Source organism: Sturnus vulgaris, unplaced genomic scaffold, assembly GCF_052056855.1.
Source record: "Sturnus vulgaris isolate bStuVul1 unplaced genomic scaffold, bStuVul1.hap1 Scaffold_194, whole genome shotgun sequence".
Classification (NCBI taxonomy): domain Eukaryota; kingdom Metazoa; phylum Chordata; class Aves; order Passeriformes; family Sturnidae; genus Sturnus; species Sturnus vulgaris.
This window is the reverse complement of record NW_028276164.1, coordinates 4,356,699-4,499,282: the sequence shown is the minus strand read 5'-3', so window position 1 is coordinate 4,499,282 and position 142,584 is coordinate 4,356,699.

Here is a 142,584-nt window from a genome sequence, read left to right as displayed (position 1 = left end):
AATAAAAAGGTGCTCAGTTTTGTGCCCTCCTGCCCTTGTGTGGTGAGTGGCAGGAGGCAGAGGTCCAGCTTGGTTTCTCTTTGACCTTTCCTTTGAGACAACACTGTCTGCTCCCACCACAAAGGCACAGAGGGTGCTCTTTGCCCCCACCAGTGGGAAGTGGCTCTGCTGACCCCACTAAGAGTGCTGGAAGATGAGTCTGTGAACTAAACAGTTGAATATTGCCTAGAGGGGGGTAGCAGGCAGTAGATGTGCCACCATTCTCTTTCCAGGACCCCACTGGGAGTACTAGAACAGAGGTCTGTGAGGCTGAGAGGTTGAATATTGCCTGGGAGGGTGGCAGGCACTGGATGTGACTCGACTCATGTGGGCACTGGCCTGGCCTTTCCTGTTTGTGCAGAACAAGCTCACTGTTCACCGCGGGTGTTCTCTTTCCAGCACAGATTCTCTGTGTGTTGTTTGCACTGGGAGGGAGATTTCTAGGTTGTCTTTTGTTTCCTCATTAAAGGCGAATGATGGTGGGCAGAGCTCTGCAGAGAGTGAGATGAAGAAAGGAACAGGGTTGGTTGCCCCTAAGAACATGAGAGGAGAGGAACAGTCCCATTGTCCCCCCCTGAGCCTCGCCAGAGGGAAATAACCAAGAAATTGTCCCCAATCACAGGGTTTTGTGCAGCCTTGTGCTGCCTGCAGGAATGCATGCAGGACCTGTCTTCGAGTATGTGTGTGGGGGAGGGTTGGGGAAGTAAGCAGAAGTTCTAGGGACATATTTTAACTAATTGTAAGCATCAACGGTGCCACAATGTGCCACCCATACTCCACTCTCCTGTCCCCATCCCCACCGTGTCATGATCCCACAGAGAGACCCACAGGGGGGTCGGGGCCAGGAGGGCTCTAGAAAAGTGCAGTGCACACGTGTGCCAGTGTGCAGAGCTCTGTGTGCACACACAGACACCGAAGTGCACACGTGTGTCAGTGTGCACAGCTGCACACACGGATATTTTCTAGCGTGTCCAGATGTAAGAGTGCCCGTCCTGCTTTGCACAGTGTCCATGTGTGCGGGTGTGCACAGCACTGTTCACATCTGTGCACTGCTGTGTACACGTGTGTGGAGTCTGTGCACAGCTCTGTGCTTGTAGGTGTGCACAGCTCCGCAAGGGTGAGCACGGCTCTGTGTGGGACATCCGTGTGTCAATGACACTGCACGTATTCGTGTGCACGAGCTCTCTAAGGACAACAGGTCTTGTGCCTGTGGGCAGGTGAGCATTAGTGGAGACTGTGCCTAGGTGGGTGTGTGTGTAGCACGGATGTGCTGGGGTGTGTGTGTGTGTGTGTGTGTCTGTGTGTCTGTGTCTGTCTGTCTGTGTCTGTGTGTCTGTGTGTGTCTATGTGTGTCTGTGTGTCTGTGTGTCACTGCTGGGCTCTGCTGGCTGGAGTGTCCCCTGGCTCTCTGTGTACACTCTGTTCTTGTAGGGAGAGGAATTCACCTCTACATATAAATTTGCCAATAATGTTTATAAGGTTGTGTACAGTGATTTCCATCAAATTTAGTAGTGTTTAAGGTTCCATTGAATCCCTGTAAGATGTGCCTGCTTTGCACGGGTGTCTTTGGGAGGGGTGCGTGTTCTCTAAATAGATTTCATAGTCATATCCAGAGCTTTGATTTATACTGACCTTTTAAATTTAACATGTCAAACAAGAGTTTTTCAAATACATCAAGGAACAAGTGGCATCATTATGTGCATCCACTGCTGCTCTCGCCCAGGTCCCCTAGAAACTGCTGCCATCAAGATGAGAGGCCATGCCAGGCACATAACCTCTCTACAATTTAATGCTCCTCAAGCCAGTTCCCTTGTGTCAGCAGTGGTGAGCAACTGCCTTAGGGTGAAGCAGGTGGGGAAGTACTGGGGTGGAAATAGCCATGAAGAATAGAACTGCCTGCTAATATGTATTTGTTCAACAATGATTCCTGAGTCTGTGCTCTCCAGCCCTGGCTGAGTCTCAGACACATTAAGCATTTCAGTTCCTTGTCCAACACTCAACAGAAGCTGCTCTGTAGAAAAATGCTACCTTATGTACATTGTCTTTAGTGTCTGTCTTTTAGAGAAAGACCAGCTTTTAACCCCTCAGTGGGGAGGTCCCTTTCAGGTTCTGTTCACCACTGAATCGGCTGTGCCAACTGCAGAGTGGGAGTGGACTCATGGCAATGGAATTAAAGGCCCAGTAAAAGAACCCAAAGAATAAACTATAACATCCAGACAAGGAGAGATAGAATTGACTCTCAAGCTGAGACTGAGAGATAACCAAAGAAGTATGAAGACGTCCAAAATGTGGGGTCAAGCTTCCACTGGCCAGTTCGAAGATTATTTTATCAAACACTTTGGGGGGAGTTGAACCATATCAGCTATTAATGTAATTGTCCTGTTTTAATGGATGGAAATTACAAGCATCTGTAAAAAAAGTACACAGGGAACCATAGGGGGTGCTGGGGTGGTTTCCTTGGGAACCAACAAGTGGAGTCACACAAGAAATTCAGGGCAAGACCGGGTTGGCCCCTGTGTTCCCCACCGAGAAGATTGTATAGCCCTGCTGTGTGCAGCAACCCTGTAGGCATGGTAAGGTGGGGGCAAAAAGGCCATACCAGACCTCCATCATTCCTCAATTGGTGTTTAACAGGTGAGATACGCCTGCTATGGGCAGTAATGCCATCAGCATGGTAGGGGGCCATGCCAGACCCCTGTGATTCCCAATTGTTCATTGCGAATAAGTGGGCCTAAGGAAAACCTGAGATTTTCCTGTTTCCACTGTCCTCACACACCTCAACAGATGCTAGTATGAAAAAACTCAGTTTTGAAAAGTAAGAGCGAATCATCAGAATCGAAAATAAGAGTCCATTGTTTAAGTCAAATAACTTATGAAAAAGAAAAAGGAGATTTGTTATAGATGAGAAACGTGATGGTTGGCTGTCACAATTGAAGGATAAATATTGTGCCTAAGTAAAGATAAGTTTTATGGATGTATAATGACGTTATTGTAATATATCCTCCCATAGTGCTCTTTCCCCTCCCCCTTGTATTGTTGTCATGACACGGCTTAGGTAGTCGGGGCATTTGGGGAGGGCCATTGTCCTGGATTGGAAAGACAGGTGTGCTAGGGAAAGCAGGGCCTTCCCTTGAAATGAAGAAAATAAATCCTTCCCTCTGAATTAGTATAATTTTGAAATTAAGGGGCTCTCAGGCAAAGATATGGGGATAGGAAATAACAGTTCTTTACTAGTGTATATAACAAGGCAAACAAAACAACAACTATGGAATTAACAACAAACAGAACAGGCACCCAGTAACAGTTCTTTTGGATGTGGACACCTTTTCCCTGTGGTGCAGATGCCGTCCCAGTTGGCAGTCAGTGCCAGCCGGCTCCCGGTGGGCAGGGGCAGACGCGGTGATCCCACGTGGCTGCAGGAGTGCTGGGGGCGATGGCAGCTGTGTCCCAGATGGGAAGGGATGGAGGAGAGACTCTGCTGACGAATCCTTGGAGCAGTGTCAGTCCCGGTGCTCCAACAGGATGCTGGAGATCCAGACTGAAGCAGGGGAGCGTCTGAGCAGGGGTGAGGGATCCAACACCAGAAGAGGCATTGGGATGGTGGGGCGAGGTTTTCCAGGGGCCTTCCTGCTCCCAGAGCCATAAGCGAGTGAATTCCAGGAATGGCTCCCCCCATCTTTACCTGCCTCCAATCTCGTGGTTTTCCCCCCCCTTTCCCCTACCTCACTCCCGCTCCACCGACGCCCTCCTCCAAAAGAAAGGGCCAAAAATCCAGGGAAGCTGTCCCTCCCCCATCTCAAGGTCTCAAGGATCTAGCCATCAGTGCTCCTTAGCATGTCAATGGGAAAAAATTCCACAGGCAGAGAGGAAAGGAAAAAACCAACCCCCAACACCCGGCTTGTTCCTACACCTGACCTCCAGTGCAGATGTAAGAAAGGAGTCTCCAGCAATGGACGGCAGAGAAGGAGTTCAGCGACAAGACTTTGGGAGGGCCCAGGGCCATAAAAGGCAGAACATCCATTCTGTAGGTGAGCACGTGGGGGTTTAGTCCAGTGGTCCCAGCGCTGATTTTTCACTTTTCTCAGTCTGTTGTTGTATTTTTATGCTAAGACTTAATAAACCTCAAAAAGTTTAAAAAAGTGAGTGTCATTTGTCCCACCCTGCACTGCCGGGGTAGCAGGTGTAGCTGGAAGGAAGGAGCAGTGAGGGAAAGCTGGTCTGAAGGGTCTTCATTTACTTCTCATTGTCCTGCTTTGAGTTTCTGGAGTTTCTGCCAGAAATCTCTCCCCTCCCCCACTCATCCCCTGGGGTTTGGGGCAGTTTTCCCTTTTTGGGGGAAATCAAAGCCATGCACTGATGCTCCTAATTAGGGGATAGGAGAAGTGAGGCTCCAGGGCTTCCCGCTGAGCCAGAAAACACGCAGGGCTGGGAAAGGCGTGCCGGGAGCTGCGGAGAACTTTGTTTGTGTTTCCAGGCCAATGGCGGCTCGGGCCCGGGCCCGTTCCAGGGCTGTTCCTCATCTCCGCCTTTGCCCTCCCACAGTCCGGGGGACCCTGAGAGCGCGGGCCGAGGCTGGGCCGTGTGCAGAGCCCGGCCCTCGCTGCCATTGGCTGATTGTGCCAATGTCACTCCTGGTTGTCGCGCGCTGATTGGGCAGAGCAGCAAAGGCGCCATTGTGGCAGCGTCAGTGCGGGCCCGGCAGCGGCGGCAGCGGCCGGAGCCCGGGGAGGCGGCGGCGGAGCTCGGAGGCGGCCCCAGCGCAGGTGGGAGCCGCGCTCGGTTGTGCGGGGGCTCGGGGCTCGCTGCGGGCCGAGGGGGCGGCAGGGGGCTCTGGCGGGTTGGTTGTGCCGGTGCCGGCCCGTGTTGGCGCTGGGCTGAGGGCGCTGCGGGAGCGGCTGCCCGCGGTCTCCTTCCCGCTGGGGCCTCGGCAGGAGCCGGTGCCGGAGCAGCGCTGGCTCGTCCCGGTTGCTGTGGGTGGCACAGAGGTGTCTGCCCTGTGCCCGGGGCTGTGCGGGAAAATTCCCGTGGCCAGAGGTTTGTGTATCCAAAGGAGACAGAGGAGTCCTGTAAAAGTGACTTTATTGATGAACAAAGAGAGAGGCCATGCGGCATTTGCCATGCGGTCTCTAAAGCGCCGCCTCCTTTTTATCCTCATTTTCCCGTCTGCATCTCCCTCTCCCATTCCCCTCTGGCTGACGTTTTTGGAAGGTTCAGAATTCCCGATCCACCTACTGCATGTCCCTCTTAATATGCACTCCTACTACGATATTAATCTTACTGCTTTCAATCCCTCCTTTTCTCATTTTGTCAAGAATAGCGCTTACAAACTTTTAATTTCCATTGACTCAATCTCTTTTCCTGCTTCCTGTTTGGCACAAAGTGTCTTGCATGGTAAAAAGCTGAGAATTGGTGCAGCACGTCTGAGGAGGAGCAGCATTCGTTTAAGCCATGGTCTGCCAGGGAACCACGAAAACGTGTCCCATACCCATCCTTTCCCTGTTTGGGCTGGTACATGAGCTACTTTCTTATTTCCTTTGTTATCTGTTACACCACTTTTCAGTTATCATCTGTTTGCAAACAGCAATTTGAATGATTTAATTTTCCACAAACTGCTCCTCTTTCTGTTAATAGATAATCTGATCCCCTCCCATGGTGAAATGTCTCGTTCCTCATTTCAGTGGATTGTTTGTCAGGAAGTTCAGGAGCTGGAGCTGTCTGCTTGGTTATTATTTCAAGGACACTTTTTAACCTAATAATGACACTCAAATTATGGATGGATTTTCTGTGTCCTGATATGAATTCGTTAGGGATCCCAGGAGTTGGTCCATGGTGTTGTAGCATTTGTTCTGGTGTCTGTTCATCTTTTTTGCGTTTTTGGGTGCTCCCTCCATCCAGGGCTGCATCAATTGACTACTTTTTCTTATTAAATCATCAAATACTTGGATTCCAATGTGATTTCTCTGGACTAGCAAAAACACCCCAGTGCTTTGGGGAGAGGGATGATTCCCCCCCTACACTGTTTTCTATTAACCTTCCACAACATTCTCCGTTTGCTGTTTCCCTTTGCAGCTTAACCAGTTTCTGTTGCAGTCAGATATCCTCACTATGGGCTCTGCCTTTAGTTGTGCAAATTCCATCTGTGCAAGCAGGCAGAGAGCTTGGAGTGAGGGGCAGAGGGAATCAGCCCAATTCCTCCCCAAGGTAAAAAGGCACTTGGGCATTGTCTGCTCTTTTCCTGAGCAATGTTAATTTGCATTTCTAAAGCTCCTCTGCTGGCTTCCTAGAAGGAATGCTTTTTTTGCAGAGCAGCCTTTAGGTGATTCACACCTGAACCCCAAAATCTGCTTTATTTTTCTTTTTTTTTAACGATTTCGTATTAACTATTTATGTGTTAAAGCCTTACTAGTAATACTCTTCTACGTTTGCAAAATGCAACTTAAAGATGAGCATCGAAAAACCCATTCCGAAATTCTGCCATCATTAAGAGTCAGCCACAAATATAGAGAAAAATATTCCAGTGCAAGCAAGTCTTTTCTACATCTTCTCCTAGGAGTAAAAATTGCTTGTCACACCCCTGGTCCAAATCTAAATGATAAAATAAAAGTTGGATTAATATGAAAAAAATTTCTAATGGTGTAATCTTGTCACTGAAACTGCAGGAAAAACAAAAACTCTTCAATAATGTCTTTAGTGTTAGAGTCAAGGCATTACTTGATTCTGGTCAGGATGAGCAACAGAAATAATTTCATCCACGCATAGCCCGGGTGTGCAGAGAAAATCATTCCATGAGATGTGAATTTTACTAGATTTTTCCTAAACTTTTTACTGTCCGAACCCTATGAAATAGTGTTTATTGCTTCCAGGTTGTGTAGTTCTTAGTATTTGGTTAATTAGATCCACATTCCTGGATTTCCCTCTCAGTCTTTTCCAGACCAGGTGACTCCGTCTCGGCCAGGGGCAGTGTCTGGGGTGGGTGTTCCTTGATGTTTGCTGATGTTTCATTGATGTTTTGTTGAATGTTGTTATCTTTGTGGGAATCTTTTGGGCTATTCCCAGTCTGTTGAGATGTTAAACTCATCTCTGTTGAGTGGTGCAACATCCATTAAAAAAAAACCTTTAAAAATTTCTTTCCTGAGAGAAAGGCAAACCGAGCCTGACTAGTAAAACGAAAGGTAAAAAAAACCTTTTAAAATTTGGTATACTTCCCAACAGTGGAATCGCAGGCAGCCCAGTGTGTGAGTGTAATTGAGAGGCAGAGTCCTGGGTGGATGCTGTGAACAGCAAAGTGCCAAGGCAGGCTCTGTGCCAGCCCAGCTTCCTGTGGCAGAGATTTCACAAGAGACAGGATTCTGGCCACAGACTGCTTGAAATATACATCCCTTATCTCCAGCCCGCACTAGGTGGAGAATTCCCAGGGTAAGGAATTGCAAAGATCAATTCCAAGGGAGAGAATTGAATATCTGCCCTGGCTCTGGCCAAAGGTTATAATGGCCGGATGCTTGGCCTTCAGCCAAGGGCACACACTGACTCAGAAAACACTTCCTAAATGCAGCAACATGTTGCATATTCATAGACCTTCATGCATTATTCAGAATCACTCTCCCCCGACCTGTAAATCATTATTTTTTCCCTCCCTGGGGTTCTGCTGTCCCAGAGTCCAAGAATGTGAAGAATTTCCTGATTATCTTTTTTACCATTCTCTGAGTTAGTAACATGAAGAAAACCTTTTTACATCAAAATTTTGTAGTCCAAAAAAATATATTTATCACTATTATTTATAAGTTCTGTTAATAGCAAAGCTAAAAGAAACTGTGTTCATGCAGCAAAGTTTTCCAACATAGAGCATTCATTTTAATATTTTCAAACAGCCAATAATATAATATGTACTTATAATGCACTTTGGATTCAGATTTCTGAGTATGGAAGAGCCATAGCTGGTGCACCAATCATTTTATTCTTTTTAATTTTCTCAGGCTTTTTTTCCTTTTCTTCTGTCCATACCACAGCCTTGAGGTTTTTGGGGTTTAGTAAGTAATAAAATGTTATGGGTAGAACAGAGAATCCTCAATCCAGGTCCTCAAATTTCCTATTAATGCTCAGAATTCTTGCACTCCCTTTTCAGTCCTGTTTGATTTCTGAGCTTCTCCAGACCCTCTCTGGGTCAATACACCACAAATCTTCAGTCAAAATATGTCTCAAATATTTTACCTTTTTCTCCAGCATTTGTGCTTTTTTTTTTTTTCCAAATACTCAAAAATGCTTTTTAGCCTGAACATTCAGCCATTTCACAGAGGCTTCTTCTGCCACTTCTTGTCCTCCTGATTGCAGCAAGTCATCCACATCCTGCATTAACCCAATCCCTGGGGTGGGGTAAATTCTTGTGATATTTTCTGCAAGGCTTGCCCCAATAAGGCTGGTGCTTCCATGCATCCCTGCAGAAGGACCGTCCATGTCTTTTCCATTTTCCCTTCTACCTCTTGTTCCCACTCAAGGGCAAAATCCAGTTTACCATCCTGTGTGAGTGGGCATCCCCAGAAAGCATCTTTGCCATCAAGGACTGAATGGTGTCAGTGTGAGGAGGGCACCTGGTTGAAGATGGTGTAAGGATGTGAGAGCCCCTGGGTGCTGGGGCCCCCTTGGGCCCTGGGGTTCATCCCTCAGGGGCTGTAGAGACTCTGCCATGGCCTTTGCCTTCCCCTTGGCCTTTTCCTCCTCCCTTCTTGCATTCCCCTGCTGTGCCTTTGTGACCAAGTGCTCCAGGGGCTTCTTCTGCCCCTCCTGCAACCCCCTCAGTGCCTGGGGGTGCTCATCCTCTGACAGCTGCTGAGCTTTCTGCAAAATCATTCCTTTCTGCAGTGACCCAAGGAAAATGCTTAAAAGCTGATTTCGATCCTTGCACGTCCAATGCCCATTTCCCAGCTGTTCCTTTGTGCTGCTGCTCCTTGTGCTGTGGCTGCCGTGGCCAGCCCGTATCCCAGAGCCGGTGCCTGTCCTGCCGCAGTGTCCAAACGCGGCCCCCCCGGCGGGCAGGGCCGGCAGCTCCACGGGGCCGGGCAGCGGCCGGGGCGTCCCGCAGCCTCCTGGGGGCCGGGGGCCACTGCCGGGCCTGCAATTGCCGGGGGGTGCTGGGCTCAGGCAGCGCCCGGCGCTGAGCCCCGGCTGCCCCACAGCCCCGGCCCGGCCCCGCAGCTCCCCACAGGCCCCCAGCCCGTGCTCCCGGTGCCGCCCCTCTGCGCCCGCTCCTGCCGCTGCCCAGCACAGAGAAACCCCCTGCAATCCTGACCTCCTTGTGTGCCTGTCCTGGCAACCGGGGATACAAAGGATCTGCATCAGCTGGCAAGTCTTGAGGATAAGAGCCTGCTGAAAAACATCCCCATCCTCAGTATTTTTCTCTTCCTCCTCTTTTCCATCATTCTTTTTCTTCCCACATAGATTGCTCCTGCTGCATCTTGCCTGAACCATATTCCCTGCACTTCTCATCACACCAACAGCATCCATCCCTTGTTGTCTAAATCCCTTCTGGACTTCCCTTATTGCCTCCCTGAGTGTCCATGTCCTTGATTACCTCTGGGAGAATGTGCAAACTCCATCAACGTGTTCCCAAGGGACCCTTCAGAGATATTTTGGGATCATCATCCCTTTAGCCAGGAGCCCTTCCTGGCTTTCCCTTTCTACCCTCCACGGGTGCCCTGCCATGTTCAGTCCCCGAAGATGCCACTGTAGTCACTGCTGAGATTTTCAGTGCTCTCTGGCTGCCGACTCTTCCCAGCCCCCCTGATCTGTCACTCGTCTGTCTCCTGGCCCCAGCGCCCCCCGGCAGGGGAATTTGGGGAGGTGGGAGGGGGGGAGCGCCAAGGCCGGGCCCCCCCGCGCTGTGGTGGCGGCAGCGGCTGCAGTGGGGAGCGAGTGCGGGCGGGAGCGGCCGAGAGCCCAGCGCTGCCCCAGCCCGAGCTGCCCCAGCTCCATCGCTGCCCCTGCGCTGGGATGCTGTGGGTTTGGGGGGAAGAGGGAGCCGGCAGTGGGTGCTGGGCCTGGGGGCAGCAGGAGAAGGGAAGGAGAAGCAGGGTTGAAGAACAAAATGGTCAAACGATGCATATGGGAGGAGAAGGTGGGATTGTGCAGGAAGTAGAGGAATAATAGAAGGAAAAGGAATGTGAGGGAGAGCAGGAACACAGGAGGAGGAGTAGAAACGGGAAGTAGCACAAGATTCCAAACCTCCCTATATCTACAGAGTCCCTCCAGTCCCAGGGTGTTGGTTTCCCCCCCGCCCAACATTCAGCAGGTGACTGGAGAGGAGGATCCACGATTTTCAGAGGGGTGAATCTTGGTGTTTCTGAGCTTTTTTGGGCTAAAATTTGGTTCTTTGTTTTTTTGCTGGGCCTGAATCCTTACATTTTTCAGGGGGTTTTGGCTGAATCTTGATGTTTGGAGGATTTTGTGCTGAATCTTGATGTTTTGGACGTTCTTACAGACACAAGATGCACAGTGACTTTGTGAGTTGCACTTGGGCAAGGAGGAACTCCCAGTCCAAGGTGCTATCTTGTCTTGTTCTTTCCCCAAACTAGGATTTTTCATTCCCATTGCGTGGGTAGATGGAGGAGGAAAAGCCCCGGAGATCCCTCACAAGGAGGGGCTGCAAACCCAGCCCAGGGAGCTGCGAGGAGGAAAGACCCTCCCTGAGCCAGGAAGGCGGCCGGAGATCCAGGCAGAGCTCAGAGCTGGTGGAGAAGCCTCCTGGAGGGGAGAAGCCCCACAAGTGCTTGGAATGTGGGAAGGGTTTCAGGCGGAGCTCCAACCTGATCCAGCACCAGAGGACCCATACTGGGGAGAAGCCCTACGAGTGTGGGAAATGTGGGAAAAGCTTCAGGGACAGCAATTACCTGATGCGGCACCAAGTGATCCACACAGAGGAACGGCCCTACACCTGCTTGGAATGTCGGGAGAGCTTTGGGTGGAGCACTGCCCTGAGATACCACCAGCGCACCCACACTGCGGAGAGTCCCTACGAGTGTCCCAAGTGTGGGAAGAGGTTTCACAGCAGCTCCAATCTCCTCCTACATGAGCGGATTCACACAGAGGAGAGGCCCTTCCGCTGCCCCGACTGCGGGAAGGGATTCAAACAAAACTCCCATCTCATCAGGCACAGGCGCATCCACACTGGGGAGAGGCCCTACGAGTGTCCTGAGTGTGGGAAGAGCTTCTCCAGGAGCTCTCACTTGACCCGACACCAACGGAGTCACCACTGAGGGAAGCCCTGTGAGTGCCCCGAGTGTGGGAAGAGCTTCGTGCTCTGCTCCAGCTCCATCCCCCATGGGAGGATCGGTGTTGGATGATCCCCAGTAACCCCCGTTGGGCAGAGCCCTGGTGATCCGTGGTCCTGGTGATCCGTGTTGGGAAGACACCTGGCTGGGAGGACTCTACATCTTCCTGGCTCCCTGTGGGCACTTGGATGAATGCAGAGGCAGGAACGTCCATGAGGATCCAAACTGACATTTGGAATTCCTTGGGGAGAGCACATCTGTTGACTTTCAACCCCAGAAAATCTTCTTTATTCAATCCTATCTTCTGGTGGCATGCAGGAATACTGAATGGTCTTGGAGGTCCTTTCCAACATCAGTGATCTCAGAATTTTGATTTCCTATTACCCAGGGGTGTCTTCTGCAGCTAAATGGTGATTGACGGGGGCAAAGACCAAGATTTTGGAGACATTGAGGTGCAAACTCCTCCAGAAAAGGTTCTTCCCTCCCACCCAAGCACGTGGATCCTCAGCCAGCATGGACACAGAAATCATTTTCTTTTGGCCTTGATTTGCTTTTCATTTCTCTTCATCCCTTTAAGACATCCAGCCTTAGGGTAAAAATAAAGACACTGAACTGAGACATGGGTGGGGACATGGGGGGACAGTGACCTGGGGGGACACAGACATGGAGAGTGATATGGGGACGGGGACACATGGATGGTGACGCGGCCATTCGTGGGGACATGGGGGGACACGGGCGTGGATGGAGATGTGGGGGACAGTGACAGGGATGGAAACATGGTGGGGACACAGCCATGGGTGAGGACATGGTGGGACATGGCCAGTGACATGTGGGGACACGGCCACGGCCGGTGCCATGGGGGGAACTTGCAGGGGCTGTGGGGGATGCTGGCTTGGAGGGAGTTGAGGGTTCCTGGCAGGGACTTGGGGCTCGCTGAGGCCTTTGGGGACCCCAGGCCGAGCGGCTCCGGCTGCGCTGGGAGACCCTGGCGGAGGTTCTGGGGCAGCTGCTCAAGGACCCCCTGCCCTGGAGCCCCAGCCGGGCATTGGGCTCCTGGAAGGGAATGAACGTCCTTGTCCCCAGCAGGGAAATCCCAGCACCCCCACGTGTTTGTGGCAGCTGAGAGGCCACAACAGGGAGAGGAAAGCCAGACAGAGCTATCCTTCTCCAAAACTGCACACTATAAATTGCAATACTTTGGGATTCCACCAGAAAGAAGATTTCAAGAGGTGCCTGAATTGAAGGAAAGGGGAATGGGACTCCCAGAGATAGCAGGAGGGGCCTGGAAGCCTCAAAGAGAAGCATGAGATCAGGGGTGGTTGACTGGGGGGCAGTGTAAAAGGGCTGGAAGAGCATGGGAAAAGAGGGGGCTGGTACCCCTAAAGAATTGGTCAGGGCCCTGGGACCACCAAATTGCACTGAGAGATGTCCCACTCCTCCTCCTTTCTAGTCCTGCCTCCTCTCCAGTCCTGCTCCTGCTCCTTCCGCAGCCCTCCTCCATCCCTTTTCTTGCTCCCCCTGGGCCCAGCACCCACCCTTCACCCCCCTGTTTTCCCAACACCATCACATTCCTGTGGTAGGAGCTGGGATGGAGCCAGGGCAGGTCGGGCTGGGGCAGCGCTGGGTTCTTGGGCCAGCCTGGGCACCCCCCCCCCACCCATGCACCCCCACCCCAAATTCCCCTGTTTGTTTATTGGGGTCCTGGCACCTTTGGGTTTGGCACGGTGTCGTGTTGGGGTTCAGGGTCCACCCAAGGTCCCCCAGAGTAGGGTGAGAATGGGGGGACACCACCATTCCTGGGGGTCCCCATTCCTGATCCATGCTGGGGCCAGTTCTGCGACCCCCCCCAATCATGGCTCCCCCTGCGGGGTCCCTCCAAGTCCTTCCCCACTGGCCCCCAATAAAAAGGACCAGGCAAACTGGGAAGCTTTATTGGGAATACTGGGAGCAGCCGTTCAGGGGCAGAGTGACACCGGGCTGGGGGTCCCCGGGGGGAGCACACACGTTCACCCGAGTCCCGCTGGCCCCAGACAGGTGAGCTCCCAGCAGCACCAGTAGCACCAGTAGGGCCCCAGCTCCCCCGACACGCCCCATGCCCAGCGCCGGGCGGTGCCGCCAGCCCCAAAGCAGCCGCGCTGTGCCCTGGGGGGGTCCCCGCGGCCCCGCCCCACGCGGCACTGGGAGCACCAGTCCGGACCAGTTGGAAGCGTGGGCGGGCGGCACCAGAACCCACGGAAGTGAGTCCACCACAAGGCGTTTAGAACCCCCCAAATTGGCGGAAAGCATCAGGATTCTCCCAAAAAAGGGGTCATATCTGCCCCTAAACTAACCGGGAAATCCCCCAAAGCGTTTATAACCCCCTAAAACTGGTGGAAAGCAGCAGGATCGACTTCTGTGCTAGTTTCACCTGGGGAGAAGAAACTCAAGAGAGAAATTATATCAGAACTCCCTCTGGGAGTTGATGGGACCAATTGGAGGCTGGTTTGGTTATTGACAGCCTGAACAATCAATTGCAGAAAGTTAGTTCGCTCGGTGAGCACACATTTTGAAGGCGGTAACCCGGGAAAAAACTCATTTATTTCCGGTGGCTGAGCAGGTAACAACGGCCCAGCCCGGGCTCCCTCCCATGTGGGGGGAGCTCGGGAGGCCGCTGGGCCCCGTTTGCAAACCAGGGAACCCGATGGCCGGGGGGAGGAAAGGCTCATTGATGAGACCTTAGCCCGGCTTCCTCCCCTACGAGCCCGCGGCTCTGGGGGGGCCCGGCTCCTGCTGCTGGCCCGGAGCAGCTTTGGAGGGGCCGAGCCCGCCCAGCCCCCGCACGGCCTGGGGGAGGCAGCCGGGCCCTGTCTGGAAGCAGGGGTGGCCATGGGCAGTGCGGGGCTGCAGCAAGCTCCAGAAAAGCTGATTAACATCTCAGCCGCCCCCACACCCAGCGCCGTGACTTCTGGGTGAAACTTTAGTGCTCAGGTAAGATTTTGCAGACCTCCGGCTTTCCTTTGAATATGAGAGGGGGAAAGGAGATGCTCCAAAGTCAGTGAAGCAAGAGCTAAGTTTCTTTAGATGGAAGGAGAATGAGGAGATGCTGTGAAGATGGCTGAAAATCCTTTTGTAAGATTGTAGGGATGAACTGATGTACTGAATATTCCTATAAACCATGGAGAAAGACACGGGGAGGTTGGAGATGTTCCATTTGATAGATTGTTAATCAAAGGCATCTCTGTTGAGAATCCTTCACCCCGAGGAGAAAAGGGGATCTCTTTTTCTGGAGATGGAGCATGAACAGAGAGAAAGAGAGATGAAGAAAATGTTTGGTTTGGAACAGTTAATTCTTAAAAGTAAATACCCCATGAGTATAGCCCATAAGCACAGCTTTGGGAAAGCTGTGAAGATGGGAGGAACTTCACGACTTTGCAAGTTTTTTCCCGGGCAGATGCAAATCGTGAAAGTGAAGCCACGAGAGGACTGTTTTTTTCCCTTCTTGTGGTGAAGTCCCTATGGCCTGACAAGAGGAAACTTCTCTCTCCAAAGTGAACTGAAAAGGGCTATTTAACTTGGGAACTGGCTGAAGTAGTTTTTTGTATGTTTGTTTTGTTGTTATGAAGGTTGGGAGAGGGAAGGAAGGAGTGGTCTGAAGATATTATTCTGAATTTGCTTTTCTTTCTCTTTCTTTGTGTAGTTTAATAAAGTCTTTTATACCTTTTTTAAGTTTTAGGCCTGCCTTGCTCTTTTGCTCCTGGTTCTGTCTCACAACAGAAAAATGAGTATATTTAAATTGGCAAGTCAAAACTATAACAATGGAGGAGAGTGTCAGCAGCTGCAGCTAAGGGCTCGTGTCCCATCACAGTCTCTAACGATGGCACCAACGCTGCTGCCTTGCAACAGCCGACTCTGGAAGGCGAGTGTGCCCTCGAGCAGAGCCGCTGAGGTCAGTCAGGGGGACAGGCTGCAGCTGAAGCTGCCAAGCGTTGCTGTGATTCTGGCAAGTCAAGAGAAAAACATGGTGACCACTTTCCCTGACACCCTTTGCCAAGCCACGAAAAATTGTGCAGATAGCATCCCCTCTTTTGGCATCCTGTCTGGTGTGGATGTCTTCCTGAGGAGGTACAAGCCTTCTGGGTGCTGCTGTTCCTGTGCACACTCTGGTGGTTTTTCTCTGGTGTCCAGAGCCACGTTGACAGCAGCAGCTCCACAGGCCAGCTCCAGGAGACATCGTTCTTGCCATGGTGGCAGCAGCTCTGTGGGTCCCGAGCTCAGTGTCAGGGGAGTCTTGGCCACACAGCACAGTGGCCTGGACAGCTCTGGGGACCCGGGCTGATCGCCAGCGCTGCCACTTCCCACTGCTCCTCGCCTGCAGCAGCCAGTGGCCGTGCTCCAGCAGGGCCTCCTTGTCCCTCCCTGCCCCTCCTTGTCCCTGGCCAAAGCAGCCTGGGCACCTCGGGGCTGTCCCCACCGTCCTGCTGAGGCCAGGCCTCGAGGGCTTCTGCCACAGGCACCAGAGACGCGTCGGAGAAGCGCCAGAGCAGCCGGCTGGCAGGAAGAAGGTGGCTGTCTGGGGGCTGCTTATGGCCTCTGCCACCCAGTTCCTCAGAGCTTCCCACCAACCCATCCACACAAGTCCTCCTGGCCCATCACAGCCTCCCGCCACCCAGCGCCACACGCATCCCCCTCACGCCTTCCCACTGCCTTCTCCGGGCAGGCCTTGGCAGCACCGCAGCCCTTCATGGCCTCCCACTGTCCCGTGCCCTCCACGCCTCCCCCAGGCCTGCCTGGCTGCTGAAGGAGCTGCAGAGGAGCCGCATCAAGAGGCACCTCAGAGCCCTCAGCAATCCAGCCAGCAACACACGGGCAGGACACAGATGGCGCTTCCAGGCTGGCAGAGGGGTGCTGGCCATCTCCAGGGACCGGTCTCTCAGGGATCCCCGCCGCAGCTCCGGCCTCTGCCCGCCCGCTCTGTCAGAAGCCTTAAGGCTTCCACAGAACCACCAAAGGCCAAGGGCCTTTTGGCCACTTTCCCTTCCACACCGCACGCTTGGCCAACTTGCCGAGCACAAGCACCCTTTTTGCCCTCTTCCCCATTGGCCTGAAGACTCTGGGCACCAAAAGAAAGCTCCTGGACCTCTGTGTATGACAACAGCAATTTACTAATCCTACAATGGGGTGAAAGAACGTCCTTGAAGTGCAGAGGTGTTCCCTGCAGGCTCAGGTGGCCCCAGCAGACGCAGCCTCCCGGATCAGTTCTCCACGGTGCTCACGCAGGACAACCAGCCCCTGCGACACAGGGAAGGCCGTGACTTCCAGAGCCGGCGGAATCCATCTCGCATCTGCTGGAGTCCGGAGGAGGGAATGCTCTGTACAACTCTGTTGATGTACAGAGTCTGAAGAGCCAGGCATGAGATGGCAGGGCTGGTGTCATCTGTCATGTCCTGAAGGGCTGGAAGAGAGAGGAACAGAGCCACAGTCAGAGCCTGCATCTGCAGGGACCTGGGGAGACCCTCCTGCCCCATCCCTCCCACACGGCAGCTCCTGCCATAGCCTGGAGGAAGCAGGAGACAGCGAGGATCAGCTGGAAGGCGCTGGCCACGAATGTCCCTCCCGCAGGCCCCTGGAAGGTCTCTGTGCTCTGCCCACGCCGCCCCTCGTGCGCGCAGGGAGCAGAGCCCTCCCAGCCGGGGCAGGGAACGCAGCTGCCAGCGCCAGCCCCCGCTGACAGCCCGCTGGCCTCACTCACCCCTGCACATGAGCTGCAACTCTCGCTGCTGCTCTCTCAGGAACCGCCCGGCCATCCCTGCCAACACAGAGCCTGTCACGGCCCCAGCCGCACAGCTGCCCCGCAGCGGCGCTGCCAGCCCTGCGGCCACAGCAGCGCCTTCCCCTGCAGGGCTCAGGCCCGGCCCTCGCCGCATCCTGACGCCCAAGGACACGGCTGCGAGAGGGCGGCAGCGGCGCCGAGGGCAGGCGGGGCTCCAGAGCCCCGGCCCGGATGGCGCTGCCGGGGCAGCAGGCGGGGCTGGGGCCGAGCTGCGGCGGGGCGGGGAGGGAGCCGGGCTTGTGGCTCACCAAGAAACCTGACGGCCGCCTCTCGCAGGGGCTCCTGTGGGCTCCGCAGGTACGGCAGCGCCTGGCGCAGCAGCTCGGCCGCTCGGCTCCTGTCCTGTGCCAGCTGGAGAGAGCGGCAGGGCACGGAGGGAAGGGTTGGCGCGGGCTCTGTCCCTTGGCCCCGGCCTGCCCTGCCCGCACAGCCCTGAGCGGGGCAGAGGGCCCGGCAAGGCGCGGGCTTGATGGAGCTCGGGGCTCCATCAGCTCCGGCCCTGGGGCCAGAGGAGCCTGGAGAAGAGCCCGCGTGGGCAGCCCAGGGAAGGGAGCAGCGTTCTTACCAAGCACTCGCCAAACCTCCACATCTGATCCGCCATCAGCAGGTGCTCAAGATCTCTCCTCTTCAGGAAGCTTAGTGCTGAAAGCAGCGTTTCACAAGAGGCCTGCAGAGCAGCAGAGACCCAGAGATGGCACCGCAGCCCAGGGCACAGGAGCTGCCTCCCTGTGCCAAGGCCAGGAGGAGGCTGGAGCCCATGAGGTGCCCGGGTGCAGGGAGACAGCTGAGCCCCCTGCCAGGAGGACAGCAGCGCCCAGGAGTCCTCACCTCTGCCACACGCATGTTCTCATCGTGGCAGTTGAAGAAGAGTGGCAGCAGGCTCTTGCTCACAAGCATCTTGAGGGGCTTTTTACCCTTGGCCGCTACCAACCTCATCACCTCTTGGAAGAGGCGAATGGAGAGCAGCTGCACATGGCCGTTGTCCTGTTGGAAAGGAAGCAAAAGCCCTCCTCGTCAGCTGCTCCAGGCCCCTCTGTGCACAGGCCCAAAAATCCACGGGGCACCACACTTGGGGGCAGCACCCAGTGGCCGTGGCTGGGGGCACAGAGCCTTACGTTGTCCAGCAGTGGCCAGAGCGCGCCAGCCAGCCGCAGGGCGATGGGGCTGGGTATTGCAAGGTGTCTGTGCGAGAGCAGAAAGCTGAGCACCGCGACGGTCATCTCAACGATGTCTTCATCTGCATCCCGCAACAGGTCCACAAGGCTTTCTGTCAGGCTGTACATTCTAATGTTCTGCATGGAAGACAAGGCAGGGCAAGCCCACGCTGCTGCTGCTGCTGCCGTGGAGCCCAGGGGCCGAAGGGCTGTCCTGAAGCACTCGGGCAGCTGAACAGCAACGCAGGAGAGCTGGGAGCAGCTGCCACAGCTCCCAAAGCCCAGCCAAGCCCAAGGGGCTGCTTTCCCCAGCCCCACGCTGCCAGCACAGCTTCAGCCGCTGCTGTCTTCTCACCATCGAGGGGTCCTTGCTGAGCTGCACGAGGCCTCTGAGCACCAGGCGACGCATCTCCCTGGACGTGCTCTGCAGGCGCCTTGCCATGATCTCCAGGACGCTGTCACCCCATTCTTTGATGTCCAGGAAGTCCAGGACCTGAAAGGCACAAAGCAGTGACCTGGGTGCCCAGCTGGCAGGAGCTCAGAACTGCACAGGCAGGGCTGAGCCAAGGCAGCAGCATAGGGCACGGGCACCGTCCCAGGCAGCTGCGGCTGTGAGAGGGCAGAGAGGTGGGAGGCAGCTCAGCTGTGCTGCCCATGGGGCTCACCTCCACAAGGAACGCCATGGCAGGCAGCTGCCAGTCTGAAATGTCTTGGCTGAGGAGCTCCAAGAGGCAGGAGATGAAGCTGCAACACCAGATCATGGAGACACAGCGCATCTCCCTGGTGGGGGGAAAAGGCATCATTGCCCCTGAGCCGGGAGGGCAAAGCTCTCCCAGGAGTGACCCACGGAGCTCTGGTCTTTTCCCAAGCACCCCGTGGGCGCTTTGGGAGGCGGCTGTTCCCGGGCACCCTCCTCTGCCAGCCTTTTCCAGTCTGCTCGTCCGTCTCTTTGTGACAAAGCCCTCTCACCCATGCCCATAGGAACTGTGTGGGGCACCCTGGGCACAAATGCCGGGGGCAGCAGGGAGAAGGGGGTCTCACCTGGCCAGGAGTCCCACTGCATAGTGGTGGGTGTCAGTACAGAGCAGCGTGTCCCAGCCAGCCTTGCCTTCCATGGCTACCACAACACGCTCACAGTGCACTCGGCAGAGCAGGACCTTCAGGGTCTGCACCGCAAACCTGTGTGCAGAGCAAAGCCCAGGTCATGCTGGCAGCCCTGGCTCCTGCCTTGGAAGGGATGGGGACACTGGGAGGACTGGGATGGAGCACCTTTGGGGGTTGGTGGCAAGGCCCAGTTGCTCCTGGCACCCCTTCCAGAAGGTATCAACCTCCTCTGGCGTATCCAGTGCGCTGATGTAAACTTGGAAGAGCAGACACAGAAAGAGACGGGGAAAATACTCCAACACTATAGGTGGGCACCAGGTCAGGTTGAAGACCCTCCACAGTGTCACGGTTGCCTGCAAAAAATGAACCACCCAGAGACAACACTCAGTGCCAACACTCAAGACATCCGTGTGGCAGGGCCCGAGCATGCCAGGGAGAGGCCGGGGGAGACACCGTGGGGTCACCCAGCCTGGTGCCCCTGAACTTTGCCCCTAAGGCAGGTTTCAGCGCAGTGCCTGAGGCAGAGAGATGCAGCTGGGGGGAGGACAGAGAGCTAGCTGCTGGAGAGGTGGCCTAGGGGCAAGCCAAGGTCAGTTGCAGGAACTCACAGCCAGGGCAAAGACTCCTGTGCTGTCGCCATCGGAGGTGTACACACTGTCCACTGGCCAGGCGTTCAGCACATTGAGGAGTATCTGCAGCGCCGGCTCCGCAGTCCCAGTGGAGGACATGATCACTCCCCACATGGCCGTAGCAGCTCTGTGGGGTCAGAGCTCTGTGTCAGGGGGGTCTGGACCACAGCACTGTGGCCTGGGCTGCTGCAGGGGCCCGCGCTGGCCGTCAGCCCTGCCTCTGCCCACTGGCCCTCGCTGGCAGCACCCAGCCAGCCCACGGGGGTGCAGGCATCTTGAGGGGCAGGGAGGGAGCGTGGCAGCACGCTCAGGGGCTGACATGGCAGCACTGGCAAACGGAGGAGCCTGAGGCTCCTGGAACTGTCCCCGTGTCTGGCAGTCACCAGGGACAGGCTCTACAGGGTAACGGGCCGGGGAACCCTAAACCCTCAAGGCAGGTGGGGCTGCCGTACCTGTCACCCGATGGGGCCCAGCGCAAGAGAGTCATCAGCACATCGCAGGGGTATTCCCTGGTCAGCTCCAGAAGGGCCTTGTCCAGCCTGTGCCCAGCAGACTCATTGGCCGTGATCCACTTGTGGATGTACCTCACCATGGCTGGCACCTGCAGAAGGCCCGGGGAGACTTGGACACCTGCCCGAGCAGCAGGTTCCCCAGCTTCCCCTGAGAAGTGCTGCCCTTCCCACCCTATTGGGCTGGGCCTCAAAGACTGAAGGAACCCAGCAGAGCTGGCTTGAGGCGCCACACAATTCCTGGGGTGATCAAACCCTGGCCACAGGCTGCTTACTTGCTTTGGATTGGAGACACCCTTCTCCACAAGCAAATCCAGCATGGCAGCCCCGGTCTCAGCAGTGAAGAGGTGAAAGTTTGCCAAGAGCCCAGTGCCCACACCGGTGGTCTCTTCCCGCCAAATGCACATGATGAATTCATAGATCATCTGCAGGAGAAGGGCAGGAAGAGAGGGAGAATCCATGGAGTGCTCCAAGCACGGTGCTGGGCTGAGCAGTGACAGCAGGCCCAGCCCAGGTGGGGATGGCTGCAGTACCTGCGCTGTTCTGTGGAAGTGGCCACGGGCAGGGTCCTGCTCTTGTGTCGGGTCCATGGCGGCACCTGGCAAAGAGCGAGCGCAGCCAGGGCTGAGGGGCTGTGGGAGAGGCCGGAGAACACAGGCCAGCCCTGCATTCCCAGGCAGGGACAGCCCTGGGATGCTCCAGGGATGGGGTGTGGCTGCCTGGGGGTTCAGCCCCAGCCCCTCTTCTGTCCTATCCATGGGTATGTTGGGATGGGATGGGATGGGATGGGATGGGATGGGATGGGATGGGATGGGATGGGATGGGATGGGATGGGATGGGGCTAAGCTGGCTGCAGGCACCAGCTCTGTGGCCCAGATCTGCTACTCACCCTCCTGCAGCAGCTGGATCTGCTCCAGCTCTTCAGGCTGCTGTGCTGAGGGAGCTGCAGCCTCCTCCTCCTCCTTCACCCAGGCCAGCTTGGGCACTCTGGGTGGTGTCTGCTCCATGTCACTGTTTGGAGTTGGGACTGCTTGCAGGAGAGATGTCTTGGAAAAGCTCCAGATGAGCAAGTGCTGCAGTTGTGCCTTGTAGGCAGCTGCAACAGAGAAGCCTTGGGAAGGCTACAGGACACCGTGTCCTGCAGTCTGTCCTCGAGGCCACCTGCAGAGGAAACGCTTTGGAAAAGCTCCGGGTCAGTAGGGAACAAGCTGGCTGTGTGGGGGCTCCTCACAGCACCGCTCTCTCCGTCCTGTCCTAACGAGTGCACCGAGCACTGTGGTGTGGCCGTGTCACCGCCAGCACCTATGTCACGACGTGTCACAAAGGGTCACCCTTGTACGCTCTGTCCCTTTCCTATTGCACGGTGACCACGGTGCACTGTGTCACAAAGAGCCCTAGGACACACCTCCACGTGCCCTGGGGACACCCCCACCCTCCCCCCAAAGTGGCCCAGCTTGCAAGGAAGACGTTCCGCCAAGGTTCGAGAACAGCCCAACAGGAATTTTAGGAATGGCTCAAACAACAAGCAGATGCTCCTCTGCTCTGCCTGCTCAGGGCAGCAGAAGGAGCCCCCACGGTTGCCGATGCAGCTGCAGCAGGAAGGGCATCGGGGCCTTCCACAGCAGCTGCCAGGGCCTCTCTGGGACAAGACCCGGTGCTGGGTGGCCGTCACACACACAGGAGTGTGACACAGACACGGGACGTATGGCCCAGGGCACGAATGCTGCTCTGAGCCCTGGGAGCAGTGAAATCAGGAGGTGTGGCAGAGTCCCTGCCAAAGGAGACCTGCCGCCCCCAAGGCCTGCCAATGCTGGTGCCTGCTCCTGCCACAGAGACCTGTGTCCCCTGGGGACTTCTCTGCCAGAGGACAGCCAAAGCCCACGTGCATTGGTGTGTGTGCTCCTTTCTGCAGGCGGCTGTTGGCAGGAGCACCTGGTGGCAACACTTGGTCTCTGTCAGAAGCTGTTACTCCTTCCTGGAATGATTTTTGCTTGGAAGTGATTATGTGCAGTGTCCACGCATCTCCCCAGCCCATCACTGCCTCACACACGAGGTGACCACCAAGCCACTCTCCGGCCATCTGACCCGCAGCTGAGCCCTTCCCAGAGTGCCCGCACCCGCAGGGAGCGCAGGGCTGGATTTGGCCGCCAGAGAGTTGGTGACCCTCGTGAGATCCTCGGTGCATTTAGTTCCTACAGGAGTGTGGGCACCGCTGGGAAATGATCTGCATGCCTTGTTAATTGGATGTTCTTCCACCGCTAGCCTGGGGCAGGATCTCTCCCGGTCCTCCTCTCAACTCCCGGGCCTCTCCTCAGCCAATCAGAGAAGGCACCAAAATAATTGAGCCAATCAGAGCGCGCGGCGCTGATGACTCCTCAGGCAGTCCCAGAGCGCCCAGAGCTCCTCACCTGGACTCCACCCGCGCCCCGCCCCCAGCGCCCCCCGCCAGGAGAATTTGGGGAGGGGGGTATCACGTTTTATCTTCTTTTTTGTTCTTCCAGAGTCCGCATTAAATGCTCGAGAGACGGAATTTCGTGTTCGGACTCAGATATTTATTAATTCTTATCTATATTACAGTGAGTTCTGCAGCACTTCTAGCTAACAGGCTAAAAATGGAGACGTATCTCTTTCTACAAGGCCTTTTAAGGGCCAATCTGTCCAAATAAGAACAGACAGCTAAATTCTTTTTACTTTTAACCCAACAACCAATCACCTGTGACCTGCAATGTGGATTTTTTTATCCAATTACAATTATCACCTAGACCCGTGAAGAAGGTGAAAAAGAAAGAAAACTCCACCCTAAATCATCCATCTTGTTTTATAAGTATTGATATATTCTAAAACCACAAATATTAAATTTTCCACCATGGGACATTACACACTTCTATTCAAACTACACACCAGTGATTTCAGTTCTATCACACAATTCTGGAAAGCTTCTTCACGGCCTCTAGTAAAAAGCAGTGTTTTCCTGGAAGTCAGTGCCTGTCAGCACAGAAAGCCCAAACCCCTCAGTTTCCAGGGTTCCAACAGGGGGGAGGTGTCAGACCCTGCCCGGCGCTGGCCATGGGGCGTGTGGGGCAGCTGGGGCCCTACTGGTGCCACTGGGAGCCCCCGGGGCTGGGGGCGCGGAGCTCTCGGGTGAGCGGGAGGGGCGGGAAGGGAAGTGGTGGGAACGGTGGGGAGAGAAAGGGAAATGGGGAGGTGGGACCCCCAAACAGATGTTGGGGAGGGCTGGTGATTGGAGAATGTTGGGAAATGGGGAGGAAAATACAGAGAAGTCTGGAAAAGAGGAACTGGAACTGCCGGAAGAAGGGTCCCATGACGGCTGTGGGGCACTGGGGGTGCAAGGTCGGGGTTGCCCCGGAGCTCTTGGCTACTGTGGGCTACTGGGGGGCTGCTGGGGGGACACCCCCGGACCTGTGTCCTGCACACACAGCGCTGTTCCAGGAGATGGTTTAGTCCGAGTGTCACTTCATTCACGGCACCGACCGGCTGAGGTTCGTGGAGAGGAACATCTCCAAGCGGGAGCAGTTCCTGCACTTGGGCAGCGATGTGGGGCTGCACGTGGGGACACCTCCTTTGGAGACAAGGCTGCCAGGCACTGGAACAGCGACCCGCAATGGATGGAGTACAGACGGGCTGCGGTGGACAGGCACTGCCGGCACAACTACGAGTTGTCCAGCCCGTTCCTCGTGGAGCGCAGAGGTGAGTGTGGGGCAGAGCGTGTCCCCTCGGGCCCTGCCCTGGGAATGACCCTGGAGCCCCTCAGAACCTCCCTGGGAATCACCTGAGACACGTCAGCCCTTCTTGTGCCCATCCCCGGGGCCTCCTGCCCCCTCACCCCAAGTGACTCCGGTTGCTCTCCCAGTCCATCCCAGTCTGTCCCTGTGTCCTCACGGTCATTCCCAGTGCCACCAGAGTCCCTCCGAATTCCTCTCATTCCACAGCAATTCCATTCCCAGTCCACTCCCAGTATTTCTAATTCCAATGCCAGACCTCCACCCTCTCTCCCAGTGCCCTTCCAGTCTGTTCCAAGAATTTGTACTCCAATTCCAGACTGCTACGCTCTCTCCCATTACCCCAATCCACTCCACTCTTTCCCAGTGTTCCCCGACTCTCTCCAATTTAATTCCCAGTCCCTCTCAGTGCAACACCAGCCCTCTCCCATCTCCCAGTTCCCCCTAGTTGATTCCAGTGTATCCCCACTCTCTCCCAATGCCCCCCTGTGTCCATCTCACTGCTTCCCTCGAGCTCCCAGCCCGGCCCCGGCTGCCTGCTCTACTCCCTGATGGATTTCTACCCTGCCGACATCCAGCTGAGCTGGTTCCAGGGCCAGCAGGACCTCTCGGGCCACGTGGTGGCCACTGACCTGGTCCCCAGTGGGGACTGGATTTCTACCAGCTCCTGGTGCTGCTGGAAACCCCCCCCCGGCACGGGGTCAGCTCCAGCTCCAGGTGGAGCACGTCAGCCTGGAGCACCCCCTGAGCCGGCACTGGGGCACGGCCCGGACCCCACAGCGCCGGGAGGGGCTGGCAGGACACGGAGGGGACTGGGGGTCCTGGGCTTAACGTGGACACCCTCCCTGGGAACCCTCTTCCCGCTGTCCCATCTCCCTTTATACCCCCTCTCCCACCCCTTTCCCACCGCTCCCGTTCCCGCCCCGCGCACCCGAGAGAGCTCCTCGCCGGCAGCCGAGGGATGGAGGAGAAGGAGCAGGAGAAGGAGGAGGAGGAGCAGGAGGAAGAGGAGGGGTAGAGGAGGAGCAAGAAGAGGAGGAGGAGCAGCGAGAGGCGGCAGCCCGTGCGTCCATCGCTCTCTGGATGTGCAGCCCCTTCGCGCCCGCAGTATCGGCCCCCCCGTATTGTGTAGGTGACCGGGGAGGGGACCTCGCCCCGAATATCTTGGGCGGTCCTGGCAGGGTTTTTTTGAGAGGGGGAGGGATATTTGGAGCTCACCCGAAGTATCTTTGGGTCTCCCTGTTTGTGTATTTCGGGAGGCGGCAGGCGGAGCGATGTTTGCATCTTGCAGGGCTCCAAAGCTGTCCCGAAATCCCCTTTTGGGGGATCCTGTGGGGTCCCCGGGTGGTTTTTTGGGGATGTCTGGGTGGCGGCTGCAGACAGAGCCCCGGTGGTGGGTGGGGGATGGAGGTCCCCGGAGCCCCGTGGCGATCGCTCGGGACTGGCAGGGCGAGGGGAGCAGCCTTGAGGGGGGGAAAGCGAAAAGGGGAGAGCCCCGGGAGTGCCGGAGCCTGGAATGGGGGCCTGGAGAGGGGGGACCCCGAGAGCCGGGAGTGAGGGGAGCCTGGAGAAGGGATGAGCCTGGAGACGGGGAACCCCTGGGACACCAACGTGGGGACCGCAAAGCCTCCCAGGGCTCTGGCCACGCCAGGGGCTACAAGGCCACGAGGCCGGGGCTGCTCCGGGCCGCTTCCAGGCTGTCCCTCTGCTCTTGGCTGCCGGGGGTGGCCCTTTGTGACACGGCCGTGTGTCAGGGCCCTCGGTGATGCGGGACATTGTGGTGCTGTCATGAATGAGAGCGTTTGAGATCGCTTAAAAATCGGTGACAAGGGCATGAGCAAAAGTCAGATTTAATATTAAGCACCAAAGTACAATAAGTTTGTTGGCAAGATTCACTCTACTGCCTACAGGACAGGTGAGGCACAACAAGGCAAGAACAACACCAAATAAAATCCATGCAATCAGAACAGAAATTAACTGGGAACTCTCTAGGGGAGTGTGGGTGGGTGTGTGCTGTGTTTAGGTGCATGCAGGGATTAAAAGGAACACGGCCTAAAATCTCAACAACTCTAAACAACTCTTTAACTTCTACCTTAATTTGTAACTTAACTTATACCTTAGGCAGAGCAAATCAACAGAGGAACAATACTGAACGTGTACCTAACTTAACTTAGAACTTAACATTAACAATTCCACAGAGCAGTAACACTTAACAGCATTTAACCTAAAATACAGCTATAACTTCCGAGTTGTACTTGGCAATTAATACAAAAACAACAGTTATGACTTCCATTTAAGAACTTAGCAAAACACTTAGCATTTAACAGCATTTAAGTATGTTCATAACTATAACTGAACCTTGCTTACAGGCATAACTTAGATATCCAAGGTACTTCCACATCTAGGAAAGCTGTATTTCTCACAGATTTGCTATAGCATATGTGCAGGGGCACACACACAGACAGGAACATAGAGTGCAAACAATTCCCCCAGAGCTCAGTGAAATCCTCCCTTCAGATGTTTTTGCATCTCCCACTGGCCGAAGGATGGGGCCTTGAGCAGTGAGGGTATGGGCCCAGGACACGTCGTGTTTCAGTGATCCTCCAGGCACAGCAAAGCCGAGGGTTTGCTGGCTCTGAGAGGCCACTCAGAGGGAGACTGCTGGTCACAGCCCACGGTGGCCCAGGAGAGCTCAAAGGTCTCCTTTTGGATTTCTGTTGAGAGGGTCACAAGAGAGTGGGCTCCAGTCATAACCATGTTTCATCCTAGCCTCAGTTTGGGTCAGCACTTTCTCTAGGAGTGGGGGAATGCATCCCCACACTGGGATTTCAGGGGTGCCCATGGCCTGGGTGACACTGGCCCGATGCCAGGCACCCACCAAAGCCACTCTGACTCTGCCCCTCCAGCTTCAAGAGAAGAGAAAGTTAAACCAGGAGCTCCAGGATCAGATTAAGACAGGACGAGCAAACACACCAAACAGCAAAACGGGTGTAACAGACCCAGCCTGGGCACAGCGAGGGAATTTATTCCCAATCAAATCATAGCAACAGAAGGAAAAGGGAGAGAAATCTTTCCAACCACTTCCCCCCACCCAGTGGAGTCACCAGGAACACAGATCACCAGGGCTCTGCCCAACGGGGGTCACTGCGGATCATCCAACACCGATCCTCCCATGGGGGATGGAGCTGGAGCAGAGCACGAAGCTCTTCCCACACTCGGGACACTCACAGGGCTTCCCTTAGTGGTGATTCCGTAGGTGTTGGGTCAAGGCTGAGCTCTGTGAGAAGCTCTTCCCACACTCAGGACACTCGTAGGGCCTCTCCCCAGTGTGGATGCGCCGGTGGACAGTGAGGGTGCCATTTTCCTTGAATCCCTTCCCGCAGTCGGGGCAGCGGAAGGGCCTCTCCTCTGTGTGAATCCGCTCATGTTTGAGGAGATGGGAGCTGGTCTGAAACCTCTTCCCACACTTGGGACACTCGTAGGGCCTCTCCCCAGTGTGGATGCGCTGGTGTCTTCTCAGGGCAGAGCTCCATCCAAAGCTCTTTCCACATTCCAAGCAGGTGTAGGGCCGTTCCCCTGTGTGGAACACCTGGTGCTTCATCAGATCAGAAATACTCCTGAAGCTCTTCCCACATTTCCCACACTCATAGGGCTTTTCTCCAGTGTGGATCATCTGGTGTTGGATCAGGTTGGAGCTCCACTTGAAACCCTTCCCACATTCCAAGCACTTGTGGGGCTTCTCCCCTCCAGGAGGCTTCTCCACCAGCTCTGAGCTCTGCCTGGATCTCCGGCCGCCTTCCCGGCTCAGGGAGGGTCTTTCCTCCTCGCAGCTCCCTGGGCTGGGTTTGCAGCCCCTCCTCGTGAGAGATCTCCGGGGCTTTTCCTCCTCCTCCATCTGCCAACGCCTTGGGAATGAAAAATCCTGGTTTGGGGAAAAAACAAGAGGGGAGTGCCTTGAGCTGGCGGTTCCCCCTTGCCCAAGTTCATCTCAGAAAATCATTGGCCATATTATGTCTGTAAAAACCTCTGAAACACAAAGATACAGCCCAAAAATCCTCCAAACCTCAAGATACATGTCAAAAACGCCTCAAAAAGCAAGATTCAGTCCCCGCAAAAGAAATAAAGCATCAACTTTTACCCCAATAAAGCTTTCAAACACCAAGATTCACCCTTCAGAAAATCATAGATCCCCCTCTCTGGTCACCTGCTGCATTTAGAGGGGGGCAATGAACTTGGGGCTGCAGGGGTGAGGTTGCAGATACAGGGAGGGATAGAAACTTGTGCTGCTTCTCCTTTCTGCTCCTCCTTCTCCTGTGTCCCTGCTTTTCCTCACATTTCTCTTCCTCCTTCTCCTGCACAATCCCACCTGCTCCTCCCATAGGCATCGTTTGACCATTTTGTTCTTCAATTCTGCTTCTCCTTCCCTTCTCCTCCGGCCCCCAGGCCCAGCACCCACTGCCGGCTCCCTCTTCCCCCCAAACCCACAGCATCCCAGCGCAGGGGCAGCCATGGAGCTGGGGCAGCTCGGGCTGGGGCAGCGCTGGGCTCTCGGCCGCTCCCGCCCGCACTCGCTCCCCACTGCAGCCGCTGCCGCCACCACAGCGCGGGGGGGCCCGGCCTTGGCGCTCCCCCCCTCCCACCTCCCCAAATTCCCCTGCCGGGGGGCGCTGGGGCCCGGGCCGGGCGCAGGTGGCTCCAGGTGGGCAACGCTGGGAGCTGCGGCTCTGCCTGGACACTGCTGCGTCATCACCGCCGCGCGCTCTCATTGGCTCAGCGCTGCCCGAGGGGCGGGGCTGCACCAAGCCGGGACACCCTGCTCCAGGGGGGATGGCCCCAAAACGGGGGACCCCCATGCAAGGAACAACAGCAAAGTGTCTCTACAAACACATGCTGCGAATCCGCTTGGACACAGGGCCGGGGACGTGGACATAAGGAAGGGACAGCAGAAGCCATCAGGGTCAGAAAATGTTATTAATTGACCACACAGACTGCTGCTCAGCCAAGGGCCTGCTCAATTCATGAACTCCCAGAAAAAGAACAAACACCTAACAGAGCCGTGAATATCGTTAGATATACAATAGTGGGGTGCATATTAACGGGGGGGGGAATTCAACAGGTGCATTGGAAAGTCTGTACCTCTCAAGTACTTCAGCCAGTGGGAAAAGGGAGAGGGAGATGCAGCGGGGAAAATTAGGATGAAAAGGATGCTCTGTCTACTAACAACTGCAGAGACCCCATGGGAAATGGCCCACGGCCTCTTCCTTTTTTTATGAATTAAATTACTTTTACAGGACTCCTCTGTCATCCTAGCAGACAGAAACATCTGGTGATGTGAATTTTTCCACACACCTTGGGACTCGGCCAGAATTCGTTCCCCCGTCCGGGCCAGGCGCAGTCAGTGGAGGTGAAGGTGCCTCACCCAGTTTGGGTGATCGGCTCCCTTGGGTGGTGGCGGCACCGGGCATGGATTGGGTACCCGAGAGTGACCAGGAGACAGACGAGTGAGATCGGGGGGGGCTGGGAAGAGTCGGCAGCCAGAGAGCACTGAAAATCTCAGCAGTGACTACAGTGGGATCTTCGGGGACTAAACATGGCAGGGCACGCATGGAGGGTAGAAAGGAAAAGCCAGGAAGGGCTCCTGGCAAAAGAGATGATGATCCCAAAATATCTCTGAAGGGTCCCTCGGGAACATGTTGATGGAGTTTGCACATTCTCCCAGAGGTAATCAAGGACATGGACGCCAAGGGGAGCAATCAGGGAAGCCGAGAAGGGATTTAGACAACAGAGGATGGATGCTGTTGGTGTGCTGGGAAGGGATTGGGTGAAGGGCAGTGTGCAGGAATATGGTTCAGGCAAGAAGCAGCAGGAAAAATCTATGTGGGAAGAAAAAGGATGATGGAAAAGAGGAGAAAGAGAAAAATACTGAGGATGGGGATGTTTTTCAGCAGGCTCTCATCCTCAAAAGTTGCCAGCTGCTGCAGATCCTTTGTATCCCCGGTTGCCAGGACAGGCACACAAGGAGGTCAGGATTGCAGGGGGTTTCTCTGTGCTGGGCAGCGGCAGGAGCGGGCGCAGAGGGGCGGCACCGGGAGCACGGGCTGGGGGCCTGTGGGGAGCTGCGGGGCCGGGCCGGGGCTGTGGGGCAGCCGGGGCTCAGCGCCGGGCGCTGCCTGAGCCCAGCACCCCCCGGCAATTGCAGGCCCGGCAGTGGCCCCCGGCCCCCAGGAGGCTGCGGGACGCCCCGGCCGCTGCCCGGCCCCGTGGAGCTGCCGGCCCTGCCCGCCGGGGGGGCCGCGTTTGGACACTGCGGCAGGACAGGCACCGGCTCTGGGATACGGGCTGGCCACGGCAGCCACAGCACAAGGAGCAGCAGGACAAAGGAACAGCTGGGAAATGGGCATTGGACGTGCAAGCATCTTTGGACTGGCTTTTAAGCATTTTCCTTGGGTCACTGCAGAAAGGAATGATTTTGCAGAAAGCTCAGCAGCTGTCAGAGGATGAGCACCCCCAGGCACTGAGGGGGCTGCAGGAGGGGCAGAAGAAGCCCCTGGAGCACTTGGTCACAAAGGCACAGCAGGGGAATGCAAGAAGGGATGAGGAAAAGGCCAAGGGGAAGGCAAAGGCCATGGCAGAGTTTCTACAGCCCCTGAGGGATGAACCCCAGGGCCCAAGGGGTCACTGTTTTTCCAGGGAAAATGGAAAAGACATGGACGGTCCTTCAGCAGGGATGCACGGAAGCACCAGCCTTATTGGGGCAAGCCTTGCAGAAAATATCACAAGAATTTACCCCACCCCAGGGATTGGGTTAATGCAGGATGTGGATGACTTGCTGCAATCAGGAGGACAAGAAGTGGTAGAAGAAGCCTCTGTGAAATGGCTGAACGTTCAGGCTAAAAAGCATTTTTGAATATTTGAAATAAAAGAGGAAATGGTGGAGAAAAGGGTTAAAGATTTGGGACATATTTTGACTGAGGGTTTGTGGTGTATTGGCCCAGAGAGGGATCAGGGAATCTCAGAAGTAATCCAGGACTAAAAAGCAGCTGTAAGAATTCTGAGGATTAATAGGAAATTGCAGGACCTGGATTGAAGATTCTCTGCTCTAGCCACAACATTGTATGACTTTTTAAACTCAAATATCCTCAGTGTTGTGGTATGGACAGGAGAAAAGGAAAAAAACCTGAGAAAATGAAAAATAACAAAATTATTGGACCACCAGCTATGTCTCCTCCAGACTGAGAAAAAGAAATTTGAATTCTATGTGTGTTATAAGTGTACATTATATTATTGAGTTTTTGCAAATATTAAAATGAATGCCATATGCTGGAAAATACTGTTGTATGAACATAGTTTCTCTTAGTTCTGCAATTAACAAAACTTATAAATACAAATAAATATACATAAATAAACAAAAGTTAAAATTAGTTGTGTGATAAATATATTTTTGTTCCAGTATAATGTCATAATCTTATGTTCATGTAACAAACTTGGAGAATGGCAATAAAGATAATCAGGAAATTCTTCACATTCTTGGAATTATGGGACACCAAAACCCCAGGAAAGGAAAAAATAATGATTTACAGGTTGGAGGGGAATGATTCAGAATAATGCATGAAGGTCTATGAATATGCAACATGTTGCTGCATTTAGGAAGTGTTTTCTGAGTCAGTGTGTGCCCTTGGCTGAAGGCCAAGCATCCGGCCATTATAACCTTTGGCCAGAGCCAGGGCAGATATTCAATTATCTCCCTTGGAATTGATCTTTGCAATTCCTTACCCTGGGAATTCTCCACCCAGTGCGGGCTGGAGATAAGGGATGTATATTTCAAGCAGTCTGTGGCCAGAATCCTGTCTCTGGTGAAATCTCTGCCACAGGAAGCTGGGCTGGCACAGAGCCTGCCTTGGCACTTTGCTGTTCACAGCATCCACCCAGGACTCTGCCTCTCAATTACACTCACACACTGGGCTGCCTGCGATTCCACTGTTGGGAAGTATACCAAATTTAAAATTTTTTTATATTCCATTTTACTAGTCAGGCTCGGTTTGCCTTTCTCTCAGGAAAGAAATTTTAAAACGCTTTTTTTAAGGGATGTTGCACCACTCAAGAGAGATGAGTTTAACATCTCAACAGACTGGGAATAGCCCAAAAGATACCAACAAAGATAACAACATTCAACAAAACATCAAGGAAACATCAGCAAACATCAAGGAACACCCACCCCAGACACTGCCCCGGGAATAGCAGGAGGCAACTGGTCTGGAAAAGACTGAGAAGGAAATCCAGGAATGTGGATCTAATTAACATCAGAAGAGGAGAAATCTGAGTGCAATAGGAAACCAAATACTAAGAACTACACAACCTGGAAGCAATAAACATTAAACCAATGGATTACAATGGGTTCAGACTGTAAAAAGTTAAGAAAAAATCTAGTAAAACTCACATCTCATGGAATGATTTTCTCTGCACACCCGGGCTATGTGTGGATGAAATTATTTCTGCTGCACACCCTGACCACAATCAAGTAATGCCTTGACTCTCTAACACTAAAGGTATTGTTGGAGAGTTTTTGATTTTCCCTGCATTTTCAGTAACAAGACTGCACCATTAGAAAAATTCTGCATAACAATCCTTCTCTTATATTGTCAGTTAGGTTTGGACTAGAGGTGTGACAATCAATTTTTACTCTTAGGAGAAGAACTAGAAAAAACTTGATTGCATTGGAATATTTTGTACATATCTCTGGGTGGCTCTTAATGATGGCAGAATTTCAGAATGGGTTTTTCGATGCTCACATTTAGGTTGCATTTTGAAAAACTAGAAGAGTATTAATGGTGAGGCTTTAACGCATAAACAGCTCATACAAAATCGTTAAAAAAAAAGAGAAAGAAAAAAAGCAGATTGTGGGGGTGCACCTGTGCATCACCTAAGGGCTGCTCTGTAACAGAAGCATCGGTTCCAGGCAGAGCCTGGACAGGAGCTTTAGAAATGCAAATTAACACTGATAGGGCAATGTGTGCACAATGAACCAGGATGATCTTCATGCCTGGGGGAGGAATTGGGCTGATTCCCTCTGCCCCTCATCCCAAGCTCTGCCTGCTTGCACAGATGGAATTTGCACAACTAAAGGCAGAGCCCATAGTGAGGATATCTGACTGCAACAGAAATTGGTTAAGCTGCAAAGGGAAACAGCAAATGCAGAATGTTGGGAAAACTTCATGAAAAAAAGCGGGGGGGAAATGATCCCTCTCCTCACTCCAACATGTGCTGTCCCTGTCTAGGTTATATAGGGTATATCAGAACAGTGTTTGCTTGCCCAGAGAAATCAGTTTGGAATCCAAGTATTTGATGATTTAATTAGAAAAAAGTGGTCAATGGATTGTTCCCCGGCTGGAGGGAGCAACCTAAAAATAGGAAAGAGATGAAGAGACACCACAACAAATCCTACAACATCATAGAGTAGCCCTTGGAAACCCTAACGAATTCATATCAAGATATAGAGAATGCATCCATAATTTGAGTGCCATAATTAGCTTAAAAACTGTCCTTGAAATAATAACCAACGAGACAACTCCAGCTCCTGAACTTCCTGACGACCAATCCATTGACATTAGGAACGAGACATTTCACCACGGGATGGGATCAGATTATCTATTAAAAGAAGGAGCCGGACTTTGTGGAAAATTAAATTACTCAAACTGCTGTTTGCAAATAGATGACAACCGAAAAGTGGTGAAACAGATAACAAAGGAAATATGAAAGTAGCTCATGTACCAGTCCAAAGAGGGAAAGGATGGGAATGGGACACGTTTTCGGGGTTCCCTGGCAGACCATGGCTTAAACGAATGCTGCTCCTCCTCTGACGTGCTGCAGCAACTCTCATCTTTTTAGCATGCACGACACCTTGCGCCAAAGAGGATGCAGGAAAAGAGATTGAGTCAATGGAAATTAAAAGTTTGTAAGCGGTATTCTTGAGAAAATGAGAAATTGAAAGCAGCAAGATTAATATCGTAGTAGGAGTGCATATTAACGAGGACATGCAGTAGGCGGATCGGGAAGTCTGAACCTTCCAAAAACGCAAGCAAGAGGGGAATGGGACAGGGAGATGCAGCCGGGAAAATGAGGATAAAAAGGAGGCTGCGCTTTAGAGACCGCATGGCAAATGCCGCATGGCCTCTCTCTTTGTTCATCAATAAAGTCACTTTTACAGGACTCCTCTGTCTCCTGCGGGCACACAAACCTCTGGCCACGGGAATTTTCCCGCACAGCCCCGGGCACAGGGCAGACACCTCTGTGCCACCCACAGCAACCGGGACGAGCCAGCGCTGCTCCGGCACCGGCTCCTGCCGAGGCCCCAGCGGGAAGGAGACCGCGGGCAGCCGCTCCCGCAGCGCCCTCAGCCCAGCGCCAACACGGGCCGGCACCGGCACAACCAACCCGCCAGAGCCCCCTGCCGCCCCCTCGGCCCGCAGCGAGCCCCGAGCCCCCGCACAACCGAGCGCGGCTCCCACCTGTGCTGGGGCCGCCTCCGAGCTCCGCCGCCGCCTCCCCGGGCTCCGGCCGCTGCCGCCGCTGCCGGGCCCGCACAGACGCTGCCACAATGGCGCCTTTGCTGCTCTGCCCAATCAGCGCGCGACAACCAGGAGTGACATTGGCACAATCAGCCAATGGCAGCGAGGGCCGGGCTCTGCACACGGCCCAGCCTCGGCCCGCGCTCTCAGGGCCCCCCGGGCTGTGGGAGGGCAAAGGCGGAGATGAGGAACAGCCCTGGAACGGGCCCGGGCCCGAGCCGCCATTGGCCTGGAAACACAAACAAAGTTCTCCGCAGCTCCCGGCACGCCTTTCCCAGCCCTGTATTTTCGGTGGCTCTGGCTCAGCGGGAATCCCTGGAGCCTCACTTCTCCTACCCCCTAATTAAGATCATCATTGCATGGCTTTGATTTTCCCCAGAATGGGAAAACTGCCCCAAACCCCATGGGATGAGTGGACAAGAGAGATTTCTGGCAGAAAACTCCAAAAACTCAGAGCAGGATAATGAGTAGTAAATGAAGACCCTTCAAACCAGCTTTCCCCCACTCCTCTCTCCTTCCAGCTGCACCTCCTACCCCGGCAGTGCAGGGTGTGAGAAACGACGCTCACTTTTAACATTTTAAAGGTTTATGAAATCTTTAAAAAATGTAATAGTTGACTTGTGAGAAGCGACAGGTGTTGGAAAGGATAAGGATTTGACAGGAAGGTCTCACAGTTATGTATGTATAACAGAAAGGTCTTTGAATGTAGAATCTGAAGTAGGAATACAAATCATAGCAAATTTTGATGTAGAAGGGAAGAATTGCTGAGCCAGTCTGACTGGGTAACTAGAAGGCAAAGAGCAAGTGAGTTGGAAGGGGCTTTTATGATTTAGAGCAAAGGATAAACCACCTCAAACAAAAGATTTTGGAAAAAAGTTTTTACCAAGCAAAAAGATTTTCACAGACAAACAAGAAAGCCAATGTTTCAAGTAGAGAAAATATCTCAGAATTTTCCACTGCAAGAAAACTGAAAAAGAACTTCTAGCTTAAACTGTAACACAGTAACCTTTTGTGATTGGACAATAGTAACATGAATATGGTTATGTCAGTAGTAAGGACAGGCTATAGGTAACAGTAAAGGTATCGATTGGGTGTCATGTATTGAGATGCTCTGTAATGAAACGTATAGAATGCAGTGTAACCAGAACTAGAGAAGCTTCAGAGGAACCTACAGCTGTGGCTGAAAAGGCTCCATGACCTGTGAATTGCTGCATCATTGGATACAATAAACAGCATTTGAAAGAGCCACCTAGAGCCCCACATCCCTCATTTTTGGCTGTTACACAAATGCAGAGCTGAGTCCTTTGTTTGAACTGCTAAAAGGAGACTCAGACCTTTTATCACCTAGAAGACTCAATTCACAAACTCATCAAGCCTTGCAGGGCAGAGCTTAGCAAAACGGCAAGGTGCACTCTGTGCACTTCTTTTCATAATTCTGGCACAGCTAAACAGCCTCATGCTTTGATACTTCAATGGGACTCCGATGAACAAGAGCCTTTGTTTATCATTGAATGGATTTTTTGGCCACACCAAGCAACCAAAGCCATCAGTACCCAACATGGAATGATGGCACAGCTGATTGTTAAAGCCCGACAGAGACTAACTTCCCTGGCAGGAGTGGATTTTTCCACTATTTACATGCCTATTACCACCTTTTATTTGGATTGGATATTTCAGGAATCTGAGGCTATTCAGATGGCCTTTGCTGAATTCAGAGGGCAAATTTCAATACACCCACCAAAACATAAGCTTTTAACCCCTTTATTCCAATTGATAGAAAAACCAAAGAGAAGTGAAGTCCCACTTAAAGCTTTAACAGTATTTACAGGTGGTTCTGGTCGCTCTCATAAATCAGTGGTGGTATGGAAGAGACCTCTCACCTGGTGCTCGGAAATCAGATGTGTCCACAGTTGAGGGGTCTCCCCAAATTGTTGAACTAGCTGCTGTTGTCAGAGTTTTTAAAAAATTTTCTGATCCCTTTAATTTGGTAACAGATTCAGCTTATGTTGCAGGAATTGTGATGACAGCTGAAGCATCAGTTTTGAAAGAGGTTGAATTTTCACAACTCTTTTATTGGTTACAGCTTCTTGTTTTTTCCTTAGAAAATAGAACATCTTATTTTGTTATGAATATTCGATCATACACAGACCTTCCTGGATTTTTGGCTGAAGGGAACAGGCAGGCTGATTTTTTAGCAATGCATGTACTAAATTGTGTACAGAAGATGGACCAAGCTAAATTGAGTTATTCATTTTTTCTCCAGAACGCTGCTGCTTTGCTTCAGAACTTTGGCATTACTAAAGCCCAAGCTTCAGTAATTATCACTGTTTGTCCTGACTGTCAAAGGTGTTATTTTCCTTCTATTGCAGGAGGTGTTAATCCCCCGAGGGCTTCAAAGCCTTCAAATCTGGCAAAGAGATGTTACCCATTTTGCTGAGTTTGGCTGTTTAAAATACATTCATTCCTCCATTGACGCCTTTTCTGGCGCTCTTTTTGCATCAGTCCATTCAGGGGAAACAGCTAAAGATGTCTGCAGACACTTTACTGCTGCTTTTGCAACTCTGGGTGCACCTTCTGAGGTGAAGACCAACAACGGCCCAGCTTACACTTCCCATCGAGCTGCTGCCTTTTTTGCTCTATGGGGAATTAGTCACAAAACAGGTATCCCTCATTCCCCAACAGGCCAATCTAGCATTGAATGAGCTCATGGCTCTCTTAAAGGTCTTTTAATACTACAAAAAGTGGGAGCTGGAGATGGCACCCCTGCCGAGAGACTGCAGAAAGCTCTTTATGTTTTTAACTTTTCGAAATGTTCTTTTATGGACCCCAATCCACCAACTGTTCACATTTTAATTGTAATTCACAATTGCAACATAAGGAAAGGCCCCCTGTTTTAATAAAAGATCCAGAATCCCGTAAAATATTGGGGGCTTATCCTTTGATCACCCGGGGTCGAGGTTTTTCTTGTGTCCTTACAGAGAATGGTTCCAAGTGGATCCCTGCAAATAATGTGAAGCCATTTCGAGAACCCCTGAATGCAGCCCTGGAGGATTCGCCTTTAACTGCAGCACCTGAAGACCCACCTGTAATACCACCATGGAAGGAGGACACCCAGGAACAGGACTTTTAACTGAGGTTGACTGTGTTAGACATGCTACTCTGCAAAATAGAGCAGCAATAGACTTTTTGCTTTTAGCACAGGGACCTGTGGCTGAGGAATTCGATGGGATGTGTTGCCTTAACCTTTCTGACCACTCCCAGCCCATCTATGCCAGCATTCAAGCCCTGAAAGAAGGTGTCAATAAACTTCGGGTAGATAATGGGTACGACTGGCTGAACTGGCTCTTAGGGCACTGGCGACTCACTGGCTGGGTTAGGAATTTAGGTAAAATAGGTTTGTATGTATTAGGCATCATATTATGCATTGTAGTAGTTATTCCTTGTATTTTACAGTGTGTTATGAATTTAATAGACAAATCGCTTAAGAGTGTATTTTTAATTAAAAGAAACGGGGGAGATGTGGATATGGGTAATGCAAATGAGACTGATAGTACTGCAGATTGAATCAGCAAATGCAGCCTGACAACGAGGATGCCTGGCAAGAGCAAACAGAGACCTGACTGCAAGAGGACTGGATCAAGTCTGCGTTATGGAAAATAAGATTTTACTAAGTCCAAATTGGGAGGAATGTTGAATTTGTCTTTACAAATGAGCTGTGGATCAGCCTATAGATAAGGCTAGCACTGAGAGATAAAAGAAACAATGGGATGGATTCCACTGATTGATGAATGGAAAGAGATATTTGCCTTTACAAACAAACTGTAGGGCTGCTGATAAATGAAATTGGATATCGAAAGATGAAAGAAGCAACGGGGGAAAACTATGAATTCTGTAAGAATTAAAAATTAAAAGGGAGGGTTATACATTAGAGGGAAATTTCAGGTATCAGGCGTTCCGGGAAGTCTGTGCCTCTCAAGTACCTCAGCCAATGGGGAAAGAGAGAGGGAAATGCGGCCGGGAAAATAGGATAAAAAGGAGGCTGCGTCCTCCAAAAATTTGAGAGATGCCAGGGGAATGTCCCATGGCGTCTCCCTTTATTCGAATAAAGCAAAAAGGACTCCTCTGTCTCCTTTTTGGACATAAACCTCTGGTGTTTGTGGATTAATTTTCCTGACATAGGTGACCCGGGAGAGGGACCTTGCCCCCAGTATCTTGGGCGGTCCTGGCAGGGTTTTTTTTGAAAGGGGGAGGGATATTTGGAGCTCACCCGAAGTATCTTTGGTTCTCCCTGTTTGTGTATTTCGGGAGGTGGCGGGCGGAGCGATGTTTGCATCTCGCAGGGCTCCAAAGCTGTCCCGAAATCCCCTTTTGGGGGATCCTGCGGGGTCCCCGGGTGGTTTTTTTGGGGATGTCTGGGTGGCGGCTGCAGACAGAGCCCCGGCGGTGGGTGGGGGATGGAGGTCCCCGGAGCCCCGTGGCGATGTCCCGGGACTGGCAGGGCGAGGGGAGCAGCCTTGAGGGGGGGAAAGCGAAAAGGGGAGAGCCCCGGGAGTGCCGGAGCCTGAAATGGGGGCCTGGAGAGGGGGGACCCCGAGAGCCGGGAGTGAGGGGAGCCTGGAGAAGGGGCAGCTCGGAGAAGGGATGAGCCTGGAGACGGGGAACCCCTGGGACACCAAAGTGGGGACAGAAAGGGGGGGACCCCTGTGAGCCCCGGCAGGCCGGAGCAGGGAGTCAGGTGAGGAGGCGCCCCTGGGAGCCCAGAACGCTCGGCATCCCTTAGTGCCACCCAGAGAGGGGCACCCATGGGACCCTCAGCAGCCCAGAGAAGGGGGAACCCCAGAATCCCAAAGTGGGGAGACCAAAGAGGGGGGGATCCCTGGGATTCCCGGGAAGCCTGGAGCATCGGGACACCCTGCAGAGGAGGGACCATAACATATATGCAGGATCCAGGGCATCCAGGACAAGGGGATCCCCAGAACGTCATAGTGGGGACCCCTGTCTTGGGGTGACTGTATGATGCCTGTACCCACAAATCGTCTGTTCTTTTGGTGTTGGATATTGAATTCAGTTTTAAGACTGGTTCCAGGAGTGAAGGGTGGGAAAGAAGAAATGCAGAGTTTGTTATCAGAGACTGCACAGGCTCCCCCACATTCCTGCTCACAGACTGTGTTGTCTGCAGTGGACAGCCAGAGAGAGCTCTCTTTTTTTTGCTTTTGGTTAATTTTTCTGCCTAGCTGAGGCAGAGAATCTCCCTGGACTGTGTGTTTTGGGTTTTTTTCCTTTTTCCTGGAACTGTTTGAACCTGCTCTGGACTGAAAACCCAGAAGGGCACCGGGAGCTCACACCTGTGGCCCACCAGGCCTGGCCTGGGCCATGGCATTTCCCAGCACAGGAGGGACTGAGAACAGACTGAGTGAGCCGGGCAGCCCAGGGAAAGAACTCTTCTAAATCTGTCATCTCTTGGGAACAGCGAGGGGTTTTGCTGTTTGGTTTTGTTCATTTTTGTGCTGGGAGGTGTATTGCCTGTTGAATAAACAGTTTTTTCCTTTTCTACTTCTCTCCGAGGGAGTATTTATTCCCGAGACAACTGGGGGAGGGACGGCTTGAATCTCTTTCCCAGAGGGACCCCATTCAGAGGTTTCCTCCCAAGTTTGCCCTAAACCAGGACAAATACTTCTTTGGCGCCCAACGTGTTGCAAGAAAGTGGAAAAGAAAACCTGCTCTGATTGCATTTTGGTTGTACTTACTCTGTATTGGGGTAAAGCAGTCAGTAACCATGTTTTTTGAATTCATAATGTCTGTCAGGGTGAAGGCCTTTATGTGTCTCGGGTCCCTAGACTTTTTTGAGGTTTTAATACCTTTTTGGTCCCTAGGCTTATTTTCTTATCTGGAGATGTCTCCAGTAGTGTCCTTCATATGCAGTTTTTTCAGTAGAGGAGCACAAATTAGAATAGCTGTTGTGCTGGGCTCAGTGATTATGATTTATAGAAAGTTTATAAAACTACTGAAGTTTGTTCCAGATATTTATGGTTCATGGTTTCTTCATCCAACCCTGCATCCCATTTCCAATAGCCTGTTTTGGGAGTTCATTAGTAATTGCATCTAGTTTGTTAGAGGAGAAGCAGGGGATGAGGCTTTTTTGCCTTTCCTTCTTCTCCTTTGAATCTGTTAAGTCATTTTTTGAGGATGTTCAGTTTCCCCTGAATGTCAAGGATACCACTGTCCTGGTATTTCATCTGGTAAGCTTCCTCTGCACAGTCTGCAGCCTCTCTAGAATGAGGGCTGAGGTGTCCAGAGGAGCTGATGGGACCCCTGACCCAGGAGTAGGCCCAGGCATGGAAAATTCTGAGTGGGATGGGGAATGGGAGAGAATGGGCAGAACCCTGAAGAAATTTTCTGATCGCCCAGCCTGGGAATTTTCACGTGAACAAATTCAGAACCCAGATGAGGGGGGGAAATATCTGGAAGAGAAGTGCCATGATGATTCTAATGAGAAAAAGATCATTGCAGTAAGCTGGGCCCTAGCATATGCTTATTGCACACTGCTAGATACCGTAGGGCAGCAGAGAGAGGCAGGGGGGCAGGGAGATAAATCAGCCAATACCCCAGTCACTCAGGCTGTAGCTAAACCAGACAGTGAGCCTAAGCCACTGGCAGTTGCTGTGGGGAGGAAGCACACCAGCAAAACTGATGGGCCAGTGGGTGATGATGATCCAGGGGAAGGATCCTCAAAGTGAGCTCCTGGTACAAAATCAGAAGTCAGAGCAACTGAGACAGGATCAGGAGCCAATATTGAGTCCTTATCCCTGAAAGACCTTCGTGGCCTGAGAAAGGATCACACCTGATGACCTGATGAATCTATAATTAGCTGGCTGGTCCGTCTTTGGGATGCTGCAGGCGAGGCCACAATTCTGGATGGCACTGAAGCCAGGAATTTGGGGTCCCTGTCACATGATCCCGTTACTGACCAAGGAATGATGAGGGGGGCTAATCCTCAGAGTCTCTGGGCACGGGTCCTGGGAAGTGTGGCATAAAGATATCTGTGTGCAGATGATCTCTGTATGCAGCAAACCCAGTGGGAGACCATAGAACAAGGGGTTCAACGCTTGAGAGAAATGGCAGTGGCAGAGATTGTTTTTTCAGATGACCTAACAACTAAGAATTCAGACTTGGTACCATGTACATCTGTGATGTGGCAAAAACTTGTACGACTTGGGCCACAAGAATACACTTCTGCTTTAGCAATAATGAAGCTGGAGGAAAGGGAGGAGACCGTGCTCGATATGGAGAAGAAGCTCCGAGCATATGCAGATGCCATGCATGGCCCAACACATGCCAGAATTGCAGCTGTGGAAACACGTCTGCAGAAATTAGAAGATAAGATAGAGGAGAACCACAAGAAACTCAGGGAGGAGATGAAAGAGGGATTTCTCCAAATCTTGGCTGTACAGATCAAAAGTTCTGGCCCCAAACGTAAACGTTCCCCAGATGGGGAGAGAAGACCCTTCTCACGAGCTGAGCTGTGGTCTTTGCTGCGTGATTCTGGAGAAAACATGAAGAAGTGGGATGGAAAATCTACTGTTGCTCTGGTAAAACTGGTGCTTGAATTGCAGGACGGTGAGATGCAGAGAGGGATTTCCACAAAAAAAGGTGGAACTTCACCAAACTTCACCAAAAAGGAAGCAGCTCCAGTTGCCCGTAGTCAAACTGCCAGGTATGATGATGATGCTGATGACATGTCCAATCCCCTTGAAGGAACCTCCAAGACATAGCTCAGGAAAGAAGAATAACCAGGCTTAGAGGGGCCCTGCCTCTAGCCAGGTAGAGGCTGGGGAAATCCAGGTTTTTTGGACTGTGTGGATTCATTGGCCTGGCACCTCAGAACCACGAAAATATGAGGCCTTGGTCAACCCTGGCTCACAGTGCACATTAATTCCATCAAGGCAAGTGGGGGCAGAATCTGTTTCTATCGCAAATGAGAGCATGTGCCAAAGTCAATAGTCTGGGTTTAAAGAAGAGTAAATGAGAGGCAGAGAGAATGACAAAGAGAGAAAAATAGAAATGGAATAGAGGTGGGGGATGAGAAAGAGAGTGACAGAGACAGATTAAGTAGAAAACCTCACCACTCTGTGGATCCCAATGGCGTCCTGTGGATGCTCTACATCTCTGTCTTCTTGGTGCTCAGGGTCCCCCACAAACACGGAGTTCAGGGGGTCCATACACACTGGGGGCAGGTGGGAAGGCCCAGGTTCCTCCCCTGGCAGGGACAAGTCTGACACAGGCTCTGGCAGCAGCCTCTGGCTCTGCTGCATCCCTTTGCATCAGGAGCAGTGCTCTGCTGCAAGGCCTCAGCAGTGAGTCTGGGCAGCGCTTTGGGGCTCTTGGATGGATTCTGGCACCTCCTCAGCTGCCCCTCACGGCAATGTGCCGTGGATGTGGCCTTCCCGGGCTGGGGATTTTCCAGCGGAGCCAGTTTGTGTGAGGGAGGATGGGTGTTCAGTGCCTGTGGGCAGAGGTTCCCCCACAGCCCCAGAACTCTCCTCCTCCCTGGCTGGCTGTGGGCAGTGTGTGCAAACGTGGCCTCAGCAGATGAGCCTGTGGGCTACGGCCTCCCCCAGCCCCAGCCTGGCCCAAGCTGATTTTCAGGACAGCTGCTGGCTTTGCCTTGCTTTGGATACATTCTCCTGCCTCAGTTTTGTGTCCTTGTCCCTAGACCAGAGGCAATTGATCAATGGTGTCACCTTGATGGTACCTCAGGTGCTGTTAGGCCGCTCAAGTCCCAGGCCAAAGCTGCAGTCAGGTGAAGGAGGGCTGGGCTGGGGTGGTCTCAGCCTCTTTATTCAGTTCAGCCATAATGTGCAAATCTCCTTCCTGGCAGCGTTTAAGCCATTCCCCATAACATTTCAGTGTGTGACAGCGCTGCTGTGCCCAGAGCCCTGTGAGGCCCAGTGGCCCAGGACAGACCCCCCGAGCCCCACAGTGCCAGGCCTGGCTTTGCAGGCTGGGCTGTGCGGGGCCAGAGGAATTGGCCGGATGGACGCAGGCAGGGAGTTGTGGTCAGCGGCTCCATGGGCGGCTGCAGGCCGGGGATGAGGGGTGTCCCTCAGGGAGGGCTCTGCCTCGGCCCCGGGGGGGCCCAATGCGAGGGCGAGGGGCTGGGGGGGCACAAAGGGGGGTCCGGGCCCTGTGCACCGGAGGGTGGTCGGTACACGAGGGGGGGTCCAGTCCCGGTGCCCGAGGGGGCGTCCCGGTGCCCGGTGATTCGTGAGGGGATGTCCGGTGATTCCTGGGGAGGTCTCCGGTGGTCCTGGTGCATGACGGGGGGGTCCCGGTGACTCATGGAGGGGTCTCCGGTGATCTCGGTGCCCGAGGCTGGCGATGTTTGAGGGGGGGTCCGGCGGTCCCGGTGCACGATGAGGGGGTGTCACTGCTCGATGGGGGGGAGTCCCGGTGCACGGTGACGGTGCTGATTGATGGGGGAGGTCCTCTGGTGGTCCCGGTGCCCGGTGATTGATGGAGGGGGTCTCCGGTGATTCCTCGGGAAAGGGGGGGAGCGGTCCGGTGATGCCGGTGCACGAGGAGGGGAGAGAGGAAACTCGAGGGTCCTGAGGGGGTCCCGGTGCACGAGGACGGTTAAATTCGGGGGTCCTGGTGCTCGGAGGGGGGGTCGGTTCCTGGTGTGTGACACAGAGAGAGACCCCGGTGACACTGGGGACCCTGGCACGGGGCTGGTGACACTCAGGGGCTCCGGGTGGCACAGAGACTCTCCCCAAATTCTCTGCCACGAGGTCCTGGTGGCACGAGGGGCTCTCGGTGATACGAGGAGCTGGTGGCACTCCAGGGGCTCCTGATGGCACAAGGAGTTGGGAGCACTTGAGGGGCTCTTGGTGACACAGGGCTCTCAGTGTCACTCGCGGAGCCCTCGGTGACACGAGGAGCCCCCCAATTCCTCTGGGTGACACAAAGAGCTCCCCAAACTGGTCTGGGTGACACGAGGAGACGGTCGCACGAGTGGAGCCCTATGCACGAGGATCCGTTGCCCGAGGACCCCCAAAATTCCTCGAGCGAACCCCCCGAAATCCTCGCGCGGGACCCCCCACTCAGCGCGAGCCCAATTCCCCCCCTCTCCTGCTCCTCACCCCGGGGGTCTCCGGGTGATCCCGCCCCAGATCCTCCCCTTTCCCCCAGGACTGGGAAGGTTGGAGGGATTGAAGGGGGGGTGCAGGTGCGGGTTTTTCCGGGGGGGTCCCGGCGGCCCCCGGGGCGGGGTCAGTGCTCAGCAGCGGGGCCGCGCCGCTCGCACCCGTTGGCCGAGATCGGGGGGGGCGGGGGCGGCCCGGGGACCCCGCTGGGCCCCCAAATCACACCCGGGTCTGCTGCTTTAGTCCTGTGCTCCCAGCGCTGATTTTTCTCCTTATTCAGTCTTTTGTTGTATTTTTTTTGCTAAGATTTAATAAACCTTTAAAATTTTACAAAGTCAGAGTCGTTTCTCACACCCTGCACTGCCGGGGTAGGAGGTGCAGTTGGAAAGAGGGAGGCGTGTGGAAAGCTGGTTTGAAGGGTCTTCATTTACGTCTCATCATCCTGCTCTGAGTTTTTGGAGGTTTCTGCCAGAAATCTCTCCCCTCTCCCACTCATCCACAGGGGTTGTGGGGCAGTTTTCCCTTTTTGGGGGAAATTAAAGCCAAACACAGACGCTCCTAATTAGGGGGTAGGAGAAGTGAGGCTCCAGGGCTTCCCGCTGAGCCGGAGCCAGCGAACACGCAGGGCTGGGAAAGGCGTGCCGGGAGTTGCGGAGAACTTTGTTTGTGTTTCCAGGCCAATGGCGGCTCGGGCCCGGGCCCGTTCCAGGGCTGTTCCTCATCTCCGCCTTTGCCCTCCCACAGCCCGGGGGGCCCTGAGAGCGCGGGCCGAGGCTGGGCCGTGTGCGGAGCCCGGCCCTCGCTGCCATTGGCTGATTGTGGCAATGTCACTCCTGGTTGTCGCTCGCTGATTGGGCAGAGCAGCAAAGGCGCCATTGTGGCAGCGTCTGTGCGGGCCCGGCAGCGGCGGCAGCGGCCGGAGCCCGGGGAGGCGGCGGCGGAGCTCGGAGGCGGCCCCAGCGCAGGTGGGAGCCGCGCTCGGTTGTGCGGGGGCTGGGGGCTCGCTGCGGGCCGAGGGGGCGGCAGGGGGCTCTGGCGGGTTGGTTGTGCCGGTGCCGGCCCGTGTTGGCGCTGGGCTGAGGGCGCTGCGGGAGCGGCTGCCCGCGGTCTCCTTCCCGCTGGGGCCTCGGCAGGAGCCGGTGCCGGAGCAGCGCTGGCCCGTCCCGGTTGCTGTGGGTGGCACAGAGGTGTCTGCCCTGTGCCCGGGGCTGTGCGGGAAAATTCCCGTGGCCAGAGGTTTGTGTATCCAAAGGAGACAGAGGAGTCCTGTAAAAGTGACTTTATTCGTGAACAAAAGGAAAAGCCATGCGGCATTTGCCATGCGGTCTCTAAGACGCCGCCTCCTTTTTATCCTCATTTTCCCGTCTGCATCTCCGTCCCCACTGGCTGACGTTTTTGGAAGGTTCAGACTTCCCGATCCACCTACTACATGTCCCTCTTAATATTCACTCCTACTACGATATTAATCTTACTGCTTTCAATCCCTCCTTTACTTATTTTCTCAAGAATTGCCTTTACTAACTTTTAATTTCCATTGACTCAATCTCTTTTCCTGCATCCTCTTTGGCGCAAGGTGTCGTGCATGGTAAAAAGATGAGGGTTGCTGCAGCACGTCAGAGGAGGAGCAGCATTCGTTTAAGCCATGGTCTGCCAGGGAACCACGAAAACGTGTCCCATTCCCATCCTTTCCCTGTTTGGACTTGTAGATGAGCTACTTTCTTATTTCCTTTGTTATCTGTTTCACCACTTTTCGGTTATCATCTAGTCGCTAACAGCAATTTGAGTAATTAATTTTCCACAAACTCTGCCTCCTTCTTTTAATAGATAATCTGATCCCATCTCGTGTTGAAATGTCTCGTTCCTCATTTCAGTGGATTGTTTGGCAGGAAGTTCAGGAGCTGGGGCTGTCTGGTTGGTTATTTTTTCAAGGACAGTTTTTAACCTAATTATGCCACTCAAATTATGGATGGATTCTCTATATCTTGATATGAATTCGTTAGGGTTTCCAAGGGCTACTCCATGGTGTTGTAGGATTTGTTCTGGTGTCTCTTCATCTTTTTCCTATTTTTGGGTGCTCCCTCTAGCCGGAGAAGAATCAATTGACCACTTTTTTCTAATTAAATCATCAAATACTTGAATTCCAAACTGATTTCTCTGGGCAAGTAAACACTGTTCTGATGTACCCTATATAACCTGGACAGTGGCAGCACGTGTTGGAGTGAGGAGAGGGATCATTTCCCCCCGCTTTTTTTCATGAAGTTTTCCCAACATTCTCCGTTTGCTGTTTCCCATTGCAGCTTAACCAGTTTCTGTTGCAGTCAGATATCCTCACTATGGGCTCTGCCTTTAGTTGTGCAAATTCCATCTGTGCAAGCAGGCAGAGCTTGGGATGAGGGGCAGAGGGAATCAGCCCAATTCCTCCCCCAGGCATGAAGATCATCCTGGTTCATTGTGCACACATTGCCCTAGCAGTGTTAATTTGCATTTCTAAAGCTCCTGTCCTGGCTGTGCCTGGAACCGATGCTTCTGTTACAGAGCAGCCCTTGGGTGATGCACAGGTGCACCCCCACAATCTGCTTTTGTTTTTCTCTTTTTTTTAACGATTTTGTATTAGCTGTTTATGCCTTAAAGCCCCACCATTAATACTCTTCTAGTTTTTCAAAATGCAACCTAAATGTGAGCATCGAAAAACCCATTCTGAAATTCTGCCATCATTAAGAGCCACCCAGAGATATGTACAAAATATTCCAATGCAATCAAGTTTTTTCTAGTTCTTCTCCTAAGAGTAAAAATTGATTGTCACAACTCTAGTCCAAACCTAACTGACAATATAAGAGAAGGATTGTTATGCAGAATTTTTCTAATGGTGCAATCTTGTTACTGAAAATGCAGGGAAAATCAAAAACTCTCCAAAAATACCTTTAGTGTTAGAGAGTCAAGGCATTACTTGATTGTGGTCAGGATGTGCAGCAGAAATAATTTCATCCACACATAGCCCGAGTGTGCGGAGAAAATCATTGCATGAGATGTGAGTTTTACTAGATTTTTCCTTAACTTTTTACAGTCTGAACCCATTGTAGTCCATTGGTTTAGTGTTTATTGCTTCCAGGTTGTGTAGTTCTTAGTATTTGGTTTCCTATTGCACTCAGATTTCTCCTCTTCTGATGTTAATTAGATCCACATTCCTGGATTTCCTTCTCAGTCTTTTCCAGACCAGGTATCTCCATCTATGCCAGGGGCAGTGTCTGGGGTGGGTGTTCCTTGATGTTTGCTGATGTTCCCTTGATGTTTTGTTGAATGTTGTTATCTTTGTGGGAATCTTTTGGGCTATTCCCAGTCTGTTGAGATGTTAAACTCATCTCTGTTGAGTGGTGCAACATCCCTTAAAAAAAGCGTTTTAAAATTTCTTTCCTGAGAGAAAGGCAAACCGAGCCTGGCTAGTAAAATGGAATATAAAAAAATTTTAAATTTGGTATACTTTCCAACAGTGGAATCGCAGGCAGCCCAGTGTGTGAGTGTAATTGAGAGGCAGAGTCCTGGGTGGATGCTGTGAACAGCAAAGTGCCAAGGCAGGCTCTGTGCCAGCCCAGCTTCCTGTGGCAGAGATTTCACAAGAGACAGGATTCTGGCCACAGACTGCTTGAAATATACATCCCTTATCTCCAGCCCGCCCTAGGTGGAGAATTCCCAGGGTAAGGAATTGCAAAGATCAATTCCAAGGGAGATAATTGAATATCTGCCCTGGCTCTGGCCAAAGGTTATAATGGCCGGATGCTTGGCCTTCATCCAAGGGCACACACTGACTCAGAAAACACTTCCTAAATGCAGCAACATGTTGCATATTCATAGACCTTCATGCATTATTCAGAATCATTCCCCTCCAACCTGTAAATCATTATTTTTCCTTCCCTGGAATTCTGGTGTCCCATAATCCAAGAATCTGAATAATTTTCTGATTATCTTTTTTACGATTCTCTGAGTTAGTTACATGAACAAAAGCTTTTTACATCAAAATGTTATAGTCCAAAAAATATATTTATCACTACTACTTATAAGTTCTGTTAATCGCAGAACTAAAACTATATTCATACAGCAAAGTTTTCCAACATAGAGCATTCATTTAATTATTTGAAAAAGCCAATAATGTAATATAATATGTTCTTAAAACACACATACAATTCAAATTTCTTTTCTGAGACTTGAAGAGCCTTAGTTAGGGCACCAGTTTGTTTTGTTATTTTTCACTTTCTCAGCTTTTCTTTCTTTTCTCTTATCCATAGTACAACATTGAAGCTATTGGGCTTTAAAAAGTCATACAATATTCTGGCTAGAACAGGGAATCCCCAATCCAGGTCCTGCAATATCCTATTAATCCTCAGAATTCTTGCACCTCCTTTTCAGTCCTGGATTGCTTCTGAGATTCCCCAGATCCTCTCTAGATCAATACACCACAAACCTTCAGTCAAATTACCTCCCGAATATTTAACTCTTTTCTCCACCATTTCCTCTTTTTGTTTTTCAAATAGACAAAAATGCTTTTTAGCCTGAACATTCAGCCATTTCACAGAGGCTTCTTCTGCCACTTCTTGTCCTCCTGATTGCAGCAAGTCATCCACATCCTGCATTAACCCAATCCCTGGGGGTGGGGTAAATTCTTGTGATATTTTCTGCAAGGCTTGCCCCAATAACGCTGGTGCATCCCTGCATCCCTGCAGAAGGACCGTCCATGTCTTTCCCATTTTCCCTTCTACCTCTTCTTCCCACTCAAAGTCAAAATTCAGTTTACCATCCTGTGTGAGTGGGCATCCCCAGAAAGCATCTTTGCCATCAAGGACTGAATGGTGTCAGTGTGAGGAGGGCACCTGGTTGAAGATGGTGTAAGGATGTGAGAGCCCCTGGGTGCTGGGGCCCCCTTGGGCCCTGGGGTTCATCCCTCAGGGGCTGTAGAAACTCTGCCATGGCCTTTGCCTTCGCCTTGGCCTTTTCCTCCTCCCTTCTTGCATTCCCCTGCTGTGCCTTTGTGACCAAGTGCTCCAGGGGCTTCTTCTGCCCCTCCTGCAGCCCCCTCAGTGCCTGGGGGTGCTCATCCTCTGACAGCTGCTGAGCTTTCTGCTAAATCATTCCTTTCTGCACTGACCCAAGGAAAACGCTTAAAAGCTGATCTCGATGCTTGCACGTCCAATCCCCATTTCCCAGCTGTTCCTTTGTGCTGCTGCTCCTTGTGCTGTGGCTGCCGTGGCCAGCCCGTATCCCAGAGCCGGTGCCTGTCCTGCCGCAGTGTCCAAACGCGGCCCCCCCGGCGGGCAGGGCCGGCAGCTCCACGGGGCCGGGCAGCGGCCGGGGCGTCCCGCAGCCTCCTGGGGGCCGGGGGCCACTGCCGGGCCTGCAATTGCCGGGGGGTGCTGGGCTCAGGCAGCGCCCGGCGCTGAGCCCCGGCTGCCCCACAGCCCCGGCCCGGCCCCGCAGCTCCCCACAGGCCCCCAGCCCGTGCTCCCGGTGCCGCCCCTCTGCGCCCGCTCCTGCCGCTGCCCAGCACAGAGAAACCCCCTGCAATCCTGACCTCCTTGTGTGCCTGTCCTGGCAACCGGGGATACAAAGGATCTGCAGCAGCTGGCGACTTCTGAGGATAAGAGCCTGCTGAAAAACATCCCCATCCTCAGTATTTTTCTCTTCCTCATCTTTTCCATCATTCTTTTTCTTCCCCCATAGATTGCTCCTGTTTCCTCTTGCCTGAACCATATTCCTGCACACTCCCCTTTCACCCAATCCCTTCCCAGAAAACCAACAGCATCCATCCCTTGTTGTCTAAATCTCTTCTGGACTTCCCTGCTTGCCCCCGTGAGTGTCCCTGTCCTTGATTACCTCTGTGAGAATGTGCAAAATTCCTCAAGATGCTCCCAAGGGACCCTTCAGAGATATTTTGGGATCATCATCCCTTTAGCCAGGATCCCTTCTTGGCTTTCCCTTTCTACCCTCCATGGGTACCCTGCCATGTTTAGTCCCCGAAGATGCCACTGTAGTCCCTGCTGAGATTTTCGGTGCTCTCTGGCTGCCGACTCTTCCCAGCCCCCCTGATCTGTCACTCGTCTGTCTCCTGGCCCCAGCGCCCCCCGGCAGGGGAATTTGGGGAGGTGGGAGGGGGGGAGCGCCAAGGCCGGGCCCCCCCGCGCTGTGGTGGCGGCAGCGGCTGCAGTGGGGAGCGAGTGCGGGCGGGAGCGGCCGAGAGCCCAGCGCTGCCCCAGCCCGAGCTGCCCCAGCTCCATGGCTGCCCCTGCGCTGGGATGCTGTGGGTTTGGGGGGAAGAGGGAGCCGGCAGTGGGTGCTGGGCCTGGGGGCAGCAGGAGAAGGGAAGGAGAAGCAGGGTTGAAGCACAAAATGGTCACATGATGCCTGTGGGAGGAGCAGGTGGGATTGTGCAGGAGAAAGAGGAATAATGGGAGGAAGAGGAGTGTGCGGAAGAATAGGGACACCAGAGGAGGAGCAGAAATGGGAAGCAGCACAATGTTCCACTCCTCCCTGTATCTGCAGCCTCTGCCCCAACCCCAGCAGCGTTCCTCCCCCAGCATGCAGCAGGTGACAGAAGAGGACCATCCATGATTTTCACGAGTGAATCTTGGTGTTTGTCAGCTTTATTGGCCTAAATGTTGGTGCTTTATTTTTTTGCAGGGGCTCAATCCTTATCTTTTGGAAGGAATTTTGCCTGAAACTTATTTTCTGGGGAGTTTTTTATCTGTGTCTTGATGTTTGGATAATTTTTGTGCTGAATCGTTGTGTTTTGGAGGTTCTTATAGACACAAGATGCCCAATGTCTTCCTGTGTTGCACTTTGACAGCCCAAGGTGCTCTCTTGTGTTTTCCTCCAAACCAGGATTTGTCATTCCCAAGGCGTGGGTGGATGGAGGAGGAGGAAAATTTCCTAGGATCCCTCAGGAGGAGGGGCTGCAAACCCAGCCCAGGGAGCTGTGAGGAGGAAAGACCCTCCCTGAGCCGGGAAGGCGGCCGGAGATCCAGGCAGAGCTCAGAGCTGGTGGAGAAGCCTCATGGAGGGGAGAAGCCCCACAAGTGCTTGGAATGTGGGAAGGGTTTCAACTACAGGTGCAGGCTGATCCGACACCAGATGATCCACACTGGGGAGAAGCCCTACGAGTGTGGGGAATGTGGGAAGAGCTTCAGCATGATCTCTGGTCTGATGCAGCACCAGAAGATCCACACAGGGGAAAAGCCCTATGAGTGTGGGAAATGCAGGAAGAGCTTCAGGACTATTTCAACTCTGATGAAGCACCAGGTGATCCACACAGGGGAACGGCCCTACACCTGCTTGGAATGTGGGAAGAGCTTTGGGTGGAGCTCTGCCCTGAGAAGCCACCAGCGCATCCACACCGGGGAGAGGCTCTACGAGTGTCCCAAGTGTGGGAAGAGGTTTCAGACCAGCTCCCATGTCCTCAGACATGAGCGGATTCACACAGAGGAGAGGCCCTTCCGCTGCCCCGACTGCGGGAAGGGATTCAATCGCAACGACAAACTCACTGTCCACCGGCGCATCCACACTGGGGAGAGGCCCTACGAGTGTCCTGAGTGTGGGAAGAGCTTCTCCAGGAGCTCTCACTTGACCCGACACCAGCGGAGGCTCCACTAAGGGAAGCCCTGTGAGTGCCCCGAGTGTGGGAAGAGCTTCGTGCTCTGCTCCAGCTCCATCCCCCATGGGAGGATCAGTGTTGGATGATCGAAAAAAACCCAAAAACACAAAACCGAAACAAACAGAAAAACCCAAAAAACAAACAAAAATAAACCCAACAAATCAAAAGAAAACAAACAAACAAAAAAAACCAACGAAACAAACAAACAAAAAAAACCACCTTAATAGTGATACACACAGAAACAATATAAAAACACCGAAATCAAACAAAAAGAAACGTTAAATTCGAAATAAAGAAAGGAGAAAAGTCGTGAACTAACATTTCTCTTTTTTTTAAACTATGGAGAAAAAACTCTTGTTTCCTCTAAAACATGTAAAAATATTTTGAAGTGAATATGACTGTTCTAACTGTACATATAAAGAAAAGCATTAATATTAAAGTAAACAAATGTAAAAATTGCAGTAATCTCCTAGGTTTTAGTAATAGAAAACCCCTGCTCTCCCCCCAAAAAAAAGAAAAAGGAAAAACTCTATTTTAAAAAATAAAGTAAGTTTTTTTTCAACTGTTATAATCCTTAAACTGTGCATCAGAAGTTAATATAGTCCTCAATAAAAGTTATGAGAAAAACTGTTAGTCTGTATAAAGGATTTTTAGGTAGTAATCAGATTTTCATTCTCCTGGGAAGCTAATCACTGTAACATCAAAACAAAAAGAATTCGTTTTCGTGTGGAGGAATCTCCATAGACTGAAAAAAAGTCTCCTCTTTCAAGTAAATGAGTAAAAAACTATTTTAGAGATGGTAGACTGAGTTGTTTTTGTACGTGTTTAGTATTAAAAAAAATGTATGGAAGAAAAAGCAGTAGACTAAAGTTTTCTTCTAAGGTTTTTTTTCATATAGTTTCTAGTAATAAAATTTATCTTTATACCATTTAAAGTAAAAGCTGTTTTTTGTCTACTTCTTAATCCTCTCTCACAACAAAAAAATTCAAATTAATAAACCAAAACTACTACATTTAACCTCAGTGATTCCAGGATTTTGATTTCCTATTACTCTAGGGTGTCTTCTGCAGCCAAATGGTGATGGACTGGGGCAAAGACCAAGATTTTGGAGACAGTGGGGTGGAAACTCCTCCAAAAATGTTCTTCCCTCCCTCCCAAGCACGTGGATCCTCAGCTCGCACAGACACAGAAATTCTTTTATTTTGGCCTTGATTTGCTTTTCATTTCTCTTCATCCCTTTAAAACATCCAACACGGGGTAAAAATAAAGACACTGAACTGAGACATGGGTGGGGACACGGGGGGACATTGACAGGGTGGGACACAGACATGGAGAGTAACATGGGGACACATGGACATGGAGGGGGACGTGGCCATTCGTGGGGACATGGGGGGACACGGGCATGGATGGAGATGTGGGGGACAGTGACAGGGATGGAAACATGGTGGGGACACAGCCATGGGTGAGGACATGGTGGGACATGGCCAGTGACATGTGGGGACACGGCCACGGCCGGTGCCATGGGGGGAACTTGCAGGGGCTGTGGGGGATGCTGGCTTGGAGGGAGTTGAGGGTTCCTGGCAGGGACTTGGGGCTCGCTGAGGCCTTTGGGGACCCCAGGCCGAGCGGCTCTGGCTGCGCTGGGAGACCCTGGCGGAGGTTCTGGGGCAGCTGCTCAAGGACCCCCTGCCCTGGAGCCCCAGCCGGGCATTGGGCTCCTGGAAGGGAATGAACGTCCTTGTCCCCAGCACGACAGATTTCTTATTTCTTGCAGGTGCAAATGGTTCTCTTACCAGAATAGCTTGTTGTGTTAATTGTTTTCATGCTTAAGATTGTTTTCACATGGGAACAAGCAAGTAACTTAGCTGCACATAGAAGAAGTGACAGGCTAGCTATTAATTTAGCAGAGAGCAAGACCTGATTTTATGGAGCCTTCCTTTTATAGTTTGTGTACCTGACTGCAACATCTCACCCTTTTTCATTAATTGAAAGAAGGTTCATATCTTCTGATGATAAAATAGCTCTCTCTTGTGAGGGTGTTATCTCATTAAGGTTATCACTGGTTATCTGTTAGATATGGGATAAGATACATAAAAGACAGATTACAATCAACAAAACTTGGAAAATTCTATCATGTCATTGACACAGGGTTTCACAGCATGAGAAAACAAAAGAATAATGTCCAGTGTGTCCTAGGGAAATGGGAATAAATGACCATTGTTTTAAAGTCCAAATAGTCCATTAGCTGGAAATGTTGATCTTGGACATCACTGAATGTGCTCTTGGATCCTGGAACAGGGAATAACTGAAGAAGGTTAGTAGGAACACTATACCATGATGTTGACACAAGGCTTTTGTTGGCAGTTTGCCTGTAAATTTCCAGACACAGCCATGTCTTGGCAGTCCTACTTCTGGTTTTGTTCTGGCCACGAAGGCTGCATGGTGATTAGGTTCCTTTTCTTCTCACTGGGCTTAATTTTCTTGGAGGCAATTGATGTTTGGCTGAATGAACAGGTGACTACTTTGAAGTTGTTGATGATAAAAACACATGCATACCTTCTCCTTAAGTTAATGAATTAATTAGACTTTGTCATTGTACCTTCAATTGAAGAGCCTTACATAAAAATATTTTACTTTTTTTTGTATAATTATTGCAAAAAAATTTTTTATAAATATATAAATATTTAGGAGCTAATTCTCCCTTCCTTGTTTTAAAAACAGCATGCATGATTCTTGCCATGAACATGAAGGGAAGTTCAAAACAAAACAATACATGTAGTAAAACCAAGAACTTAAAGTAATTGGGAATAATTCTGATACAACAATCCAAAACATTTCCGATAACAGATATAAATAATAACACTCGTGAAATTAGATGATTAACAAGCATTAAAACATGGTACCATCATCCCAGTGTCTGCAACAGCTGATAAACCTCAAATCAGTGAAGAACTGGATAAGCGTCTGTTGGGGGTTGTTTTTTCCTTTCCTCTCTGCCTGTGGAATTTTTTTCCCATTGACATGCTAAGAAGCACTGATGGTTGGGTCCCAGCACCAGGGAGAGCCTCCCTGTTTTTTTGGGAGTTTCTCTCGGAGGGTGGGGGGAGGGAAAGGGGGAACACGGTGAGATTGGAAGCAGGTAAAGGAGGGTGGGGGCAGTTGCTGGCTCTCGCTCGCTTTTGGCTCTCGGAGCAGAAAGGTCATTGCTACCCCCCCACCATCCCAACGCCGGGAGCTGCCTCTCTGTTTTGGACCCCGCAGCCCTGCTTGGACGCCCTCCTGCTTCAGCTTGCTGTTTTCCCAGCATCCTGCCTCTCCTCCATCCCTTCCCATCTGGGACACAGCTGCCATCACCCCAGTGCCCCTGCAGCCGCACGGGGATCGTCGCACCTGCCCATCAGGAGCCTGCCAGAGCTCACTGCCAGCTGTGACAGCAACTGCACCAAAGGGGAAAGTGCCCGTGGCCCAGAGACTGGAACGGGGCTCCTGTTCTGTTTGTTGTTAATTTCATAGTTGTTGTTATTCCTATTTCCATATCATTGCCTGAGAGCGCCTTAATTTCAAAATTATACAGAGTGTTTATGACCCTCTAAAACTGGTGGAAAGCAGCAGGATCTTCCCTAATCTCGACTTCTGTGCTAGTTACACCTGGGGAGAAGAAACTCAAGAGAGAAATTCTCTCTATGAGAACTCCCTCTGGGAGTTGAAGGGACCAATTGGAGGCTGGTTTGGTTATTGACAGCCTGAACAAGCAACTGGAGAAAGTTAGTTCGCTCGGTGAGCACACATTTTGAAGGCGGTAACCCGGGAAAAAACTCTCATTTATTTCCGGTGGCTGAGCAGGTAACAACGGCCCAGCCCGGGCTCCCTCCCATGTGGGGGGAGCTCGGGAGGCCGCTGGGCCCCGTTTGCAAACCAGGGAACCCGATGGCCGGGGGGAGGAAAGGCTCATTGATGAGACCTTAGCCCGGCTTCCTCCCCTACGAGCCCGCGGCTCTGGGGGGGCCCGGCTCCTGCTGCTGGCTCGGAGCAGCTTTGGAGGGGCCGAGCCCGCCCAGCCCCCGCACGGCCTGGGGGAGGCAGCCGGGCCCTGTCTGGAAGCAGGGGTGGCCATGGGCAGTGTGGGGCTGCAGCAAGCTCCAGAAAAGCTGATTAACATCTCAGCCGCCCCCACACCCAGCGCCGTGACTTCTGTGTGAAACTTTAACTCTTTAGTGCTCAGGTAAGATTTTGCAGACCTCCGGCTTTCCTTTGAATATGAGAGGGGAAAAAGGAGATGCTCCAAAGTCAGTGAAGCAAGAGCTAAGTTTCTTTAGATGGAAGGAGAATGAGGAGATGCTGTGAAGATGGCTGAAAAATCCTTTTGTAAGATTGTAGGGATGAACTGATGTACTGAATATTCCTATAAACCATGGAGAAAGACATGGGGGGTTGGAGATGTTCCATTTGATAGATTGTTAATCAAAGGCATCTGTGTTGAGAATCCTTTGCCCCGAGGAGAAAAGGGGATCTCTTTTTCTGGAGATGAAGCATGAACAGAGAGAAAGAGAGATGAAGAAAATGTTTGGTTTGGAACAGTTAATTCTTAAAAGTAAATACCCCGTGAGTATGGCCCATAAGCACAGCTTTGGGAAAGCTGTGAAGATGGGAGGAACTTCACTACTTTGCAAGTTTTTTTCCCTTCTTGTGACGAAGTCTCTATGGCCTGACAAGAGGAAACTTCTCTCTCCAAAGTGAACTGAAAAGGACTATTTAAGTTGGGAACTGACTGAAGTAGTTTTTTGTATGTTTGTTTTGTTGTTATGAAGGTTGGGAGAGGGAAGAAATGTGTGCTCTAGAGATCTTATTCTGAGTTTGCTTTCCATTCTCTTTGTGTAGTTGCTGTGATTCTGGCAAGTCAAGAGAAAACCATGGTGACCACTTTCCCTTACACCCTTTGCCAAGCCACGAAAAATTGTGCCCATAGCATCCCCTCTTTTGGCATCCTGTCTGGTGTGCATGTCTTCCTGAGGAGGTACAAGCCTTCTGGGTGCTGCTGTTCCTGTGCACACTCTGGTCATTTTTCTCTGGTGTCCAGAGCCACGTTGACAGCAGGAGCTCCACAGGCCAGCTCCAGGAGACATCGTTCTTGCCATGGTGGCAGCAGCTCTGTAGGTCCCGAGCTCAGTGTCAGGGGAGTCTTGGCCACACAGCACAGTGGCCTGGACAGCTCTGGGGACCCGGGCTGATCGCCAGCGCTGCCACTTCCCACTGCTCCTCGCCTGCAACAGCCAGTGGCCGTGCTCCAGCAGGGCCTCCTTGTCCCTCCTTATCCCTGGCCAAAGCAGCCTGGGCACCTCGGGGCTGTCCCCACCGTCCTGCTGAGGCCAGGCCTCGAGGGCTTCTGCCACGGGCACCAGAGATGCGTCGGGGAAGCGCCAGAGCAGCCGGCTGGCAGGAAGAAGGTGGCTGTCTGGGGGCTGCTTATGGCCTCTGCCACCCAGTTCCTCAGGGCTTCCCACCAACCCATCCACACAAGTCCTCCTGGCCCATCACAGCCTCCCGCCACCCAGCGCCACACGCATCCCCCTCACGCCTTCCCACTGCCTTCTCCGGGCAGGCCTTGGCAGCACCGCAGCCCTTCATGGCCTCCCACTGTCCTGTGCCCTCCACGCCTCCCCCATGCCTGCCTGGCTGCTGAAGGAGCTCCAGAGGAGCTGCATCAAGAGGCACCTCAGAGCCCTCAGCAATCCAGCCAGCAACACACGGGCAGGACACAGATGGCGCTTCCAGGCTGGCAGAGGGGTGCTGGCCATCTCCAGGGACCGGTCTCTCAGGGATCCCCGCCGCAGCTCCGGCCTCTGCCTGCCCGCTCTGTCGGAAGCCTTAAGGCTTCCACAGAACCACCAAAGGCCAAGGGCCTTTTGGCCACTTTCCCTTCCACTCCGCACGCTTGGCCAACTTGGCAAGCACAAGCACCCTTTTTGCCCTCTTCCCCATTGGCCTGAAGACTCTGGGCACCAAAAGAAAGCTCCTGCACCTCTGTGTATGACAACAGCAATTTACTAATCCTACAGTGGAGTGAAAGAAAGTGCTTGTAGAGCAGAGGTGTTCCCTGCAGGCTCAGGTGGCCCCAGCAGACGCAGCCTCCCAGATCAGTTCTCCATGGTGCTCATGCAGGACAACCAGCCCCTGCGACACAGGGAAGGCCGTGACTTCCAGAGCCGGCGGAATCCATCTCGCATCTGCTGGAGTCGGGAGGAGGGAATGCTCTGTACAACTCTGTTGATGTACAGAGTCTGAAGAGCCAGGCATGAGATGGCAGGGCTGGTGTCATCTGTCATGTCCTGAAGGGCTGGAAGAGAGAGGAACAGAGCCACAGTCAGAGCCTGCATCTGCAGGGACCTGGGGAGACCCTCCTGCCCCATCCCTCCCACACGGCAGCTCTTGCCATAGCCTGAAGGAAGCAGGAGACAGCAAGGATCAGCTGGAAGGCGCTGGCCACGAATGTCCCTCCCGCAGGCCCCTGGAAGGTCTCAGTCCCCGCTGACAGCCCGCTGGCCTCACTCACCCCTGCACATGAGCTGCAACTCTCGCTGCTGCTCTCTCAGGAACCGCCCGGCCATCCCTGCCAACACAGAGCCTGTCACGGCCCCAGCCGCACAGCTGCCCCGCAGCGGCGCTGCCAGCCCTGCGGCCACAGCAGCGCCTTCCCCTGCAGGGCTCAGGCCCGGCCCTCGCCGCATCCTGACGCCCAAGGACACGGCTGCGAGAGGGCGGCAGCGGCGCCGAGGGCAGGCGGGGCTCCAGAGCCCCGGCCCGGATGGCGCTGCCGGGGCAGCAGGCGGGGCTGGGGCCGAGCTGCGGCGGGGCGGGGAGGGAGCCGGGCTTGTGGCTCACCAAGAAACCTGACGGCCGCCTCTCGCAGGGGCTCCTGTGGGCTCCGCAGGTACGGCAGCGCCTGGCGCAGCAGCTCGGCCGCTCGGCTCCTGTCCTGTGCCAGCTGGAGAGAGCGGCAGGGCACGGAGGGAAGGGTTGGCGCGGGCTCTGTCCCTTGGCCCCGGCCTGCCCTGCCCGCACAGCCCTGAGCGGGGCAGAGGGCCCGGCAAGGCGCGGGCTTGATGGAGCTCGGGGCTCCATCAGCTCCGGCCCCGGGGCCAGAGGAGCCTGGAGAAGAGCCCGCGTGGGCAGCCCAGGGAAGGGAGCAGCGTTCTTACCAAGCACTCGCCAAACCTCCACATCTGATCCGCCATCAGCAGGTGCTCAAGATCTCTCCTCTTCAGGAAGCTTAGTGCAGAAAGCAGCGTTTCACAAGAGGCCTGCAGAGCAGCAGAGACCCAGAGATGGCACCGCAGCCCAGGGCACAGGAGCTGCCTCCCTGTGCCAAGGCCAGGAGGAGGCTGGAGCCCATGAGGTGCCCGGGTGCAGGGAGACAGCTGAGCCCCCTGCCAGGAGGACAGCAGCGCCCAGGAGTCCTCACCTCTGCCACACGCATGTTCTCATCGTGGCAGTTGAAGAAGAGTGGCAGCAGGCTCTTGCTCACAAGCATCTTGAGGGGCTTTTTACCCTTGGCCGCTACCAACCTCATCACCTCTTGGAAGAGACGAATGGAGAGCAGCTGCACATGGCGGTTGTCCTGTTGGAAAGGAAGCAAAAGCCCTCCACATCAGCTGCTCCAGGCCCCTCTGTGCACAGGCCCAAAAATCCACGGGGCCCCACACTTGGGGGCAGCACCCAGTGGCCGTGGCTGGGGGCACAGAGCCTTACGTTGTCCAGCAGGGCCAGAGCGCGCCAGCCAGCCGCAGGGCGATGGGGCTGGGTATTGCGAGGTGTCTGTGCGAGAGCAGAAAGCTGAGCACCGCGACGGTCATCTCAACGATGTCTTCATCTGCATCCCACAACAGGTCCACAAGGCTTTCTGTCAGGCTGTACATTCTAATGTTCTGCATGGAAAACAAGGCAGGGCAAGCCCACGCTGCTGCTGCTGCCGTGGAGCCCAGGGGCCGAAGGCCTGTCCTGAAGCACTCGGGCAGCTGAACAGCAACGCAGGAGAGCTGGGAGCAGCTGCCACAGCTCCCAAAGCCCAGCCAAGCCCAAGGGGCTGCTTTCCCCAGCCCCACGCTGGCCGCACAGCTTCAGCTGCTGCTGTCTTCTCACCATCGAGGGGTCCTTGCTGAGCTGCACGAGGCCTCTGAGCACCAGGCGACGCATCTCCCTGGACGTGCTCTGCAGGCGCCTTGCCATGATCTCCAGGAGGCTGTCACCCCATTCATTGATGTCCAGGAGGTCCAGGACCTGAAAGGCACAAAGCAGTGACCGGGGTGCCCAGCTGGCAGGAGCTCAGAACTGCACAGGCCTGAGCCAAGGCAGCAGCACAGGGCACGGGCACCGTCCCAGGCAGCTGCGGCTGTGAGAGGGCAGAGAGGTGGGAGGCAGCTCAGCTGTGCTGCCCATGGGGCTCAGCTCCACAAGGAATGCCATGGCGGGCAGCTGCCAGTCTGAAATGTCTTGGCTGAGGAGCTCCAAGAGGCAGGAGATGAAGCTGCAACACCAGATCATGGAGACACAGCGCATCTCCCTGGTGGGGGGAAAAGGCATCATTGCCCCTGAGCCGAGAGGGCAAAGCTCTCCCAGGACTGACCCACGGAGCTCTGGTCTTTTCCCAAGCCCCCCGTGGGCGCTTTGGGAGGCGGCTGTTCCCGGGCATCCTCCTCTGCCAGCCTTTTCCAGTCTGCTCGTCCGTCTCTTTGTGACAAAGCCCTCTCACCCCTGCCCATGGGAACTGTGTGGGGCACCCTGGGCACAAGTGCCGGGGGCAGCAGGGAGAAGGGGGTCTCACCTGGCCAGGAGTCCCACTGCATAGTGGTGGGTGTCAGTACAGAGCAGCGTGTCCCAGCCAGCCTTGCCTTCCATGGCTACCACAACATGGTCACACTGCACTCGGCAGAGCAGGACCTTCAGGGTCTGCACTGCAAACCTGTGTGCAGAGCAAAGCCCAGGTGATGCTGGCAGCCCTGGCTCCTGCCTTGGAAGGGATGGGGAGACTGGGAGGACTGGGATGGAGCACCTTTGGGGGTTGGTGGCAAGGCCCAGTTGCTCCTGGCACCCCTTCCAGAAGGTATCAACCTCCTCTGGCGTATCCAGTGCGCTGATGTAAACTTGGAAGAGCAGACACAGAAAGAGACGGGGAAAATACTCCAACACTATAGGTGGGCACCAGGTCAGGTTGAAGACCCTCCACAGTGTCACGGTTGCCTGCAAAAAATGAACCACCCAGAGACAACACTCAGTGCCAAGGCATCCGTGTGGCAGGGCCCGAGCATGCCAGGGAGAGGCTGGGGGAGACACCGCAGGGTCACCCAGCCTGGTGCCCCTGAACCTTGCCTCTAAGGCAGGTTTCAGCGCAGTGCCTGAGGCAGAGAGGTGCAGCTGGGGGGAGGACAGAGAGCTAGCTGCTGGAGAGGTGGCCTAGGGGCAAGCCAAGGTCAGTTGCAGGAACTCACAGCCAGGGCAAAGACTCCTGTGCTGTCCCCATCGGAGGTGTACACACTGTCCACTGGCCAGGCGTTCAGCACATTGAGGAGTATCTGCAGCGCCGGCTCCGCAGTCCCAGTGGAGGACATGATCACTCCCCACATGGCCGTAGCAGCTCTGTGGGGTCAGAGCTCTGTGTCAGGGGGGTCTGGGCCACAGCACTGTGGCCTGGGCTGCTGCAGGGGCCCGCGCTGGCCGTCAGCCCTGCCTCTGCCCACCGGCCCTCGTTGGCAGCACCCAGCCAGCCCACGGGGGTGCAGGCATCTTGAGGGGCAGGGAGGGAGCGTGGCAGCACGCTCAGGGGCTGACATGGCAGCACTGGCAAACGGAGGAGCCAGAGGCTCCTGGAACTGTCCCCCTGTCTGGCAGTCACCAGGGACAGGCTCTACAGGGTAACGGGCCGGGGAACCCTAAACCCTCAAGGCAGGTGGGGCTGCCGTACCTGTCACCCGATGGGGCCCAGCGCAAGAGAGTCATCAGCACATCGCAGGGGTATTCCCTGGTCAGCTCCAGAAGGGCCTTGTCCAGCCTGTGCCCAGCAGACTCATTGGCCGTGAGCCACTTGTGGATGTACCTCACCATGGCTGGCACCTGCAGAAGGCCCGGGGAGACTTGGACACCTGCCCGAGCAGCAGGTTCCCCAGCTTCCCCTGAGAAGTGCTGCCCTTCCCACCCTATTGGGCTGGGCCTCAAAGACTGAAGGAACCCAGCAGAGCTGGCTTGAGGTGTCACACAATTCCTGGGGTGATCAAGCCCTGGCCACAGGCTGCTTACTTGCTTTGGATTGGAGACACCCTTCTCCACAAGCAAATCCAGCATGGCAGCCCCGGTCTCAGCAGTGAATAGGGGAAAGTTTGCCAAGAGCCCAGTGCCCACACCGGTGGTCTCTTCCCGCCAAATGCACATGATGAATTCATAGATCATCTGCAGGAGAAGGGCAGGAAGAGAGGGAGAATCCATGGAGTGCTCCAAGCACGGTGCTGGGCTGAGCAGTGACAGCAGGCCCAGCCCAGGTGGGGATGGCTGCAGTACCTGCGCTGTTCTGCGGAAGCGGCCACGGGCAGGGTCCTGCTCTTGTGTCGGGTCCATGGCGGCACCTGGCAAAGAGCGAGCGCAGCCAGGGCTGAGGGGCTGTGGGAGAGGCCGGAGAACACAGGCCAGCCCTGCATTCCCAGGCAGGGACAGCCCTGGGATGCTCCAGGGATGGGGTGTGGCTGCCTGGGGGTTCAGCCCCAGCCCCTCTTCTGTCCTATCCATGGGCATCTTGGATGGGATGGGATGGGATGGGATGGGATGGGATGGGATGGGATGGCATGGCATGGCATGGCATGGCATGGCATGGCATGGCATGGCATGGCATGGCATGGCATGGCATGGCATGGCATGGCATGGCATGGCATGGCATGGCATGGCATGGCATGGGTCTAAGCTGGCTGCAGGCACCAGCCCTGTGACCCAGCTCTGCTACTCACCCTCCTGCATCAGCTGGATCTGCTCCAGCTCTTCAGGCTGCTGTGCTGAGGGAGCTGCAGCCTCCTCTTCCTCTTTCACCCAGGCCAGCTTGGGCACTCTGGCTGGCGTCTGCTCCATGTCACTGTATGGAGTTGGGACTGCTTGCAGGAGAGATGTCTTGGAAAAACTCCAGATGGGCAAGTGCTGCAGTTGTGCCTTGTAGGCAGCTGCAACAGAGAAGCCTTGGGAAGGCTACAGGACACCGTGTCCTGCAGTCTGTCCTCGAGGTCACCTGCAGAGGAAACGCTTTGGAAAAGCTCCGGGTCAGTAGGGAACAAGCTGGCTGTGTGGGGGCTCCTCACAGCACCGCTCTCTCCGTCCTGTCCCGACGAGTGCACCGAGCACTGTGGTGTGGCCGTGTCACCGCCAGCACCTATGTCACGACGTGTCACAAAGGGTCACCCTTGTACGCTCTGTCCCTTTCCTATTGCACGGTGACCACGGTGCACTGTGTCACAAAGAGCCCTAGGACACACCTCCACGTGCCCTGGGGACACCCCCACCCTCCCCCCAAAGTGGCCCAGCTTGCAAGGAAGACGTTCCCCCAAGGTTCGAGGACAGCCCAACAGGAATTTTAGGAATGGCTCAAACAACAAGCAGATGCTCCTCTGCTCTGCCTGCTCAGGGCAGCAGAAGGAGCCCCCACGGTTGCCGATGCAGCTGCAGCAGGAAGGGCATCGGGGCCTTCCACAGCAGCTGCCAGGGCCTCTCTGGGACAAGACCCGGTGCTGGGTGGCCGTCACACACACAGGAGTGTGACACAGGCACGGGACGTATGGCCCAGGGCACGAATGCTGCTCTGAGCCCTGGGAGCAGTGAAATCAGCTGGTGTGGCAGAGTCCCTGCCCAAGGAGACCTGCCGCCCCCAAGGCCTGCCAATGCTGGTGCCTGCTCCTGCCACAGAGACCTGTGTCCCCTGGGGACTTCTCTGCCAGAGGACAGCCAAAGCCCACGTGCATTGGTGTGTGTGCTCCTTTCTGCAGGCGGCTGTTGGCAGGAGCACCTGGTGGCAACACTTGGTCTCTGTCAGAAGCTGTTACTCCTTCCTGGAATGATTTTTGCTTGGAAGTGATTATGTGCAGTGTCCACGCATCTCCCCAGCCCATCACTGCCTCACACACGAGGTGACCACCAAGCCACTCTCCGGCCATCTGACCCGCAGCTGAGCCCTTCCCAGAGTGCCCGCACCCGCAGGGAGCGCAGGGCTGGATTTGGCCGCCAGAGAGTTGGTGACCCTCGTGAGATCCTCGGTGCATTTAGTTCCTACAGGAGTGTGGGCACCGCTGGGAAATGATCTGCATGCCTTGTTAATTGGATGTTCTTCCACCGCTAGCCTGGGGCAGGATCTCTCCCGGTCCTCCTCTCAACTCCCGGGTCTCTCCTCAGCCAATCAGAGAAGGCACCAAAATAATTGAGCCAATGAGAGCGCGCGGCGCTGATGACTCCTCAGGCAGTCCCAGAGCGCCCAGAGCTCCTCACCTGGACTCCACCCGCGCCCCGCCCCCAGCGCCCCCCGCCAGGAGAATTTGGGGAGGGGGGTATCGCGTTTTATCTTCTTTTTTGTTGTTCCAGAGTCGAGATTAAATGCTCTAGAGACGGAATTTCGTGTTTGGACTCAGATATTTATTAATTCTTATCTATATTACAGTGAGTTCTACAGCACTTCTAGCTAACAGGCTAAAAATGGACACGTATCTCTCTCTCACTACAAGGCCTTTTAAGGGCCAATCTGTCCAGTTAAGAACAGACAGCTAAATTCTTTTTACTTTTAACCCAACAACCAATCACCTGTGACCTGCAATGTGGAATTTTCTATCCAATTACAAAAGTACCACCAAGACCCGTGAAGAAGGTAAAAAAGAAAGAAAACTCCACCCTAAAACCTCCATCTTGTTTTATATGTATTAATATAGTCTAAAACCACAAATTCTAAATTTTCCACCATGGAACATTACACACTTCTATTCAAACTACACACCAGTGATCCCCGTTCTATCACAATTCTGGAAGCCTTCTTCATGGCCTCTGGTAAACAGCAGTGTTTTCCTGGGGTTCCATGCCTGTCAGCAGAGAAAGCCCAAACCCCTCAGTTTCCAGGGTTCCAACAGGGGGAGGTGTCAGACCCTGCCCGGCGCTGGCCATGGGGCGTGTGGCGGGGACCCGGAGCTGTTGGCTACTGTGGGCTGCTGGGGGGCTGCTGGGGGGCTGCCGGGGGGACACCCCCGGACCTGTGTCCTGCACACACAGCGCTGTTCCAGGAGATGGTTTAGTCCGAGTGTCACTTCATTCACGGCACCGACCGGCTGAGGTTCGTGGAGAGGAACATCTCCAAGCGGGAGCAGTTCCTGCACTTGGGCAGCGATGTGGGGCTGCACGTGGGGACACCTCCTTTGGGGACAAGGCTGCCAGGCACTGGAACAGCGACCCGCAATGGATGGAGTACAGACGGGCTGCGGTGGACAGGCACTGCCGGCACAACTACGAGTTGTCCAGCCCGTTCCTCGTGGAGCGCAGAGGTGAGCGTGGGGCAGAGCGTGTCCCCTCGGGCCCTGCCCTGGGAATGACCCTGGAGCCCCTCAAAACCTCCCTGGGAATCACCCGAGACACGTCAGCCCTTCTTGTGCCCATCCCCGGGGCCTCCTGCCCCCTCAGCCCAAGTGACTCCAGTGGCTCTTCCAGTCCATCCCAGTCTCTCCCAGTGTCCTCACAGTCCCTCCCACTGTCACCAGAGTCCCTCCAAATTCCTCTCAGTCCACAGCCATTCCATTCCCTGTCCACTCCCAGTATTTCTAATTCCAACCCGGGACCTCCACCCTCTCTCCCAGTGCCTTCCCAGTCCCTTCCAGTCCATTCCAAGTCCTTTTCAGTCTAATTCCAGACTGCTACCCTCTCTCTCATTATCCCAATCCACTCCACTCTCTCCCAGTGTTACCCCACTCTCTCCAATTTCATTCCCAGTCCTTCAAAGTGCCACACCAGCCCTCCTTCACCTCTCCCAGTTCCCACCAGCTGATCCCAGTGTGTCCTCACTCTCTACCAGCGCCCCCCAGTGTGTCCATCTCATTGCGGACCTCGAGCTCCCAGCCCGGCCCCAGCTGCCTGCTCTGCTCCCTGATGGATTTCTACCCTGCCCACATCCAGCTGAGCTGGTTCCAGGGCCAGCAGGAGCTCTCGGGACACGTGGTGGCCACCGACCTGGTCCCCAATGGGGACTGGATTTCTACCAGCTCCTGGTGCTGCTGGAAACCCCCCCGGCACGGGGTCAGCTCCAGCTCCAGGTGGAGCACGTCAGCCTGGAGCACCCCCTGAGCCGGCACTGAGGCACGGCCCGGACTCCACAGTGTGGGGGGAGTGGGGGAGGAACCGGGAGAGCTGGAAGAAGGATTAGGGTGTGCTAGGAGTAACTGAGGGAGAGTTTCAGACAGTCTACTTTAAACTGGGAGTAGGGCTCAGGGGTTTAGAAGGTCTGAGAAGGAGTTTGAAGAATGCTGGGGAGGGTGGGATGGGGTTCTAGGGGTCCTGGTGGGCACTAGGAGGGAGTTTGGGGGTGCTGGGTGTAACTGGGAGGAATTTGAGTGAGTCTGGAGGGGTTGGAAAAAGATCAGGGATTGGAAAGCAGGAGTTGGAATGTGGTTGGTGGTGATGGGAAGAGACTGGGAGGGTCTAGGTGAACCCTGGTGGGACTGGGAAGGGAATGGGAGAGGGTTTGGGGGTTCTTGGGCAGTGGGGGGCAATGGGGAGGGGGCTGTGGGATCCTGAGAGGGACAGGAGGTGCTTTGGTGGGTCCTGGGGAGGCTGGGAAGAGATTAGGAGGAGGTTTCAGGGGATCCTGGGTGGGCTGGGGACGATTGGGAAGGTGCTTGTAGGGGCTTGGGGTGTCTGAGAGGTTTTGGGGGGTCCTGACCCCTCTGGACACCCAGAGATGTCGCCAGACACTGCCCGCAGCAAGGTGCCAATGGGGATCGAGGGTTCCGTGTTTGGCTTCGGCTTCCTGGCCCTGGGGCTCAGCCTCTACCTGTGAAAGGTGAGGGGGGGCCCTAGGGAGTCGTGTGCCCCCTATCCTCGAGCGTGTGTGCTCCCCCTGGGGCCCCCACCCAGGGTCACCCACTTTTCTCTGCCCACAGAGCTCCTAAGCCAGCAGCAGTGGCCTTCAACCAGCTGGGACCCCCAGATCCATCCACCCGCTGATTTTGGGGGCAACGTGTGAACCCCCAGCCCAGCTGCTCCCAGTGCTCCCAGTAAAGCTTCCCAGTTCGCCTCGGTCCCTTTGACTTGGGAGCTGGACTGGGGAGGGACTTGGGGGGACCCCGCGGGGGGGATCGTGACTGGGCGGGGAGGGTGGGGTCCAGGTGGGGAACACTGGGTGCTGCGGGTCTGCCCGGCAACCGGTGAGTCATCACAGCTGCTCTCTCTGATTGGCTGAATCTTCCTCATCGCATTCTCTGATTGGCTGAGAACAGGCCCGGGAGTTGAGAGAAGGAACAGGAGAGATCCCGCCCAGAGCACCGGCACGGGAACAACAGAGCCAGCCTGGGCACAGCGAGGGAATTTATTACCAACCAAATCACAGCAGCACAAGGAGAAGGGAAAGAAATCTCTCCAAACCCTTCCCCCGACCCAACACGGATCACCAGGGCTCTGCCCAACGGGGGTCACTGGGGATCATCCAACACCGATCCTCCCATGGGGGATGGAGCTGGAGCAGAGCACGAAGCTCTTCCCACACTCGGGACACTCACAGGGCTTCCCTTAGTGGTGCCTACGTTGGTGTTGGGTCAAGTGAGAGCTCTGTGAGAAGCTCTTCCCACACTCAGGACACTCGTAGGGCCTCTCCCCAGTGTGGATGCGCCGGTGGACAGTGAGGGTGGAGTTGCGGTTGAATCCCTTCCCGCAGTCGGGGCAGCGGAAGGGCCTCTCCTCTGTGTGAATCCGCTCATGTAGGAGGAGATTGGAGCTTCTCTGAAACCTCTTCCCGCACTTGGGACACTCGTAGGGCCTCTCTCCAGTGTGGACGCGCTGGTGCATTCTCAAGCCAGTTATGCCCAAAGCTCTTCCCACATTCCAAGCAGGTGTAGGGCCGTTCCCCAGTGTGGATCACCTTGTGCCGCATCAGGCTGGAGCGCTGGCGGAAGCTCTTCCCGCATTCCCCACATTCATAGGGCTTTTCCCCAGTGTGGACCAGCACATGCTGCATCAGACTAAAGATCGTCATGAATCCCTTCTCACATTCCCCACATTTGTAGGGCCGTTCCCCAGTGTGGATCCTCTGGTGCCGGATCAGGTCGGAGCTCCAGCTGAAACCCTTCCCACATTCCAAGCACTTGTGGGGCTTCTCTCCTCCAGGAGACTTCTCCACCAGCTCTGAGCTCCGCCTGCATCTCCAGCCTCCTTCCTGGCTCGAGGAGGGTCTTTGCTCCTCACAGCTCACTAGGCTGGGTTTGCAGCCCCTCGTCCCACGGGATCTCCGGGTCTTTTCTTCCTCCTCCATCTGTTCAGACCTTGGGAACGTAAAATTCTGGTTTGGGGAAAAAAACAAGAGGGGAGTGCCTTGAGTTGCAGGTCCCTCCTTGCCCAAGTGGAAACCAGGAAATTATTTGGCATATGATGCCTGCAAGAACCTACAAAATACCAAGATTCAGCCTAAAAATCCTCCAAAACATCATGACACAGATAAAAAACTCCGCATAACAGCAAGATTTACCCAAAACCTCCTCCAAAATATAAGCATTCAGCCCCTGCAAAAAAACCAAAGCACCAACATTTAACCCAGTAATGCCCAGAAACACCAAGATGCACCCCTGTGGAAATCGTGCATCCCCCTCCCCGGTCACCTGCTGCATGTGGCGAGGGCAACGCTCCTGGGGCTGGGGGCGAGGCTGCAGATACAGGGAGGGATGGAACATTGTGCTGCTCTCTGTTTCTGCTCCTCCTCCTCTGTCCCTGCTCTTCCTGATGCTCCTCTTCCTCCTACTAATCCTTCCTGGGCTGGATTTGTAGCCCCGCTTCCTGTGGGATCCCTGGGACTTTTCCTCCTCCTCCATCCACCCACGCCTTGGAAATGACAAAACCTGGTTTGGAGGAAAACACAAGAGAGCACCTTGGGCTGACGGTTCCTCCTTCCAAAGTGCAACTCAGGAAGTCATTGGGCATATTGTGTCTATAAGAACCCCCAAAACACAATGATTCAGCACAAAAATTATCCAAACATCAAGACACAGATCAAAAGCTTCTCAAAAAGCAAGTATCAGCCCATATCCCTTACAAAATATAAAGATTCAGCCCCTGCAAAAAATAAAAGCACCAACATTTAGTCAAATAAAGCTCACAAACGCCAAGATTCACCCCTGTGAAAATCATGGATGGTCCTCTTCAGTCACCTGCTGCATGCGGGGGGACCAACGCTCCTGGGGCTGGGGCAGAGGCTGCCGATACAGGGAGGAGTGGAACATTGTGATCCTTCCCATTTCTGCTCCTCCTCTGGTGTCCCTACTCTTCCTCACACGCCTCTTCCTCCCATTATTCATCTTTCTCCTGCACAATCCCACCTGCTCCTCCCACAGGCATCGTTTGACCATTTTGTTCTTCAACCCTGCTTCTCCTTCCCTTCTCCTGCTGCCCCCAGGCCCAGCACCCACTGCCGGCTCCCTCTTCCCCCCAAACCCACAGCATCCCAGCGCAGGGGCAGCGATGGAGCTGGGGCAGCTCGGGCTGGGGCAGCGCTGGGCTCTCGGCCGCTCCCGCCCGCACTCGCTCCCCACTGCAGCCGCTGCCGCCACCACAGCGCGGGGGGGCCCGGCCTTGGCGCTCCCCCCCTCCCACCTCCCCAAATTCCCCTGCCGGGGGGCGCTGGGGCCAGGAGACAGACGAGTGACAGATCAGGGGGGCTGGGAAGAGTCGGCAGCCAGAGAGCACTGAAAATCTCAGCAGGGACTACAGTGGCATCTTCGGGGACTAAACATGGCAGGGCACCCGTGGATGGTAGAAAGGGAAAGCCAGGAAGGGCTCCGGGCCAAAGGGATGATGATCCCAAAATATCTCTGAAGGGTCCCTTGGCAGCATGTGGAGGGAGTTTGCACATTCTCCCAGAGGTAATCAAGGACATGGACACCCAGGGGGGCAATAAGGGAAGTCGAGAAGGGATTTAGACAACAGGGGATGGATGCTGTTGGTGTGCTGAGAAGGGATTGGGTGAAGGAGAGCGTGCAGGAATATGGTTCAGGCAAGAAGCAGCAGGAGCAATGTATGTGGGAAGAAAAAGTATGATGGAAGAGAGAAGGAAGAGAAAAATACTGAGGATGGGGATGTTTTTCAGCAGGCTCTCATCCTCAAGAGTTGCCAGCTGCTGCAGATCCTTTGTATCCCCGGTTGCCAGGACAGGCACACAAGGAGGTCAGGATTGCAGGGGGTTTCTCTGTGCTGGGCAGCGGCAGGAGCGGGCGCAGAGGGGCGGCACCGGGAGCACGGGCTGGGGGCCTGTGGGGAGCTGCGGGGCCGGGCCGGGGCTGTGGGGCAGCCGGGGCTCAGCGCCGGGCGCTGCCTGAGCCCAGCACCCCCCGGCAATTGCAGGCCCGGCAGTGGCCCCCGGCCCCCAGGAGGCTGCGGGACGCCCCGGCCGCTGCCCGGCCCCGTGGAGCTGCCGGCCCTGCCCGCCGGGGGGGCCGCGTTTGGACACTGCGGCAGGACAGGCACCGGCTCTGGGATACGGGCTGGCCACGGCAGCCACAGCACAAGGAGCAGCACGAAGGAACAGCTGGGAAATGGGGATTGGACGTGCAAGGATCGAGATCAGCTTTTAAGCATTTTCCTTGGGTCACTGCAGAAAGGAATGATTTAGCAGAAAGCTCAGCAGCTGTCAGAGGATGAGCACCCCCAGGCACTGAGGCGGCTGCAGGAGGGGCAGAAGAAGCCCCTGGAGCACTTGGTCACAAAGGCACAGCAGGGGAATGCAAGAAGGGAGGAGGAAAAGGCCAAGGGGAAGGCAAAGGCCATGGCAGAGTTTCTACAGCCCCTGAGGGATGAACCCCAGGGCCCAAGGGGGCCCCAGCACCCAGGGGCTCTCACATCCTTACACCATCTTCAACCAGGTGCCCTCCTCACACTGCCACCATTCAGTCCTTGATGGCAAAGATGCTTTCTGGGGATGCCCACTCACACAGGATGGTAAACTGGATTTTGCCCTTGAGTGGGAACAAGAGGTAGAAGGGAAAATGGAAACGACATGGACGGTCCTTCTGCAGGGATGCACGGAAGCACCAGCCTTATTGGGGCAAATCTTGCAGAAAATATCACAAGAATTTACCCCACCCCCAGGGATTGGGTTAATGCAGGATGTGGATGACTTGCTGCAATCAGGAGGTCAAGAAGTGGTAGAAGAAGCCTCTGTGAAATGGCTGCATGTTCAGGCTAAAAAGCATCTTTGAGTATTTGGAAAAAAAAAAAAGCACAAATGCTGGAGAAAAAGGTAAAATATTTGAGACATATTTTGTCTGAAGGTTTGTGGTGTATTGACCCAGAGAGGGTCTGGAGAAGCTCAGAAGTCAAACAGGACTGAAAAGGGAGTGCAAGAATTCTGAGCGTTAATAGGAAATTTGAGGACCTGGATTGAGGATTCTCTGTTCTACCCATAACATTTTATTACTTACTAAACCCCAAAAACCTCAAGGCTGTGGTATGGACAGAAGAAAAGGAAAAAAAGCCTGAGAAAATTAAAAAGAATAAAATGATTGGTGCACCAGCTATGGCTCTTCCATACTCAGAAATCTGAATCCAAAGTGCGTTATAAGTACATATTATATTATTGTCTGTTTGAAAATATTAAAATGAATGCTCTATGTTGGAAAACTTTGCTGCATGAACACAGTTTCTTTTAGCTTTGCTATTAACAGAACTTATAAATAATAGTGATAAATATATTTTTTTGGACTACAAAATTTTGATGTAAAAAGGTTTTCTTCATGTTACTAACTCAGAGAATGGTAAAAAAGATAATCAGGAAATTCTTCACATTCTTGGACTCTGGGACAGCAGAACTCCAGGGAAGGCAAAAATAATGATTTACAGGTTGGGGAGAATGATTCTGAATAATGCATGAAGGTCTATGAATATGCAACATGTTGCTGCATTTAGGAAGTGTTTTCTGAGTCAGTGTGTGCCCTTGGCTGAAGGCCAAGCATCCGGCCATTATAACCTTTGGCCAGAGCCAGGGCAGATATTCAATTCTCTCCCTTGGAATTGATCTTTGCAATTCCTTACCCTAATAATTCTCCACCTAGTGCGGGCTGGAGATAAGGGATGTATATTTCAAGCAGTCTGTGGCCAGAATCCTGTCTCTTGTGAAATCTCTGCCACAGGAAGCTGGGCTGGCACAGAGCCTGCCTTGGCACTTTGCTGTTCACAGCATCCACCCAGGACTCTGCCTCTCAATTACACTCACACACTGGGCTGCCTGCGATTCCACTGTTGGAAAGTATACCAAATTTAAATTTTTTTACATTCCATTTTACTAGTCAGGTTCGGTTTGCCTTTGTCTTAGGTAAGAAATTTTAAAAGGTATTTTTAATGGACTGTCAGACCACTCAACAGAGATGAGTTTAACATCTCAACAGACTGGGAATAGCCCAAAAGATATCCACAAAGATAATAAACATCAAGGAACATCAATGAAACATCAGCAACCATCAAGGAACACCCAGACACTGCCCCGGCATAGATGGAGACACCTGGTCTGGAAAAGACTGAGAAGGAAATCCAGGAATGAGGATCTAATTAACATCAGAAGAGGAGAAATCTGAGTGCAATAGGAAACCAAACACTAAGAACTACACAACCTGGAAGCAATAAACACTAAACCAATGGATTTCAATGGGTTCAGACTGTAAAACGTTTAGGAAAAATCCCGTAAAATTCACATCTCATGGAATGATTTTCTCTGCACACCCGGGCTATGTGTGGATGAAATTATTTCTGTTGCACATCCTGACCAGAATCAAGTAATGCTTTGACTCTCTAACACTAAAGACATTATTGAAGAGTTTTTGTTTTTCCTGCAGTTTCAGTGACAAGATTACACAATTAGAAAATTTTTTCATATTAATCCTACTTTTATTTTATCAGTTAGGTTTGGACCAGGGGTGTGACAAGCAATTTTTACTCCTAGGAGAAGATGCAGAAAAGACTTGCTTGCACTGGAATATTTTTCTATATATTTGTGGCTGACTCTTAATGATGGCAGAATTTCGGAATGGGTTTTTCAATGCTCACCTTTAAGTTGCATTTTGCAAACTTAGAAGAGTTTTAATCGTAAGGCGTTAACACATAAATAGTTAATAAAAAATCTTTAAAATAAAAAAAAAAAAGAAAAATAAAGCAGATTGTGAGGGTGGACGTATGAATCACCTAAAGGCTGCTCTGGAAGAAAATCCTAGTTCCAGGCAGCCAGGAGAGGAGTTTTAGAAATGCAAATTAACATTGCTCTGGAGAAGTGTGGACAATGCCCCAGGGCCTTCTTGCCAGGGGGAGGAATTTCCCTGAGTCCATCTGCCCCTCACCCCCAGCTCTGCCTGCCTGCACAGATGGAATTTGCACAACTAAAGGCAGAGCCCATAGTGAGGATATCTGACTGCAACAGAAATTGGTTAAGCTGCAAAGGGAAACAGCAAACGGAGAATATTGAGCAAATTTCATGAAAAAAGTGTGTGTGGGGGATCATCCCTCTCCCCAAAGCACTGGGGTGTTTTTGCTAGTCCAGAGAAATGAGTTGGGAATCCAAACATTTTATCATTTCATAAGATAAAAGTGGTCAATTGATGCAGCCCTGGATGGAGGGAGCACCCAAAAAAGGGAAAAATATGAACGGCCACCAGAACAAATGCTACAACACCATGGACCAGCCCCTGGGATCCCTAACGAATTCATATCAGGACACAGAAAACCCATCCATAATTTGAGTGGCATAATTAGGTTAAAAAGTATCCTTGAAATAATAACCAAGCAGACAGCTCCAGCTCCTGACCTTCCTGCTGACCAAGCCGCTGAAATGAGGAACGAGACATTTCACCATGGGATGGAATCAGATTATCTACTTACAGAAGAAGGAGGAGTTTGTGGAAAATTAAATGACGCAAACGGCTGTTTGCAAACAGATGATAACCGAAAAGTGGTGAAACAGATAGCAAAGGAAATATGAAAATATCTCGTATTCCGGAGAAATAATGGGAATGGGACAAATTTTCGTGGTTCCCTGGCAGACCATGGCTTAAACGAATGCTGCTCCTCCTCTGACGTGCTGCAGCAACTCTCAGCTTTTTACCATGCACGACACCTTGCGCCAAAGAGGATGCGGGAAAAGAAATTGAGTCAATGGAAATTAAAAGTTTGTAAAGGGAATTCTTGAGAAAATGAGAGAAGGAAGGATTGAAAGCAGTAAGATTAATATCGTAGTAGGGGTGCATATTAACGAGGACATGCAGTAGGCGGATCGGGAATTCTGAACCTTCCAAGTACCTCAGCCAGTGGGGAATGGGAGAGGGAGATGCAGACGGGAAAATGAGGATAAAAAGGAGGCTGCGTTTTAGAGACCGCATGGCAAATGCCGCATGGCCTCTCTCTTTGTTCATCAATAAAGTCACTTTTACAGGACTCCTCTGTCTCCTTTGGGCACACAAACCTCTGGCCACGGGAATTTTCCCGCACGGTCCCGGGCACAGGGCAGACACCTCTGTGCCACCCACAGCAACCGGGACGAGCCAGCGCTGCTCCGGCACCGGCTCCTGCCGAGGCCCCAGCGGGAAGGAGACCGCGGGCAGCCGCTCCCGCAGCGCCCTCAGCCCAGCGCCAACACGGGCCGGCACCGGCACAACCAACCCGCCAGAGCCCCCTGCCGCCCCCGAGGCCCGCAGCGAGCCCCGAGCCCCCGCACAACCGAGCGCGGCTCCCACCTGCGCTGGGGCCGCCTCCGAGCTCCGCCGCCGCCTGTGGCTGAGGAATTCGATGGGATGTGTTGCCTTAACCTTTCTGACCACTCCCAGCCCATCTATGCCAGCACTCAAGCCCTGAAAGAAGGTGTCAATAAACTTCGGATAGACAATGGGTACTACTCGCTGAACTGGCTCTTAGGGCACTGCGGACTCACTGGCTGGGTTCGGAATTTAGTTCAAATAGGTTTGTATGTATTAGGCATCATATTATGCATTGTAGTAGTTATTCCTTGTATTTTACAGTGTGTTAAGAATTTAATCGACAAATCGCTTAAGAGTGTATTTTTAGTTAAAAGAAACGGGGGAGATGTGGATATGGGTAATGCAAATGAGACTGATAGTACTGCAGATTGAATCAGCAAATGCAGCCTGACAACGAGGATGCCTGGCAAGAGCAAACAGAGATCTGACTGCAAGAGGACTGGATCAAGTCTGGGTTATGGGAAATAAGATTTTACTAAGTCCACATGTAAAGTTTGTCTGTGTGAGAGTTTGTCTATGTAAGGTTTGTCTATGTGATTGCAGTAAAATATTACCAGCCTTCCTGTAAATGGTATATAAGCACATGTAGTGCTCAGTAAAAATTGGATTTTGATCACCATTCAGTGTCCCCGTCTCTCTCTCATCGTCGATAGTTCAAGTACTCCCCGTGGGGTCCTGGAAAGAGAATGGTGGCACATCTACTGCCTGCTACCCCCCTCTAGGCAATATTCAACTGTTTAGTTCACAGACTCATCTTCCAGCACTCTCAGTGGGCTCAGCAGAGCCACTTCCCACTGGTGGGGGCAAAGAGCACCCTCTGTGCCTTTGTGGTGGGAGCAGACAGTGTTGTCTCAAAGGAAAGGTCAGAGAGAGACCAAGCTGGACCTCTGCCTCCTGCCCCTCACCACACAAGGGCAGGAGCGCACAAAACTGAGCACTTTTAAAATTTTTTTTCTGTCCTGTCATTTCCAGGAGCTTGACTAGCTCGAAGGAGAGGATTAGAAGGATTTCTTGAGGATCACTGCCAGTGCACAGCACACATGGCATCCCTCACCCCTTACATCATCATGGGATGGAGGGGTAGGAACCAACAACAGCCCTACCCCACTGCTCCAGAAGCCAAAATCCCCATGCAAGCATTTAGTTATGGCCTTCTTAGAGAACCACATTGAGAGGAATGTTGAATTTGTCTTTACAAATGAGCTGTGCATCTGCTTGTAGATAAGGCTAGCACTGAGAGATAAAAGAAACAATGGGATGGATTCCACTGATTGATGAATGGAAAAAGATATTTGCCTTTACAAACAAACTGTAGGGCTGCTGATAAATGAAATTGGATATGGAAAGATGAAAGAAACAACGGGGGAGAAAACTATGAATTCTGTAAGAATTAAAAATTAAAAGGGAGGGTTATACATTAGAGGGGAATTTCAGGTATCAGGCGTTCCGGGAAGTCTGTGCCTCTCAAGTACCTCAGCCAATGGGGAAAGAGAGAGGGAAATGCGGCCGGGAAAATAGGATAAAAAGGAGGCTGCGTCCTCCAAAAATTTGAGAGATCCCAGGGGAATGTCCCATGGCCTCTCCCTTTATTCGAATAAAGCAAAAAGGACTCCTCTGTCTCCTTTTTGGACATAAACCTGTGGTGTTTGTGGATTAATTCTCCTGACAGAAAGAACTTTGGGATTCTTACCTGCACAAGCACATGCAGTGCCTCAGTCATAAGTGCCTCAGAAATATCAGAAGTGTGTCTTCTTCAGAGTGTGGTCACAAGGGTTCAGAGTTGGAGCCAGTTCTGCGGGCAGGCTGATGAATAGTCTGGGGCTCCTCTGCAGAGCCCCATTCATTCTGGGGCTGCTTTCTGCTGGTTCTGCTGGACTGGCTCGAGTGAAACACACACCCAATTAACAGCAGTTAAATTACTCTGGCATGAAACAGTGGGGAACAGGCAGAGCAGTGAAGGGCAGCATGGACCAGTTGTTCTGGCAGCTCTGACGAGGTCTGGTTTGATACAGCACTCACAGAACTCTGCTCCACCTGTGACACTTCCAGTTGCAGTAGATGACTGTTCCTCTTCACAATATCCAGCAAGGCAGGTCAAAGACACTTTTACCATTTTCATCCTCAAAAGGGAGAAGAAATCAGCAGCAAACATGAAGTAAGCAGTCAGAGATCCCGGGAAGAAACAAAAGAACAAAGAGTGGTGGAAAAAAACAGATGGAGCAGGGATCCTTATCTCTGTGGGAGATATCCTCTGCTAATGGGCCATCTGGTAAAACCAGGTGGGGCAGTGTTCTTTATCTTTTCCACAACCCATCCTTCCTCCAGGAAGATATCTTCTGTTAATGGGCCATTGAGTCCCACTGCATGACTGATAAAATTCCAGCATCCCATTGGGAGATGCTCCAGCCAGGGGGAGGAGCCAAGCCTTTCCTACCTAGATAAAATCTGAGATTGGGAACACCAAGGCAGCCCTTACCCACTGGTTTCCAGAGGACAAGAGCTACCAGACCTTTCTACAGCATCACTACTACAACAAGACCACTTCATCTGGACTGCTACCACCACCCTAACTAGCGGGGTGTCAGGTTGTATTCTGATTCTGTCAGTTGTTTTCTTTTGTACTATTGCATGAATTTATCTCTTTTCCTATAAAACTGTATTTCTGACTTGGAGTCTTTCACTGGTTTTGCTTTTGAATCAGCACAATTTTGGGGGGGATTTTGGCTGAATCTTGATATTTGGGGAGGTTTTGATCTGTGTCTTAAAGTGTGGAGGATTTTGGGTGGGAATCTTGGTGTTTGGAGGTTATTACAGACACAAGATGCTCAATGACTTCCAGAGATGGACTTGGGCAAGGAGGAACACCCAGTTTATGGAGCTCTCTTCTTGTTATTTCCCCCTAAACCAGGAATTTTCATTCCTCAGGTGTGCGGGGATGGAGGAGGCAGAAAAGCCCCGGAGATCTCTCACGAGGAGGGGCTGCAAACCCAGCCCAGGGAGCTGCGAGGAGGAAAGACCCTCCCTGAGCCGGGAAGGCGGCCGGAGATCCAGGCAGAGCTCAGAGCTGGTGGAGAAGCCTCCTGGAAGGCAGAAGCCCCACAAGTGCTTGGAATGTGGGAAGGGTTTCAGCTACAGCTCCCAGCTGATCCGACACCAGAGGGTCCATACTGGGGAGAAGCCCTACGAGTGTGGGAAATGCAGGAAGAGCTTCAGGACTATTTCTGATCTGATGAAGCACCAGGTGATCCACACAGGGGAACGGCCCTACACCTGCTCGGAATGTGGGAAGAGCTTTGGGTGGAGCTCCAACCTGAGAAAACACCAGCGCATCCACACCGGGGAGAGGCCCTACGAGTGTCCCAAGTGTGGGAAGAGGTTTCAGACCAGCTCCAATCTCCTCCTACATGAGCGGATTCACACAGAGGAGAGGCCCTTCCGCTGCCCCGACTGCGGGAAGGGATTCAAACGCAACGACATCCTCACTGTCCACCGGCACATCCACACTGGGGAGAGGCCCTACGAGTGTCCTGAGTGTGGGAAGAGCTTCTCACAGAGCTCTCACTTGACCAAACACCAACGGAGTCTCCACTAAGGGAATCCCTGTGAATGCCCCAAGTGTGGGAAGAGCTTCGTGCTCTGCTCCAGCTCTATCCTCCATTGGAGGATTTGTGTTGGATGATTCCCAGTGACCCCCATTTGGTGAGGGTGAAGGGGTTTGAGAGATTTCTTTCCCTTCTTCTTGTCCTGCCGTGATTTGGTTGGTAATAAATTTCCTCTCTGTGCCCAGGCTGGGTCTGTGATGCACATTTTGCTGTTTGGTATGGGATGCTTCCCCTTTTTACACCATCCCAGGAACTCTGGGTTAAACTTTCTCCCCACTGTTGCAGCTGGAGAGGCAGGGTCAATGGCTTTGGTGGGTGCCTGGCATCGGGCCAGCATCACTCAGGCCATGGGCACCCCTGAGATCCCAGTGTGGGGATGCATTCCCCCACTCATAGAGAAAGTGCCAACCCAGACTGAGGCTAGGATGAAACATGGTTATGACTGGAGCCCACTCTCTTGTGACCCTCTCAACAGAAATCCAAAAGGAGACCTTTGAGCTCTCCTGGGCCACCGTGGGCTGTGACCAGCAGTGTCCCTCTGAGGGGGCTCTCAGAGCCAGGAAACCCTCGGCTTTGCTGTGCCTGGAGGATCGCTGAAACACGACGTGTCCTGGGCCCATACCCTCACTGCTCAAGGCCCCATCCTTCGGCCAGTGGGAGATGCAAAAACATCTGAAGGGAGGATTTCACTGAGCTCTGGGGGGAATTTTTCCCAGGTACCTTGCTTATACTGAGTGTAATGTCTGTATGTGTGCCCCTGCACATATGCTATAGCAAATCTGGGAGAAATACAGCTTTTCTAGATGTGGAAGTACCTTGGATATCTAAGGCCTGTATGCAAGGTTTAGTTATAGTTATGAACTTACTTAAATACTTCTATTATTCTATTGCTAGATTGTTAAATGTAAGTCATAAGCTAAGTGGTGTTTTTGTATTAAGTTGCTAAGTACAACTTGGAAGTTATAGCTATAAGTTAGGTTAAATGCTGTTAAGTGTTATTCCTCCGTGGAATTGTTAACGTTAAGTTATAAGTTAAGTTAGGTATTAGTTCAGTGTTGTACCTCTGTTGCATTGCAGGGGCTAAGGTGTAAGTTAAGTGACAAATTAAGGGAGAAGTTAAAGTGTTCTTTAGAGTTGTAACATTTTTAGGTCATGCTCCTTTTAATCCTTCCCTGCACTGTCTTTTGTCCCATGCGCATAAACACAGCACACACCCACCCACACTCCCCTAGGGAGTTCTCAGTTCATTTCTGTTTTGGTTGCCTGGTTTTTGTTTGGTTTTGTTGTTGCTTGTTTTCCCTTGTTGTGCCTTAGCTGTTCTGTAGGCAGTAGAGTAAATCTTGCCATTAAACTTGTTGTATTTTGTCGCTCAATATTAAATCTGACTTTTGTTCATGCCCTTGTCACCGATTTTTAAGCGATCTCAAACGCTCTCATTCATGACAGCACCACAATGTCCCGCATCACCGAGGGCCCTGACACACGCCCGTGTCACAAAGGGCCACCCCCGGCAGCCAAGAGCAGAGGGACAGCCTGGAAGCGGCCCGGAGCAGCCCCGGCCTCGTGGCCTTGTAGCCCCTGGCGTGGCCAGAGCCCTGGGAGGCTTTGGCCACGGTGGGAGCCGGCAGCCCCAGCCCCGGCCTGCAGAGCCCTGGGGCTGCAGCCCGGGCTGGCCGGGGCAGGAGGAATTGGCCGGGCCGGACGTGCCAGGACCTTGTGGGCAGTGGCTCCGTGTCCCGCGGGAGGCCGGGGACGAGGGGTGTCCCTCAGGGCTGTGCCCGGGCACCGGGGCTCGTCAGTGCCTCGCTCAGTGACACCCAGGGGCACCGAGCGCAGCCTCGGCGCCTTTGCAGGGCACGGGGAGCTGAGCGGGGCAGGGGCACCACGGAAACACCGAGTGCCTGTCCGGGGCAGAGCCGGGGCAAAGCCGGGCTGGAGAGCCGGGAGAGGCTGCTCAGAGCTGGCCCGGGCACTTGGGCACCTGGGAGACAGAGCCCGGCTCGGAGCTGACACTGAGCCCAATACCTGAGAAATCACAGCTTGCTTTTCTAGACACACTTCATTATTTTGTATTTTCTCAACGTCACTTTTTATCAGGGAATATTTTCAATATCCATTTTACTTTATTTTTTGCCCTATAGAAATAATTCCGTTGTATTTTGTAATGTGCGAAGAGGTATGTGCTGGGAAAGGTTGTGGGTACTGGAGTTTTTTATTCAATGTATTTTCAAATCTGAGATGTGACAAGTCCAGACTTTAACTCCAGCAGCAGTTCCAGACTCCAGTTCTGGTTCCAGACTGCTCTGCTTTTCACAGTGACATCTCAGTTCATTCAAATCCAGCAGTCAAAGCCCTGGAAGCACAGAAAAGCTGGGAATCAGGTTGAAGTCCTTGGAGGGTTTGCTACGGAGGGTGTCCGTACATTCCCCATCTCCCCTGGTGTCCGTTCAGCCTCTCCACTCCTGTCCTAGAGCACATTGCTGTACCCAGAGTTCAGTACGTGCTTTTACAGATAGATACATGTGATTATTGTGTACACGATTCTCTTGCAGTGAGTTACTGTGATGGTAATTCCATCATCCTCTGCTTTGTGCCCAAAGAATGGTTATTGTATCTAAACCCCGGCAGCCCGGGAGGGGATGTGTGCGGGGCCGGGGCGGGGAGAGGCTCCTTGTTCATTCCGCGGGCGTTTTGAAGCCTCGCTGCTCGGGTTTTCCGCGGCTCTCTCTGTGCACCGTGGGTTTCTGTTTGGCTGAAAAGCGGTTTTGGCACAGACAAACAATGGAATTTTTTGTTTTTCTCGGCTCGGAGAGGATGCAGGGGCAGCCTTGCCGTGCCTGGAGGCGAACTGAGCAGCTGCTGTGTCGCAGCCCGGGGGCTCCGCGCCGGCAGGAGCGGAGCGGCGCCGCTGCAGCCCAAAGCCGCTGCGAGCCGGGCCGAGCCGGGAGAGAAAACAGCCCGAGGCTTCAGCCCCGCTGCTTCGCCTGCCGGGACCGTGCCCGCGGAGCCCGGCTGGGGAGGAGTTCAAGGGCAGGCGAGCCCCGGGCTTTCCTCTCCTTCGGGACAGCCCCTGGTTGGTTTTTTCCCTGGGGGAGAAGCTGGTGCCAGCTGTACCGTGTGTTATGAGCAGGGATTTCTCGGGCATTTGGAGTCTTTTGTCCCAGGTGTCTGTGTGGGATAAGATCGGACAATTTAATATCTAGCAGTTATTTACATTTTTTCTTCCTTGCCTTTGGGGATAACTGTTTGTTAATAAACTGTTGGAGTTTTTTCCACTTTCATCTATTAATATTAATTTCGTGTTGGTGGAAAGGGATTATTGGAAGGCTGTAGAGGAGATGACACTCACTCCAGAGTGTCCTCTTAAAAACCATCTCTCAAACTGAGACACCCTACAAGAGCTTAGAACATGAAATGAGCTCCACCCAGAGCTCCCACTTGATACAGCACCAGGAGATCCAAACTAAGAAATATCCCTGCTGGTGCTTGGAAGGGAGGAAGAGCTTCAGCAAGAACCCCCACAGCATCAAGGACCACAAGATCCACGCTGGGGAGAGGCCCTACGTGTGTGGGGAGTGTGGGAAGAGCTTCACACAGAGATCAGCCTTGACCCAACACCAGCATAGGGACCACTAAGGGAAGGCCTCGGGAGTGCCCCGAGTGTGGGAAGAGCTTCGTGTTCTGCTCCAGCTCCATCCCCCATGGGAGGATCGGTGTTGGATGATCCCCAGTGACCCCCGTTGGGCAGAGCCCTGGTGATCCGTGGTCCTGGTGATCCCTGTTGGGTGGGGGGAAGGGATTGGAGAGATTTCTCTCTCTTTTCCTTCTGTTGCTATGATTTGATTGGGAATAAATTCCCTCGCTGTGCCCAGGCTGGCTCTGTTGTTCCCGTGCCGGTGCTCGGGGCGGGATCTCTCCTGTTCCTTCTCTCAACTCCCGGGCCTGTTCTCAGCCAATCAGAGAATGCGATGGAGAAGATTCAGCCAATCAGAGAGAGCAGCTGTGATGACTCACCGGTTGCCGGGCAGACCCGCAGCACCCAGTGTTCCCCACCTGGACCCCACCCTCCCCGCCCAGTCACGATCCCCCCGCGGGGTCCCCCCAAGTCCTTTCCCTGTCCCGCCCCACAATAAACGGGACGGGGCGAACTGGGAAACTTTACTGGGAACACTGGGAGCAGCCGGGCTGGGGCAGAGTGACAGCAGGGCTGGGGGGAACACATGACCCCCCCAAAATCAGCGTGGGGACGGAGCGGGGGGGTCCCGGCCGCACCCGAGGCCATGGGGAGGGGCTGCAGCAGCTGCTGGGTCGGGAGCTCTGTGGGCCGAGAAAAGGGGGCAGCACCTGACTGGGGGCCCCATGGGGAGCGCACACGCTCCGGGGTCGGAACGCGACCCCCGGGACCCTCCCCTCACCCTTCTTGCACAGGTAGAAGCCGAGCCCCAGCTCCAGGAAGACGAAGCCCAACACGGAGCCCCCGATCCCCATCAGCACCTTGCTTCTGGCGGTGTCCGGCGGCATCTCTGGGCGTCCACAGGCGTTAAGACCTCCCAAAATCTCTCACTGACACCCCAAGCTACTCCAATCACCCTCCCAGTCACCTCTACCCCCCCAGGACTTCTTGAATCCTCCTCCCAATCTCTTCCCGGTCTCCCCAGGACCCACCAACGCTCCTCCTGTCCCTCTCACGATCCCATAACCCCCTCCCAGTTGCCCCCCACCACCCCAGGACCCCAAACCCTTTCCCAGTCCCTGCCCGGTGTCACCAGGACTCACCAGGACTCCTCACAGTCTCTTCCCATCACAGCCAATCTCATTCCAACCTTTGCTTTCCAGCTCCACATCTTTCTCCAACCCCTCCAGGCTCTCTCAAATCCCTCTCTGTTCCCCCCAGCTGACCCCAATGTCTCCCCACTCTCTCCCAGTGCCCCCCCCCCAGTGTGTCCATCTCACTGTGGCCCTCGAGCTCCCAGCCCGGCCCCCGCTGCCTGCTCTGCTCCATGGATTTCTACCCTGCTGAGATCCAGGTGAGGTGGTTCCAGGGCCAGCAGGAGCTCTCAGGGCATGTGGTGGCCACCAGGACCAGGTCCCCAGCAGGAGAGGGCTGGTGTGGTCCTGAGAGGGACTGGGAATGAAATTGGAGAGAGTGGAGGAACACTGGGAGAGAGTGGATTGGACTGAGGCAATGGGAGAGAGGGTGGAGGTTTGGGAGAGGAGTTAGAAGGACTGGGAGTGGGAATGGAATGGCTGTGGACTGAGAGGAATTCGGAGGGACTCTGGTGACAATGAGAGGGACCATGAGGACGCCGAGACAGACTGGGATGGACTGGGAGAACCACCGGAGTCACTTGGGGTGAGGGGCAGGAGGCCCCGGGGATGGGCACAAGAAGGGCTGACGTGTCTCGGGTGATTCCCAGGGAGGTTTTGAGGGGCTCCAGGGTCATTCCCAGGGCAGGGCCCGAGGGGACACGCTCTGCCCCACGCTCACCTCTGCGCTCCACGAGGAACGGGCTGGACAACTCGTAGTTGTGCCGGCAGTGCCTGTCCACCGCAGCCCGTCTGTACTCCATCCATTGCGGGTCGCTGTTCCAGTGCCTGGCAGCTTTGTCCCCAAAGGAGGTGTCCCCACGTGCAGCCCCACATCGCTGCCCAAGTGCAGGAACTGCTCCCGCTTGGAGATGTTCCTCTCCACGAACCTCAGCCGGTCGGTGCCGTGAATGAAGTGACACTCGGACTAAACCATCTCCTGGAACAGCGCTGTGTGTGCAGGACACAGGTCCGGGGGTGTCCCCCCAGCAGCCCCCAGCAGCCCACAGTAGCCAAGGGCTCCGGGCCCCCACCACGCGCCCCATGGCCAGCGCCGGGCAGGGTCTGACACCTCCCCCTGTTGGAACTCTGGAAATTGAGGGGTTTGGGCTTTCTCTGCTGACAGGCATTGACCTCCAGGAAAACACTGCTTTTTACCAGAGGCCATGAAGAAGCTTTCCAGAATTGTATGATAGAACTGGGATTACTGGTGTGTAGTTTGAATAGAAGTGTGTAATGTCCCATGGTGGAAAATTTAGAATTTTCGGTTTTAGAATATATTAGTATATATAAAGCAAGATGGAGGTTTTAGGGTACAATTTTCTTTCTTTTTCACCTTCTGCACGGGTCTAGGTGGTACTTTTGTAATTAGATAGAAAATTCCACATTGCAGGTCACAGGTGATTGGTTGTTGGGTTAAAAGTAAAAAGAATTTAGCTGTCTGTTCTTAATTGGACAAATTGGCCCTTAAAAGGCCTTGTGGAGAGAGAGATACGTGTCCATTTTTAGCCTGTTAGCTAGAACTGCTGTAGAACTCACTGTAATATGGATAAGAATTAATAAATATCTGAGTCTGAACACGAAATTCCGTCTCTCGAGCATTTAATCTCGACTCTGGAAGAACACAAAAGAAGATAAAACGCGATACCCCCTCCCTAAATTCTCCTGGCGGGGGGCGCTGGGGGCGGGGCGCGGGTGGAGTCCAGGTGAGGAGCTCTGGGCGCTCTGGGACTGCCTGAGGAGTCATCAGCGCCGCGCGCTCTGATTGGCTCAATTATTTTGGTGACTTCTCTGATTGGCTGAGGAGAGGCCCGGGAGTTGAGAGGAGGACCGGGAGAGATCCTGCCCCAGGCTAGCGGTGGAAGAACATCCAATTAACAAGGCATGCAGATCATTTCCCAGCGGTGCCCACACTCCTGTAGGAACTAAATGCACCGAGGATCTCACGAGGGTCACCAACTCTCTGGCGGCCAAATCCAGCCCTGCGCTCCCTGCGGGTGCGGGCACTCTGGGAAGGGCTCAGCTGCGGGTCAGATGGCCGGAGAGTGGCTTGGTGGTCACCTCGTGTGTGAGGCAGTGATGGGCTGGGGAGATGCGTGGACACTGCACATAATCACTTCCAAGCAAAAATCATTCCAGGAAGGAGTAACAGCTTCTGACAGAGATCAAGTGTTGCCACCAGGTGCTCCTGCCAACAGCCGCCTGCAGAAAGGAGCACACACACCAATGCACGTGGGCTTTGGGTGTCCTCTGGCAGAGAAGTCCCCAGGGGACACAGGTCTCTGTGGCAGGAGCAGGCACCAGCACTGGCAGCCCTTGGGGGCGGCAGGTTTCCTTTGGCAGGGACTCTGCCACACCTGCTGAATTCACTGCTCCCAGGGCTCAGAGCAGCATTCGTGCCCTTGGCCATACGTCCCGTGTCTGTGTCACACTCCTGTGTGTGTGACGGCCACCCAGCACCGGGTCTTGTCCCAAAGAGGCCCTGGCAGCTGCTGTGGAAGGCCCCGATGCCCTTCCTGCTGCAGCTGCATCGGCAACCGTGGAGGCTCCTTCTGCAGCCCTGAGCAGGCAGAGCAGAGGAGCATCTGCTTGTTGCTTGAGCCATTCCTAAAATTCCTGTTGGGCTGTCCTCGAACCTTGGGGGAACGTCTTCCTTGCAAGCTGGGCCACTTCGGGGGGGGTGGGGGTGCCCCCAGGGCACGTGGAGGTGTGTCCTAGGGCTCTTTGTGACACAGTGCACCGTGGTCACCGTGCAATAGGAAAGGGACAGAGCGTACAAGGGTGACCCTTTGTGACACGTCGTGACATAGGTGCTGGCGGTGACACGGCCACACCACAGTGCTCGGTGCACTCGTCGGGACAGGACGGAGAGTGCAGTGCTGTGAGGAGCCCCCACACAGCCAGCTTGTTCCCTACTGACCCGGAGCTTTTCCAAAGCGTTTCCTCTGCAGGTGGCCTCGAGGACAGACTGCAGGACACGGTGTCCTGTAGCCTTCCCAAGGCTTCTCTGTTGCAGCTGCCTACAAGGCACAACTGCAGCACTTGCCCATCTGGAGCTTTTCCAAGACATCTCTCCTGCAAGCAGTCCCAACTCCAAACAGTGACATGGAGCAGACACCACCCAGAGTGCCCAAGCTGGCCTGGGTGAAGGAGGAGGAGGAGGCTGCAGCTCCCTCAGCACAGCAGCCTGAAGAGCTGGAGCAGATCCAGCTGCTGCAGGAGGGTGAGTAGCAGAGCTGGGTCACAGGGCTGGTGCCTGCAGCCAGCTTAGCCACATCCCATCCCATCCCATCCCATCCCATCCCATCCCATCCCATCCCATCCCATCCCATCCCATCCCATCCCATCCCATCCCATCCCATCCCATCCCATCCCATCCCATCCCATCCCATCCAACATGCCCATGGATAGGACAGAAGAGGGGCTGGGGCTGAACCCCCTGGCAGCCACACCCCATCCCTGGAGCATCCCAGGGCTGTCCCTGCCTGGGAATGCAGGGCTGGGCTGTGTTCTCCGGCCTCTCCCACAGCCCCTCAGCCCTGGCTGCGCTCGCTCTTTGCCAGGTGCCGCCATGGACCCGACACAAGAGCAGGACCCTGCCCGTGGCCGCTTCCACACGGATGTCTTGGCACTGAGTGTTGTCTCTGGGTGGTTCATTTTTTGCAGGCAACCGTGACACTGTGGAGGGTCTTCAACCTGACCTGGTGCCCACCTATAGTGTTGGAGTATTTTCCCCGGCTCTTTCTGTGTCTGCTCTTCCAAGTTTACATCAGCGCACTGGATACGCCAGAGGAGGTTGATACCTTCTGGAAGGGGTGCCAGGAGCAACTGGGCCTTGCCACCAACCCCCAAAGGTGCTCCATCCCAGTCCTCCCAGTCTCCCCATCCCTTCCAAGGCAGGAGCCAGGGCTGCCAGCATCACCTGGGCTTTGCTCTGCACACAGGTTTGCGGTGCAGACCCTGAAGGTCCTGCTCTGCCGAGTGCAGTGTGAGCGTGTTGTGGTAGCCATGGAAGGCAAGGCTGGCTGGGACACGCTGCTCTGTACTGACACCCACCACTATGCAGTGGGACTCCTGGCCAGGTGAGACCCCCTTCTCCCTGCTGCCCCCGGCACTTGTGCCCAGGGTGCTCCACACAGTTCCCATGGGCATGGGTGAGAGGGCTTTGTCACAAAGAGACGGACGAGCAGACTGGAAAAGGCTGGCACAGGAGGGTGCCCGGGAACAGCCGCCTCCCAAAGCGCCCACGGGGTGCTTGGGAAAAGACCAGAGCTCCGTGGGTCACTCCTGGGAGAGCTTTGCCCTCTCGGCTCAGGGGCAATGATGCCTTTTCCCCCCCACCAGGGAGATGCGCTGTGTCTCCAGGATCTGGTGTTGCAGCTTCATCTCCTGCCTCTTGGAGCTCCTCAGCCAAGACATTTCAGACTGGCAGCTGCCTGCCATGGCGTTCCTTGTGGAGGTGAGCCCCATGGGCAGCACAGCTGAGCTGCCTCCCACCTCTCTTCCCTCTCACAGCCGCAGCTGCCTGGGACGGTGCCCGTGCCCTGTGCTGCTGCCTTGGCTCAGCCCTGTGCAGTTCTGAGCTCCTGCCAGCTGGGCACCCCGGTCACTGCTTTGTGCCTTTCAGGTCCTGGACTTCCTGGACATCAATGACTGGGGTGACAGCCTCCTGGAGATCATGGCAAGGCGCCTGCAGAGCACGTCCAGGGAGATGCGTCGCCTGGTGCTCAGAGGCCTCGTGCAGCTCAGCAAGGACCCCTCGATGGTGAGAAGACAGCAGCGGCTGAAGCTGTGCTGGCAGCGTGGGGCTGGGGAAAGCAGCCCCTTGGGCTTGGCTGGGCTTTGGGAGCTGTGGCAGCTGCTCCCAGCTCTCCTGCGTTGCTGTTCACCTGCCCGAGTGCTTCAGGACAGGCCTTCGGCCCCTGGGCTCCACGGCAGCAGCAGCAGCAGCGTGGGCTTGCCCTGCCTTGTCTTCCGTGCAGAACATTAGAATGTACAGCCTGACAGAAAGCCTTGTGGACCTGTTGCGGGATGCAGATGAAGACATCGTTGAGATGACCGTCGCGGTGCTCAGCTTTCTGCTCTCGCACAGACACCTCGCAATACCCAGCCCCATCGCCCTGCGGCTGGCTGGCGCGCTCTGGCCACTGCTGGACAACGTAAGGCTCTGTGTCCCCAGCCACGGCCACTGGGTGCTGTCCCCAGGCGTGGGGCCCCATGGATTTTTGGGCCTGTGCACAGAGGGGTCTGGAGCAGCTGATGTGGAGGGCTTTTGCTTCCTTTCCAACAGGACAACCGCCATGTGCAGCTGCTCTCCATTCGCCTCTTCCAAGAGGTGATGAGGTTGGTAGCGGCCAAGGGTAAAAAGCCCCTCAAGATGCTTGTGAGCAAGAGCCTGCTGCCACTCTTCTTCAACTGCCACGATGAGAACATGCGTGTGGCAGAGGTGAGGACTCCTGGGCGCTGCTGTCCTCCTGGCAGGGGGCTCAGCTGTCTCCCTGCACCCGGGCACCTCATGGGCTCCAGCCTCCTCCTGGCCTTGGCACAGGGAGGCAGCTCCTGTGCCCTGGGCTGCGGTGCCATCTCTGGGTCTCTGCTGCTCTGCAGGCCTCTTGTGAAACGCTGCTTTCAGCACTAAGCTTCCTGAAGAGGAGAGATCTTGAGCACCTGCTGATGGCGGATCAGATGTGGAGGTTTGGCGAGTGCTTGGTAAGAACGCTGCTCCCTTCCCTGGGCTGCCCACGCGGGCTCTTCTCCAGGCTCCTCTGGCCCCAGGGCCGGAGCTGATGGAGCCCCGAGCTCCATCAAGCCCGCGCCTTGCCGGGCCCTCTGCCCCGCTCAGGGCTGTGCGGGCAGGGCAGGCCGGGGCCAAGGGACAGAGCCCGCGCCAACCCTTCCCTCCGTGCCCTGCCGCTCTCTCCAGCTGGCACAGGACAGGAGCCGAGCGGCCGAGCTGCTGCGCCAGGCGCTGCCGTACCTGCGGAGCCCACAGGAGCCCCTGCGAGAGGCGGCCCTCAGGTTTCTTGGTGAGCCACAAGCCCGGCTCCCTCCCCGCCCCGCCGCAGCTCGGCCCCAGCCCCGCCTGCTGCCCCGGCAGCGCCATCCGGGCCGGGGCTCTGGAGCCCCGCCTGCCCTCGGCGCCGCTGCCGCCCTCTCGCAGCCGTGTCCTTGGGCGTCAGGATGCGGCGAGGGCCGGGCCTGAGCCCTGCAGGGGAAGGCGCTGCTGTGGCCGCAGGGCTGGCAGCGCCGCTGCGGGGCAGCTGTGCGGCTGGGGCCGTGACAGGCTCTGTGTTGGCAGGGATGGCCGGGCGGTTCCTGAGAGAGCAGCAGCGAGAGTTGCAGCTCATGTGCAGGGGTGAGTGAGGCCAGCGGGCTGTCAGCGGGGGCTGGCGCTGGCAGCTGCGTTCCCTGCCCCGGCTGGGAGGGCTCTGCTCCCTGCGCGCACGAGGGGCGGCGTGGGCAGAGCACAGAGACCTTCCAGGGGCCTGCGGGAGGGACATTGGTGGCCAGCGCCTTCCAGCTGATCCTTGCTGTCTCCTGCTTCCTCCAGGCCATGGCAAGAGCTGCCGTGTGGGAGGGATGGAGCAGGAGGGTCTCCCCAGGTCCCTGCAGATGCAGGCTCTGACTGTGGCTCTGTTCCTCTCTCTTCCAGCCCTTCAGGACATGACAGATGACACCAGCCCTGCCATCTCATGCCTGGCTCTTCAGACTCTGTACATCAACAGAGTTGTACAGAGCATTCCCTCCTCCCGACTCCAGCAGATGCGAGATGGATTCCGCCGCCTCTGGAAGTCACGGCCTTCCCTGTGTCGCAGGGGCTGGTTGTCCTGCGTGAGCAGTGTGGAGAACTGATCTGGGAGGCTGCGTCTGCTGGGGCCACCTGAGCCTGCAGGGAACACCTCTGCTCTGCAAGCACTTTCTTTCACTCCACTGTAGGATTAGTAAATTGCGGTTGTCATACACAGAGGTCCAGGAGCTTTCTTTTGGTGCCCAGAGTCTTCAGGCCAATGGGGAAGAGGGCAAAAAGGGTGCTTGTGCTCGGCAAGTTGGCCAAGCGTGCGGAGTGGAAGGGAAAGTGGCCAAAAGGCCCTTGGCCTTTGGTGGTTCTGTGGAAGCCTTAAGGCTTCTGACAGAGCGGGCGGGCAGAGGCCGGAGCTGCGGCGGGGATCCCTGAGAGACCGGTCCCTGGAGATGGCCAGCACCCCTCTGCCAGCCTGGAAGCGCCATCTGTGTCCTGCCCGTGTGTTGCTGGCTGGATTGCTGAGGCCTCTTGATGCGGCTCCTCTGGAGCTCCTTCAGCAGCCAGGCAGGCCTGGGGGAGGCGTGGAGGGCACGGGACAGTGGGAGGCCATGAAGGGCTGCGGTGCTGCCAAGGCCTGCCCGGAGAAGGCAGTGGGAAGGCGTGAGGGGGATGCGTGTGGCGCTGGGTGGCGGGAGGCTGTGATGGGCCAGGAGGACTTGTGTGGATGGGTTGGTGGGAAGCCCTGAGGAACTGGGTGGCAGAGGCCATAAGCAGCCCCCAGACAGCCACCTTCTTCCTGCCAGCCGGCTGCTCTGGCGCTTCCCAGACGCGTCTCTGGTGCCTGAGGGCAGAAGCCCTCGAGGCCTGGCCTCAGCAGGACGGTGGGGACAGCCCCGAGGTGCCCAGGCTGCTTTGGCCAGGGACAAGGAGGGACAAGGAGGCCCTGCTGGAGCACGGCCACTGGCTGCTGCAGGCGAGGAGCAGTGGGAAGTGGCAGCGCTGGCGATCAGCCCGGGTCCTCAGAGCTGTCCAGGCCACTGTGCTGTGTGGCCAAGACTCCCCTGACACTGAGCTCGGGACCCACAGAGCTGCTGCCACCATGGCAAGAACCATGTCTCCTGGAGCTGGCCTGTGGAGCTCCTGCTGTCAACGTGGCTCTGGACACCAGAGAAAAATCACCAGAGTGTGCACAGGAACAGCAGCACCCAGAAGGCTTGTACCTCCTCAGGAAGACATGCACACCAGACAGGATGCCAAAAGAGGGGATGCTATGGGCACAATTTTTTGTGGCTTGGCAAAGGGTGTAAGGGAAAGTGGTCACCATGGTTTTCTCTTGACTTGCCAGAATCACAGCAACGCTTGGCAGCTTCAGCTGCAGCCTGTCCCCCTGACTGACCTCAGCGGCTCTGCTCGAGGGCACACTCGCCTTCCAGAGTCGGCTGTCCCAAGGCAGCAGCGTTGGTGCCATTGTTAGAGACTCTGATGGGACACGAGACTTGGGCTGCAGCTGCTGACACTCTCCTCCATTGTTACAGTTTTGACTTGCCAATTTAAATATACTCATTTTTCTGTTGTGAGACAGAACCAGGAGCAAAAGAGCAAGGCAGGACTAAAACTTAAAAAGGGTGTAAAAAACTTTATTAACTACACAAAGAAAGAGAATATAAAGCCAATTCAGAATAAGATCTCTAGAGCACTCCTTCCTTCCCTCTCCAACCTTCATAACAACAAAACAAACATACAAAAGCTACTTCAGTCAGTTCCCAACTGAAATAGTCCTTTTCAGTTCACTTTGGAGAGAGAAGTTTCCTCTTGTCAGGCCATAGGGACTTCACCACAAGAAGGGCAAAAAAAAGTCCTCTCGTGGCTTCACTTTCACAATTTGCATCTGCCCGGGAAAAAACTTGCAAAGTAGTGAAGTTCCTCCCATCTTCACAGCTTTCCCAAAGCTGTGCTTATGGGCCATACTCACGGGGTATTTACTTTTAAGAATTAACTGTTCCAAACCAAACATTTTCTTCATCTCTCTTTCTCTCTGTTCATGCTCCATCTCCAGAAAAAGAGATCCCCTTTTCTCCTCGGGGCGAAGGATTCTCAACACAGATGCCTTTGATTAACAATCTATCAAATGGAACATCTCCAAGTCCCCATGTCTTTCTCCATGGTTTATCGGAATATTCAGTACATCAGTTCATCCCTACAATCTTACAAAAGGATTTTCAGCCATCTTCACAGCATCTCCTCATTCTCCTTCCATCTAAAGAAACTTAGCTCTTGCTTCACTGACTTTGGAGCATCTCCTTTTTCCCCTCTCATATTCAAAGGAAAGCCGGAGGTCTGCAAAATCTTACCTGAGCACTAAAGAGTTAAAGTTTCACACAGAAGTCAGGGCGCTGGGTGTGGGGGCGGCTGAGATGTTAATCAGCTTTTCTGGAGCTTGCTGCAGCCCCACACTGCCCATGGCCACCCCTGCTTCCAGACAGGGCCCGGCTGCCTCCCCCAGGCCGTGCGGGGGCTGGGCGGGCTCGGCCCCTCCAAAGCTGCTCCGAGCCAGCAGCAGGAGCCGGGCCCCCCCAGAGCCGCGGGCTCGTAGGGGAGGAAGCCGGGCTAAGGTCTCATCAATGAGCCTTTCCTCCCCCCGGCCATCGGGTTCCCTGGTTTGCAAACGGGGCCCAGCGGCCTCCCGAGCTCCCCCTACATGGGAGGGAGCCCGGGCTGGGCCGTTGTTACCTGCTCAGCCACCGGAAATAAATGAGAGATTTTTTCCCGGGTTACCGCCTTCAAAATGTGTGCTCACCGAGCGAACTAACTTTCTCCAATTGGTTGTTCAGGCTGTCAATAACCAAACCAGCCTCCAATTGGTCCCATCAACTCCCAGAGGGAGTTCTCACAGAGAGAATTTCTCTCTTGAGTTTCTTCTCCCCAGGTGCAACTAGCATAGAAGTTGATATTAGGGAAGATCCTGCTGCTTTCCACCAGTTTTAGAGGGTCATAAACGCTTTGGGGGATTTCCCGGTTAGTTTATGGGCAGGTGTGACCCCTATTTTGGTGTTGATGCTTTCCGCCAATTTTGGGGGTTCTAAACGCCTTGTGGTGGACTCATTTCCATGAGTTCTGGTGCTGCCCGCCCACGCTTCCAACTGGTCCGGACTGGTGCTCCCAGTGCCGCGTGGGGCGGGGCCGCGGGGACCCCCCCAGGGCACAGCGCGGCTGCTTTGGGGCTGGCGGCACCGCCCGGCGCTGGGCATGGGGCGTGTCGGGGGAGCTGGGGCCCTACTGGTGCTACTGGTGCTGCTGGGAGCTCACCTGTCTGGGGCCAGCGGGACTCGGGTGAACGTGTGTGCTCCCCCCGGGGACCCCCAGCCCGGTGTCACTCTGCCCCCGAACGGCTGCTCCCAGTATTCCCAATAAAGCTTCCCAGTTTGCCTGGTCCTGTTTATTGGGGAAGGACTTGGAGGGACCTCACAGGGGGAGTCATGGTTGGGGAGGGGGCAGAACAGGCCCTGGCATGGATTGGGAATGGGGACTTCCAGGAATGGTCGTGTCCCCCCCTTGTCACCCCGCTCTGGGGGACCTTGGGAGGACCCTGAAACACAACACAGCACCGCCCCAACCCCAAAGGTGCCAGGACCCCAATAAACAAACAGGGGAATTTGGGGAGGGGGCACATGGGGGGTGCCCAGGCTGAGCCAAGAGCCCAGCGCTGCCCCAGCCCGACCTGCCCTGGCTCCATCCCAGCTCCTACCATGGGATAGGATGATGTTGGGAAAACGGGGGGGCAAGGATGAGCACTAGGCTCCGGGCGAGCATGAAACAGATGGAGGCGGAGGAGGAGGGCTCAGGAAGCACTGGGAGAAGGGATGGAGAGGAAGCAGGACTAGAAAGGACAAGGACTGGGACCCCTCCCAATGCAATTTGTGGGTCCCATCCCCCTTCCCAACTATATAAGGGTTCCCCTTCTTTTCCCCTGCTCACCCACCCCTTCCCCACTGCCCCCCAGTCAAACACTCCCATCCTCCATGCTTGTTTTTAATGCCTTCAGGCCCCTCCTGCTACATTTGGGGTCCCATTCCTCTTTCCCTCAATTCAGGCACCTCTTGAAAGCTTCTTTCTGGAAGGAATCCCTGAATTTTGGGATTTTTGGGGTGTAGTTTTGGAGAACAGCTCTGTCTGGCTTTCCTCTCCCTGTTGTGGCCTCTCACCTGCCCCTGACACCCTGGGGGTGCTGGGATTTCCCTGCTGGGGACAAGGACGTTCATTCCCTTCCAGGAGCCCAATGCCCGGCTGGGGCTCCAGGGCAGGGGGTCCTTGAGCAGCTGCCCCAGAACCTCCGCCAGGGTCTCCCAGCGCAGCCGGAGCCGCTCGGCCTGGGGTCCCCAAAGGCCTCAGCGAGCCCCAAGTCCCTGCCAGGAACCCTCAACTCCCTCCAAGCCAGCATCCCCCACAGCCCCTGCAAGTTCCCCCCATGGCACCGGCCGTGGCCGTGTCCCCACATGTCACTGGCCATGTCCCACCATGTCCTCACCCATGGCTGTGTCCCCACCATGTTTCCATCCCTGTCACTGTCCCCCACATCTCCATCCATGCCTGTGTCCCCCCATGTCCCCAGGAATGGCCACATCACCGTCCATGTCCATGTGTCCCCATGTCACTCTCCATGTCTGTGTACTACCGTGTCTTTCTCCCTACCCAAGTCTCAGTTCAGTGTCTTTATTTTTATCCCAAGATTGGATGTTTTAAAGAGATGAAGAGAAATGAAAAGCAAATCCAGCCCAAAATAAAAGGATTTCTGTGTCCATGCTGGCTGAAAATCCAGCAGGGAAGGAGTGAGGGAAGAATGCTTTTGGAGGTGTTTCCACCCCACTGTCTCCAAAATCTTGGTCTTTGCCCCAGTTCATCACCATTTTTCTGTGGAAAACACCCTTGGACAATCAAAAAATCAAAAATCAAAATCAAAATCCTGGAATCTCTGGGGATGGAAAAGACCACCAAGACAGGACTGAAAACAGAAGATTTTCTGGGGTTGAACATCAACAAATTCACTCTCCCCATGGAATTCCCAATGTTGGTTTCCATCCCGATGGACGTTCCTGTCCCTGCATTCATCCAGGTGCCCAGAGGGAGACAGGATGATGCACAGCCCCCCCAGCCAGGTGTCTTCCCAACACGGATCACCAGGACCATGGATCACCAGGGCCCTGCCCAACGGGGGTCACTGGGGATCATCCAACACCGATCCTCCCATGGGGGATGGAGCTGGAGCAGAGCACGAAGCTCTTCCCACACTCAGGGCACTCACAGGGCTTCCCTTAGTGGTGACTCCGTTGGTGTTTGGTCAAGTGAGAGCTCCTGGAGAAGCTCTTCCCACACTCAGGACACTCGTAGGGCCTCTCCCCAGTGTGGATGCGCCGGTGCCTCATGAGATGGGAGTTGTGCCTGAAGCCCTTCCCGCAGTCGGGGCAGCGGAAGGGCCTCTCCTCTGTGTGAATCCGCTCATGTACAAGGAGATTGGAGCTTCTCTGAAACCTCTTCCCACACTTGGGACACTCGTAGAGCCTCTCCCCGGTGTGGATGCGCTGGTGTTTTCTCAGGTTGGAGATGTGTCCAAAGCTCTTCCCACATTCCAAGCAGGTGTAGGGCCGTTCTCCTGTGTGGATCACCTGGTGCTGCATTAGACCAGAGATGTCTCTGAAGCTCTTCCCACATTTCCCACACTCGTAGGGCTTTTCCCCAGTGTGGATCATCTGGTGCCGGATCAGATGGAAGCTGTCTCTGAATCCCTTCCCACATTCCTCACACTCATAGGGCTTTTCCCCAGTGTGGATCATCTGGTGCTGGATCAGATGGGAGCTGTAGCTGAAACCCTTCCCACATTCCAAGCACTTGTGGGGCTTCTGCCTTCCATGAGGCTTCTCCACCAGCTCTGAGCTCTGCCTGGATCTCCGGCCGCCTTCCCGGCTCAGGGAGGGTCTTTCCTCCTCACAGCTCACTAGGCTGGGTTTGCAGCCCCTCCTCCTGAGGGATCCCAGGAAATTTTCCTCCTCCGCCATCTGCCCACCCCATGGGAATGAAGAATCCTGGTTTGGGGAAAAAACAAGAGGGGACTGCCTTGAGCTAGCGGTTCTTCCAACCGATGTGCAGCTGAGGAAGACACTGGGCATCCTGTGTTTGTAAGGACTTCCCAAACACCCAGACTGATCACAAAAATCCTCCAAATATCAAGACATAGATCAAAAACTCCTAAAAAAGCAAGACTCAGCCAAACCCCCTGCAAAATACAAAGATTCAGGCCCAGCAAAAAAACAAAGCACCACGTCTTAGCCCAATAAAGCTCAGAAACAACAAGGTTCACCCCTCTGAAAATGGTGGATCCCCCTCTCCAGTCACCTGCTGAATGTGGAGGGGGGGGCCAACACGCTGGGACTGGAGGGACGCTGTAGGTTTGGAATCTTGTGCTGCTTCCCATTTCTGCTCTTCCTGTGTCTCTGCTTTTCCTCACATTCCTCTTCCTCCTACTATTCCTCCTTCTCCTGCACAATCCCACCTTCTCCTCCCATATGCATCGTTTGATCATTTTGTTCTTCAACTCTGCTTGTCCCTCCCTCCTCCTGCTGCCCCCAGGCCCAGCACCCACTGCCGGCTCCCTCTTCCCCCCAAACCCACAGCATCCCAGCGCAGGGGCAGCGATGGAGCTGGGGCAGCTCGGGCTGGGGCAGCGCTGGGCTCTCGGCCGCTCCCGCCCGCACTCGCTCCCCACTGCAGCCGCTGCCGCCACCACAGCGCGGGGGGGCCCGGCCTTGGCGCTCCCCCCCTCCCACCTCCCCAAATTCCCCTGCCGGGGGGCGCTGGGGCCAGGAGACAGACGAGTGACAGATCAGGGGGGCTGGGAAGAGTCGGCAGCCAGAGAGCACTGAAAATCTCAGCAGTGACTACAGGGCACCCATGGAGGGAAGAAAGGGAAGGCCAGGAAGGGATCCCGGCAAAAGGGATGATGATCCCAAAATATCTCTGAAGGGTCCCTGGGGAGCATTTTGAGGGAGTTTGCACATTCTCCCAGAGGTAATCAATGACATGGACACACAGAGGGGCAATAAGGGAAGTCCAGAAGGGATTTAGACAACAGGGGATGGATGGTGTTGGTGTGCTGGGAAGGGACTGGGTGAAGGGGAGTGTGCAGGAATATGGTTCAGGCAAGATGCAGCAGGAGCAATCTATGTGGGAAGAAAAAGGGTGATGGAAAAGAGGAGGAAGAGAAAAATACTGAGGATGGGGATGTTTTTCAGCAGGCTCTTATCCTCAGAAGTCACCAGCTGATGCAGATCCTTTCCATCCCCGGTTGCCAGGACAGGCACACAAGGAGGTCAGGATTGCAGGGGGTTTCTCTGTGCTGGGCAGCGGCAGGAGCGGGCGCAGAGGGGCGGCACCGGGAGCACGGGCTGGGGGCCTGTGGGGAGCTGCGGGGCCGGGCCGGGGCTGTGGGGCAGCCGGGGCTCAGCGCCGGGCGCTGCCTGAGCCCAGCACCCCCCGGCAATTGCAGGCCCGGCAGTGGCCCCCGGCCCCCAGGAGGCTGCGGGACGCCCCGGCCGCTGCCCGGCCCCGTGGAGCTGCCGGCCCTGCCCGCCGGGGGGGCCGCGTTTGGACACTGCGGCAGGACAGGCACCGGCTCTGGGATACGGGCTGGCCACGGCAGCCACAGCACAAGGAGCAGCACGAAGGAACAGCTGGGAAATGGGGATTGGACGTGCACGGATCGAGATTACCCTTTAAGCATTTTCCTTGGGTCAGTGCAGAAAGGAATGATTTAGCAGAAAGCTCAGCAGCTGTCAGAGGATGAGCACCCCCAGGCACTGAGGGGGCTGCAGGAGGGGCAGAAGAAGCCCCTGGAGCACTTGGTCACAAAGGCACAGCAGGGGAATGCAAGAAGGGATGAGGAAAAGGCCAAGGGGAAGGCAAAGGCCATGGCAGAGTTTCTACAGCCCCTGAGGGATGAACCCCAGGGCCCAAGGGGGCCCCAGCACCCAGGGGACGGGGTCGGCCACAAGGACCTGGCAGAGGCATTGCCCTCCTCGGTAGGGGAGAGCCAACCCAAACAGTCCCTGGGAAGGAATCAGGGTTCCATTTGCAGGGCAGAAGGACACTGGAAGCAGATACAGGAGCACCCTCAGGAGGAGCAAGTCCAGCCTTTGATGGACATACATTGTCAGGGGTGTCACAGCTCCCATTACACCAGGGACACAGAGCATTGGGGCCCTTGAGAACATTCAGGGTGGATCTGGATCGAGAGGAGGCCTTTCCTGATGGACACAGAGACCTCTCCATCCACTCCCAATCTTAGATTTAAGGTGACAAAACGCCAAAAATTATTCAGGGGATAAATGGGAAAGGTGAGCTGGTGTGTTTTATTCAACCGCTGTTAGCAGCTGTGGGGGATGGGTTTGTAATTTAGGAATTTTTATTTCCTCCTAATTGTGACTGTAATTTGCTGGGAAGGGATTGATGGCTAAATTGGGAATGCAAATTGATATTGTAAAAGGTGATACAGAGGCTAGTTCTGTTGTGCCTTTGTATCAAATGTCTGGCAAGGCCTATGCTGAAGTGAAACCAGAAGTGTGGGCAGCTCCAGGAAAATAGGGAAATTAGATATGGAGCCTCTCCAAAGCTCTTTGAAGTAACCAGGACAAGTGGCGTCTGAAAGCAATACCCTATTCCAAGGGAGGGAAGGAAGGGCTTACAGCCTCCTATTGAGTCCCTGCTAAAGGCAGGGCTTTTGGAGCCAGGGATTTCTTCCTAAGACATTCCTATCTTGCCAGTCAAGAAACTGAAGGGATGGACACCAGGAGGAAAGCAGAATTTTCAAGTGTTAAAAAGCAGATTAACTGAGCCTCCTGCCCTGGCCCTACCACAAAGGGAAAAATAATTTGAATTGTATGAGAATGCTAAACAGGGCCATGCCCAAGGAATTCTCATGCTAAAATATTTAACCCAGTGGCCAGAGTGGCCTCATTGTCTGCAGAATTGTGCAGCCACAGCTTTAATGGGACCTGAGGCCCAAAAACTGCTGGAAGGAGGATCTCCTGTTGGTCAAGTCTTGCATCAAATTAAAGCTTTGATAACCAAAAGAGTGCCTGCACTCCCACAGCTGCTGGGGAAGACAATGGCAGAATTCCACTCTGCCTCTCAGTTACACTCACACACTGGCCTGCCCGGGATTCCACTGTTGGAAAATATACCTTGTTTAAATTTTTAAAAGTTATTTCTCAACTCAGGCTTGTTTTGCCTTTGCACTGGGGAAAGAAATTTTAAAGAACTTTTTAAGGGGTGTTACACCAGTCAATAGGGATGAGTTTAACATGTCAACAGACTGGGAAGAGCCCAAAAGACACCCACAAAGAGAATGCCCATCAACAAAACCTCAACGAAACATCAGCAAATATCAAAGAACACCCACCCCAGACACTGCCCCCGGCATCGAGCATAGATGGAGACACCTGGTCTGGAAAAGGCTGAGAAGGAAATCCAGGAGTTCGGACCTAATTAACATCACAAGAGGAGAAATCCGGGTCTGCTAAGAAACAAAATACTAAGAACCACACAACTTTGATGTAATGAGGAATAGACGAGTGGATTTCTATGGGTTCAGGCTGTAAAACCTTTATGAAAATCTAGTAAAACTCACGTGTCATGGTATCATTTTCTTGGCACATCCGGGCTATGTGTGGATGAAATGATTTCTGTTGCACACCCCGACCAGAATCAAGTAAAACCTTGACTCTCTAACACTAAAGATATTATTGGAGAGTTTTGTTTTTCCTGCAGTTTAACTGACAAGATTACTCCATTAGAAAAAAATTTCATAATAATCCCACATTTATATTATCAGTTAGGATTGGTCCAGGGTTGTGACAATTTTTACTCCCAGGAAAAGCAGAAAAGACTTGATTGCATTGGAATATTTTTGTACATATTTGCAGGAGGCTCTTAATGATGGCAGAATGTCAGAATGGATTTTTGGATGCACATCTTTAGGTTGCATTTGGCAAAACTAGAACAGTATTAATGGTGAGACTTTAATGCATAACCAGTTAATACAAAATCGTTTAGAAAAAAAGCAAAGCAAAACAAAACAAAATAAAACAAGCAGGTTGTGGGGGTGCACATGTGAATCACCAAACGACAGCTCTGGAAGAGAAGAATCGGTTCGAGGCAGCCGTGAGGGGAGCTTTAGAAATGCAAATTACCTGAAGCAAAGTGTGGACAATGCCCCAGGATCTTCTTGCCTGGGGGAGGAATTGGGCTGATTCTCTCTGCTCCTCACCCCCAGCTCTGCCTGCTTGCACAGATGGAATTTGCACAACTAAAGGCAGAGCCCATAGTGAGGATATCTGACTGCAACAGAAATTGGTTAAGCTGCAAAGGGAAAACAGCAAACGGAGAATGTTGGGAAAACTTTATGAAAAAAAGCGGAGGGGGGAGGGGTAATCATCCCTCTCCACAGAGCACTGAGCTATTTTTGCTAATCCAGAGAAATCATTGGGGATCCAAGTATCTGATGATTTCGTAAGATAAAAGTGGTCAATTGACGCAGCCCTGGATGGAGGGAGCACCCAAAAAAGGGAAAAAGATGAACGGCCACCAGAACAAATCCTACAACACCATGGACCAACCCCTGGGAACCCTAATGAATTTATATCAGGAGACAGAAAATCCATCCATAATTTGAGTGGCATAATTAGCTTAAAAACTGTCCTTGAAATAAAAAGCAGACAGCTCCAGCTCCTGACCTTCCTGCTAAGCAATCCACTGAAATGAGGAACGAGAGATTTCACCTTGGGATTGGATCAGATTATCTATTAACAGAAAGAGGAGGAGTTTGTGGAAAATTAAATGACTCAAACTTCTCTTTGCAAATGTATGATAACTGAAAAGTGGTTAAACAGGTAACAAAGGAAATAAGAAAGTAGCTCATGTACCAGTCCAAAGAGGGAAAGGAAGGGAATGGGACACGTTTCCGTGGTTCCCTGGCAGACCATGGCTTAAACGAATGCTGCTCCTCCTCTGACGTGCTGCAGCAACTCTCAGCTTTTTACCATGCACGACACCTTGCGCCAAAGAGGGCGCAGGAAAAGAGATTGAGTCAATGGAAATTGAAAGTTTGTAAGCGCTATTCTTGAAAAATGAGAGAAGGAGGGATTGAAAGCAGTAAGATTAATATCGTAGTAGGAGTGCATATTAACGAAGACATGCAGTAGGCGGATCGGGAAGTCTGAACCTTGCAAAAACGTCAGCCAGAGGGGAATGGGAGAGGGAGATGCAACGGGAAAATGAGGATAAAAAGGAGGCTGCGTTTTAGAGACCGCATGGCAAATGCCGCATGGCTTTTCCTTTTGTTCACGAAGAAAGTCACTTTTACAGGACTCCTCCGTCTCCTTTGGATACACAAACCTCTGGCCACGGGAATTTTCCCGCACAGCCCCGGGCACAGGGCAGACACCTCTGTGCCACCCACAGCAACCGGGACGAGCCAGCGCTGCTCCGGCACCGGCTCCTGCCGAGGCCCCAGCGGGAAGGAGACCGCGGGCAGCCGCTCCCGCAGCGCCCTCAGCCCAGCGCCAACACGGGCCGGCACCGGCACAACCAACCCGCCAGAGCCCCCTGCCGCCCCCTCGGCCCGCAGCGAGCCCCGAGCCCCCGCACAACCGAGCGCGGCTCCCACCTGCGCTGGGGCCGCCTCCGAGCTCCGCCGCCGCCTGTGGCTGAGGAATTCGATGGGATGTGTTGCCTTGACCTTTCTGACCACTCCCAGACCATCTATGCCATTGGCCTGGAAACACAAACAAAGTTCTCCGCAGCTCCCGGCACGCCTTTCCCAGCCTCGCGTGTTCGCTGCCTCCGGCTCAGCGGGAAGCCCTGGAGCCTCACTACCACTACCCCTAATTAGGAGCGTCTGTGCATGGCTTTAATTTCCCCCAAAATGGGAAAACTGCCCCAAACCCCAGGGGATGAGTGGACGGGAGAGATTTCTGGCAGAAAACTCCAAAACCTTAGAGCACGATAATGAGAAGTAAATGGAGACCCTTCAAACCAGCTTTCCACACGCCTCCCTCCTTCCAGCTGCACCTCCTACCCTGTCAGTGCAGGGTGTGAGAAACGGCGCTTGCTCTTTTAAAACTTTCAGCAATTTCTTAAACCTTAGAAAAATACAGAAAAAGACTGAATTAGGAGAAAAATCAGCACTGGGAGCACAGGACTAAACCCCCACGTGCTCCCCTACAGAATGGATGTTCTGCCTTTTGTGCCCCTGGGCCCTCCCAAAGTCTTGTCGCTGAACTCCTTCTCTGCCGTCCATTGCTGGAGACTCCTTTCTTACATCTGCACTGGAGGTCAGGTGTAGGAACAAGCCGGCCCTCCCCAAATGCCCCGACTGCCTGAGCCATGTCGTGACAACAATGCAAGGGGGAGGGGAAAGAGGACTATGGGAGGATATATTACAATCACATCATTATACATCCACAAAACTTATCTTAACATACACACACTGTTCATCCTTTAATTGTGAGAGCCAACCACCACATTGCTCATCTGTAACAACAGCGACTGCACTGGCCCCCCTAGATCAGAGGGGGATGGAGCCAGAGCCAGTCCCCCCGAATCGGTGAGGGCAGAGACTACCCCCTGCCCACCTGGGTATTGCATCAGCCCAATACATATTTACAAAAGGCTATACATATTCAAACACTTAAACAGAGTTTCTCCCCTGTCCTACCTTTTTCAAGCATGTGCAGTTTTCCCAGTCCTCATCGTTTGTTACTTTTCAATACATTCAACAGGTGTGAATTCCTTCACTGGTTAAATGTTAACATTACAACAACTCTTCACCAACATTCACAACACAACATTCGCATTAAAAGATCTCTAAACTTTAGGAAAACTTTTTACAAAAGGCAACCTTATGAAACACATGGTATTCACTCTAACAATTGCTAAAGCCGACAGTGTAATATATTTATCACAGTGATCTTGAGTTCAGAGCCAGGCTTGGGCTAGGGAGTGTGACTGGGGCTGCCATTGGGCTTAGGACTAAGAACGGTGTTGGCCTTAGGGCAGGAACTGGGGCTGAGTTTGGGAATTCAAGCTAAAGCTGGCATTGGAGTGTGGACTGGCACTCAAAGCTGCACTTAGTGCTTGAGACTGCCATTGGGATCGGGCTTAGAGTTGCTATTGGGGCTGGTTTTGGGCTTAGGGCTAAACGTGGCATTTGGTTTAGGGCTGAGCATTTGGTAGGGGCTGGAATTGGGGCTGGGCTTTGTGGTTAGGGCTTGGGTTTATATTAGAGCTGGAATTGGGGTTAAGGCTAAATGTGCCATTTGCCTAAGGCCTGGCCTTGAGATTGAGATGGCAGGAGCTGGGCCTGGGAACTGCTGCCTTTGGAGTTGCATCTCCTCCCCCCGTGGCCGCTGCTCAGAGCCCAGAAGTGCTCTGAGAACTTGAAGTTGTGGCAGCTGGGTTAGAGCCTACATGGGAGGAGGAGAAGGTTCACCAGAGCCCTTCTCCTGCCGTGCCAGCTCCAGGGCAAGGAGTGCAATGGAAGCCAGCCAATGTCCAAAGCCCATCTGCTCTGCCAGTTCCTGTGGGAATGAGCTGCTGCAGAGGGGAAGATTTGGGTGGGAATGTGGTTCTCTAAGAAGGCCATAACTAAATGCTTGCATGGGGATTTTGGCTTCTGGAGCAGTGGGGTAGGGCTGTTGTTGGTTCCTACCCCTCCATGCCATGATGATGTAAGGGGTGAGGGATGCCATGTGTGCTGTGCACTGGCAGTGATCCTCAAGAAATCCTTCTAATCCTCTCCTTCGAGCTCGTCAAGTTCCTGGAAATGACAGGACAGAAAAAAAAAATTTAAAAATGCTCAGTTTTGTGCCCTCCTGCCCTTGTGGGGTGAGGGGCAGGAGGCAGAGGTCCAGCTTGGTCTCTCTTTGACCTTTCCTTTGAGACAACACTGTCTGCTCCCACCACAAAGGCACAGAGGGTGCTCTTTGCCCCCACCAGTGGGAAGTGGCTCTGCTGACCCCACTAAGAGTGCTGGAAGATGAGTCTGTGAACTAAACAGTTGAATATTGCCTAGAGGGGGGTAGCAGGCAGTAGATGTGCCACCATTCTCTTTCCAGGACCCCACTGGGAGTACTTGAACTATCGACGATGAGAGAGAGACGGGGACACTGAATGGTGATCAAAATCCAATTTTTACTGAGCACTACATGTGCTTATATACCATTTACAGGAAGGCTGGTAATATTTTACTGCAATCACATAGACAAACCTTACATAGACAAACTCTCACACAGACAAACTTTACATTTGGACTTAGTAAAATCTTATTTCCCATAACCCAGACTTGATCCAGTCCTCTTGCAGTCAGATCTCTGTTTGCTCTTGCCAGGCATCCTCGTTGTCAGGCTGCATTTGCTGATTAAATCTGCAGTACTATCAGTCTCATTTGCATTACCCATATCCACATTTCCCCCGTTTCTTTTAACTAAAAATACACTCTTAAGCGATTTGTCGATTAAATCCTTAATACACTGTAAAATACAAGGAATAACTACTACAATGCACAATATGATGCCTAATACATACAAACCTATTTGAACTAAATTCCTGACCCAGCCAGTGAGTCCCCAGTGCCCTAAGAGCCAGTTCAGCCAGTCGTACCCATGATCTACCCGAAGTTTATTCACACCTTCTTTCAGGGCTTGAATGCTGGCATAGATGGGCTGGGAGTGGTCAGAAAGGTCAAGGCAACACATCCCATCGAATTCCTCACGCACAGGCGGCGGCGGAGCTCGGAGGCGGCCCCAGCGCAGGTGGGAGCCGCGCTCGGTTGTGCGGGGGCTCGGGGCTCGCTGCGGGCCGAGGGGGCGGCAGGGGGCTCTGGCGGGTTGGTTGTGCCGGTGCCGGCCCGTGTTGGCGCTGGGCTGAGGGCGCTGCGGGAGCGGCTGCCCGCGGTCTCCTTCCCGCTGGGGCCTCGGCAGGAGCCGGTGCCGGAGCAGCGCTGGCTCGTCCCGGTTGCTGTGGGTGGCACAGAGGTGTCTGCCCTGTGCCCGGGGCTGTGCGGGAAAATTCCCGTGGGCAGAGGTTTGTGTGCCCGAAGGAGACAGAGGAGTCCTGTAAAAGTGACTTTATTGATGAACAAAGAGAGAGGCCATGCGGCATTGGCCATGCGGTCTCTAAGACGCCGCCTCCTTTTTTATCCTCATTTTCGGTCTGCATCTCCTCTCCCATTCCCCTCTGGCTGACGTTTTTGGAAGGTTCAGACTTCCCGATCCGCCTACTGCATGTCTTCGTTAATATGCACCCCCACTACGATATTAATCTTACTGCTTTCAGTCCTTCCTTTTCTCATATTCTCAAGAATTGCCTTTACGAACTTTTAATTTCCATTGACTCCATCTCTTTTCCTGCATCCTCTTTGGCGCAAGGTGTCTTCCATGGTAAAAAAATGAGAGTTGCTGCAGCACGTCAGAGGAGGAGCAGCATTCGTTTAAGCCATGGTCTGCCAGGGAACCACGAAAACGTGTCCCATTCCCATCCTTTCTCCGGAATACGAGATATTTTCATATTTCCTTTGCTATCTGTTTCACCACTTTTCGGTTATCATCTGTTTGCAAACCGCCGTTTGCATCATTTAATTTTCCACAAACTCCTCCTTCTTCTGTAAGTAGATAATCTGATCCCATCCCATGGTGAAATGTCTCGTTCCTCATTTCAGCGGCTTGGTCAGCAGGAAGGTCAGGAGCTGGAGCTGTCTGCTTGGTTATTATTTCAGGGATACTTTTAAACCTAATTATGCCACTCAAATTATGGATGGGTTTTCTGTGTCCTGATATGAATTCGTTAGGGATCCCAGGGGCTGGTCCATGGTGTTGTAGCATTTGTTCTGGTGGCCGTTCATTTTTTTCCCTTTTTTGGGTGCTCCCTCCATCCAGGGCTGCATCAATTGAACACTTTTATCTTATGAAATGATAAAATGTTTGGATTCCCAACTCATTTCTCTGGACTAGCAAAAACACCTCATTGCTTTGGGGAGAGGGATGATTCCCCCCATACACACTTTTTTTCATGAAATTTGCTCAATATTCTCCGTTTGCTGTTTCCCTTTGCAGCTTAACCAGTTTCTGTTGCAGTCAGATATCCTCACTATGGGCTCTGCCTTTAGTTGTGCAAATTCCATCTGTGCAAGCAGGCAGAGCTGGGGGTGAGGGGCAGATGGACTCAGGGAAATTCCTCCCCCTGGCAAGAAGGCCCTGGGGCATTGTCCACACTTTTCCAGAGCAATGTTAATTTGCATTTCTATAACTCCTCTCCTGGCTGCCTGGAACTAGGATTTTCTTCCAGAGCAGCCTTTAGGTGATTCACACGTCCACCCTCACAACCTGCTTTATTTTTCTTTTTTATTTTTTTAACGCTTTTTTATTAACAGTTTATGCGTTAAAGCCTCACCATTAATACTCTTCTAGGTGTGCAAAATGCAACTTAAAGCTGAGCTTCTAAAGATCCATTCTGAAATTCTGCCGTCATTAAAAGCCACCACAAATATATAGAAAAATATTCCAATGCAATCAAGTCTTTTCTGCCTCTTCTCCTAGGAGTAAAAATTGCTTGTCACACCCCTGGCCCAAACCTAACTGACAATCTAAAAGTAGGATTAATGTGAAAAATTTTTCTCATGGTGTAATCTTGTCACTGAAACTGCAGGGACAATAAAAATCTCTCCAACAATATCTTTAGTGTTAGAGAGTTAAGGCATTTCTTGATTCTGGTCAGGATGTGCAACAGAAATAATTTCATCCACACATAGCCCGGGTGTGCAGAGAAAATCATTCCATGAGATGTAAATTTTGCTAGAATTTTCCTAAAAGTTTTAGAGTCTGAACCCATTGAAATCCATTGGTTTAGTGTTTATTGCTTCCAGGTTGTGTAGTTTTTAGTGTTTGGTTTCCGATTGGACCTGGATTTCTCCTCCTGTGATGTTAATGAGGTCCCGCTCCTGGATTTCCTTCTCAGTCTTTTCCAGACCAGGTGTCTCCATCTATGCCGGGGGCAGTGTCTGGGGTGGGTGTTCCTTGATGTTTGCTGATGTTTCCTTGATGTTTTGTTGAATGTTGTTATCTTTGTGGGAATCTTTTGGGCTATTCCCAGTCTGTTGAGATGTTCAACTCATCTCTGTTGAGTGGTGCCACATCCCTTAAAAAAAAACTTTTAAAATTTCTTTCCTGAGAGAAAGGCAAACCGAGCCTGACTAGTAAAATGGAATATAAAAAAAATTTAAATTTGGTCTATTTTCCAGCAATGGAATCGCAGGCAGCTCAGTGTGTGAGTGTAATTGAGAGGCAGAGTCCTGGGTGGATGCTGTGAACAGCAAAGTGCCAAGGCAGGCTCTGTGCCAGCCCAGCTTCCTGTGGCAGAGATTTCACAAGAGACAGGATTCTGGCCACAGACTGCTTGAAATATACATCCCTTATCTCCAGCCCGCACTAGGTGGAGAATTCCCAGGGTAAGGAATTGCAAAGATCAATTCCAAGGGAGAGAATTGAATATCTGCCCTGGCTCTGGCCAAAGCTTATAATGGCCGGATGCTTGGCCTTCAGCCAAGGGCACACACTGACTCAGAAAACACTTCCTAAATGCAGCAACATGTTGCATATTCATAGACCCTCATGCATTATTCAGAATCATTGTCCTCTGACCTGTAAATCACTATTTTTTCCTTCCCTGGGGTTTTGGTGTCCCATAATCCAGGAATGTGAAGAATTTCCTGATTATCTTTTTTACCATTTTCTGAGTTAGTTACATGAACAAAAGATTTTTACATTAAACTCCAAGAAAAATATATTTATCATACAAGTATTTATAAGTATTTTTAATTGCAGAACTAAAAGAAACTATATGCATACAGCAATGTTTTCCAACATATAGCATTCATTTAAATATTTGCAAAAAGGCAATAGTATAATGTACACTTATAACACACATAGAATTCAAATTTCTTTTTTGCAGTCTGGAGGAGACATAGCTGGTGGTCCAATCATTTTGTTATTTTCCATTTTCTCAGGTTTTTTTTACTTTTCTCCTGTCCATAGCACAACACTGAGGATATTTGGGTTTAAAAAGTCATACAATGTTGTGGCTAGAGCATAGAATCTTCAATGCAGGTCCTGCAATTTCCTATTAATCCTGAGAATTCTTACAGCTGCTTTTTAGTCCTGGATTACTTCTGAGATTCCCTGGTCCCTCTCTGGGTCAATACACCTCAAACCCTTAGTTAAAATATGTCCCAAATATTTAACCCTTTTCTCCACCATTTCCTCTTTTATTTCAAATACTCAAAGATTATTTTTAGCCTGAACATTCAGCCATTTCACAGAGGCTTCTTCTGCCACTTCTTGTCCTCCTGATTGGGGAAAGTCATCCACATCCTGCATTAACCCAATTCCTAGGTAAATCCTAGGGAAAAATTCTTACGATATTTTCTGCAAGATTTGCCACAATAAGGCCGGTGCTTCCATGCATCCCTGCAGAAGGACCGTCCATGTCTTTTCCATTTTCCCTTCTACCTCTTGTTCCCACTCAAAGGCAAAATCCAGTTTACCACCCTGTGTAAGTGGGCATCCCCAGAAAGCATCTTTGCCATCAAGGACTGAATGGTGTCAGTGTGAGGAGGGCACCTGGTTGAAGATGGTGTAAGGATGTGAGAGCCCCTGGGTGCTGGGGCCCCCTTGGGCCCTGGGGTTCATCCCTCAGGGGCTGTAGAAACTCTGCCATGGCCTTTGCCTTCCCCTTGGCCTTTTCCTCCTCCCTTCTTGCATTCCCCTGCTGTGCCTTTGTGACCAAGTGCTCCAGGGGCTTCTTCTGCCCCTCCTGCAGCCCCCTCAGTGCCTGGGGGTGCTCATCCTCTGACAGCTGCTGAGCTTTCTGCTAAATCATTCCTTTCTGCACTGACCCAAGGAAAATGCTTAAAAGCTAATCTGGATGCTTGCACGTCCAATCCCCATTTCCCAGCTGTTCCTTCGTGCTGCTGCTCCTTGTGCTGTGGCTGCCGTGGCCAGCCCGTATCCCAGAGCCGGTGCCTGTCCTGCCGCAGTGTCCAAACGCGGCCCCCCCGGCGGGCAGGGCCGGCAGCTCCACGGGGCCGGGCAGCGGCCGGGGCGTCCCGCAGCCTCCTGGGGGCCGGGGGCCACTGCCGGGCCTGCAATTGCCGGGGGGTGCTGGGCTCAGGCAGCGCCCGGCGCTGAGCCCCGGCTGCCCCACAGCCCCGGCCCGGCCCCGCAGCTCCCCACAGGCCCCCAGCCCGTGCTCCCGGTGCCGCCCCTCTGCGCCCGCTCCTGCCGCTGCCCAGCACAGAGAAACCCCCTGCAATCCTGACCTCCTTGTGTGCCTGTCCTGGCAACCGGGGATACAAAGGATCTGCAGCAGCTGGCAACTTCTGAGGATAAGAGCCTGCTGGAAAACATCCCCATCCTCAGTATTTTTCTCCTCTGTTCCATTATCCTTTTTCTTCCCACATAGATTCCTCCTTTTGCTTCTTGCCTGAACCATATTCCTTCCTGCACACTCTCCCCTTCACCCAGTCCCTTCCCAGCACACCAACACCATTTATCCCCTGTTGTCTAAATCCCTTATGGACTTCCCTTATTGCCCCCATGGGTGTCCATGTCCTTGATTACCTCTGGGAGAATGTGCAAACTCCCTCCACATGCTCCCCAGGGACCCTTCAGAGATATTTTGGGATCATCATCCCTTTTTCCGGGAACCCTTCCTGGCTTTCCCTTCCTACCTTCCATGGGTGCCCTGCCATGTTTAGTCCCCGAAGATGCCACTGTAGTCCCTGCTGAGATTTTCAGTGCTCTCTGGCTGCCGACTCTTCCCAGCCCCCCTGATCTGTCACTCGTCTGTCTCCTGGCCGCAGCGCCCCCCGGCAGGGGAATTTGGGGAGGTGGGAGGCGGGGAGCGCCAAGGCCGGGCCCCCCCGCGCTGTGGTGGCGGCAGCGGCTGCAGTGGGGAGCGAGTGCGGGCGGGAGCGGCCGAGAGCCCAGCGCTGCCCCAGCCCGAGCTGCCCCAGCTCCATCGCTGCCCCTGCGCTGGGATGCTGTGGGTTTGGGGGGAAGAGGGAGCCGGCAGTGGGTGCTGGGCCTGGGGGCAGCAGGAGAAGGGAAGGAGAAGCAGGGTTGAAGAACCAAATGGTCAAACGATGCCCGAGGGAGGAGAAGGTGGGATTGTGCAGGAGGTCGAAGAAGAATAGGAGGGAGAGGAATGTGAGGAAGAGCAGGTTCACAGGAGGAGAAGGAGAAGTTGAAACGGGAAGTAGCACAAGATTCCAAACCTCCCTGTATCTACAGCGTCCCTCCAGTCACAGGGCATTGCCCCCCACCCCACACACGCATTCAGCAGGTGACTGGAGTGGAGGATCCACGATTTTCAGAGGGGTGAACCTTGGTGTTTCTGAGCTTTTTTAGCCTAAAAGTTGATTCTTTGTTTTTTTTGCTGGGCCTGAATCCTTATATTTTGCAGTGAGTTTTGGCTGAGTCTTGATGTTTGGAGAGTTTTTGATCTTTGTCATGATGTTTGGAGATTTTTTGCTGAATCTTGATGTTTTGGAGGTTCTTACAGACACAAGATGCACAGTGACTTCGTGATTTGCACTTTGGCAAGGAGGAACTCCCAGTCCTAAGAGCTGTCTTCTCTTGTTCTCTCCCCAAACCAGGATTTTTCATTCCCAAGGCATTGGCAGATGGAGGACGAGGAAAAGCCCCGGAGATCCCTCTCGAGGAGGGGCTGCAAACCCAGCCCAGGGAGCTGTGAGAAGGAAAAACCCTCCCTGAGCCGGGAAGGCGGCCGGAGATCCAGGCAGAGCTCAGAGCTGGTGGAGAAGCCTCATGGAGTGGAGAAGCCCCACGAGTGGTCGGAATGTGGGAAGGGTTTCAGGTGGAGCTCCCACCTGATCCGGCACCAGAGGATCCACACTGGGGAACGGCCCTATGAGTGTGGGAAATGCGGGAAGAGCTTCAGGACTATTTCTCATCTGATGCAGCACCAGGTGATCCACACAGGGGAACGGCCCTACACCTGCTTGCAATGTGGGAAGAGCTTTGGGTGGAGTTCCAGTCTGAGACAACACCAGCGCATCCACACTGGGGAGAGGCCCTACGAGTGTCCCAAGTGTGGGAAGAGGTTTCAGACCGGCTCCAATCTCCTTCTACATGAGCGGATTCACACAGAGGAGAGGCCCTTCCGCTGCCCCGACTGCGGGAAGGGATTCAGACGCAACTCCCACCTCATCAGCCACCAGCGCATCCACACTGGGGAGAGGCCCTACGAGTGTCCTGAGTGTGGGAAGAGCTTCTCACAGAGCTCTCACTTGACCCGACACCAACGGAGGCTCCACTAAGGGAATCCCTGTGAGTGCCCCGAGTGTGGGAAGAGCTTCGTGCTGTGCTCCAGCTCCATTTCCCCAAGGGAGGATCGGTGTTGGATGATCCCCAGTGACCCCCGTTGGGCAGAGCCCTGGTGATCCGTGGTCCCGGTGATCCGTGTTGGGAAGACACGTGGCTGGGGGGGCTCTGCATCATCCTGTCTCCCTGTGGGCACCTGGATGAATGCTGGGGCAGGAACGTCCATTGGGACCCAAACTGACATTGGGAACTCCTTAGGGAGAGTGGATTTGTTGACTTTCAATCCCAGAAAATCTTCTGTGTTCAATCCTATCTTCTGGTGGTGCCCTGCTGGGCAGGGTGGAGGAAGAACCCCCGGCCCGTGGCTGGAATTGAGTGCAGCGGGCGCCGGAGAACAGCCATGAAACCAGAAACTCATCATGGCTCCTCTGACTAAACCCTACAGTCCTCACCCAGCCCCCAGCGTGGCCTTGAAAGACTCTTTATCCTAAATAACTCCGACCACCCCACCTGATAAGAATCACAAAACCCTCTGCTGCCTGGGTAAGGTATTAACTCTTTCAATGCCCAGAATAAAACTTTACAGATACGTTATTTTCGCTCCTAAATTGAAAAAAACAACAACAACAACAAAGACAAAATAGTAATACACAAAGAAACAATATAAAAACACCAAAATAAAACAAAAAGAAAAGTCAAATCCTAAATAAAGAAAGGAGAAAAGTCATGAACGAAAATTTCTCTTTTTTTAAACTATGGACAAAATACTTTTGTTTCCCTATAACACATACAAATATTATGAAGTGAATATGACTGTTTGTTGGAGGTTGGGTGTTCCCCTTTTTCTCTCTGTGGAATTTTCCCCATCGTTATGCTAAGAAGCTGTGGCTACCCCCTGGCTCAGCCGGCTGGTTTTCCCTCGAGGGGAGGGGGAGGGAAGAGGGGGAAACACCGCGATGTGCAGGCAGCAGGTAAAGGAGAGGTTTGGGAGTCGCTCTCTCTCTCTCGCTCGTGGAGTCGGAGGAAAGACGCCGGTGCTGCTGTCGCCACCCCCTCGCCATCCCAGCGCCGGGAGCCGCGTTCTCTGCTGTGGGACACCGCACTGCTCCCTTTCCCGCTTTCGGTCTCCCAGCTCCGGACACCCTGCTGGGCACCGTGACCGACACCGTGAGCAGAGAAGTCTCTGCCCATCCCTCTCCCACCCGGGACGAGGCCGCAGCCATTGCCCCGGTCCTCCCGCAGCTGCGGGGACGGGACCTGCCCACAGCCCCGGTAACTGCAGGGCAAGGAGAGGGTGTCTGCGGCCAAAAAAGGACTAGAACTGAGTTATTGTTCTGTTGGCTGTTAATTTCATAGCTGTTGTTTTTGTTTGTCTTGTTAGATATATTAGTAAAGAACTGCTATTCCTACCCCCCATATCTTTGCCTGAGAGCCCCTTGATTTCAAAATTATAGTAAAGTGAAGGGAGTGGGGGTTTATACTCTCCATTTCAAAGAGAGGCTACTGTCTCTTTTGGCAAATACCTGTCTTCCAAACCAAGACAGATTTGGGCCTGAGGGCATTGAGAGGAGGGTGAAAAAGGCATAACAGCTCTCTTGAGTTACCTAAGTTTTGTGGTAGGTGACACCATGCTGTCCAGCTTACCCTGGTTTGGGCTCCATGTGGTCACTGCTATATCTCTCCCATTTGCAAGCCCTTTTTTGAACATGGGTCTTATCACTGAGGTTATTGTGGCTATTATCCAGTTCATTCTGTGGGTTGATCAGCAGAGAAATTAATGGATTTTTAACTTCCTCTGGAAGACAATCACATGGATTCAGAGCTATTGCACTCTAAGTGTGTAGTTTTGGGGTTTACTTCAATAATGGTACTTACTGTGAAGAAGTGTCAGCAGGGAAAATGTATTCCCAACCCATCACCCACTTTTTAAAGTCCTCTCCACCAGATTTGAAGGAGTTCAGATCCACTCTAAATGCTAATGATATCATACAGTGGTTGGTGTTGCTGATATGCCTGTTCTATTTAGCAGTCAGAGACAGGGGACATTGATTTGGATAACAACCCTGATACCTACCCCAGGAAATTGGGATGCTGCCCCAGAGCCTGACCCTGCCCCACAGCCCACTTCAGAAATGAAACACCCAGAGTAGGTAGGGGAAAGAGATGAGCCAGATTCTGAAGGAGTACCTTTCCCCAGCTGGTGAGAAACCCTCCCCCTGCCTTAAAGAGGGAGAGTCTGATGGTGCAGCAGTGGAACCCACAGACATTACATCTGTCCAGGTTCCAAATGTACCACAAGGGCACTCACAGCCAGCAGCAGTCACCCCTGTGAAAACAAAGAAGTCTAAGATGAAAACAAAGCAGTTTTTCCAGTTACCAGTAGGAATCAGCTTGTGATTTGGATTGTAAAATTTTGAAGACAGGTGTTGCACATAAAGGTTGTTTTTGTTTTTAAAGTCATCTCTCACACAGCTCTGCAAGCCCCTGTGAGTTTGAGGACTGTGGGCTCTCAGACAGCAAATTGTGCACGAATAGGAAACTTGTAGTTCCTATCTGCATTACACACAGCAAAATGTGAAATGTTTGGAATGGAATAAATTCTAACCTTTTTTTTTTTTTTTTCCTGCCATGCCAATAAATTGTGTCAGATTTATCAATGAACTCGGTTCTTCCAGGATGGAGTGTGCAAGGATAATCCCTTAGCTCCTGTGTGGAGCTGGTGTGCACCAGGCCAGACACAGCACTGTCACCCATAGCCAGCCTCTGTCTGCACAGAGAGCAGGGAGCTGCAGCTCTGAGGAACTCAGGGCTTGGTGAGCAAACACACCAAACCCCTCATGTAGATCAGTTACTTTACTGGACTATTTGTTGCTATGTATTTAGTATATATTTATTTATCGTATATGCTGCTGGTATATTTTTATATCCCCACCCAAAGCTGAAAAAAAAGAACCCTGGCAGTTTGCTTTAGCTGTGAAGTCAAGAGACTCATTTCAACAGGTTCCAGCTTTGCTCCCTGTTTGAATTCAAAGCAAGCAAAAACCTCTTCTGTTGGTCACATCAAACCAGCATAAGTCTGTGAAAGAAGAGTGTAAAAAATAGTTCATTTTCTAGTACTTACAATCTTCTAATTCAGCCATGGGATAATTATGCCATAATTCACTGGATTAAATAACTGGTAAAAGCAATAGAAAAGAAATTTTTTTAAAGCTAGGTTTAACAAAAGTGGATTAATTTCATAAACAAAACCATGTAGTAAAAATACAGTAATTTAAACTTCTCAAAGCCCTTTGATAATGGAGCCCTGCACCCCAGTCATGTGCAGTGCAGCCTCAGCTGTCCCTTTGAGCCCAGAACTGCCAAGGATCAGGGCTGGGATAAGCCTTCACCCAAAAGTGAATCCAAAATCAGTCCAGAACAGGGCTCACACACAGAGCAAAGTCTCAAGGCCAAGGCCAAACCTCCATCAGGTTGGATTTGTTTAAACACTGAATTGTAGAAAATTTGCTCATCCTGTAACATCATTATTACCATGAAACTTTACATGAGCTGCTAAATAACCACATTCCCATCCTGAAATGCATTCCCAAATATTGTTGTGAACTTGCTCTGCCTCTGCCGCTGCTCCTGGGGCTGCTCTTGGCCACGCAGCCTCAGTGGGAGCCAGCACTGGCTGCAGCCCCAGCGGGCTCCCCAGGACAAGGCCCAGCAATTAAGAGGCCAATTAAAGCACTGGGCAGCAGCAGAACCCTTATCAGAGTTATTGGAACAACAGGGACTTGCCACAGCTCCACAGCAGCATGACCATGAGCCAGGCTACCAATGCAATGAGCAGAGTTTTAATAAAACTGCAGAGAAAAATCAGCAACTTACCGTCCTATCTGATAGAGCTTCCGAATGCCAAAATAGCAGCAGAGCAGGACAAGTGGCACAGTGAACATTGTCACTACTGTGCCGATCATGCAGGACCAGCGCACATCCTGGGGGCAGACAATTCTTGGAAGGCGCTCTGGATCCTGAGCATCTATTCCTGTTTCAGGGATAACATCTGTGGGAGCAATGGGGAGCGTGAGCCCGTGCTGGGCTCCACTGCTGAGCTGGCAGCTCGCTGCATACGGCCAGGACGTTCTCTGTTTGCCCCAGATCTGGGGCATGCAGGCACCTTGGCACCCCTTGGCACAGGCTGTGCCACCCAACAAAGCCCAGGAGGCCGGGAGGAGAGCCCGGGGCCAGCGCAGCTGCTTGGGCAGTCGCTGCTTCCAGGGAGCCGCGCCCAACCCATCCCTGAGCAGCCACTGCCAGCCCCGACCCTCCCAGCCCCGTGACAGCTCCCCCAGCCCAAGGGGACAGAGCCAGGCCCTGTCAGGACACACTGGAGCCCTGCTCTCCCCCTCTGCCCTTTCCCCACCATGGTCACCCCTTGCAGCCCCTCCCAGGTTTCGGGCGGTGTCTCCCACGGAGGGATCCCAGCAGGATTGCTCAGCCTGGCTGAGCCTGGCACAGCAATCACCTTCTGTGGCTCTGCCTGGCATCTCCTCCCTTTGTGTAGCAGGGGCTGGCACGGAGCCATTGCTTCCTCCAGGAAGCGCTGCCTTCACCAAGGCCTTTTGGTCCACCTCTGGAGAAGGGAAGAGGCGCAGCTGGATCAGATGGAACCATTCCCCATTGGGGAGGGGGCATCTTCAGTAAGTAATATGTGTCAAAGACATGGATAAGGATCAGGAAAAGGCCCAGGCTCTTGGGGTTGCCACTGGGCCCTCCCTCCTCCGAACAGCCACCCCTCCTGATCTACCCTGAGACCAGGAAATTTCAGGGATCTCAGGATGTGCATGGCCTGTGGGGCACTTTGGGCTCCCTGTCAGATGATGCCAAATGCCTTCCTGCAGAGGCTGGGGAGAAGCTGCAGCCAGGCCAGGCTGGGAAACAGCCCTGCAGGCTGTGACAGCAGCAGTGGGACAGCGAGGCTGCCATGGATCCCTTCCCGCTGTGCCGGGCACGGCGTGTCCAGATGTGCAGAGAAAGCCCCCGGCTGCTGAGTGTCAGGAGAAGGCTGAGGGAAATGCACCCACCACGGTGTCTCTGCAGATCACTCAGCATCTGGTCCAGCAGTTTGCCTGCCTCGAGGGATTTCTTGTTTCCTGTTTCTTGGGCCTTGCCTGTTGGTAGATCTTAGAGCAAAGTAATTCAACATCATGTGGATGGATTCCACAAAAGCAGTGCTCAGCTTGTGGGGTCAGCAGGTACACACTACTCACTCCTGCTATGGGAATTGGATTTGGACACAGCATCCAGCCCTGGAGCTGCCAAAGTGCTCCCTGCAGACACACCTGTAACTCAACAGCCACACAAGCTTCTGTCACCTGGTTCCTGCCAGGTTGCTAACGATTCTGCTGTGAGGGGAAGTTAAGAACTTACCTGCAGAAGCTCCCAAGAGTTCCAAATCATCTTCCACCCAACTTCCTTGAGAAGCCTTCCCAGGAACCTCACCTAGAAGGGAGCACAGATGAGAACCATTTCCATGATGTGCTGGGATCCCCTTCTGCCTTCGGGAACTGGGCAGTGCAAGGAAAGGAAATGCACCCACCACGGTGTCTCTCCAGATCACTTAGCATCTGGTCCAGATGTTTGGCTGCCTCCAGAGATTTCTGGTCTCCTGTGTCTTGGCTCTTGGCTTTTGGACGACCTTAGAGCAAAACAGTTGCACTTCATGTGTATGCATAGGGTGAGGCTGTGGGAACCAGATGTGAATGGACATGGCCAAAGCTGCAGAGGGGCCTGGGGAGCTCTGGGCTGGCTCTGGTCACTCTGCACACTCTCTCCATGCCCTGTTCAACATCTCTGGAGGGAAAACCGGGCCAGCCCAGGGCCCGTGTGGGCTCTCTGCCTCCCACTGAGGAAAGCCTCCCTAAAGCCCTATGAAAACCATCCCCAACGCTTCCTGGGGAGAAGGGAGCGCTGTCCCAGAAAAGGGGAGCCAAGCCCCCAGCTCACCTGCTCCCTGTGCTCTCCACGGAGCTGCCTGGGCAGCCCTGGCAGGCAGGGCCAGTGCCAGGAGGAGCAGGAGGAAGAGGCGCAGAGCCAGGGCCATGGTGCCTTGCCCTGTGCCAGTCCCGCAGCTCTTGCTGCCCCCGCTGTCCTGACACCGCTGTCCCAATGTCAGCACCACTGCCGCCGCCGCCGCTGCTGCCGCAGCAGTTGTGCTCAAGGCCTGACTGCTCGGTGCCTGTGGTGCTGTGCAACCACGGGGCTCTGGCACCTCTGCGACCTCAGAGCCTGCTGTGACCTCATGTCCAGCGTGGAATTTTGTGGGGAGTGGGATCTATGTTCTTTGGGAGGGAGCTCATCCTGCCCAGCAGCTCTGTCCAAGGGCTGTGACACAGTCCCAGCCCAGCTGATCTCACAGCCTGGGGGATGAAGGGATGGAGAGCAGCTCTGCCGGGAAGGGCTTGTGGGTGCTGCTAGATGAGAGGGTGGACATGAGCCAGCAATGACACATCCAAAGGAGTGAATGTTGAAGGAGGTGATTCCACCCCTCTGGTCTGATGAGACCCCACCTGGAGTACTGCATCCAGCTCTGGGTCCCAACACAGGAAGGACATGGTCCTGTTGGAGCTAGTCCAGAGGAGGGACAAAATGAACTGAGGGCTGGAGCCTCTCTGCTTTGGAAACAGGCTGGGAAGCTGGGGATGTTCATCATGAAAGAGAGAAGGCTCCAGGGAGACCTGATTGCTGCCTTTCAGCACCTTAAGGGGACTTGTAAAAAAGATGGGACAGAATATTTAGTGGGGTCTGCCTTCTCCGGGCAGGCCTTGGCAGCACTGCAGCCCTTCATGGCCTCCCACTCTCCCGTGCCCTCCACGCCTCCCCCAGGCCTGCCTGGCTGCTGAAGGAGCTCCAGAGGAGCCGCATCAAGAGGCACCTCAGAGCCCTCAGCAATCCAGCCAGCAACACACGGGCAGGACACAGATGGCGCTTCCAGGCTGGCAGAGGGGTGCTGGCCATCTCCAGGGACCGGTCTCTCAGGGATCCCCGCCGCAGCTCCGGCCTCTGCCCGCCCGCTCTGTCAGAAGCCTTAAGGCTTCCACAGAACCACCAAAGGCCAAGGGCCTTTTGGCCACTTTCCCTTCCACACCGCACACTTGGCCAACTTGGCGAGCACAAGCACCCTTTTTGCCCTCTTCCCCATTGGCCTGAAGACTCTGGGCACCAAAAGAAAGCTCCTGGACCTCTGTGTATGACAACAGCAATTTACTAATCCTACAGTGGCGTGAAACAAAGTGGTTGCAGAGCAGAGGTGTTCCCTGCAGACTCAGGTGGCCCCAGCAGACGCAGCCTCCCGGATCAGTTCTCCATGGTGCTCATGCAGGACAACCAGCCCCTGTGACACAGGGAAGGCCGTGACTTCCAGAGGCGGCGGAATCCATCTCGCATCTGCTGGAGTCGGGAGGAGGGAATGCTCTGTACAGCTCTGTTGATGTACAGAGTCTGAAGAGCCAGGCATGAGATGGCAGCGCTGGTGTCATCTGTCATGTCCTGAAGGGCTGGAAGAGAGAGGAACAGAGCCACAGTCAGAGCCTGCATCTGCAGGGACCTGGGGAGACCCTCCTGCCCCATCCCTCCCACACGGCAGCTCTTGCCATGGCCTGGAGGAAGCAGGAGACAGCAAGGATCAGCTGGAAGGCGCTGGCCACGAATGTCCCTCCCGCAGGCCCCTGGAAGGTCTCTGTGCTCTGCCTACGCCGCCCCTCGAGCGCGCAGGGAGCAGAGCCCTCCCAGCCGGGGCAGGGAACGCAGCTGCCAGCGCCAGCCCCCGCTGACAGCCCGCTGGCCTCACTCACCCCTGCACATGAGCTGCAACTCTCGCTGCTGCTCTCTCAGGAACCGCCCGGCCATCCCTGCCAACACAGAGCCTGTCACGGCCCCAGCCGCACAGCTGCCCCGCAGCGGCGCTGCCAGCCCTGCGGCCACAGCAGCGCCTTCCCCTGCAGGGCTCAGGCCCGGCCCTCGCCGCATCCTGACGCCCAAGGACACGGCTGCGAGAGGGCGGCAGCGGCGCCGAGGGCAGGCGGGGCTCCAGAGCCCCGGCCCGGATGGCGCTGCCGGGGCAGCAGGCGGGGCTGGGGCCGAGCTGCGGCGGGGCGGGGAGGGAGCCGGGCTTGTGGCTCACCAAGAAACCTGAGGGCCGCCTCTCGCAGGGGCTCCTGTGGGCTCCGCAGGTACGGCAGCGCCTGGCGCAGCAGCTCGGCCGCTCGGCTCCTGTCCTGTGCCAGCTGGAGAGAGCGGCAGGGCACGGAGGGAAGGGTTGGCGCGGGCTCTGTCCCTTGGCCCCGTCCTGCCCTGCCCGCACAGCCCTGAGCGGGGCAGAGGGCCCGGCAAGGCGCGGGCTTGATGGAGCTCGGGGCTCCATCAGCTCCGGCCCTGGGTCCAGAGGAGCCTGGAGAAGAGCCCGCGTGGGCAGCGCAGGGAAGGGAGCAACGTTCTTACCAAGCACTCGCCAAACCTCCACATCTGATCCGCCATCAGCAGGTGCTCAAGATCTCTCCTCTTCAGGAAGCTTAGTGCTGAAAGCAGCGTTTCACAAGAGGCCTGCAGAGCAGCAGAGACCCAGAGATGGCACCGCAGCCCAGGGCACAGGAGCTGCCTCCCTGTGCCAAGGCCAGGAGGAGGCTGGAGCCCATGAGGTGCCCGGGTGCAGGGAGACAGCTGAGCCCCCTGCCAGGAGGACAGCAGCGCCCAGGAGTCCTCACCTCTGCCACACGCATGTTCTCATCGTGGCAGTTGAAGAAGAGTGGCAGCAGGCTCTTGCTCACAAGCATCTTGAGGGGCTTTTTACCCTTGGCCGCTACCAACTTCATCACCTCTTGGAAGAGGCGAATGGAGAGCAGCTGTACATGGCGGTTGTCCTGTTGGAAAGGAAGCAAAAGCCCTCCTCATCAGCTGCTCCAGGCCCCTCTGTGCACAGGCCCAAAACTCCACGGGGCCCCACACTTGGGGGCAGCACCCAGTGGCCGTGGCTGGGGGCACAGAGCCTTACGTTGTCCAGCAGTGGCCAGAGCGCGCCAGCCAGCCGCAGGGCGATGGGGCTGGGTATTGCGAGGTGTCTGTGCGAGAGCAGAAAGCTGAGCACCGCGACGGTCATCTCAACGATGTCTTCATCTGCATCCCGCAACAGGTCCGCAAGGCTTTCTGTCAGGCTGTACATTCTAATGCTCTGCATGGAACACAAGGCAGGGCAAGCCCACGCTGCTGCTGCTGCTGCCGTGGAGCCCAGGGGCCGAAGGCCTGTCCTGAAGCACTCGGGCAGCTGAACAGCAACGCAGGAGAGCTGGGAGCAGCTGCCACAGCTCCCAAAGCCCAGCCAAGCCCAAGCTTTCCCCAGCCCCACGCTGCCAGCACAGCTTCAGCCGCTGCTGTCTTCTCACCATCGAGGGGTCCTTGCTGAGCTGCACGAGGCCTGTGAGCACCAGGCGACGCATCTCCCTGGACGTGCTCTGCAGGCGCCTTGCCATGATCTCCAGGACGCTGTCACCCCATTCTCTGATGTCCAGGAGGTCCAGGACCTGAAAGGCACAAAGCAGTGACCGGGGTGCCCAGCTGGCAGGAGCTCAGAACTACACAGGCCTGAGCCAAGGCAGCAGCACAGGGCACGGGCACCGTCCCAGGCAGCTGCGGCTGTGAGAGGGCAGAGAGGTGGGAGGCAGCTCAGCTGTGCTGCCCATGGGGCTCACCTCCACAAGGAACGCCATGGCGGGCAGCTGCCAGTCTGAAATGTCTTGGCTGAGGAGCTCCAAGAGGCAGGAGATGAAGCTGCAACACCAGATCATGGAGACACAGCGCATCTCCCTGGTGGGGGGAAAAGGCATCATTGCCCCTGAGCCGAGAGGACAAAGCTCTCCCAGGAGTGACCCACGGAGATCTGGTCTTTTCCCAAGCCCCCCGTGGGCGCTTTGGGAGGCGGCTGTTCCCGGGCACCCTCCTGTGCCAGCCTTTTCCAGTCTGCTCGTCCGTCTCTTTCTGACAAAGCCCTCTCACCCATGCCCATGGGAACTGTGTGGGGCACCCTGGGCACAAGTGCCGGGGGCAGCAGGGAGAAGGGGGTCTCACCTGGCCAGGAGTCCCACTGCATAGTGGTGGGTGTCAGTACAGAGCAGCGTGTCCCAGCCAGCCTTGCCTTCCATGGCTACCACAACACGCTCACACTGCACTCGGCAGAGCAGGACCTTCAGGGTCTGCACCGCAAACCTGTGTGCAGAGCAAAGCCCAGGTCATGCTGGCAGCCCTGGCTCCTGCCTTGGAAGGGATGGGGAGACTGGGAGGACTGGGATGGAGCACCTTTGGGGGTTGGTGGCAAGGCCCAGTTGCTCCTGGCACCCCTTCCAGAAGGTATCAACCTCCTCTGGCGTATCCAGTGCACTGATGTAAACTTGGAAGAGCAGACACAGAAAGAGACGGGGAAAATACTCCAACACTATAGGTGGGCACCAGGTCAGATTGAAGACCCTCCACAGTGTCACGGTTGCCTGGAAAGAATGAACCACCCAGAGACAACACTCAGTGCCAAGACATCCGTGTGGCAGGGCCCGAGCATGCCAGGGAGAGGCCGGGGGAGACACCTCGGGGTCACCCAGCCTGGTGCCCCTGAACCTTGCCCCTAAGGCAGGTTTCAGCCCAGTGCCTGAGGCAGAGAGATGCAGCTGGGGGAGGACAGAGAGCTAGCTGCTGGAGAGGTGGTCTAGGGGCAAGTCAAGGTCAGTTGCAGGAACTCACAGCCAGGGCAAAGACTCCTGTGCTGTCCCCATCGGAGGTGTACACACTGTCCACTGGCCAGGCGTTCAGCACATTGAGGAGTATCTGCAGCGCCGGCTCCGCAGTCCCAGTGGAGGACATGATCACTCCCCACATGGCCGTAGCAGCTCTGTGGGGTCAGAGCTCTGTGTCAGGGGGGTCTGGGCCACAGCACTGTGGCCTGGGCTGCTGCAGGGGCCCGCGCTGGCCGTCAGCCCTGCCTCTGCCCACCGGCCCTCGCTGGCAGCACCCAGCCAGCCCACGGGGGTGCAGGCATCTTGAGGGGCAGGGAGGGAGCGTGGCAGCACGCTCAGGGGCTGACATGGCAGCACTGGCAAACGGAGGAGCCAGAGGCTCCTGGAACTGTCCCCCTGTCTGGCAGTCACCAGGGACAGGCTCTACAGGGTAATGGGCCGGGGAACCCTAAACCCTCAAGGCAGGTGGGGCTGCCGTACCTGTCACCCGATGGGGCCCAGCGCAAGAGAGTCATCAGCACATCACGGGGGTATTCCCTGGTCAGCTCCAGAAGGGCCTTGTCCAGCCTGTGCCCAGCAGACTCATTGGCCGTGAGCCACTTGTGGATGTACCTCACCATGGCTGGCACCTGCAGAAGGCCCGGGGAGACTTGGACACCTGCCCGAGCAGCAGGTTCCCCAGCTTCCCCTGAGAAGTGCTGCCCTTCCCACCCTATTGGGCTGGGCCTCAAAGACTGAAGGAACCCAGCAGAGCTGGCTTGAGGCACCACACAAATCCTGGGGTGATCAAGCCCTGGCCACAGGCTGCTTACTTGCTTTGGATTGGAGACACCCTTCTCCACAAGCAAATCCAGCATGGCAGCCCCGGTCTCAGCAGTGAAGAGGGGAAAGTTTGCCAAGAGCCCAGTGCCCACACCGGTGGTCTCTTCCCGCCAAATGCACATGATGAATTCATAGATCATCTGCAGGAGAAGGGCAGGAAGAGAGGGAGAATCCATGGAGTGCTCCAAGCACGGTGCTGGGCTGAGCAGTGACAGCAGGCCCAGCCCAGGTGGGGATGGCTGCAGTACCTGCGCTGTTCTGCGGAAGCGGCCACGGGCAGGGTCCTGCTCTTGTGTCGGGTCCATGGCGGCACCTGGCAAAGAGCGAGCGCAGCCAGGGCTGAGGGGCTGTGGGAGAGGCCGGAGAACACAGGCCAGCCCTGCATTCCCAGGCAGGGACAGCCCTGGGATGCTCCAGGGATGGGGTGTGGCTGCGTGGGCGTTCAGCCCCAGCCCCTCTTCTGTCCTATCCATGGCCATGTTGGATGGGATGGGATGGGATGGGATGGGATGGGATGGGATGGGATGGGATGGGATGGGATGGGATGGGATGGGATGGGATGGGTTTAAGCTGGCTGCAGGCACCAGCCCTGTGGCCCAGATCTGCTACTCACCCTCCTGCAGCAGCTGGATCTGCTCCAGCTCTTCAGGCTGCTGTGCTGAGGGAGCTGCAGCCTCCTCCTCCTCCTTCACCCAGGCCAGCTTGGGCACTCTGGGTGGTGTCTGCTCCATGTCACTGTATGGAGTTGGGACTGCTTGCAGGAGAGATGTCTTGGAAAAGCTCCAGATGAGCAAGTGCTGCAGTTGTGCTTTGTAGGCAGCTGCAACAGAGAAGCCTTGGGAAGGCTACAGGACACCGTGTCCTGCAGTCTGTCCTCGAGGGCACCTGCAGAGGAAAAGCTTTGGAAAAGCTCCGGGTCAGTAGGGAACAAGCTGGCTGTGTGGGGGCTCCTCACAGCACCGCTCTCTCCGTCCTGTCCCGACGAGTGCACCGAGCACTGTGGTGTGGCCGTGTCACCGCCAGCACCTATGTCACGATGTCTCACAAAGGGTCACCCTTGTACGCTCTGTCCCTTTCCTATTGCACGGTGACCACGGTGCACTGTGTCACAAAGAGCCCTAGGACACACCTCCACGTGCCCTGAGGACACCCCCACCCCACCCCCACCCCCAAAGTGGCCCAGCTTGCAAGGAAGACGTTCCCCCAAGGTTCGAGGACGGCCCAACAGGAATTTTAGGAATGGCTCAAACAACAAGCAGATGCTCCTCTGCTCTGCCTGCTCAGGGCAGCAGAAGGAGCCCCCACGGTTGCCGATGCAGCTGCAGCAGGAAGGGCATCGGGGCCTTCCACAGCAGCTGCCAGGGCCTCTTTGGGACAAGACCCGGTGCTGGGTGGCCGTCACACACACAGGAGTGTGACACAGACACGGGACGTAAGGCCCAGGGCACTAATGCTGCTCTGAGTCCTGGGAGCAGTGAAATCAGCAGGTGTGGCAGAGTCCCTGCCAAAGGAGACCTGCCGCCCCCAAGGCCTGCCAATGCTGGTGCCTGCTCCTGCCACAGAGACCTGTGTCCCCTGGGGACTTCTCTGCCAGAGGACAGCCAAAGCCCACGTGCATTGGTGTGTGTGCTCCTTTCTGCAGGCGGCTGTTGGCAGGAGCACCTGGTGGCAACACTTGGTCTCTGTCAGAAGGTGTTGCTCCTTCCTGGAATGATTTTTGCTTGGAAGTGATTATGTGCAGTGTCCACGCATCTCCCCAGCCCATCACTGCCTCACACACGAGGTGACCACCAAGCCACTCTCCGGCCATCTGACCCGCAGCTGAGCCCTTCCCAGAGTGCCCGCACCCGCAGGGAGCGCAGGGCTGGATTTGGCCGCCAGAGAGTTGGTGACCCTCGTGAGATCCTCGGTGCATTTAGTTCCTACAGGAGTGTGGGCACCGCTGGGAAATGATCTGCATGCCTTGTTAATTGGATGTTCTTCCACCGCTAGCCTGGGGCAGGATCTCTCCCGGTCCTCCTCTCAACTCCCGGGCCTCTCCTCAGTCAATCAGAGAAGGCACCAAAATAATTGAGCCAATCAGAGCGCGCGGCGCTGATGACTCCTCAGGCAGTCCCAGAGCGCCCAGAGCTCCTCACCTGGACTCCACCCGTGCCCCGCCCCCAGCAACCTCCACCAGGAGAATTTGGGGAGGGGGGGTATTGCGTTTTATCTTCTTTTTTGTTGTTCCAGAGTGAGGATTAAATGCTCGAGAGACGGAATTCCGTGTTCGGACTCAAATATTTATTAATTCTTATCTATATTACAGTGAGTTCTGCAGCACTTACAGCTAACAGGCTAAAAATGGACACGTATCTCTCTCTACAAGGCCTTTTAAGGGCCAATGAGTCCAATTAAAAAAAGACACCATAATAGCCCAAGAACCAATCAGCCGTGACCTGCAATGCGGAATTTTCTATCTAATTACAAAAGTACCACCTATACCCGTGAAGAAGGTGAAAAAGAAAGAAAACTACACCCTAAAACCTCCATCTTGTCTTATATATATTAATATATTCTAAAACCACAAATTCTAAATTTTCCACCATGGAACATTACACACTTCTATTCAAACTACACACCAGTGATCCCAGTTCTATCACTCAGTTCTGGAAAGCTTCTTCATGGCCTCTGGTAAAAAGCAGCATTTTCCTGGGGTTCAATACCTGTCAGCACAGAAAGCCCAAACCCCTCAGTTTCCAGGGTTCCAACAGGGGGAGGTGTCAGACCCTGCCCGGCGCTGGCCATGGGGCGTGTGGGGCAGCTGGGGCCCTACTGGTGCCACTGGGAGCCCCCCGGGCTGGGGGCGCGGAGCTCTCGGGTGAGCGGGAGGGGCGGGAAGGGAAGTGGTGGGAACGGTGGGGAGAGAAAGGGAAATGGGGAGGTGGGACCCCGAAACAGATGTTGGGGGGGGCTGGAGACTGGGGAGTGTTGGGAAAGGGGGAGGAAAACACAGAGAAGCGTGGAAAAGAGGAACTGGGACCGCGGGAAGAAGGGTCCCATGACAGCCGTGGGGCACTGGGGGTGCGGAGTCGGGGTTGCCCCGCAGCTCTTGGCTACTGTGGGCTGCTGGGGGGCTGCTGGGGGGACACCCCCGGACCTGTGTCCTGCACACACAGCGCTGTTCCAGGAGATGGTTTAGTCCGAGTGTCACTTCATTCACGGCACCGACCGGCTGAGGTTCGTGGAGAGGAACATCTCCAAGCGGGAGCAGTTCCTGCACTTGGGCAGCGATGTGGGGCTGCACGTGGGGACACCTCCTTTGGGGACAAGGCTGCCAGGCACTGGAACAGCGACCCGCAATGGATGGAGTACAGACGGGCTGCGCTGGACAGGCACTGCCGGCACAACTACGAGTTGTCCAGCCCGTTCCTCGTGGAGCGCAGAGGTGAGCGTGGGGCAGAGCGTGTCCCCTCGGGCCCTGCCCTGGGAATGACCCTGGAGCCCCTCAAAACCTCCCTGGGAATCACCCGAGACACGTCAGCCCTTCTTGTGCCCATTCCCGGGGCCTTCTGCCCCTCACCCCAAGTGACTCGGGTGGCTCTCCCAGTCCATCCCAGTCTGTCTCGGCGTCCTCATGGTCCCTCTCATTGTCACCAGAGTCCCTCCGAATTCCTCTCAGTCCACAGCCATTCCATTCCCACTCCCAGTCCTTCTAACTCCACTCCCAAACCTCCACCCTCTCTCCCATTGCCTCAGTCCAATCAACTCTCTCCCAGTGTTCCCCCACTCTCTCCAATTTCATTCCCAGTCCCTCTCAGTGCCACACCAGCCCTCTCCTGCTGGGGACCTGGTCCTGGTGGGCACCACATGCCCTGAGAACTCCTGCTGGCCCTGGAACCACCTCACTTGGATCTCAGCAGGGTAGAAATCCATGGAGCAGAGCAGGCAGCTGGGGCCGGGCTGGGAGCTCGAGGGCCACAGTGAGATGGACACACTGGAGGGCACTGGGAGAGAGTGGGGACACACTGGGATCAGCTGGGGGGAACTGGGAGGGATTTGAGTCAGCCTGGAGGGGTTGGAGAAAGATGTGGAGCTGGAAAGCAAAGGTTGGAATGAGATTGGCTGTGATGGGAAGAGACTGGGAGGAGTCCTGGTGAGTCCTGGTGAGACCGGGCAGGGACTGGGAAAGGGTTGGGGGGCCTGGGGAGGTGGGGGGCAACTGGGAGGGGTTTATGGGATCGTGAGAGGGACAGGAGGAGCGTTGGTGGGTCATGGGGAGACCGGGAAGAGATTGGGAGGAGGATTCAAGAAGTCCTGGGGGGGCTAGAGGTGACTGGGAGGGTGATTGGAGTAGCTTGGGGTGTCTGTGAGAGATTTTGGGAGGTCTTAACGCCTGTGGACCCCCAGAGATGCCGCCAGACACCGCCCGCAGCAAGGTGCTGATGGGGATCGGGGGCTCCGTGTTGGGTTTCGTCTTCCTGGAGCTGAGGCTCGGCTTCTACCTGTGCAAGAAGGGTGAGGGGAGGGTCCCGGGGGTCGTGTTCCGACCCCGGAGCGTGTGCGCTCCCCATGGGGACCCAGTCAGGTGATGCCCCCTTTTCTCTACCCACAGAGCTCCTGACCCAGCAGCTGCTGCAGCCCCTCCCCATGGCCTCGGGTACGGCCGGGACCCCCCGCTCCGTCCCCACGCTGATTTTGGGGGGGTCGTGTGTTCCCCCCAGCCCTGCTGTCACTCTGCCCCAGCCCGGCTGCTCCCAGTGTTCCCAGTAAAGTTTCCCAGTTCGCCCCGTCCCGTTTATTGTGGGGCGGGACTGGGGAGGGACTTGGGGGGACCCCGGGGGGGGATCGTGACTGGGCGGGGAGGGCGGGTCCAGGTGGGGAACACTGGGTGCTGCGGGTCTGCCCGGCAACCGTTGAGTCATCACAGCTGCTCTCTCTGATTGGCTGAATCTTCTTCACCGCATTCTCTGATTGGCTGAGGACAGGCCCGGGAGTTGAGAGAAGGAACAGGAGAGATCCCGCCCCGAGCACCGGCACGGGAACAACAGAGCCAGCCTGGGCACAACGAGGGAATTTATTACCAACCAAATCACAGCGGGACAAGGAGAAGAGAGAGAAATCTCTCCAACACCTTTCCCCCACCCCACGGAGATCACCAGGACCACGGATCACCAGGGCTCTGCCCAACGGGGGTCACTGGGGATCATCCAACACCGATCCTCCCATGGGGGATGGAGCTGGAGCAGAGCACGAAGCTCTTCCCACACTCGGGGCACTCACAGGGCTTCCCTTAGTGCTGCCTCCGTTGGTGTCGGGTCAAAGTTGAGCTCCTGGAGAAGCTCTTCCCACACTCAGGACACTCGTAGGGCCTCTCCCCAGTGTGGATGCGCCGGTGGGCAGTGAGGTTGGAGTTGTGCTTGAATCCCTTCCCGCAGTCGGGGCAGTGGAAGGGCGTCTCTTCTGTGTGAATCTGCTCATGGACGAGGAGATTGGAGCTGGTCTGAAACCTCTTCCCACACTCAGGACACTCATAGGGCCTCTCCCCAGTGTGGATGCGCTGGTGGGCTTTCAGGTAGGGCATCCATCCAAAGCTCTTCCCACATTGCAAGCAGGTGTAGGGCCGTTCTCCAGTGTGGACCACCTGGTGCCGCATCAGGTCGGAGATCTTGCTGAACCTCGTCCCACATTTCCCACATTCGTAGGGCTTTTCCCCAGTGTGGATCCACTCGTGCCGGATGAGCTGGGACCTGTAGCTGAAACCCTTCCCACATTCCAAGCACTCGTGAGGCTTCTCCCCTCCATGAGGCTTCTCCATCAGTTCTGAGCTGTGCCTGGATCTCCGGCCGCCTTCCTGGCTCAGGGAGGGTCTTTCCTCCTCGCAGCTCCCTGGGCTGGGTTTGCAGCCCCTCCTCGAGAGGGACCTCTGGTGCTTTTCCTCTGCCTCCATCCACTGACGCCTTAGGAATGAAAAATCCTGGTTTGGGGAAAAAACAAGAGGATAGAGTCTTGGGCTGGGAGTTCCTCCTTCCCCAAGTGCCAGTCAGGAAGACATTGAGCATCTTGTGTCTGTAAGAATCTCCAAAATACCAAGATACAGCCTAAAAATGCTACAAACATCATGACACAGATCAAAACCCCCCCAAACAGCAAGATTTAAACAAGACCCTCTCCAAAATACTAAGGTTCAGCCCCTGAAAAAAACAAATCCCCAACATTTAGCCAGTTAAAGCTCAGAAACACCAATATGCACCCTCTAATAATTGTGGAAGCCCACAGCTCGCCACCCCTCATTTGGTGCATGTGGGGGGGGCAACGCTCCTGGGACTGGGGGAGAGGCTGCAGATACAGGGAGGAGTGGAACATTGTGGTGTTTCCAGTTTCTGCCCTCCTCCTCCTCCTGTATCCCTGCTCTTCTTCACAGTTCTCTTCTACATACTACTCCTCCTTCTCCTGCACAATCCCACCTGCTCCTCCCACGTGCATCCTTTGACCATTTTGTTCTTCAACTCTGCTTCTCCTTCCCTTCTCCTGCTGCCCCCAGGCCCAGCACCCACTGCCGGCTCCCTCTTCCCCCCAAACCCACAGCATCCCAGCGCAGGGGCAGCGATGGAGCTGGGGCAGCTCGGGCTGGGGCAGCGCTGGGCTCTCGGCCGCTCCCGCCCGCACTCGCTCCCCACTGCAGCCGCTGCCGCCACCACAGCGCGGGGGGGCCCGGCCTTGGCGCTCCCCCCCTCCCACCTCCCCAAATTCCCCTCCAGGGGGGCGCTGGGGCCAGGAGACAGACGAGTGACAGATCAGGGGGGCTGGGAAGAGTCGGCAGCCAGAGAGCACTGAAAATCTCAGCAGTGACTACAGTGGGATCTTCGGGGACTAAACATGGCAGGGCACCCATGGAGGGTAGAAAGGGAAAGCCAGGAAGGGCTCCTGGCCAAAGGGATGATGATCCCAAAATATCTCTGAAGGGTCCCTTGGGAGCATCTGGAGGGAGTTTGCACATTCTCCCAGAGGTAATCAAGGACAGGGACACTCACGGGGGCAATCAGGGAAGTCCAGAAGGGACTCAAACAACAGGGGGATGGATGGTGTTGGTTTCCTAGGAAGGGATTGTGTGAAGGGGAGTGTGCAGGAATATGGTTCAGGAAAGAAGCAGCAGGAGCAATGTATGTGGGAAGAAAAAGGATGATGGAAAAGAGGAGGAAGAGAAAAATACTGAGGATGGGGATGTTTTTCAGCAGGCTCTTCTCGTCAAAATTGCCAGCTGATGCAGATCCTTTGTATCCCCGGTTGCCAGGACAGGCACACAAGGAGGTCAGGATTGCAGGGGGTTTCTCTGTGCTGGGCAGCGGCAGGAGCGGGCGCAGAGGGGCGGCACCGGGAGCACGGGCTGGGGGCCTGTGGGGAGCTGCGGGGCCGGGCCGGGGCTGTGGGGCAGCCGGGGCTCAGCGCCGGGCGCTGCCTGAGCCCAGCACCCCCCGGCAATTGCAGGCCCGGCAGTGGCCCCCGGCCCCCAGGAGGCTGCGGGACGCCCCGGCCGCTGCCCGGCCCCGTGGAGCTGCCGGCCCTGCCCGCCGGGGGGGCCGCGTTTGGACACTGCGGCAGGACAGGCACCGGCTCTGGGATACGGGCTGGCCACGGCAGCCACAGCACAAGGAGCAGCAGGACAAAGGAACAGCTGGGAAATGGGCATTGGACGGGCAAGCATCCAGATTAGCTTTTAAGCATTTTCCTTGGGTCAGTGCAGAAAGGAATGATTTAGCAGAAAGCTCAGCAGCTGTCAGAGGATGAGCACCCCCAGGCACTGAGGGGGCTGCAGGAGGGGCAGAAGAAGCCCCTGGAGCACTTGGTCACAAAGGCACAGCAGGGGAATGCAAGAAGGGATGAGGAAAAGGCCAAGGGGAAGGCAAAGGCCATGGCAGAGTTTCTACAGCCCCTGAGGGATGAACCCCAGGGCCCAAGGGGGCCCCAGCACCCAGGGGCTCTCACATCCTTACACCATCTGGAACCAGGTGCCCTCCTCACACTGACACCATTCAGGACTTGATGGCAAAGATGCTTTCTGGGGATGCCCACTGACACAGGAGGGTAAACTGTATTTTGCCTTTGAGTGGGAACAAGAGGTAGAAAGAAAAATGAGAAAGACATGGACGGTCCTTCTGCAGGGATGCACGGAAGCACCAGCTTTATTGGGGCAAGCCTTGCAGAAAATATCACAAGAATTTACCCCACCCCCAGGGATTGGGTTAATGCAGGATGTGGATGACTTGCTGCAATCAGGAGGAAAAGAAGTGGTAGAAGAAGCCTCTGTGAAATGGCTGAATGTTCAGGCTAAAAAGCATCTTTGAGTATTTAATATAAGAGCAAATGCTGGAGAAAATAGTTAGACATATTTTGTCTGAAGGTTTGTGGTGTATTGACCCAGAGAGGGTCTGGATAATCTCAGAAGTAATCCAGGACTGAAAAGGAGGTGCAAGAATTCTGAGCATTAATAGGAAATTGCAGGACCTGAATTGAGAATTCTCTGTTCTACCCATAACATTGTATCACTTTCTGAACCCCAATAGCCTCAATGTTGTGGTATGGACAGAAGAAAAGCAACAAATAAAATGAAAATGAAATGTAACAAAATGATTGGTGCCACAGCTATGGCTCTTCCTTACTCAGAAAAAAAATTGAATCCTAGGTGTGTTATAAGTACATATTATATTATTGACTTTTTGCAAATATTACAACGGATGCTATATGTTGGAAAACTTTTCTGTATGAACACAGCTTATTTTAGCTCTGCGATTAACAGAACTTAGAAATAGTAGTGGAAAATATATTTTTTTGAAGTACAACATTTTGATGTAAAAAGCTTTTGTTCATATAAATAACTCAGAGAATGGTAAAAAAGATAATCAGGAAATTCTTCACATTCTTGGAATTATGGGACACCAGAACTCCAGGGAAGGCAAAAATAGTGATTTACAGGTTGGGGAGAATGATTCTGAATAATGCATGAGGGTCTATGAATATGCAACATGTTGCTGCATTTAGGAAGTGTTTTCTGAGTCAGTGTGTGCCCTTGGCTGAAGGCCAAGCATCCGGCCATTATAACCTTTGGCCAGAGCCAGGGCAGATATTCAATTATCTCCCTTGGAATTGATCTTTGCAATTCCTTACCCTGGGAATTCTCCACCTAGTGCGGGCTGGAGATAAGGGATGGATATTTCAAGCAGTCTGTGGCCAGAATCCTGTCTCTTGTGAAATCTCTGCCACAGGAAGCTGGGCTGGCACAGAGCCTGCCTTGGCACTTTGCTGTTCACAGCATCCACCCAGGACTCTGCCTCTCAATTACACTCACACACTGGGCTGCCTGCGATTCCACTGTTGGAAAGTATACCAACTCTAAATTTATTTAATATTCCATTTTACTAGTCAGGTTCGGTTTGCCTTTCTCTCAGGAAAGAAATTTTAAAAGGTTTTTTTTAAGGGATGTTGCACCACTCAACAGAGATGAGTTTAACATCTCAACAGACTGGGAATAGCCCAAAAGATTCCCACAAAGATAACAACATTCAACAAAACATCAAGGAAACATCAGCAAACATCAAGGAACACCCACCCCAGACACTTCCCCCGGCATAGATGGAGACACCTGGTCTGGAAAAGGCTGAGAAGGAAATCCAGGAATGTGGATCTAATTAACATCAGAAGAGGAGAAATCTGAGTGCAATAGGAAACCAAACACTAAAAACGACACAACCTGGAAGCAATAAACACTAAACCAATGGATTTCAATGGGTTCAGACTGTAAAATTTCAGGAAAAATCTAATAAAATTTACATCTCATGGAATGATTTTCTCTGCACACCCGGGCTATGTGTGGATGAAATTATTTCTGTTGCACATCCTGACCAGAATCAAGCAATTCCTTAACTCTCTAACACTAAAGATATTGCTGAAGAGTTTTTTATTGTCCCTGCAGTTTCAGTGACAAGATTACACCATGAGAAAAATTTTTCACATTAATCCTACTTTTAGATTGTCAGTTAGGTTTGGGCCAGGGGTGTGACAAGCAATTTTTACTCCTAGGAGAAGAGGCAGAAAAGACTTGATTGCATTGGAATATTTTTCTATATATTTGTGGTGGCTCTTAATGACGGCAGAATTTCAGAATGGATCTTTAGAAGCTCACCTTTAAGTTGCATTTTGCAAACCTAGAAGAGTATTAATGGTGAGGCTTTAACGCATAAACTGTTAATAAAAAATCGTTAAAAAAATAATAAAGAAAAATAAAGCAGGTTGTGAGGGTGGACGTGTGAATCACCTAAAGGCTGCCCTGGAAGAAAATCCTAGTTCCAGGCAGCCAGGAGAGGAGTTTTAGAAATGCAAATTAACATTGCTCTGGAGAAGTGTGGACAATGCCCAAGGGCCTTCTTGCCAGGGGGAGGAATTTCCCTGAGTCCATCTGCCCCTCACCCCCAGCTCTGCCTGCTTGCACAGATGGAATTTGCACAACTAAAGGCAGAGCCCATAGTGACAATATCTGACTGCAACAGAAACTGGTTAAGCTGCAAAGGGAAACAGCAAACGGAGAATATTGAGCAAATTTCATGAAAAAAAGTGTGTGGGGGGGATCATCCCTCTCCCCAAAGTACTGAGGTGTTTTTGCTAGTCCAGAGAAATCACTTGGGAATCCAAACATTTCATCATTTCATAAGATAAAAGTGGTCAATTGATGCAGCCCTGGATGGAGGGGGCACCCAAAAAAGGGAAAAAGATGAACGGCCACCAGAACAAATCCTACAACACCATGGACCAGCCCCCTGGGAAACCTTAAGGAATTCATATCAGGACACAGAAAACCCATCCATAATTTGAGTGGCATAATTAGGTTAAAAAGTATCCTTGAAATAATAACCAACCAGACAGCTCCAGCTCCTGACCTTCCTGCTGACCAAGCCGCTGAAATGAGGAACGAGACATTTCACCATGGGATGGGATCAGATTATCTACTTACAGAAGAAGGAGGAGTTTGTGGAAAATTAAATCATTCAAATTGCTGTTTGCAAACAGATGATAACCGAAAAGTGGTGAAACAGATAACAAAGGAAATATGAAAGTATCTCGTATTCCGGAGAAAGGATGGGAATGGGACACGTTTCCGTGGTTCCCTGGTAGACCATGGCTTAAACGAATGCTGCTTCTCCTCTGACGTGCTGCAGCAACTCTCAGCTTTTTACCATGCACGACACCTTTCTCCAAAGAGGACGCAGGAAAAGAGATTGAGTCAATGGAAATTAAAAGTTAGTAAAGGCAATTCTTGAGAATATGAGAAAAGGCAGGATGGAAAGCAGTAAGATTAATATCGTAGTAGGAGTGAATATTAAGAGGGACATGCAGTAGGTGGATCGGGAAGTCTGAACCTTCAAAGTACCTCAGCCAGTGGGGAAAGGGAGAGGGAGACGCAGCCGGGAAAATGAGGATAAAAAGGAGGCTGCATTTTAGACACCGCATGGCAAATGCCGCATGGCCTCTCTCTTTGTTCATCAATAAAGTCACTTTTACAGGACTCCTCTGTCTCCTTTGGGCACACAAACCTCTGGCCACGGGAATTTTCCCGCGCAGCCCCGGGCACAGGGCAGACACCTCTGTGCCACCCACAGCAACCGGGACGAGCCAGCGCTGCTCCGGCACCGGCTCCTGCCGAGGCCCCAGCGGGAAGGAGACCGCGGGCAGCCGCTCCCGCAGCGCCCTCAGCCCAGCGCCAACACGGGCCGGCACCGGCACAACCAACCCGCCAGAGCCCCCTGCCGCCCCCTCGGCCCGCAGCGAGCCCCGAGCCCCCGCACAACCGAGCGCGGCTCCCACCTGCGCTGGGGCCGCCTCCGAGCTCCGCCGCCGCCTCCCCGGGCTCCGGCCGCTGCCGCCGCTGCCGGGCCCGCACAGACGCTGCCACAATGGCGCCTTTGCTGCTCTGCCCAATCAGCGCGCGACAACCAGGAGTGACATTGGCACAATCAGCCAATGGCAGCGAGGGCCGGGCTCTGCACACGGCCCAGCCTCGGCCCGCGCTCTCAGGGCCTCCCGGGCTGTGGGAGGGCAAAGGCGGAGATGAGGAACAGCCCTGGAACGGGCCCGGGCCCGAGCCGCCATTGGCCTGGAAACACAAACAAAGTTCTCCGCAGCTCCCGGCACGCCTTTCCCAGCCCTGCGTGTTCGCTGCCTCCGGCTCAGCGGGAAGCCCTGGAGCCTCACTTCTCCTAACCGTAATTAGGAATATCAGTGCATGGCTTCGATTTCCTCCCAGAATGGGAAAACTGCTGCAAACCCCTGTGGAGGAGTGGAGAAGGGAAGAGATTTCTGTCAGAAAACTCCAAAAACTCAGAGCAGGATAATGAGAAGTAAATGAAGACCCTTCTAACCAGCTTTCCCTCTCCCCTCCCTCCTTCCAGCTGCATCTCCTACCCCGGCAGTGCAGGGTGTGAGAAACGACGCTCACTTTTAAAATTTTAAAGGTTTATGAAATCTTAAAAATACATAATAGTGGACTAGTGAGAAGCGACAGGTGTTGGAAAGGATAAGGATTTGACAGGAAGATCTCACAGATATGTATGTATAACAGAAAGGTCTTTGAATGTAGAATCTGAAGTAGGAATACAAATCAGCAAATTTTGATGTAGAAGAATTGCTGAGCCAGTCTGACTGGGTAACTAGAAGGCAAAGAGCAAGTGAGTTGGAAGGGGCTTTTATGATTGAGAGGAATGTTGAATTGGTCTTTACAAATGAGTTGTGGATCAGCCTGTAGATAAGGCTAGCACTGAGAGATAAAAGAAACAATGGGATGGATTCCACTGATTGATGAATGGAAAGAGATATTTGCCTTTACAAACAAACTGTAGGGCTGCTGATAAATGAAATTGGATATCGAAAGATGAAAGAAGCAACGGGGGAAAACTATGAATTCTATAAGAATTAAAAATGAAAAGGGAGGGTTATACATTAGAGGGGAATTTCAGGTATCAGGCGTTCCGGGAAGTCTGTGCCTCTCAAGTACCTCAGCCAATGGGGAAAGAGAGAGGGAAATGCGGCCGGGAAAATAGGATAAAAAGGAGGCTGTGTCCTCCAAAAATTTGAGAGATCCCAGGGGAATGTCCCATGGCCTCTCCCTTTATTCGAATAAAGCAGAAAGGACTCCTCTGTCTCCTTTTTGGACATAAACCTCTGGTGTTTGTGGATTAATTTTCCTGACAGAAAGAACTTTGGGATTCTTCCCTGCACAAGCACGTGCAGTGCCTCAGTCATAAGTGCCTCAGAAATATCAGAAGTGTGTCTTCTTCAGAGTGTGGTCACAAGGGTTCAGAGTTGGAGCCAGTTCTGCGGGCAGGCTGATGAATAGTCTGGGGCTCCTCTGCAGAGCCCCATTCATTCTGGGGCTGCTTTCTGCTGGTTCTGCTGGACTGGCTCGAGTGAAACACACACCCAATTAACAGCAGTTAAATTACTCTGGCATGAAACAGTGGGGAACAGGCAGAGCAGTGAAGGGCAGCATGGACCAGTTGTTCTGGCAGGTCTGACGAGGTCTGGTTTGATACAGCACTCACAGAACTCTGTTCCACCTGTGACACTGCCACTTGCAGTAGATGACTGCTCCTCTTCACAATATCCAGCAAGGCAGGTCAAAGACACTTTTACCATTTTCATCTTCAAAAGGGAGAAGAAATCAGCAGCAAACATGAAGTAACTAGTCAGAGCTCCCAGGAAGAAACAAAAGAACAAAGAGTAGTGGAAAAAACCAGGTGGAGCAGTGATCCTTCTTTGTGTGGGAGATATCCTCTGCTAATGGGCCATCTGTTAAAACCAGGTGGGGCAGTGTTCTTTATCTTTTCCACAACCCATCCTTCCTCCAGGAAGATATCTTCTGTTAATGGGCCATTGAGTGCCACTGCATGACTGATAAAATTCCATCATCCCATTGGGAGATGCTCCAGCCAGGGGGAGGAGCCAAGCCTTTCCTACCTAGATAAAATCTGAGCTTTGGAACACCAAGGCAGCCCTTCCCCACTGGTTTCCAGAGGACAAGAGCTACCAGACCTTTCTACAGCATCACTACTACAACAAGACCACTCCATCTGGACTGCTACCACCACCCTAACTAGCGGGGTGTCAGGTTGTATTCTGATTCTGTCAGTTGTTTTCTTTTGTACTATTGCATGAATTTATCTCTTTTCCTATAAAACTGTATTTCTGACTTGGAGTCTTTCACTGGTTTTGCTTTCGAATCAGCACAATTTTGGGGGGGATTTTGGCTGAATCTTGATATTTGGGGAGGTTTTGATCCGTGTCTTAAAGTCTGGAGGATTTTGAGTGGGTATCTTGTTGTTTGGGAGGTTATTAGAGACACAAGATGCTCAATGACTTCCAGAGATGAACTTGGGCAAGGAGGAACACCCAGTTTATGGAGCTCTCTTCTTGTTATTTCCCCCTAAACCAGGAATTTTCATTCCTCAGGTGTGCAGGGATGGAGGAGGCAGAAAAGCCCCGGAGATCTCTCACGAGGAGGGGCTGCAAACCCAGCCCAGGGAGCTGTGAGGAGGAAAGACCCTCCCTGAGCCGGGAAGGCGGCCGGAGATCCAGGCAGAGCTCAGAGCTGGTGGAGAAGCCTCCTGGAGGGGAGAAGCCCCACAAGTGCTTGGAATGTGGGAAGGGTTTCAGCTACAGCTCCCAGCTGATCCTACACCAGAGGGTCCATACTGGGGAGAAGCCCTATGAGTGTGGAAAATGCAGGAAAAACTTCAGCACTATTTCTGATCTGATGAAGCACCAGGTGATCCACACAGGGGAACGGCCCTACACCTGCTCGGAATGTGGGAAGAGCTTTGGGTGGAGCTCCAATCTGAGAAAACACCAGCGCATCCACACCGGGGAGAGGCCCTACGAGTGTCCCAAGTGTGGGAAGAGGTTTCAGACCAGCTCCAATCTCCTCGTCCATGAGCGGATTCACACAGAGGAGAGGCCCTTCCGCTGCCCCGACTGCGGGAAGGGATTCAAGCACAACTCCCATCTCACTGTCCACCGGCGCATCCACACTGGGGAGAGGCCCTACGAGTGTCCTGAGTGTGGGAAGAGCTTCTCACACAGCTCTCACTTGACCCGACACCAACGGAGTCACCACTAAGGGAAGCCCTGTGAGTGCCCCGAGTGTGGGAAGAGCTTCGTGCTCTGCTCCAGCTCCATCCCCAATGGGAGGATTGGTGTTGGATGATCGAAAAAAACCCAAAAACACAAAACCGAAACAAACAGAAAAACCCAAAAAACAAACAAAAATAAACCCAACAAATCAAAAGAAAACAAACAAACAAACAAACCCAACGAAACAAACAAACAAAAAAACCCACCCTAATAGTGATACACACAGAAACAATATAAAAACACCGAAATCAAACAAAAAGAAACGTTAAATTCGAAATAAAGAAAGGAGAAAAGTCATGAACTAACATTTCTCTTTTATTAAACTATGGAGAAAAAACTCTTGTTTCCTCTAAAACATGTAAAAATATTTTGAAGTGAATATGACTGTTCTAACTGTACATATAAAGAAAAGCATTAATATTAAATTAAACAAATGTTAAAATTGCAGTCATCTCCTAGGTTTAAATAATAAGAAAACCCCTGCTGTCCCCCCTAATAAAACAAAAAGGAAAAAACTCTATTCTCAAAAATGAAGTAAGGTTTTGTTTAAACTGTTACAATCCTTAAACTGTGCATCAGAAGTTAATATAGTCCTCAATAAAAGTTATGAGAAAAACTGTTAATCTGTATAAAGGATTTTTAGATAGTAATCAGATTTTCATTCTCCTGGGAAGCTAATCACTGTAATATCAAAACAAGAAGAATCCGTTTTCTTATGAAGAAATCTCCATAGACTGAAAAAAAGTCTCCTCTTTCAAGTAAATGAGTGAAAAACTATTTTAGAGATGGTAGACTGAGTTGTTTTTGTACGTGTTTAGTATTAAAAAAATGTATGGAAGAAAAAGCAGTAGACTAAAGTTTTCTTCTAAGGGTTTTTTCTTATAGTTTCTAGTAATAAAATTTCTCTTTATACCATTTAAAGTAAAACCTGTTTTTTGTCTACTTCTTAATCCTCTCTCACAACAAAAAAATTCAAATTAAGAAACCAAAACTACTACATTTAACCTCAGTGATTCCAGGATTTTGATTTCCTTTTACCCAAGGGTATCTTCTGGAGCCAAATGGTGATGGACTGGGACAAAGATCAAGATTTTGGAGACAGTGGGGTGGAAACTCCTCCAAAAATGTTCTTCCCTCCCTCCCAAGCACGTGGATCCTCTACTTGCACAGACACAGAAATTATTTTATTTTGGCCTTGATTTGCTTTTCATTTCTCTTCATCCCTTTAAAACATCCAACACTGGCTAAAAATAAAGACACTGAACTGAGACATGGGTGGGGACATGGGGGGACAATGACATGGTGGGGACACAGACATGGAGAGTGACATGGGGACACATGGACATGGACGGTGATGTGGCCATTCCTGGGGACATGGGGGGACACGGGCATGGATGGAGATGTGGGGGACAGTGACAGGGATGGAAACATGGTGGGGACACAGCCATGGGTGAGGACATGGTGGGACATGGCCAGTGACATGTGGGGACACGGCCACGCCCGGTGCCATGGGGGGAACTTGCAGGGGCTGTGGGGGATGCTGGCTTGGAGGGAGTTGAGGGTTCCTGGCAGGGACTTGGGGCTCGCTGAGGCCTTTGGGGACCCCAGGCCGAGCGGCTCCGGCTGCGCTGGGAGACCCTGGCGGAGGTTCTGGGGCAGCTGCTCAAGGACCCCCTGCCCTGGAGCCCCAGCCGGGCATTGGGCTCCTGGAAGGGAATGAACGTCCTTGTCCCCAGCAGGACAGATTTCTTATTTCTTGCAGGTGCAAATGGTTCTCTTACCACAATAGCTTGTTGTGTTAATTGTTTTCAGGCTGAAGATTGTTTTCACCTGGGAACAAGCAAGTTACTTAGCTGCACATAGAAGAAGTGACAGGTTAGCTATTAATTTAGCAGAGAGCAAGACCTGATTTTATGAAGCCTTTTATAATTTGTCTACCTGACTGCAACATCTCACCTTTTTTAATTAATTCAAAGAAGGTTCATATGTTCTGATGTTAAAATAGCTCTCTCTTGTGAGGGTGTTATCTCATTAAGTTTATTACTGTTAGATATGGTTAGATAAGGTTATCTGTTAGATAAGGGATAAGATACATAAAAGACCGATTACAATCAACAAAACTTAGCAAATTCTATCATGTCATTGACACAGGGTTTCACAGCATGAGAAAACAAAAGAATAATGTCCAGTGTGTCGGAGCAAATGGGAATAAATGACCATTGTTTTAAAGTCCAAATAGTCCATTAGCTGGAAATGTTGATCTTTGACATCCCTGAATGTGCTCTTGGATCCTGGAACAGGGAATAACTGAAGAAGGTTAGTAGGAACACTATACCATGATGATGACACAAGGCTTTTGTTGGCAATTTGCCTGTAAATTTCCAGACACAGCCATGTCTTGGCAGTCCTGCTTCTGGTTTTGTTCTGGCCACGAAGGCTGCATGGTGATTAGATTCTTTTTCTTCTCACTGGGCTTCATTTTCTTGGAGGCAATTGATGTTTGGCTGAATGAACAGGTGACTACTTTGAAGTTGTTGATGATAAAAACACATGCATACCTTCTCCTTAAGTTAATGAATTAATTAGACTTTTTCATTGTAAATTCAATTGAAGAGCCTTACATAAAAATATTTACTTTTTTTTGGTGCAAATATTGCAAAAAAAATTTTATAAATATATAAATTTAGGAGCTAATTCCCCCTTCCTTGTTTTAAAAACAGCATGCATGACTCTTGCCATGAACATGAAGAGAAGTTCAAAACAAAACCATACATGTAGTAAAACCAAAAACTTACAGTAATCGGGAATAATTCTCATACAACAATCCAAAACATTTCCGATAACAGATATAATTAATTACACTTGTGAAATGAGATTATTACCAAACATTAAAACATTGTACCATCATCCCAGTGCCTGCAACAGCTGATAAACCTCAAATCAGTGAAGAAATGGATAAGCCTCTGTTGGGGGTTGTTTTTTCCTTTCCCCTCTGCCTGTGGAATTTTTTTCCATTGACATGCTAAGAAGCACTGATGGTTAGGTCCCAGCACCAGGGAGAGGTTCCCTGTTTTTTTGGGAGTTTCTCTCGGAGGGTGGGGGGAGGGAAAGGGGGAACACGGTTAGATTGGAAGCAGGTAAAGGAGGGTGGGGGCAGTTGCTGGCTCTCGCTCGCTTTTGGCTCTCGGAGCAGAAAGGTCATTGCTACCCCCCCACCATCCCAACGCCGGGAGCTGCCTCTCTGTTTTGGACCCCGCAGCCCTGCTTGGACGCCCTCCTGCTTCAGCTTGCTGTTTTCCCAGCATCCTGCCTCTCCTCCATCCCTTCCCATCTGGGACACAGCTGCCATCACCCCCAGCCCCCTGCAGGTGCCGGGATCGTCACATCTGCCCCGTCCACCGGGAATCTGCCAGCGCTCACTGCCAGCGGTGACGGTGACTGCAGCACAGGGGAAAAGTGCCTGAGGCCCAGAAGGACTGGAACTGGGTTCCTGTTCTGCTTCTTGTTAATTCCAGAGTTGTTGTTCTGTTTGCCTTGTTAGATATACTAGTAAAGAACTGTCATTCCTATCCCCATATCTTGGCCTGAGAGCCCCTTAATTTCAAAATTATACTCATTCAGAGGGAGGGATTTACTTCCTCCATTTCAAGGGAAGGCCCTGCTTTCCCTAGCACACACCTGTC